Source organism: Nothobranchius furzeri, chromosome 17 (assembly GCF_043380555.1).
Source record: "Nothobranchius furzeri strain GRZ-AD chromosome 17, NfurGRZ-RIMD1, whole genome shotgun sequence".
NCBI lineage: Eukaryota > Metazoa > Chordata > Actinopteri > Cyprinodontiformes > Nothobranchiidae > Nothobranchius > Nothobranchius furzeri.
This window is the reverse complement of record NC_091757.1, coordinates 4182314-4326492: the sequence shown is the minus strand read 5'-3', so window position 1 is coordinate 4326492 and position 144179 is coordinate 4182314.

Sequence of the window (144179 nt, the reverse complement as noted above, 5' to 3'; positions counted from 1 at the left end):
CAACATAATTCTGGGTGCCATTTACAAACCATAAGTGCTAATGACTCCATTCCTTTTTGTGGTTGTAGGGGCTTTTGATTGGAGTACACTAAAACAAACCTAACCTCTCTAGGACATTCAGAAGCCAAGTTATAAGCCCACAAAGGTGTAACTGGACTACATCTTTAAAGTGACACCAGGCCCGGTGACCTTTGGGACATGGTTTTACCCCCTATAGGAATGTGCGATCATCTTGAAACGTTCAGATCACTTACAACTCAATAGAATCTACCTTCTTGTAGCGTTTCAGCCTGATTGGACCTTGTTTTCACACAATTGGACCCAAAATGATGTGAAATTGTGCTTCGTACAACATAATTCTGGGTGCCATTTACAAACCATAAGTGCTAATGTCTCCATTCCTTTTTGTGGTTGTAGGGGCTGTTGATTGGAGTACAATAAAACAAACCTGACCTCTCTAGGACATTCAGAAGCCAAGTTATAAGCCCACAAATGTGTAACTGGACTACTTCTTTAAAGTGACACCAGATCCGGTGACCTTTGGGACATGGTTTGACCCCCTATAGGAATGTGCGATCATCTTGAAACGTTCAGATCACTTACAACTCAATAGAATCTACCTTCTTGTAGCGTTTCAGCCTGATTGGACCTTGTTTTCACACAAATGGACCCAGAATGATGTGAAATTGTGCTTCGTGCAACATAATTCTGGGTGCCATTTACAAACCATAAGTGCTAATGTCTCCATTCCTTTTTGTGGCTGTAGGGGCTGTTGATTGGAGTACAATAAAACAAACCTGACCTCTCTAGGACATTCAGAAGCCAAGTTATAAGCCCACAAATGTGTAACTGGACTACTTCTTTAAAGTGACACCAGATCCGGTGACCTTTGGGACATGGTTTGACCCCCTTAGGAAAGTGCTATCATCATGAAACGTTCAGATCACTTACAACTCAATAGATTCTACCTTCCTGTAACGTTTCAGCCTGATTGGACCTTGTTTTCACACAAATGAACCCAGAATGATGTGAAATTGTGCTTCGTGCAACATAATTCTGGGTGCCATTTAAAAACCATAAGTGCTAATGTCTCCATTCCTTTTTGTGGTTGTAGGGGCTGTTGATTGGAGTACACTAAAACAAACCTGATCTCTCTAGGACATTCAGAAGCCAAGTTATAAGCCCACAAATGTGTAACTGGACTACTTCTTTAAATTGACACCAGATCCGGTGACCTTTGGGACATGGTTTGACCCCCTTTGGAAAGTGCTATCATCATGAAACGTTCAGATCACTTACAACTCAATAGATTCTACCTTCTTGTAGCGTTTCAGCCTGATTGGACCTTGTTTTCACACAAATGGACCCAGAATGATGTGAAATTGTGCTTCGTGCAACATAATTCTGGGTGCCATTTACAAACCATAAGTGCTAATGACTCCAATCCTTTTTGTGGTTGTAGGGGCTGTTGATTGGAGTACATTAAAACAAACCTGATCTCTCTAGGACATTCAGAAGCCAAGTTATAAGCCCACAAATGTGTAACTGGACTACTTTAAATTGACACCAGATCCGGTGACCTTTGGGACATGGTTTGACCCCCTTAGGTAAGTGCTATCATCATGAAACGTTCAGATCACTTACAACTCAATAGATTCTACCTTCCTGTAACGTTTCAGCCTGATTGGACCTTGTTTTCACACAAATGAACCCAGAATGATGTGAAATTGTGCTTCGTGCAACATAATTCTGGGTGCCATTTACAAACCATAAGTGCTTATGACTCCATTCCTTTTTGTGGTTGTAGGGGCTGTTGATTGGAGTACACTAAAACAAACCTGATCTCTCTAGGACATTCAGAAGCCAAGTTATAAGCCCACAAATGTGTAACTGGACTACTTCTTTAAATTGACACCAGATCCGGTGACCTTTGGGACATGGTTTGACCCCCTTAGGAAAGTGCTATCATCATGAAACGTTCAGATCACTTACAACTCAATAGATTCTACCTTCTTGTAGCGTTTCAGCCTGACTGGACCTTGTTTTCACACAAATGGACCCAGAATGATGTGAAATTGTGCTTCGTGCAACATAATTCTGGGTGCCATTTAAAAACCATAAGTGCTAATGACTCCATTCCTTTTTGTGGCTGTAGGGGCTTTTGATTGGAGTACACTAAAACAAACCTAACCTCTCTAGGACATTCAGAAGCCAAGTTATAAGCCCACAAAGGTGTAACTGGACTACATCTTTAAAGTGACACCAGGCCCGGTGACCTTTGGGACATGGTTTTACCCCCTATAGGAATGTGCGATCATCTTGAAACGTTCAGATCACTTACAACTCAATAGATTCTACCTTCCTGTAACGTTTCAGCCTGATTGGACCTTGTTTTCACACAAATGGACCCAGAATGATGTGAAATTGTGCTTCGTGCAACATAATTCTGGGTGCCATTTACAAAGCATAAGTGCTAATGACTCCATTCCTTTTTGTGGTTGTAGGGGCTGTTAATTGGAGTATACTAAAACAAACCTGATCTCTCTAGGACATTCAGAAGCCAAGTTATAAGCCCACAAATGTGTAACTGGACTACTTTTTTAAATTGACACCAGATCCGTTGACCTTTGGGACATGGTTTGACCCCCTTAGGAAAGTGCTATCATCATGAAACGTTCAGATCACTTACAACTCAATAGATTCTACCTTCCTGTAACGTTTCAGCCTGATTGGACCTTGTTTTCACACAAATGGACCAAGAATGATGTGAAATTGTGCTTCGTGCAACATAATTCTGGGTGCCATTTACAAACCATAAGTGCTAATGTCTCCATTCCTTTTTGTGGTTGTAGAGGCTGTTGATTGGAGTACAATAAAACAAACCTGACCTCTCTAGGACATTCAGAAGCCAAGTTATAAGCCCACAAATGTGTAACTGGACTACTTCTTTAAAGTGACACCAGATCCGGTGACCTTTGGGACATGGTTTGACCCCCTTAGGAAAGTGCTATCATCATGAAACGTTCAGATCACTTACAACTCAATAGATTCTACCTTCCTGTAACGTTTCAGCCTGATTGGACCTTGTTTTCACACAAATGAACCCAGAATGATGTGAAATTGTGCTTCGTGCAACATAATTCTGGGTGCCATTTAAAAACCATAAGTGATAATGTCTCCATTCCTTTTTGTGGTTGTAGGGGCTGTTGATTGGAGTACACTAAAACAAACCTGATCGCTCTAGGACATTCAGAAGCCAAGTTATAAGCCCACAAATGTGTAACTGGACTACTTCTTTAAATTGACACCAGATCCGGTGACCTTTGGGACATGGTTTGACCCCCTTAGGAAAGTGCTATCATCGTGAAACGTTCAGATCACTTACAACTCCATAGATTCTACCTTCCTGTAACGTTTCAGCCTGATTGGACCTTGTTTTCACACAAATGGACCCAGAATGATGTGAAATTGTGCTTCGTGCAACATAATTCTGGGTGCCATTTAAAAATCATAAGTGCTAATGTCTCCATTCCTTTTTGTGGTTGTAGGGGCTGTTGATTGGAGTACACTAAAACAAACCTGACCTCTCTAGGACATTCAGAAGCCAAGTTATAAGCCCACAAATGTGTAACTGGACTACTTCTTTAAAGTGACACCAGATCCGTTGACCTTTGGGACATGGTTTGACCCCCTTAGGAAAGTGCTACCATCATGAAACGTTCAGATCACTTACAACTCAATAGATTCTACCTTCCTGTAACGTTTCAGCCTGATTGGACCTTGTTTTCACACAAATGAACCCAGAATGATGTGAAATTGTGCTTCGTGCAACATAATTCTGGGTGCCATTTACAAACCATAAGTGCTAATGACTCCATTCCTTTTTGTGGTTGTAGGGGCTTTTGATTGGAGTACACTAAAACAAACCTAACCTCTCTAGGACATTCAGAAGCCAAGTTATAAGCCCACAAAGGTGTAACTGGACTACATCTTTAAAGTGACACCAGGCCCGGTGACCTTTGGGACATGGTTTTACCCCCTATAGGAATGTGCGATCATCTTGAAACGTTCAGATCACTTACAACTCAATAGAATCTACCTTCTTGTAGCGTTTCAGCCTGATTGGACCTTGTTTTCACACCAATGGACCCAGAATGATGTGAAATTGTGCTTCGTGCAACATAATTCTGGGTGCCATTTACAAACCATAAGTGCTAATGTCTCCATTCCTTTTTGTGGTTGTAGGGGCTGTTGATTGGAGTACAATAAAACAAACCTGACCTCTCTAGGACATTCAGAAGCCAAGTTATTAGCCCACAAATGTGTAACTGGACAACTTCTTTAAAGTGACACCAGATCCGGTGACCTTTGGGACATGGTTTGACCCCCTTAGGAAAGTGCTATCATCATGAAACATTCAGATCACTTACAACTTAATAGATTCTACCTTCCTGTAACGTTTCAGCCTGATTGGACCTTGTTTTCACACAAATGAACCCAGAATGATGTGAAATTGTGCTTCGTGCAACATAATTCTGGGTGCCATTTAAAAACCATAAGTGCTAATGTCTCCATTCCTTTTTGTGGTTGTAGGGGCTGTTGATTGGAGTACACTAAAACAAACCTGATCGCTCTAGGACATTCAGAAGCCAAGTTATAAGCCCACAAATGTGTAACTGGACAACTTCTTTAAATTGACACCAGATCCGGTGACCTTTGGGACATGGTTTGACCCCCTTAGGAAAGTGCTATCATCATGAAACGCTCAGATCACTTACAACTCAATAGATTCTACCTTCCTGTAACGTTTCAGCCGGACTGGACCTTGTTTTCACACAAATGAACCCAGAATGATGTGAAGTTGGGCTTCGTGCAACATAATTCTGGGTGCCATTTAAAAATCATAAGTGCTAATGTCTCCATTCCTTTTTGTGGTTGTAGGGGCTGTTGATTGGAGTACACTAAAACAAACCTGACCTCTCTAGGGCATTCAGAAGCCAAGTTATAAGCCCACAAAGGTGTAACTGGACTACATCTTTAAAGTGACACCAGGCCCGGTGACCTTTGGGACATGGTTTTACCCCCTATAGGAATGTGCGATCATCTTGAAACGTTCAGATCACTTACAACTCAATAGAATCTACCTTCTTGTAGCGTTTCAGCCTGATTGGACCTTGTTTTCACACAAATGGACCCAGCATGATGTGAAATTGTGCTTCGTGCAACATAATTCTGGGTGCCATTTACAAACCATAAGTGCTAATGTCTCCATTCCTTTTTGTGGCTGTAGGGGCTGTTGATTGGAGTACAATAAAACAAACCTGACCTCTCTAGGACATTCAGAAGCCAAGTTATAAGCCCACAAATGTGTAACTGGACTACTTCTTTAAAGTGACACCAGATCCGGTGACCTTTGGGACATGGTTTGACCCCCTTAGGAAAGTGCTATCATCATGAAACGTTCAGATCACTTACAACTCAATAGATTCTACCTTCCTGTAACGTTTCAGCCTGATTGGACCTTGTTTTCACACAAATGAACCCAGAATGATGTGAAATTGTGCTTCGTGCAACATAATTCTGGGTGCCATTTAAAAACCATAAGTGCTAATGTCTCCATTCCTTTTTGTGGTTGTAGGGGCTGTTGATTGGAGTACACTAAAACAAACCTGATCTCTCTAGGACATTCAGAAGCCAAGTTATAAGCCCACAAATGTGTAACTGGACTACTTCTTTAAATTGACACCAGATCCGGTGACCTTTGGGACATGGTTTGACCCCCTTTGGAAAGTGCTATCATCATGAAACGTTCAGATCACTTACAACTCAATAGATTCTACCTTCTTGTAGCGTTTCAGCCTGATTGGACCTTGTTTTCACACAAATGGACCCAGAATGATGTGAAATTGTGCTTCGTGCAACATAATTCTGGGTGCCATTTACAAACCATGAGTGCTAATGACTCCATTCCTTTTTGTGGTTGTAGGGGCTGTTGATTGGAGTACACTAAAACAAACCTGATCTCTCTAGGACATTCAGAAGCCAAGTTATAAGCCCACAAATGTGTAACTGGACTACTTCTTTAAATTGACACCAGATCCGGTGACCTTTGGGACATGGTTTGACCCCCTTAGGAAAGTGCTATCATCATGAAACGTTCAGATCACTTACAACTCAATAGATTCTACCTTCTTGTAGCGTTTCAGCCTGACTGGACCTTGTTTTCACACAAATGGACCAAGAATGATGTGAAATTGTGCTTCGTGCAACATAATTCTGGGTGCCATTTACAAACCATAAGTGCTAATGACTCCATTCCTTTTTGTGGTTGTAGGGGCTGTTGATTGGAGTACATTAAAACAAACCTGATCTCTCTAGGACATTCAGAAGCCAAGTTATAAGCCCACAAATGTGTAACTGGACTACTTTAAATTGACACCAGATCGGGTGACCTTTGGGACATGGTTTGACCCCCTTAGGAAAGTGCTATCATCATAAAACGTTAAGATCACTTACAACTCAATAGATTCTACCTTCCTGTAACGTTTCAGCCTGATTGGACCTTGTTTTCACACAAATGGACCCAGAATGATGTGAAATTGTGCTTCGTGCAACATATTTCTGGGTGCCATTTACAAACCATAAGTGCTAATGTCTCCATTCCTTTTTGTGGTTGTAGGGGCTGTTGATTGGAGTACAATAAAACAAACCTGACCTCTCTAGGACATTCAGAAGCCAAGTTATAAGCCCACAAATGTGTAACTGGACTACTTCTTTAAATTGACACCAGATCCGGTGACCTTTGGGACATGGTTTGACCCCCTTAGGAAAGTGCTATCATCATGAAACGTTCAGATCACTTAAAACTCAATAGATTCTACCTTCCTGTAACGTTTCAGCCTGATTGGACCTTGTTTTCACACAAATGAACCCAGAATGATGTGAAATTGTGCTTCGTGCAACATAATTCTGGGTGCCATTTAAAAACCATAAGTGCTAATGTCTCCATTCCTTTTTGTGGTTGTAGGGGCTGTTGATTGGAGTACACTAAAACAAACCTGATCGCTCTAGGACATTCAGAAGCCAAGTTATAAGCCCACAAATGTGTAACTGGACAACTTCTTTAAATTGACACCAGATCCGGTGACCTTTGGGACATGGTTTGACCCCCTTAGGAAAGTGCTATCATCATGAAACGTTCAGATCACTTACAACTCAATAGATTCTACCTTGCTGTAACGTTTCAGCCTGACTGGACCTTGTTTTCACACAAATGAACCCAGAATGATGTGAAGTTGGGCTTCGTGCAACATAATTCTGGGTGCCATTTAAAAATCATAAGTGCTAATGTCTCCATTCCTTTTTGTGGTTGTAGGGGCTGTTGATTGGAGTACACTAAAACAAACCTGACCTCTCTAGGGCATTCAGAAGCCAAGTTATAAGCCCACAAAGGTGTAACTGGACTACATCTTTAAAGTGACACCAGGCCCGGTGACCTTTGGGACATGGTTTTACCCCCTATAGGAATGTGCGATCATCTTGAAACGTTCAGATCACTTACAACTCAATAGAATCTACCTTCTTGTAGCGTTTCAGCCTGATTGGACCTTGTTTTCACACAAATGGACCCAGAATGATGTGAAATTGTGCTTCGTGCAACATAATTCTGGGTGCCATTTACAAACCATAAGTGCTAATGTCTCCATTCCTTTTTGTGGCTGTAGGGGCTGTTGATTGGAGTACAATAAAACAAACCTGACCTCTCTAGGACATTCAGAAGCCAAGTTATAAGCCCACAAATGTGTAACTGGACTACTTCTTTAAAGTGACACCAGATCCGGTGACCTTTGGGACATGGTTTGACCCCCTTAGGAAAGTGCTATCATCATGAAACGTTCAGATCACTTACAACTCAATAGATTCTACCTTCCTGTAACGTTTCAGCCTGATTGGACCTTGTTTTCACACAAATGAACCCAGAATGATGTGAAATTGTGCTTCGTGCAACATAATTCTGGGTGCCATTTAAAAACCATAAGTGCTAATGTCTCCATTCCTTTTTGTGGTTGTAGGGGCTGTTGATTGGAGTATACTAAAACAAACCTGATCTCTCTAGGACATTCAGAAGCCAAGTTATGAGCCCACAAATGTGTAACTGGACTACTTCTTTAAATTGACACCAGATCCGGTGACCTTTGGGACATGGTTTGACCCCCTTTGGAAAGTGCTATCATCATGAAACGTTCAGATCACTTACAACTCAATAGATTGTACCTTCTTGTAGCGTTTCAGCCTGATTGGACCTTGTTTTCACACAAATGGACCCAGAATGATGTGAAATTGTGCTTCGTGCAACATAATTCTGGGTGCCATTTACAAACCATAAGTGCTAATGACTCCATTCCTTTTTGTGGTTGTAGGGGCTGTTGATTGGAGTACATTAAAACAAACCTGATCTCTCTAGGACAGTCAGAAGCCAAGTTATAAGCCCACAAATGTGTAACTGGACTACTTTAAATTGACACCAGATCCGGTGACCTTTGGGACATGGTTTGACCCCCTTAGGTAAGTGCTATCATCATGAAACGTTCAGATCACTTACAACTCAATAGATTCTACCTTCCTGTAACGTTTCAGCCTGATTGGACCTTGTTTTCACACAAATGAACCCAGAATGATGTGAAATTGTGCTTCGTGCAACATAATTCTGGGTGCCATTTACAAACCATAAGTGCTTATGACTCCATTCCTTTTTGTGGTTGTAGGGGCTGTTGATTGGAGTACACTAAAACAAACCTGATCTCTCTAGGACATTCAGAAGCCAAGTTATAAGCCCACAAATGTGTAACTGGACTACTTCTTTAAATTGACACCAGATCCGGTGACCTTTGGGACATGGTTTGACCCCCTTAGGAAAGTGCTATCATCATGAAACGTTCAGATCACTTACAACTCAATAGAATCTACCTTCTTGTAGCGTTTCAGCCTGATTGGACCTTGTTTTCACACAAATGGACCAAGAATGATGTGAAATTGTGCTTCGTGCAACATAATTCTGGGTGCCATTTACAAACCATAAGTGCTAATGTCTCCATTCCTTTTTGTGGTTGTAGGGGCTGTTGATTGGAGTACAATAAAACAAACCTGACCTCTCTAGGACATTCAGAAGCCAAGTTATAAGCCCACAAATGTGTAACTGGACTACTTCTTTAAAGTGACACCAGATCCGGTGACCTTTGGGACATGGTTTGACCCCCTTAGGAAAGTGCTATCATCATGAAACGTTCAGATCACTTACAACTCAATAGATTCTACCTTCCTGTAACGTTTCAGCCTGATTGGACCTTGTTTTCACACAAATGAACCCAGAATGATGTGAAATTGTGCTTCGTGCAACATAATTCTGGGTGCCATTTAAAAACCATAAGTGCTAATGTCTCCATTCCTTTTTGTGGTTGTAGGGGCTGTCGATTGGAGTACACTAAAACAAACCTGATCGCTCTAGGACATTCAGAAGCCAAGTTATAAGCCCACAAATGTGTAACTGGACAACTTCTTTAAATTGACACCAGATCCGGTGACCTTTGGGACATGGTTTGACCCCCTTAGGAAAGTGCTATCATCATGAAACGTTCAGATCACTTACAACTCAATAGATTCTACCTTCCTGTAACGTTTCAGCCTGACTGGACCTTGTTTTCACACAAATGAACCCAGAATGATGTGAAGTTGGGCTTCGTGCAACATAATTCTGGGTGCCATTTAAAAATCATAAGTGCTAATGTCTCCATTCCTTTTTGTGGTTGTAGGGGCTGTTGATTGGAGTACACTAAAACAAACCTGACCTCTCTAGGACATTCAGAAGCCAAGTTATAAGCCCACAAATGTGTAACTGGACTACATCTTTAAAGTGACACCAGGCCCGGTGACCTTTGGGACATGGTTTTACCCCCTATAGGAATGTGCGATCATCTTGAAACGTTCAGATCACTTACAACTCAATAGAATCTACCTTCTTGTAGCGTTTCAGCCTGATTGGACCTTGTTTTCACACAAATGGACCCAGAATGATGTGAAATTGTGCTTCGTGCAACATAATTCTGGGTGCCATTTACAAACCATAAGTGCTAATGTCTCCATTCCTTTTTGTGGCTGTAGGGGCTGTTGATTGGAGTACAATAAAACAAACCTGACCTCTCTAGGACATTCAGAAGCCAAGTTATAAGCCCACAAATGTGTAACTGGACTACTTCTTTAAAGTGACACCAGATCCGGTGACCTTTGGGACATGGTTTGGCCCCCTTAGGAAAGTGCTATCATCATGAAACGTTCAGATCACTTACAACTCAATAGATTCTACCTTCCTGTAACGTTTCAGCCTGATTGGACCTTGTTTTCACACAAATGAACCCAGAATGATGTGAAATTGTGCTTCGTGCAACATAATTCTGGGTGCCATTTAAAAACCATAAGTGCTAATGTCTCCATTCCTTTTTGTGGTTGTAGGGGCTGTTGATTGGAGTATACTAAAACAAACCTGATCTCTCTAGGACATTCAGAAGCCAAGTTATGAGCCCACAAATGTGTAACTGGACTACTTCTTTAAATTGACACCAGATCCGCTGACCTTTGGGACATGGTTTGACCCCCTTTGGAAAGTGCTATCATCATGAAACGTTCAGATCACTTACAACTCAATAGATTCTACCTTCTTGTAGCGTTTCAGCCTGATTGGACCTTGTTTTCACACAAATGGACCCAGAATGATGTGAAATTGTGCTTCGTGCAACATAATTCTGGGTGCCATTTACAAACCATAAGCTAATGACTCCATTCCTTTTTGTGGTTGTAGGGGCTGTTGATTGGAGTACATTAAAACAAACCTGATCTCTCTAGGACATTCAGAAGCCAAGTTATAAGCCCACAAATGTGTAACTGGACTACTTTAAATTGACACCAGATCCGGTGACCTTTGGGACATGGTTTGACCCCCTTAGGTAAGTGCTATCATCATGAAACGTTCAGATCACTTACAACTCAATAGATTCTACCTTCCTGTAACGTTTCAGCCTGATTGGACCTTGTTTTCACACAAATGAACCCAGAATGATGTGAAATTGTGCTTCGTGCAACATAATTCTGGGTGCCATTTACAAACCATAAGTGCTTATGACTCCATTCCTTTTTGTGGTTGTAGGGGCTGTTGATTGGAGTACACTAAAACAAACCTGATCTCTCTAGGACATTCAGAAGCCAAGTTATAAGCCCACAAATGTGTAACTGGACTACTTCTTTAAATTGACACCAGATCCGGTGACCTTTGGGACATGGTTTGACCCCCTTAGGAAAGTGCTATCATCATGAAACGTTCAGATCACTTACAACTCAATAGAATCTACCTTCTTGTAGCGTTTCAGCCTGATTGGACCTTGTTTTCACACAAATGGACCCAGAATGATGTGAAATTGTGCTTCGTGCAACATAATTCTGGGTGCCATTTACAAACCATAAGTGCTAATGTCTCCATTCCTTTTTTGTGGTTGTAGGGGCTGTTGATTGGAGTACAATAAAACAAACCTGACCTCTCTAGGACATTCAGAAGCCAAGTTATAAGCCCACAAATGTGTAACTGGACTACTTCTTTAAAGTGACACCAGATCCGGTGACCTTTGGGACATGGTTTGACCCCCTTAGGAAAGTGCTATCATCATGAAACGTTCAGATCACTTACAACTCAATAGATTCTACCTTCCTGTAACGTTTCAGCCTGATTGGACCTTGTTTTCACACAAATGAACCCAGAATGATGTGAAATTGTGCTTCGTGCAACATAATTCTGGGTGCCATTTAAAAACCATAAGTGCTAATGTCTCCATTCCTTTTTGTGGTTGTAGGGGCTGTTGATTGGAGTACACTAAAACAAACCTGATCGCTCTAGGACATTCAGAAGCCAAGTTATAAGCCCACAAATGTGTAACTGGACAACTTCTTTAAATTGACACCAGATCCGGTGACCTTTGGGACATGGTTTGACCCCCTTAGGAAAGTGCTATCATCATGAAACGTTCAGATCACTTACAACTCAATAGATTCTACCTTCCTGTAACGTTTCAGCCTGACTGGACCTTGTTTTCACACAAATGAACCCAGAATGATGTGAAGTTGGGCTTCGTGCAACATAATTCTGGGTGCCATTTAAAAATCATAAGTGCTAATGTCTCCATTCCTTTTTGTGGTTGTAGGGGCTGTTGATTGGAGTACACTAAAACAAACCTGACCTCTCTAGGACATTCAGAAGCCAAGTTATAAGCCCACAAATGTGTAACTGGACTACATCTTTAAAGTGACACCAGGCCCGGTGACCTTTGGGACATGGTTTTACCCCCTATAGGAATGTGCGATCATCTTGAAACGTTCAGATCACTTACAACTCAATAGAATCTACCTTCTTGTAGCGTTTCAGCCTGATTGGACCTTGTTTTCACACAAATGGACCCAGAATGATGTGAAATTGTGCTTCGTGCAACATAATTCTGGGTGCCATTTACAAACCATAAGTGCTAATGTCTCCATTCCTTTTTGTGGCTGTAGGGGCTGTTGATTGGAGTACAATAAAACAAAGCTGACCTCTCTAGGACATCCAGAAGCCAAGTTATAAGCCCACAAATGTGTAACTGGACTACTTCTTTAAAGTGACACCAGATCCGGTGACCTTTGGGACATGGTTTGACCCCCTTAGGAAAGTGCTATCATCATGAAACGTTCAGATCACTTACAACTCAATAGATTCTACCTTCCTGTAACGTTTCAGCCTGATTGGACCTTGTTTTCACACAAATGAACCCAGAATGATGTGAAATTGTGCTTCGTGCAACATAATTCTGGGTGCCATTTAAAAACCATAAGTGCTAATGTCTCCATTCCTTTTTGTGGTTGTAGGGGCTGTTGATTGGAGTACACTAAAACAAACCTGATCTCTCTAGGAAATTCAGAAGCCAAGTTATAAGCCCACAAATGTGTAACTGGACTACTTCTTTAAAGTGACACCAGATCCGGTGACCTTTGGGACATGGTTTGACCCCCTTTGGAAAGTGCTATCATCATGAAACGTTCAGATCACTTACAACTCAATAGATTCTACCTTCTTGTAGCGTTTCAGCCTGATTGGACCTTGTTTTCACACAAATGGACCCAGAATGATGTGAAATTGTGCTTCGTGCAACATAATTCTGGGTGCCATTTACAAACCATAAGTGCTAATGACTCCATTCCTTTTTGTGGTTGTAGGGGCTGTTGATTGGAGTACATTAAAACAAACCTGATCTCTCTAGGACATTAAGAAGCCAAGTTATAAGCCCACAAATGTGTAACTGGACTACTTTAAATTGACACCAGATCCGGTGACCTTTGGGACATGGTTTGACCCCCTTAGGTAAGTGCTATCATCATGAAACGTTCAGATCACTTACAACTCAATAGATTCTACCTTCCTGTAACGTTTCAGCCTGATTGGACCTTGTTTTCACACAAATGAACCCAGAATGATGTGAAATTGTGCTTCGTGCAACATAATTCTGGGTGCCATTTACAAACCATAAGTGCTAATGACTCCATTCCTTTTTGTGGTTGTAGGGGCTGTTGATTGGAGTACATTAAAACAAACCTGATCTCTCTAGGACATTCAGAAGCCAAGTTATAAGCCCACAAATGTGTAACTGGACTACTTTAAATTGACACCAGATCCGGTGACATTTGGGACATGGTTTGACCCCCTTAGGAAAGTGCTATCATCATGAAACGTTCAGATCACTTACAACTCAATAGATTCTACCTTCCTGTAACGTTTCAGCCTGATTGGACCTTGTTTTCACACAAATGAACCCAGAATGATGTGAAATTGTGCTTCGTGCAACATAATTCTGGGTGCCATTTAAAAACCATAAGTGCTTATGACTCCATTCCTTTTTGTGGTTGTAGGGGCTGTTGATTGGAGTACATTAAAACAAACCTGATCTCTCTAGGACATTCAGAAGCCAAGTTATAAGCCCACAAATGTGTAACTGGACACTTCTTTAAATTGACACCAGATCCGGTGACCTTTGGGACATGGTTTGACCCCCTTAGGAAAGTGCTATCATCATGAAACGTTCAGATCACTTACAACTCAATAGATTCTACCTTCCTGTAACGTTTCCGCCTGATTGGACCTTGTTTTCACACAAATGAACCCAGAATGATGTGAAATTGTGCTTCGTTCAACATAATTCTGGGTGCCATTTACAAAGCATAAGTGCTAATGACTCCATTCCTTTTTGTGGTTGTAGGGGCTGTTGATTGGAGTATACTAAAACAAACCTGATCTCTCTAGGACATTCAGAAACCAAGTTATAAGCCCACAAATGTGTAACTGGACTACTTCTTTAAATTGACACCAGATCAGGTGACCTTTGGGACATGGTTTGACCCCCTTAGAAAAGTGCTATCATCATGAAACGTTCAGATCACTTACAACTCAATAGATTCTACCTTCCTGTAACGTTTCAGCCTGATTGGACCTTGTTTTCACACAAATGGACCCAGAATGATGTGAAATTGTGCTTCGTGCAACATAATTCTGGGTGCCATTTAAAAACCATACGTGCTAATGACTCCATTCCTTTTTGTGGTTGTAGGGGCTGTTGATTGGAGTATACTAAAAAAAAACCTGATCTCTCAGGGACATTCAGAAGCCAAGTTATAAGCCCACAAATGTGTAACTGGACTACTTCTTTAAATTGACACCAGATCCGGTGACCTTTGGGACATGGTTTGACCCCCTTAGGAAAGTGCTATCATCATGAAACGTTCAGATCACTTACAACTCAATAGATTCTACCTTCCTGTAACGTTTCAGCCTGATTGGACCTTGTTTTCACACAAATGGACCCAGAATGATGTGAAATTGTGCTTCGTGCAACATAATTCTGGGTGCCATTTCCAAACCATAAGTGCTAATGACTCCATTCCTTTTTGTGGTTGTAGGGGCTGTTGATTGGAGTACCCTAAAACAAACCTGACCTCTCTAGGACATTCAGAAGCCAAGTTATAAGCCCACAAAGGTGTAACTGGACTACTTCTTTAAAGTGACACCTGATCCGGTGACCTTTGGGACATGGTTTGACCCCCTTAGGAAAGTGCTATCATCATGAAACGTTCAGATCACTTACAACTCAATAGATTCTACCTTCCTGTAACGTTTCAGCCTGATTGGACCTTGTTTTCACACAAATGGACCCAGAATGATGTTAAATTGTGCTTCGTGCAACATAATTCTGGGTGCCATTTACAAACCATAAGTGCTAATGACTCCAATCCTTTTTGTGGTTGTAGGGGCTGTTTGTTGGAGTACACTAAAACAAACCTGACCTCTCTAGGACATTCAGAAGCCAAGTTATAAGCCCACAAATGTGTAACTGGACTACTTCTTTAAATTGACACCAGATCCGGTGACCTTTGGGACATGGTTTGACCCCCTTAGGAAAGTGCTATCATCATGAAATGTTCAGATCACTTACAACTCAATAGATTCTACCTTCCTGTAACGTTTCAGCCTGAATGGACCTTGTTTTCACACAAATGAACCCAGAATGATGTGAAATTGTGCTTCGTGCAACATAATTCTGGGTGCCATTTACAAACCATAAGTGCTAATGACTCCATTCCTTTTTGTGGTTGTAGGGGCTGTTGATTGGAGTACACTAAAACAAACCTAACCTCTCTAGGACATTCAGAAGCCAAGTTATAAGCCCACAAAGGTGTAACTGGACTATTCTTTAAAGTGACACAAGGCCCGGTGACCTTTGGGACATGGTTTTACCCCCTATAGGGATGTGCGATCATCTTGAAACGTTCAGATCACTTACAACTCAATAGATTCTACCTTCTTGTAGCGTTTCAGCCTGATTGGACATTGTTTTCACACAAATGGACCCAGAATGATGTGAAATTGTGCTTCGTGCAACATAATTCTGGGTGCCATTTACAAAGCATAAGTGCTAATGACTCCATTCCTTTTTGTGGTTGTAGGGGCTGTTGATTGGAGTACAGTAAAACAAACCTGATCTCTCTAGGACATTCAGAAGCCAAGTTATAAGCCCACAAATGTGTAACTGGACTACTTCTTTAAATTGACACCAGGTCCGGTGACCTTTGGGACATGGTTTGACCCCCTTAGGAAAGTGCTATCATCATGAAACATTCAGATCACTTACATCTCAATCGATTCTACCTTCCTGTAACGTTTCAGCCTGATTGGACCTTGTTTTCACACAAATGGACCCAGAATGATGTGAAATTGTGCTTCGTGCAACATAATTCTGGGTGCCAATTACAAACCATAAGAGCTAATGACTCCATTCCTTTTTGTGGTTGTAGGAGCTGTTGATTGGAGTACCCTAAAACAAACCTGATCTCTCTAGGACATTCAGAAGCCAAGTTATAAGCCCACAAATGTGTAACTGGACTACTTCTTTAAATTGACACCAGATCCGGTGACATTTGGGACATGGTTTGACCCCCTTAGGAAATGCTATCATCATGAAACATTCAGATCACTTACATCTCAATAGATTCTACCTTCCTGTAACGTTTCAGCCTGATTGGACCTTGTTTTCACACAAATGGACCCAGAATGATGTGAAATTGTGCTTCGTGCAACATAATTCTGGGTGCCATTTAAAAACCATAAGTGCTAATGACTCCATTCCTTTTTGTGGTTGTAGGGGCTGTTGATTGGAGTACACTAAAACAAACCTGATCTCTCTAGGACATTCAGAAGCCAAGTTATAAGCCCACAAATGTGTAACTGGACTACTTCTTTAAATTGACACCAGATCCGGTGACCTTTGGGACATGGTTTGACCCCCTTAGGAAAGTGCTATCATCATGAAACGTTCAGATCACTTACAACTCAATAGATTCGACCTTCTTGTAGCGTTTCAGCCTGATTGGACCTTGTTTTCACACAAATGGACCCAGAATGATGTAAAATTGTGCTTCGTGCAACATAATTCTGGGTGCCATTTACAAACCATAAGTGCTAATGACTCCATTCCTTTTTGTGGTTGTAGGGGCTGTTGATTGGAGTACATTAAAACAAACCTGATCTCTCTAGGACATTCAGAAGCCAAGTTATAAGCCCACAAATGTGTAACTGGACTACTTTAAATTGACACCAGATCCGGTGACATTTGGGACATGGTTTGACCCCCTTAGGAAAGTGCTATCATCATGAAACGTTCAGATCACTTACAACTCAATAGATTCTACCTTCCTGTAACGTTTCCGCCTGATTGGACCTTGTTTTCACACAAATGAACCCAGAATGATGTGAAATTGTGCTTCGTTCAACATAATTCTGGGTGCCATTTACAAAGCATAAGTGCTTATGACTCCATTCCTTTTTGTGGTTGTAGGGGCTGTTGATTGGAGTACACTAAAACAAACCTGATCTCTCTAGGACATTCAGAAGCCAAGTTATAAGCCCACAAATGTGTAACTGGACTACTTCTTTAAATTGACACCAGATCAGGTGACCTTTGGGACATGGTTTGACCCCCTTAGGAAAGTGCTATCATCATGAAACGTTCAGATCACTTACAACTCAATAGAATCTACCTTCTTGTAGCGTTTCAGCCTGATTGGACCTTGTTTTCACACAAATGGACCCAGAATGATGTGAAATTGTGCTTCGTGCAACATAATTCTGGGTGCCATTTACAAACCATAAGTGCTAATGTCTCCATTCCTTTTTTGTGGTTGTAGGGGCTGTTGATTGGAGTACAATAAAACAAACCTGACCTCTCTAGGACATTCAGAAGCCAAGTTATAAGCCCACAAATGTGTAACTGGACTACTTCTTTAAAGTGACACCAGATCCGGTGACCTTTGGGACATGGTTTGACCCCCTTAGGAAAGTGCTATCATCATGAAACGTTCAGATCACTTACAACTCAATAGATTCTACCTTCCTGTAACGTTTCAGCCTGATTGGACCTTGTTTTCACACAAATGAACCCAGAATGATGTGAAATTGTGCTTCGTGCAACATAATTCTGGGTGCCATTTAAAAACCATAAGTGCTAATGTCTCCATTCCTTTTTGTGGTTGTAGGGGCTGTTGATTGGAGTACACTAAAACAAACCTGATCGCTCTAGGACATTCAGAAGCCAAGTTATAAGCCCACAAATGTGTAACTGGACAACTTCTTTAAATTGACACCAGATCCGGTGACCTTTGGGACATGGTTTGACCCCCTTAGGAAAGTGCTATCATCATGAAACGTTCAGATCACTTACAACTCAATAGATTCTACCTTCCTGTAACGTTTCAGCCTGACTGGACCTTGTTTTCACACAAATGAACCCAGAATGATGTGAAGTTGGGCTTCGTGCAACATAATTCTGGGTGCCATTTAAAAATCATAAGTGCTAATGTCTCCATTCCTTTTTGTGGTTGTAGGGGCTGTTGATTGGAGTACACTAAAACAAACCTGACCTCTCTAGGACATTCAGAAGCCAAGTTATAAGCCCACAAATGTGTAACTGGACTACATCTTTAAAGTGACACCAGGCCCGGTGACCTTTGGGACATGGTTTTACCCCCTATAGGAATGTGCGATCATCTTGAAACGTTCAGATCACTTACAACTCAATAGAATCTACCTTCTTGTAGCGTTTCAGCCTGATTGGACCTTGTTTTCACACAAATGGACCCAGAATGATGTGAAATTGTGCTTCGTGCAACATAATTCTGGGTGCCATTTACAAACCATAAGTGCTAATGTCTCCATTCCTTTTTGTGGCTGTAGGGGCTGTTGATTGGAGTACAATAAAACAAAGCTGACCTCTCTAGGACATCCAGAAGCCAAGTTATAAGCCCACAAATGTGTAACTGGACTACTTCTTTAAAGTGACACCAGATCCGGTGACCTTTGGGACATGGTTTGACCCCCTTAGGAAAGTGCTATCATCATGAAACGTTCAGATCACTTACAACTCAATAGATTCTACCTTCCTGTAACGTTTCAGCCTGATTGGACCTTGTTTTCACACAAATGAACCCAGAATGATGTGAAATTGTGCTTCGTGCAACATAATTCTGGGTGCCATTTAAAAACCATAAGTGCTAATGTCTCCATTCCTTTTTGTGGTTGTAGGGGCTGTTGATTGGAGTACACTAAAACAAACCTGATCTCTCTAGGAAATTCAGAAGCCAAGTTATAAGCCCACAAATGTGTAACTGGACTACTTCTTTAAAGTGACACCAGATCCGGTGACCTTTGGGACATGGTTTGACCCCCTTTGGAAAGTGCTATCATCATGAAACGTTCAGATCACTTACAACTCAATAGATTCTACCTTCTTGTAGCGTTTCAGCCTGATTGGACCTTGTTTTCACACAAATGGACCCAGAATGATGTGAAATTGTGCTTCGTGCAACATAATTCTGGGTGCCATTTACAAACCATAAGTGCTAATGACTCCATTCCTTTTTGTGGTTGTAGGGGCTGTTGATTGGAGTACATTAAAACAAACCTGATCTCTCTAGGACATTAAGAAGCCAAGTTATAAGCCCACAAATGTGTAACTGGACTACTTTAAATTGACACCAGATCCGGTGACCTTTGGGACATGGTTTGACCCCCTTAGGTAAGTGCTATCATCATGAAACGTTCAGATCACTTACAACTCAATAGATTCTACCTTCCTGTAACGTTTCAGCCTGATTGGACCTTGTTTTCACACAAATGAACCCAGAATGATGTGAAATTGTGCTTCGTGCAACATAATTCTGGGTGCCATTTACAAAGCATAAGTGCTAATGACTCCATTCCTTTTTGTGGTTGTAGGGGCTGTTGATTGGAGTACATTAAAACAAACCTGATCTCTCTAGGACATTCAGAAGCCAAGTTATAAGCCCACAAATGTGTAACTGGACTACTTTAAATTGACACCAGATCCGGTGACATTTGGGACATGGTTTGACCCCCTTAGGAAAGTGCTATCATCATGAAACGTTCAGATCACTTACAACTCAATAGATTCTACCTTCCTGTAACGTTTCAGCCTGATTGGACCTTGTTTTCACACAAATGAACCCAGAATGATGTGAAATTGTGCTTCGTGCAACATAATTCTGGGTGCCATTTACAAACCATAAGTGCTTATGACTCCATTCCTTTTTGTGGTTGTAGGGGCTGTTGATTGGAGTACATTAAAACAAACCTGATCTCTCTAGGACATTCAGAAGCCAAGTTATAAGCCCACAAATGTGTAACTGGACACTTCTTTAAATTGACACCAGATCCGGTGACCTTTGGGACATGGTTTGACCCCCTTAGGAAAGTGCTATCATCATGAAACGTTCAGATCACTTACAACTCAATAGATTCTACCTTCCTGTAACGTTTCCGCCTGATTGGACCTTGTTTTCACACAAATGAACCCAGAATGATGTGAAATTGTGCTTCGTTCAACATAATTCTGGGTGCCATTTACAAAGCATAAGTGCTAATGACTCCATTCCTTTTTGTGGTTGTAGGGGCTGTTGATTGGAGTATACTAAAACAAACCTGATCTCTCTAGGACATTCAGAAACCAAGTTATAAGCCCACAAATGTGTAACTGGACTACTTCTTTAAATTGACACCAGATCAGGTGACCTTTGGGACATGGTTTGACCCCCTTAGAAAAGTGCTATCATCATGAAACGTTCAGATCACTTACAACTCAATAGATTCTACCTTCCTGTAACGTTTCAGCCTGATTGGACCTTGTTTTCACACAAATGGACCCAGAATGATGTGAAATTGTGCTTCGTGCAACATAATTCTGGGTGCCATTTAAAAACCATACGTGCTAATGACTCCATTCCTTTTTGTGGTTGTAGGGGCTGTTGATTGGAGTATACTAAAAAAAAACCTGATCTCTCAGGGACATTCAGAAGCCAAGTTATAAGCCCACAAATGTGTAACTGGACTACTTCTTTAAATTGACACCAGATCCGGTGACCTTTGGGACATGGTTTGACCCCCTTAGGAAAGTGCTATCATCATGAAACGTTCAGATCACTTACAACTCAATAGATTCTACCTTCCTGTAACGTTTCAGCCTGATTGGACCTTGTTTTCACACAAATGGACCCAGAATGATGTGAAATTGTGCTTCGTGCAACATAATTCTGGGTGCCATTTCCAAACCATAAGTGCTAATGACTCCATTCCTTTTTGTGGTTGTAGGGGCTGTTGATTGGAGTACCCTAAAACAAACCTGACCTCTCTAGGACATTCAGAAGCCAAGTTATAAGCCCACAAAGGTGTAACTGGACTACTTCTTTAAAGTGACACCTGATCCGGTGACCTTTGGGACATGGTTTGACCCCCTTTAGGAATGTGCGATCATCATGAAACGTTCAGATCACTTACAACTCAATAGATTCTACCTTCTTGTAACGTTTCAGCCTGATTGGACCTTGTTTTCACACAAATGGACCCAGAATGATGTTAAATTGTGCTTCGTGCAACATAATTCTGGGTGCCATTTACAAACCATAAGTGCTAATGACTCCAATCCTTTTTGTGGTTGTAGGGGCTGTTTGTTGGAGTACACTAAAACAAACCTGACCTCTCTAGGACATTCAGAAGCCAAGTTATAAGCCCACAAATGTGTAACTGGACTACTTCTTTAAATTGACACCAGATCCGGTGACCTTTGGGACATGGTTTGACCCCCTTAGGAAAGTGCTATCATCATGAAATGTTCAGATCACTTACAACTCAATAGATTCTACCTTCCTGTAACGTTTCAGCCTGAATGGACCTTGTTTTCACACAAATGAACCCAGAATGATGTGAAATTGTGCTTCGTGCAACATAATTCTGGGTGCCATTTACAAACCATAAGTGCTAATGACTCCATTCCTTTTTGTGGTTGTAGGGGCTGTTGATTGGAGTACACTAAAACAAACCTAACCTCTCTAGGACATTCAGAAGCCAAGTTATAAGCCCACAAAGGTGTAACTGGACTATTCTTTAAAGTGACACAAGGCCCGGTGACCTTTGGGACATGGTTTTACCCCCTATAGGGATGTGCGATCATCTTGAAACGTTCAGATCACTTACAACTCAATAGATTCTACCTTCTTGTAGCGTTTCAGCCTGATTGGACATTGTTTTCACACAAATGGACCCAGAATGATCTGAAATTGTGCTTCGTGCAACATAATTCTGGGTGCCATTTACAAAGCATAAGTGCTAATGACTCCATTCCTTTTTGTGGTTGTAGGGGCTGTTGATTGGAGTACAGTAAAACAAACCTGATCTCTCTAGGACATTCAGAAGCCAAGTTATAAGCCCACAAATGTGTAACTGGACTACTTCTTTAAATTGACACCAGGTCCGGTGACCTTTGGGACATGGTTTGACCCCCTTAGGAAAGTGCTATCATCATGAAACATTCAGATCACTTACATCTCAATCGATTCTACCTTCCTGTAACGTTTCAGCCTGATTGGACCTTGTTTTCACACAAATGGACCCAGAATGATGTGAAATTGTGCTTCGTGCAACATAATTCTGGGTGCCAATTACAAACCATAAGAGCTAATGACTCCATTCCTTTTTGTGGTTGTAGGAGCTGTTGATTGGAGTACCCTAAAACAAACCTGATCTCTCTAGGACATTCAGAAGCCAAGTTATAAGCCCACAAATGTGTAACTGGACTACTTCTTTAAATTGACACCAGATCCGGTGACATTTGGGACATGGTTTGACCCCCTTAGGAAATGCTATCATCATGAAACATTCAGATCACTTACATCTCAATAGATTCTACCTTCCTGTAACGTTTCAGCCTGATTGGACCTTGTTTTCACACAAATGGACCCAGAATGATGTGAAATTGTGCTTCGTGCAACATAATTCTGGGTGCCATTTAAAAACCATAAGTGCTAATGACTCCATTCCTTTTTGTGGTTGTAGGGGCTGTTGATTGGAGTACACTAAAACAAACCTGATCTCTCTAGGACATTCAGAAGCCAAGTTATAAGCCCACAAATGTGTAACTGGACTACTTCTTTAAATTGACACCAGATCCGGTGACCTTTGGGACATGGTTTGACCCCCTTAGGAAAGTGCTATCATCATGAAACGTTCAGATCACTTACAACTCAATAGATTCGACCTTCTTGTAGCGTTTCAGCCTGATTGGACCTTGTTTTCACACAAATGGACCCAGAATGATGTAAAATTGTGCTTCGTGCAACATAATTCTGGGTGCCATTTACAAACCATAAGTGCTAATGACTCCATTCCTTTTTGTGGTTGTAGGGGCTGTTGATTGGAGTACATTAAAACAAACCTGATCTCTCTAGGACATTCAGAAGCCAAGTTATAAGCCCACAAATGTGTAACTGGACTACTTTAAATTGACACCAGATCCGGTGACATTTGGGACATGGTTTGACCCCCTTAGGAAAGTGCTATCATCATGAAACGTTCAGATCACTTACAACTCAATAGATTCTACCTTCCTGTAACGTTTCCGCCTGATTGGACCTTGTTTTCACACAAATGAACCCAGAATGATGTGAAATTGTGCTTCGTTCAACATAATTCTGGGTGCCATTTACAAAGCATAAGTGCTAATGACTCCATTCCTTTTTGTGGTTGTAGGGGCTGTTGATTGGAGTATACTAAAACAAACCTGATCTCTCTAGGACATTCAGAAACCAAGTTATAAGCCCACAAATGTGTAACTGGACTACTTCTTTAAATTGACACCAGATCAGGTGACCTTTGGGACATGGTTTGACCCCCTTAGGAAAGTGCTATCATCATGAAACGTTCAGATCACTTACAACTCAATAGATTCTACCTTCCTGTAACGTTTCAGCCTGATTGGACCTTGTTTTCACACAAATTGACCCAGAATGATGTGAAATTGTGCTTCGTGCAACATAATTCTGGGTGCCATTTAAAAACCATACGTGCTAATGACTCCATTCCTTTTTGTGGTTGTAGGGGCTGTTGATTGGAGTATACTAAAACAAACCTGATCTCTCAGGGACATTCAGAAGCCAAGTTATAAGCCCACAAATGTGTAACTGGACTACTTCTTTAAATTGACACCAGATCCGGTGACCTTTGGGACATGGTTTGACCCCCTTAGGAAAGTGCTATCATCATGAAACGTTCAGATCACTTACAACTCAATAGATTCTACCTTCCTGTAACGTTTCAGCCTGATTGGACCTTGTTTTCACACAAATGGACCCAGAATGATGTGAAATTGTGCTTCGTGCAACATAATTCTGGGTGCCATTTACAAACCATAAGTGCTAATGACTCCATTCCTTTTTGTGGTTGTAGGGGCTGTTGATTGGAGTACCCTAAAACAAACCTGACCTCTCTAGGACATTCAGAAGCCAAGTTATAAGCCCACAAAGGTGTAACTGGACTACTTCTTTAAAGTGACACCAGGCCCGGTGACCTTTTGAACATGGTTTGACCCCTTATAGGAATGTGCGATCATCATGAAACGTTCAGATCACTTACAACTCAATAGATTCTACCTTCTTGTAACGTTTCAGCCTGATTGGACCTTGTTTTCACACAAATGGACCCAGAATGATGTGAAATTGTGCTTCGTGCAACATAATTCTGGGTGCCATTTAAAAACCATAAGTGCTAATGACTCCATTGCTTTTTGTGGTTGTAGGGGCTGTTGATTGGAGTACACTAAAACAAACCTGATCTCTCTAGGACATTCAGAAGCCAAGTTATAAGCCCACAAATGTGTAACTGGACTACTTCTTTAAATTGACACCAGATCCGGTGACCTTTGGGACATGGTTTGACCCCCTTAGGAAAGTGCTATCATCATGAAACGTTCAGATCACTTACAACTCAATAGATTCTACCTTCTTGTAGCGTTTCAGCCTGATTGGACCTTGTTTTCACACAAATGGACCCAGAATGATGTAAAATTGTGCTTCGTGCAACATAATTCTGGGTGCCATTTACAAACCATAAGTGCTAATGACTCCATTCCTTTTTGTGGTTGTAGGGGCTGTTGATTGGAGTACATTAAAACAAACCTGATCTCTCTAGGACATTCAGAAGCCAAGTTATAAGCCCACAAATGTGTAACTGGACTACTTTAAATTGACACCAGATCCGGTGACATTTGGGACATGGTTTGACCCCCTTAGGAAAGTGCTATCATCATGAAACGTTCAGATCACTTACAACTCAATAGATTCTACCTTCCTGTAACGTTTCAGCCTGATTGGACCTTGTTTTCACACAAATGAACCCAGAATGATGTGAAATTGTGCTTCGTGCAACATAATTCTGGGTGCCATTTACAAACCATAAGTGCTTATGACTCCATTCCTTTTTGTGGTTGTAGGGGCTGTTGATTGGAGTACATTAAAACAAACCTGATCTCTCTAGGACATTCAGAAGCCAAGTTATAAGCCCACAAATGTGTAACTGGACTACTTCTTTAAATTGACACCAGATCAGGTGACCTTTGGGACATGGTTTGACCCCCTTAGGAAAGTGCTATCATCATGAAACGTTCAGATCACTTACAACTCAATAGATTCTACCTTCCTGTAACGTTTCAGCCTGATTGGACCTTGTTTTCACACAAATGGACCCAGAATGATGTGAAATTGTGCTTCGTGCAACATAATTCTGGGTGCCATTTAAAAACCATACGTGCTAATGACTCCATTCCTTTTTGTGGTTGTAGGGGCTGTTGATTGGAGTATACTAAAACAAACCTGATCTCTCAGGGACATTCAGAAGCCAAGTTATAAGCCCACAAATGTGTAACTGGACTACTTCTTTAAATTGACACCAGATCCGGTGACCTTTGGGACATGGTTTGACCCCCTTAGGAAAGTGCTATCATCATGAAACGTTCAGATCACTTACAACTCAATAGATTCTACCTTCCTGTAACGTTTCAGCCTGATTGGACCTTGTTTTCACACAAATGGACCCAGAATGATGTGAAATTGTGCTTCGTGCAACATAATTCTGGGTGCCATTTACAAACCATAAGTGCTAATGACTCCATTCCTTTTTGTGGTTGTAGGGGCTGTTGATTGGAGTACCCTAAAACAAACCTGACCTCTCTAGGACATTCAGAAGCCAAGTTATAAGCCCACAAAGGTGTAACTGGACTACTTTTAAATTGACACCAGATCCGGTGACCTTTGGGACATGGTTTGACCCCCTTAGGAAAGTGCTATCATCATGAAATGTTCAGATCACTTACAACTCAATAGATTCTACCTTCCTGTAACGTTTCAGCCTGAATGGACCTTGTTTTCACACAAATGAACCCAGAATGATGTGAAATTGTGCTTCGTGCAACATAATTCTGGGTGCCATTTACAAACCATAAGTGCTAATGACTCCATTCCTTTTTGTGGTTGTAGGGGCTGTTGATTGGAGTACACTAAAACAAACCTAACCTCTCTAGGACATTCAGAAGCCAAGTTATAAGCCCACAAAGGTGTAACTGGACTATTCTTTAAAGTGACACAAGGCCCGGTGACCTTTGGGACATGGTTTTACCCCCTATAGGAATGTGCGATCATCTTGAAACGTTCAGATCACTGACAACTCAATAGATTCTACCTTCTTGTAGCGTTTCAGCCTGATTGGACATTGTTTTCACACAAATGGACCCAGAATGATCTGAAATTGTGCTTCGTGCAACATAATTCTGGGTGCCATTTACAAAGCATAAGTGCTAATGACTCCATTCCTTTTTGTGGTTGTAGGGGCTGTTGATTGGAGTACAGTAAAACAAACCTGATCTCTCTAGGACATTCAGAAGCCAAGTTATAAGCCCACAAATGTGTAACTGGACTACTTCTTTAAATTGACACCAGATCCGGTGACCTTTGGGACAAGGTTTGACCCCCTTAGGAAAGTGCTATCATCATGAAACATTCAGATCACTTACATCTCAATAGATTCTACCTTCCTGTAACGTTTCAGCCTGATTGGACCTTGTTTTCACACAAATGGACCCAGAATGATGTGAAATTGTGCTTCGTGCAACATAATTCTGGGTGCCATTTAAAAACCATAAGTGCTAATGACTCCATTCCTTTTTGTGGTTGTAGGGGCTGTTGATTGGAGTACAGTAAAACAAACCAGATCTCTCTAGGACATTCAGAAGCCAAGTTATGAGCCCACAAATGTGTAACTGGACTACTTCTTTAAATTGACACCAGATCTGGTGACATTTGGGACATGGTTTGACCCCCTTAGGAAAGTGCTATCATCATGAAACGTTCAGATCACTTACAACTCAGTAGATTCTACCTTCCTGTAACGTTTCAGCCTGATTGGACCTTGTTTTCACACAAATGAACCCAGAATGATGTGAAATTGTGCTTTGTGCAACATAATTCTGGGTGCCATTTACAAACCATAAGTGCTAATGACTCCATTCCTTTTTGTGGTTGTAGGAGCTGTTGATTGGAGTACCCTAAAACAAACCTGATCTCTCTAGGACATTCAGAAGCCAAGTTATAAGCCCACAAATGTGTAACTGGACTACTTCTTTAAATTTACACCAGATCCGGTGACATTTGGGACATGGTTTGACCCCCTTAGGAAAGTGCTATCATCATGAAACGTTAAGATCACTTACAACTCAATAGATTCTACCTTCCTGTAACATTTCATCCTGATTGGACCTTGTTTTCACACAAATGAACCCAGAATGATGTGAAATTGTGCTTCGTGCAACATAATTCTGGGTGCCATTTACAAACCATAAGTGCTAATGACTCCATTCCTTTTGTGGTTGTAGGGGCTTTTGAATGGAGTACACTAAAACAAACCTAACCTCTCTAGGACAATCAGAAGCCAAGTTATAAGCCCACAAATGTGTAACTGGACTACTTCTTTAAATTGACACCTGATCCTGTGACCTTTGGGACATGGTTTGACCCCCTTAGGAAAGTGCTATCATGATGAAACGTTCAGATCACTTACAACTCAATAGATTCTACCTTCCTGTAACGTTTCAGCCTGATTGGACCTTGTTTTAACACAAATGGACCCAGAATGATGTGAAATTGTGCTTCGTGCAACATAATTCTGGGTGCCATTTACAAACCATAAGTGCTAATGACTCCATTCCTTTTTGTGGTTGTAGGGGCTTTTGATTGGAGTACACTAAAACAAACCTAACCTCTCTAGGACATTCAGAAGCCAAGTTATAAGCCCACAAAGGTGTAACTGGACTACATCTTTAAAGTGACACCAGGCCCGGTGACCTTTGGGACATGGTTGTACCCCCTATAGGAATGTGCGATCATCTTGAAACGTTCAGATCACTTACAACTCAATAGATTCTACCTTCTTGTAGCGTTTCAGCCTGATTGGACCTTGTTTTCACACAAATGGACACAGAATGATGTGAAATTGTGCTTCGTGCAACATAATTCTGGGTGCCATTTACAAACCATAAGTGCTAATGACTCCATTCCTTTTTGTGGTTGTAGGGGCTGTTGATTGGAGTACACTAAAACAAACCTGATCGCTCTAGGACATTCAGAAGCCAAGTTATAAGCCCACAAATGTGTAACTGGACTACTTCTTTAAATTGACACCTGATCCGGTGACCTTTGGGACATGGTTTGACCCCCTTAGGAAAGTTCTATCATGATGAAACGTTCAGATCACTTACAACTCAATAGATTCTACCTTCCTGTAACGTTTCAGCCTGATTGGACCTTGTTTTCACACAAATGAACCCAGAATGATGTGAAATTGTGCTTCGTGCAACATAATTCTGGGTGCCATTTAAAAACCATAAGTGCTAATGTCTCCATTCCTTTTTGTGGTTGTAGGGGCTGTTGATTGGAGTACACTAAAACAAACCTGATCGCTCTAGGACATTCAGAAGCCAAGTTATAAGCCCACAAATGTGTAACTGGACAACTTCTTTAAATTGACACCAGATCCGGTGACCTTTGGGACATGGTTTGACCCCCTTAGGAAAGTGCTATCATCATGAAACATTCAGATCACTTACAACTCAATAGATTCTACCTTCCTGTAACGTTTCAGCCTGATTGGACCTTGTTTTCACACAAATGAACCCAGAATGATGTGAAATTGTGCTTCGTGCAACATAATTCTGGGTGCCATTTAAAAACCATAAGTGCTAATGACTCCGATCCTTTTTGTGGTTGTAGGGGCTGTTGATTGGAGTATACTAAAACAAACCTGATCTCTCTAGGACATTCAGAAGCCAAGTTAGAAGCCCACAAATGTGTAACTGGACTACTTCATTAAAGTGACACCAGATCCGGTGACCTTTGGGACATGGTTTGACCCCCTTAGGAAAGTCCTATCATCATGAAACGTTCAGATCACTTACAACTCAATAGATTCTACCTTCCTGTAACGTTTCAGCCTGATTGGACCTTGTTTTCACACAAATGAACGCAGAATGTTGTGAAATTGTGCTTCGTGCAACATAATTCTGGGTGCCATTAAAAAACCATAAGTGCTAATGACTCCATTCCTTTTTGTGGTTGTAGGGGCTGTTGATTGGAGTACACTAAAACAAACCTCATCGCTCCAGGACATTCAGAAGCCAAGTTATAAGCCCACAAATGTGTAACTGGACTACTTCTTTAAATTGACACCAGATCCGGTGACCTTTGGGACATGGTTTGACCCCCTTAGGAAAGTGCTATCATCATGAAACGTTCAGATCACTTACAACTCAATAGATTCTACCTTCCTGTAACGTTTCAGCCTGATTGGACCTTGTTTTCACACAAATGAACCCAGAATGATGTGAAATTGTGCTTCGTGCAACATAATTCTGGGTGCCATTTACAAACCATAAGTGCTAATGACTCCATTCCTTTTTGTGGTTGTAGGGGCTGTTGATTGGAGTACACTAAAACAAACCTAACCTCTCTAGGACATTCAGAAGCCAAGTTATAAGCCCACAAAGGTGTAACTGGACTATTCTTTAAAGTGACACAAGGCCCGGTGACCTTTGGGACATGGTTTTACCCCCTATAGGAATGTGCGATCATCTCGAAACGTTCAGATCACTTACAACTCAATAGATTCTACCTTCTTGTAGTGTTTCAGCCTGATTGGACATTGTTTTCACACAAATGGACCCAGAATGATCTGAAATTGTGCTTCGTGCAACATAATTCTGGGTGCCATTTACAAAGCATAAGTGCTAATGACTCCATTCCTTTTTGTGGTTGTAGGGGCTGTTGATTGGAGTACATTAAAACAAACCTGATCTCTCTAGGACATTCAGAAGCCAAGTTATAAGCCCACAAATGTGTAACTGGACTACTTCTTTAAATTGACACCAGATCTGGTGACCTTTGGGACATGGTTTTACCCCCTTAGGAAAGTGCTATCATCATGAAACGTTCAGATCACTTACAACTCAATAGATTCTACCTTCCTGTAACGTTTCAGCCTGATTGGACCTTGTTTTCACACAAATGAACCCAGAATGATGTGAAATTGTGCTTCGTGCAACATAATTCTGGGTGCCATTTAAAAACCATAAGTGCTAATGACTCCATTCCTTTTTGTGGTTGTAGGAGCTGTTGATTGGAGTACCCTAAAACAAACCTGATCTCTCTAGGACATTCAGAAGCCAAGTTATAAGCCCACAAATGTGTAACTGGACAACTTCTTTAAATTGACACCAGATCCGGTGACATTTGGGACATGGTTTGACCCCCTTAGGAAAGTGCTATCATCATGAAACGTTAAGATCACTTACAACTCAATAGATTCTACCTTCCTGTAACGTTTCAGCCTGATTGGACCTTGTTTTCACACAAATGAACCCAGAATGATGTGAAATTGTGCTTCGTGCAACATAATTCTGGGTGCCATTTAAAAACCATAAGTGCTAATGTCTCCATTCCTTTTTGTGGTTGTAGGGGCTGTTGATTGGAGTACACTAAAACAAACCTGACCTCTCTAGGACATTCAGAAGCCAAGTTATAAGCCCACAAATGTGTAACTGGACTACTTCTTTAAAGTGACACCAGATCCGGTGACCTTTGGGACATGGTTTGACCCCCTTAGGAAAGTGCTATCATCATGAAACAATCAGATCACTTACAACTCAATAGATTCTACCTTCCTGTAACGTTTCAGCCTGATTGGACCTTGTTTTCACACAAATGAACCCAGAATGATGTGAAATTGTGCTTCGTGCAACATAATTCTGGGTGCCATTTACAAACCATAAGTGCTAATGACTCCATTCCTTTTTGTGGTTGTAGGGGCTTTTGATTGGAGTACACTAAAACAAACCTAACCTCTCTTGGACATTCAGAAGCCAAGTTATAAGCCCACAAAGGTGTAACTGGACTACATCTTTAAAGTGACACCAGGCCCGGTGACCTTTGGGACATGGTTTTACCCCCTATAGGAATGTGCGATCATCTTGAAACGTTCAGATCACTTACAACTCAATAGATTCTACCTTCTTGTAGCGTTTCAGCCTGATTGGACCTTGTTTTCACACAAATGGACCCAGAATGATGTGAAATTGTGCTTCGTGCAACATAATTCTGGGTGCCATTTACAAACCATAAGTGCTAATGACTCCATTCCTTTTTGTGGTTGTAGGGGCTGTTGATTGGAGTACACTAAAACAAACCTGATCTCTCTAGGACATTCAGAAGCCAAGTTATCAGCCCACAAATGTGTAACTGGACTACTTCTTTAAATTGACACCTGATCCGGTGACCTTTGGGACATGGTTTGACCCCCTTAGGAAAGTGCTATCATCATGAAACGTTCAGATCACTTACAACTCAGTAGATTCTACCTTCCTGTAACGTTTCAGCCTGATTGGACCTTGTTTTCACACAAATGGACACAGAATGATGTTAAATTGTGCTTCGTGCAACATAATTCTGGGTGCCATTTACAAACCATAAGTGCTAATGACTCCATTCCTTTTTGTGGTTGTAGGGGCTGTTGATTGGAGTACACTAAAACAAACCTGATCGCTCTAGGACATTCAGAAGCCAAGTTATAAGCCCACAAATGTGTAACTGGACTACTTCTTTAAATTGACACCTGATCCGGTGACCTTTGGGACATGGTTTGACCACCTTAGGAAAGTGCTATCATGATGAAACGTTCAGATCACTTACAACTCAATAGATTCTACCTTCCTGTAACGTTTCAGCCTGATTGGACCTTGTTTTCACACAAATGAAGCCAGAATGATGTGAAATTGTGCTTCGTGCAACATAATTCTGGGTGCCATTTAAAAACCATAAGTGCTAATGTCTCCATTCCTTTTTGTGGTTGTAGGGGCTGTTCATTGGAGTACACTAAAACAAACCTGATCGCTCTAGGACATTCAGAAGCCAAGTTATAAGCCCACAAATGTGTAACTGGACAACTTCTTTAAATTGACACCAGATCCGGTGACCTTTGGGACATGGTTTGACCCCCTTAGGAAAGTGCTATCATCATGAAACGTTCAGATCACTTACAACTCAATAGATTCTACCTTCCTGTAACGTTTCAGCCTGATTGGACCTTGTTTTCACACAAATGAACCCAGAATGATGTGAAATTGTGCTTCATGCAACATAATTCTGGGTGCCATTTAAAAACCATAAGTGCTAATGACTCCGATCCTTTTTGTGGTTGTAGGGGCTGTTGATTGGAGTATACTAAAACAAACCTGATCTCTCTAGGACATTCAGAAGCCAAGTTAGAAGCCCACAAATGTGTAACTGGACTACTTCATTAAAGTGACACCAGATCCGGTGACCTTTGGGACATGGTTTGACCCCCTTAGGAAAGTGCTATCATCATGAAACGTTCAGATCACTTACAACTCAATAGATTCTACCTTCCTGTAACGTTTCAGCCTGATTGGACCTTGTTTTCACACAAATGAACGCAGAATGTTGTGAAATTGTGCTTCGTGCAACATAATTCTGGGTGCCATTAAAAAACCATAAGTGCTAATGACTCCATTCCTTTTTGTGGTTGTAGGGGCTGTTGATTGGAGTACACTAAAACAAACCTCATCGCTCCAGGACATTCAGAAGCCAAGTTATAAGCCCACAAATGTGTAACTGGACTACTTCTTTAAATTGACACCAGATCCAGTGACCTTTGGGACATGGTTTGACCCCCTTAGGAAAGTGCTATCATCATGAAATGTTCAGATCACTTACAACTCAATAGATTCTACCATCCTGTAACGTTTCAGCCTGATTGGACCTTGTTTTCACACAAATGAACCCAGAATGATGTGAAATTGTGCTTCGTGCAACATAATTCTGGGTGCCATTTACAAAGCATAAGTGCAAATGACTCCATTCCTTTTTGTGGTTGTAGGGGCTGTTGATTGGAGTACAGTAAAACAAACCTGATCTCTCTAGGACATTCAGAAGCCAAGTTATAAGCCCACAAATGTGTAACTGGACTACTTCTTCAAATTGACACCAGATCCGGTGACATTTGGGACATGGTTTGACCCCCTTAGGAAAGTGCTATCATCATGAAACGTTCAGATCACTTACAACTCAGTAGATTCTACCTTCCTGTAACGTTTCAGCCTGATTGGACCTTGTTTTCACACAAATGAACCCAGAATGATGTGAAATTGTGCTTTGTGCAACATAATTCTGGGTGCCATTTACAAACCATAAGTGCTAATGACTCCATTCCTTTTTGTGGTTGTAGGGGCTGTTGATTGGAGTACATTAAAACAAACCTGATCTCTCTAGGACATTCAGAAGCCAAGTTATAAGCCCACAAATGTGTAACTGGACTACTTCTTTAAATTGACCCCAGATCCGGTGACCTTTGGGACATGGTTTTACCCCCTTAGGAAAGTGCTATCATCATGAAACGTTCAGATCACTTACAACTCAATAGATTCTACCTTCCTGTAACGTTTCAGCCTGATTGGACCTTGTTTTCACACAAATGAACCCAGAATGATGTGAAATTGTGCTTCGTGCAACATAATTCTGGGTGCCATTTAAAAACCATAAGTGCTAATGACGCCATTCCTTTTTGTGGTTGTAGGAGCTGTTGATTGGAGTACCCTAAAACAAACCTGATCTCTCTAGGACATTCAGAAGCCAAGTTATAAGCCCACAAATGTGTAACTGGACTACTTCTTTAAATTGACACCAGATCCGGTGACATTTGGGACATGGTTTGACCCCCTTAGGAAAGTGCTATCATCATGAAACGTTAAGATCACTTACAACTCAATAGATTCTACCTTCCTGTAACGTTTCAGCCTGATTGGACCTTGTTTTCACACAAATGAACCCAGAATGATGTGAAATTGTGCTTCGTGCAACATAATTCTTGGTGCCATTTAAAAACCATAAGTGCTAATGTCTCCATTCCTTTTTGTGGTTGTAGGGGCTGTTGATTGGAGTACACTAAAACAAACCTGACCTCACTAGGGCATTCAGAAGCCAAGTTATAAGCCCACAAATGTGTAACTGGACTACTTCTTTAAAGTGACACCAGATCCGGTGACCTTTGGGACATGGTTTGACCCCCTTAGGAAAGTGCTATCATCATGAAACGTTCAGATCACTTACAACTCAATAGATTCTACCTTCCTGTAACGTTTCAGCCTGATTGGACCTTGTTTTCACACAAATGAACCCAGAATGATGTGAAATTGTGCTTCGTGCAACATAATTCTGGGTGCCATTTACAAACCATAAGTGCTAATGACTCCATTCCTTTTTGTGGTTGTAGGGGCTTTTGATTGGAGTACACTAAAACAAACCTAACCTCTCTAGGACATTCAGAAGCCAAGTTATAAGCCCACAAAGGTGTAACTGGACTACATCTTTAAAGTGACACCAGGCCCGGTGACCTTTGGGACATGGTTTTACCCCCTATAGGAATGTGCGATCATCTTGAAACGTTCAGATCACTTACAACTCAATAGATTCTACCTTCTTGTAGCGTTTCAGCCTGATTGGACCTTGTTTTCACACAAATGGACACAGAATGATGTGAAATTGTGCTTCGTGCAACATAATTCTGGGTGCCATTTACAAACCATAAGTGCTATTGACTCCATTCCTTTTTGTGGTTGTAGGGGCTGTTGATTGGAGTACACTAAAACAAACCTGATCTCTCTAGGACATTCAGAAGCCAAGTTATAAGCCCACAAATGTGTAACTGGACTACTTCTTTAAATTGACACCAGATCCGGTGACCTTTGGGATATGGTTTGACCCCCTTAGGAAAGTGCTATCATGATGAAACGTTCAGATCACTTACAACTCAATAGATTCTACCTTCCTGTAACGTTTCAGCCTGATTGGACCTTGTTTTCACACAAATGAACCCAGAATGATGTGAAATTGTGCTTCGTGCAACATAATTCTGGGTGCCATTTACAAACCATAAGTGCTAATAACTCCATTCCTTTTTGTGGTTGTAGGGGCTGTTGATTGGAGTACACTAAAACAAACCTAACCTCTCTAGGACATTCAGAAGCCAAGTTATAAGCCCACAAAGGTGTAACTGGACTATTCTTTAAAGTGACACAAGGCCCGGTGACCTTTGGGACATGGTTTTACCCCCTATAGGAATGTGCGATCATCTTGAAACGTTCAGATCACTTACAACTCAATAGATTCTACCTTCTTGTAGCGTTTCAGCCTGATTGGACATTGTTTTCACACAAATGGACCCAGAATGATCTGAAATTGTGCTTCGTGCAACATAATTCTGGGTGCCATTTACAAAGCATAAGTGCTAATGACTCCATTCCTTTTTGTGGTTGTAGGGGCTGTTGATTGGAGTACAGTAAAACAAACCTGATCTCTCTAGGACATTCAGAAGCCAAGTTATAAGCCCACAAATGTGTAACTGGACTACTTCTTTAAATTGACACCAGATCCGGTGACATTTGGGACATGGTTTGACCCCCTTAGGAAAGTGCTATCATCATGAAACGTTCAGATCACTTACAACTCAGTAGATTCTACCTTCCTGTAACGTTTCAGCCTGATTGGACCTTGTTTTCACACAAATGAACCCAGAATGATGTGAAATTGTGCTTTGTGCAACATAATTCTGGGTGCCATTTACAAACCATAAGTGCTAATGACTCCATTCCTTTTTGTGGTTGTAGGGGCTGTTGATTGGAGTACATTAAAACAAACCTGATCTCTCTAGGACATTCAGAAGCCAAGTTATAAGCCCACAAATGTGTAACTGGACTACTTCTTTAAATTTACACCAGATCCGGTGACCTTTGGGACATGGTTTTACCCCCTTAGGAAAGTGCTATCATCATGAAACGTTCAGATCACTTACAACTCAATAGATTCTACCTTCCTGTAACGTTTCAGCCTGATTGGACCTTGTTTTCACACAAATGAACCCAGAATGATGTGAAATTGTGCTTCGTGCAACATAATTCTGGGTGCCATTTAAAAACCATAAGTGCTAATGACTCCATTCCTTTTTGTGGTTGTAGGAGCTGTTGATTGGAGTACCCTAAAACAAACCTGATCTCTCTAGGACATTCAGAAGCCAAGTTATAAGCCCACAAATGTGTAACTGGACTACTTCTTTAAATTGACACCAGATCCGGTGACCTTTGGGACATGGTTTGACCCCCTTAGGAAAGTGCTATCATCATGAAACGTTCAGATCACTTACAACTCAATAGATTCTACCTTCCTGTAACGTTTCAGCCTGACTGGACCTTGTTTTCACACAAATGAACCCAGAATGATGTGAAATTGTGCTTCGTGCAACATAATTCTGGGTGCCATTTAAAAACCATAAGTGCTAATGTCTTCATTCCTTTTTGTGGTTGTAGGGGCTGTTGATTGGAGTACACTAAAACAAACCTGACCTCTCTAGGACATTCAGAAGCCAAGTTATAAGCCCACAAATGTGTAACTGGACTACTTCTTTAAAGTGACACCAGATCCGGTGACCTTTGCGACATGGTTTGACCCCCTTAGGAAAGTGCTATCATCATGAAACGTTCAGATCACTTACAACTCAATAGATTCTACCTTCCTGTAACGTTTCAGCCTGATTGGACCTTGTTTTCACACAAATGAACCCAGAATGATGTGAAATTGTGCTTCGTGCAACATATTTCCGGGTGCCATTTACAAAACATAAGTGCTAATGACTCCATTCCTTTTTGTGGTTGTAGGGGCTTTTGATTGGAGTACACTAAAACAAATCTAACCTCTCTAGGACATTCAGAAGCCAAGTTATAAGCCCACAAAGGTGTAACTGGACTACATCTTTAAAGTGACACCAGGCCCGGTGACCTTTGGGACATGGTTTTACCCCCTTAGGAATGTGCGATCATCTTGAAACGTTCAGATCACTTACAACTCAATAGATTCTACCTTCTTGTAGCGTTTCAGCCTGATTGGACCTTGTTTTCACACAAATGGACACAGAATGATGTGAAATTGTGCTTCGTGCAACATAATTCTGGGTGCCATTTACAAACCATAAGTGCTAATAACTCCATTCCTTTTTGTGGTTTTAGGAGCTGTTGATTGGAGTACCCTAAAACAAACCTGATCTCTCTAGGACATTCAGAAGCCAAGTTATGAGTCCACAAATGTGTAACTGGACTACTTCTTTAAATTGACACCAGATCCGGTGACATTTGGGACATGGTTTGACCCCCTTAGGAAAGTGCTATCATCATGAAACGTTAAGATCACTTACAACTCAATAGATTCTACCTTCCTGTAACGTTTCAGCCTGATTGGACCTTGTTTTCACACAAATGAACCCAGAATGATGTGAAATTGTGCTTCGTGCAACATAATTCTGGGTGCCATTTAAAAACCATAAGTGCTAATGTCTCCATTCCTTTTTGTGGTTGTAGGGGCTGTTGATTGGAGTACACTAAAACAAACCTGACCTCTCTAGGACATTCAGAAGCCAAGTTATAAGCCCACAAATGTGTAACTGGACTACTTCTTTAAAGTGACACCAGATCCGGTGACCTTTGGGACATGGTTTGACCCCCTTAGGAAAGTGCTATCATCATGAAACGTTCAGATCACTTACAACTCAATAGATTCTACCTTCCTGTAACGTTTCAGCCTGATTGGACCTTGTTTTCACACAAATGAACCCAGAATGATGTGAAATTGTGCTTCGTGCAACATAATTCTGGGTGCCATTTACAAACCATAAGTGCTAATGACTCCATTCCTTTTTGTGGTTGTAGGGGCTTTTGATTGGAGTACACTAAAACAAACCTAACCTCTCTAGGACATTCAGAAGCCAAGTTATAAGCCCACAAAGGTGTAACTGGACTACATCTTTAAAGTGACACCAGGCCCGGTGACCTTTGGGACATGGTTTTACCCCCTATAGGAATGTGCGATCATCTTGAAACGTTCAGATCACTTACAACTCAATAGATTCTACCTTCTTGTAGCGTTTCAGCCTGATTGGACCTTGTTTTCACACAAATGGACACAGAATGATGTGAAATTGTGCTTCGTGCAACATAATTCTGGGTGCCATTTACAAACCATAAGTGCTAATGACTCCATTCCTTTTTGTGGTTGTAGGGGCTGTTGATTGGAGTACACTAAAACAAACCTGATCTCTCTAGGACATTCAGAAGCCAAGTTATAAGCCCACAAATGTGTAACTGGACTACTTCTTTAAATTGACACCTGATCCGGTGACCTTTGGGACATGGTTTGACCCCCTTAGGAAAGTGCTATCATGATGAAACGTTCAGATCACTTACAACTCAATAGATTCTACCTTCCTGTAACGTTTCAGCCTGATTGGACCTTGTTTTCACACAAATGAACCCAGAATGATGTGAAATTGTGCTTCGTGCAACATAATTCTGGGTGCCATTTAAAAACCATAAGTGCTAATGTCTCCATTCCTTTTTGTGGTTGTAGGGGCTGTTGATTGGAGTACACTAAAACAAACCTGATCGCTCTAGGACATTCAGAAGCCAAGTTATAAGCCCACAAATGTGTAACTGGACAACTTCTTTAAATTGACACCAGATCCGGTGACCTTTGGGACATGGTTTGACCCCCTTAGGAAAGTGCTATCATCATGAAACGTTCAGATCACTTACAACTTAATAGATTCTACCTTCCTGTAACGTTTCAGCCTGATTGGACCTTGTTTTCACACAAATGAACCCAGAATGATGTGAAATTGTGCTTCGTGCAACATAATTCTGGGTGCCATTTACAAACCATAAGTGCTTATGACTCCATTCCTTTTTGTGGTTGTAGGGGCTGTTGATTGGAGTACATTAAAACAAACCTGATCTCTCTAGGACATTCAGAAGCCAAGTTATAAGCCCACAAATGTGTAACTGGACTACTTCTTTAAATTGACACCAGATCAGGTGACCTTTGGGACATGGTTTGACCCCCTTAGGAAAGTGCTATCATCATGAAACGTTCAGATCACTTACAACTCAATAGATTCTACCTTCCTGTAACGTTTCAGCCTGATTGGACCTTGTTTTCACACAAATGGACCCAGAATGATGTGAAATTGTGCTTCGTGCAACATAATTCTGGGTGCCATTTAAAAACCATACGTGCTAATGACTCCATTCCTTTTTGTGGTTGTAGGGGCTGTTGATTGGAGTATACTAAAACAAACCTGATCTCTCAGGGACATTCAGAAGCCAAGTTATAAGCCCACAAATGTGTAACTGGACTACTTCTTTAAATTGACACCAGATCCGGTGACCTTTGGGACATGGTTTGACCCCCTTAGGAAAGTGCTATCATCATGAAACGTTCAGATCACTTACAACTCAATAGATTCTACCTTCCTGTAACGTTTCAGCCTGATTGGACCTTGTTTTCACACAAATGGACCCAGAATGATGTGAAATTGTGCTTCGTGCAACATAATTCTGGGTGCCATTTACAAACCATAAGTGCTAATGACTCCATTCCTTTTTGTGGTTGTAGGGGCTGTTGATTGGAGTACCCTAAAACAAACCTGACCTCTCTAGGACATTCAGAAGCCAAGTTATAAGCCCACAAAGGTGTAACTGGACTACTTCTTTAAAGTGACACCAGGCCCGGTGACCTTTTGGACATGGTTTGACCCCTTATAGGAATGTGCGATCATCATGAAACGTTCAGATCACTTACAACTCAATAGATTCTACCTTCTTGTAACGTTTCAGCCTGATTGGACCTTGTTTTCACACAAATGGACCCAGAATGATGTTAAATTGTGCTTCGTGCAACATAATTCTGGGTGCCATTTACAAACCATAAGTGCTAATGACTCCAATCCTTTTTGTGGTTGTAGGGGCTGTTTGTTGGAGTACACTAAAACAAACCTGACCTCTCTAGGACATTCAGAAGCCAAGTTATAAGCCCACAAATGTGTAACTGGACTACTTCTTTAAATTGACACCAGATCCGGTGACCTTTGGGACATGGTTTGACCCCCTTAGGAAAGTGCTATCATCATGAAATGTTCAGATCACTTACAACTCAATAGATTCTACCTTCCTGTAACGTTTCAGCCTGAATGGACCTTGTTTTCACACAAATGAACCCAGAATGATGTGAAATTGTGCTTCGTGCAACATAATTCTGGGTGCCATTTACAAACCATAAGTGCTAATGACTCCATTCCTTTTTGTGGTTGTAGGGGCTGTTGATTGGAGTACACTAAAACAAACCTAACCTCTCTAGGACATTCAGAAGCCAAGTTATAAGCCCACAAAGGTGTAACTGGACTATTCTTTAAAGTGACACAAGGCCCGGTGACCTTTGGGACATGGTTTGACCCCCTATAGGAATGTGCGATCATCTTGAAACGTTCAGATCACTTACAACTCAATAGATTCTACCTTCTTGTAGCGTTTCAGCCTGATTGGACATTGTTTTCACACAAATGGACCCAGAATGATCTGAAATTGTGCTTCGTGCAACATAATTCTGGGTGCCATTTACAAAGCATAAGTGCTAATGACTCCATTCCTTTTTGTGGTTGTAGGGGCTGTTGATTGGAGTACAGTAAAACAAACCTGATCTCTCTAGGACATTCAGAAGCCAAGTTATAAGCCCACAAATGTGTAACTGGACTACTTCTTTAAATTGACACCAGATCCGGTGACCTTTGGGACATGGTTTGACCCCCTTAGGAAAGTGCTATCATCATGAAACATTCAGATCACTTACATCTCAATAGATTCTACCTTCCTGTAACGTTTCAGCCTGATTGGACCTTGTTTTCACACAAATGGACCCAGAATGATGTGAAATTGTGCTTCGTGCAACATAATTCTGGGTGCCATTTACAAACCATAAGTGCTAATGACTCCATTCCTTTTTGTGGTTGTAGGGGCTGTTGATTGGAGTACAGTAAAACAAACCAGATCTCTCTAGGACATTCAGAAGCCAAGTTATGAGCCCACAAATGTGTAACTGGACTACTTCTTTAAATTGACACCAGATCTGGTGACATTTGGGACATGGTTTGACCCCCTTAGGAAAGTGCTATCATCATGAAACGTTCAGATCACTTACAACTCAGTAGATTCTACCTTCCTGTAACGTTTCAGCCTGATTGGACCTTGTTTTCACACAAATGAACCCAGAATGATGTGAAATTGTGCTTTGTGCAACATAATTCTGGGTGCCATTTACAAACCATAAGTGCTAATGACTCCATTCCTTTTTGTGGTTGTAGGAGCTGTTGATTGGAGTACCCTAAAACAAACCTGATCTCTCTAGGACATTCAGAAGCCAAGTTATAAGCCCACAAATGTGTAACTGGACTACTTCTTTAAATTTACACCAGATCCGGTGACATTTGGGACATGGTTTGACCCCCTTAGGAAAGTGCTATCATCATGAAACGTTAAGATCACTTACAACTCAATAGATTCTACCTTCCTGTAACGTTTCAGACTGATTGGACCTTGTTTTCACACAAATGAACCCAGAATGATGTGAAATTGTGCTTCGTGCAACATAATTCTGGGTGCCATTTAAAAACCATAAGTGCTAATGTCTCCATTCCTTTTTGTGGTTGTAGGAGCTGTTGATTGGAGTACCCTAAAACAAACCTGATCTCTCTAGGACATTCAGAAGCCAAGTTATAAGCCCACAAATGTGTAACTGGACTACTTCTTTAAATTTACACCAGATCCGGTGACATTTGGGACATGGTTTGACCCCCTTAGGAAAGTGCTATCATCATGAAACGTTAAGATCACTTACAACTCAATAGATTCTACCTTCCTGTAACGTTTCAGACTGATTGGACCTTGTTTTCACACAAATGAACCCAGAATGATGTGAAATTGTGCTTCGTGCAACATAATTCTGGGTGTCATTTACAAACCATAAGTGCTAATGACTCCATTCCTTTTGTGGTTGTAGGGGCTTTTGAATGGAGTACACTAAAACAAACCTAACCTCTCTAGGACAATCAGAAGCCAAGTTATAAGCCCACAAATGTGTAACTGGACTACTTCTTTAAATTGACACCTGATCCTGTGACCTTTGGGACATGGTTTGACCCCCTTAGGAAAGTGCTATCATGATGAAACGTTCAGATCACTTACAACTCAATAGATTCTACCTTCCTGTAACGTTTCAGCCTGATTGGACCTTGTTTTAACACAAATGGACCCAGAATGATGTGAAATTGTGCTTCGTGCAACATAATTCTGGGTGCCATTTACAAACCATAAGTGCTAATGACTCCATTCCTTTTTGTGGTTGTAGGGGCTTTTGATTGGAGTACACTAAAACAAACCTAACCTCTCTAGGACATTCAGAAGCCAAGTTATAAGCCCACAAAGGTGTAACTGGACTACATCTTTAAAGTGACACCAGGCCCGGTGACCTTTGGGACATGGTTGTACCCCCTATAGGAATGTGCGATCATCTTGAAACGTTCAGATCACTTACAACTCAATAGATTCTACCTTCTTGTAGCGTTTCAGCCTGATTGGACCTTGTTTTCACACAAATGGACACAGAATGATGTGAAATTGTGCTTCGTGCAACATAATTCTGGGTGCCATTTACAAACCATAAGTGCTAATGACTCCATTCCTTTTTGTGGTTGTAGGGGCTGTTGATTGGAGTACACTAAAACAAACCTGATCGCTCTAGGACATTCAGAAGCCAAGTTATAAGCCCACAAATGTGTAACTGGACTACTTCTTTAAATTGACACCTGATCCGGTGACCTTTGGGACATGGTTTGACCCCCTTAGGAAAGTTCTATCATGATGAAACGTTCAGATCACTTGCAACTCAATAGATTCTACCTTCCTGTAACGTTTCAGCCTGATTGGACCTTGTTTTCACACAAATGAACCCAGAATGATGTGAAATTGTGCTTCGTGCAACATAATTCTGGGTGCCATTTAAAAACCATAAGTGCTAATGTCTCCATTCCTTTTTGTGGTTGTAGGGGCTGTTGATTGGAGTACACTAAAACAAACCTGATCGCTCTAGGACATTCAGAAGCCAAGTTATAAGCCCACAAATGTGTAACTGGACAACTTCTTTAAATTGACACCAGATCCGGTGACCTTTGGGACATGGTTTGACCCCCTTAGGAAAGTGCTATCATCATGAAACATTCAGATCACTTACAACTCAATAGATTCTACCTTCCTGTAACGTTTCAGCCTGATTGGACCTTGTTTTCACACAAATGAACCCAGAATGATGTGAAATTGTGCTTCGTGCAACATAATTCTGGGTGCCATTTAAAAACCATAAGTGCTAATGACTCCGATCCTTTTTGTGGTTGTAGGGGCTGTTGATTGGAGTACATTAAAACAAACCTGATCTCTCTAGGACATTCAGAAGCCAAGTTATAAGCCCACAAATGTGTAACTGGACTACTTCTTTAAATTGACACCAGATCTGGTGACCTTTGGGACATGGTTTTACCCCCTTAGGAAAGTGCTATCATCATGAAACGTTCAGATCACTTACAACTCAATAGATTCTACCTTCCTGTAACGTTTCAGCCTGATTGGACCTTGTTTTCACACAAATGAACCCAGAATGATGTGAAATTGTGCTTCGTGCAACATAATTCTGGGTGCCATTTAAAAACCATAAGTGCTAATGACTCCATTCCTTTTTGTGGTTGTAGGAGCTCTTGATTGGAGTACCCTAAAACAAACCTGATCTCTCTAGGACATTCAGAAGCCAAGTTATAAGCCCACAAATGTGTAACTGGACAACTTCTTTAAATTGACACCAGATCCGGTGACATTTGGGACATGGTTTGACCCCCTTAGGAAAGTGCTATCATCATGAAACGTTAAGATCACTTACAACTCAATAGATTCTACCTTCCTGTAACGTTTCAGCCTGATTGGACCTTGTTTTCACACAAATGAACCCAGAATGATGTGAAATTGTGCTTCGAGCAACATAATTCTGGGTGCCATTTAAAAACCATAAGTGCTAATGTCTCCATTCCTTTTTGTGGTTGTAGGGGCTGTTGATTGGAGTACACTAAAACAAACCTGACCTCTCTAGGACATTCAGAAGCCAAGTTATAAGCCCACAAATGTGTAACTGGACTACTTCTTTAAAGTGACACCAGATCCGGTGACCTTTGGGACATGGTTTGACCCCCTTAGGAAAGTGCTATCATCATGAAACAATCAGATCACTTACAACTCAATAGATTCTACCTTCCTGTAACGTTTCAGCCTGATTGGACCTTGTTTTCACACAAATGAACCCAGAATGATGTGAAATTGTGCTTCGTGCAACATAATTCTGGGTGCCATTTACAAACCATAAGTGCTAATGACTCCATTCCTTTTTGTGGTTGTAGGGGCTTTTGATTGGAGTACACTAAAACAAACCTAACCTCTCTAGGACATTCAGAAGCCAAGTTATAAGCCCACAAAGGTGTAACTGGACTACATCTTTAAAGTGACACCAGGCCCGGTGACCTTTGGGACATGGTTTTACCCCCTATAGGAATGTGCGATCATCTTGAAACGTTCAGATCACTTACAACTCAATAGATTCTACCTTCTTGTAGCGTTTCAGCCTGATTGGACCTTGTTTTCACACAAATGGACCCAGAATGATGTGAAATTGTGCTTCGTGCAACATAATTCTGGGTGCCATTTACAAACCATAAGTGCTAATGACTCCATTCCTTTTTGTGGTTGTAGGGGCTGTTGATTGGAGTACACTAAAACAAACCTGATCTCTCTAGGACATTCAGAAGCCAAGTTATCAGCCCACAAATGTGTAACTGGACTACTTCTTTAAATTGACACCTGATCCGGTGACCTTTGGGACATGGTTTGACCCCCTTAGGAAAGTGCTATCATCATGAAACGTTCAGATCACTTACAACTCAGTAGATTCTACCTTCCTGTAACGTTTCAGCCTGATTGGACCTTGTTTTCACACAAATGGACACAGAATGATGTTAAATTGTGCTTCGTGCAACATAATTCTGGGTGCCATTTACAAACCATAAGTGCTAATGACTCCATTCCTTTTTGTGGTTGTAGGGGCTGTTGATTGGAGTACACTAAAACAAACCTGATCGCTCTAGGACATTCAGAAGCCAAGTTATAAGCCCACAAAGGTGTAACTGGACTACTTCTTTAAAGTGACACCAGGCCCGGTGACCTTTGGGACATGGTTTGACCCCCCATAGGAATGTGTGATCATCATGAAACGTTCAGATCACTTACAAATCAATAGATTCTACCTTCCTGTAACGTTTCAGCCTGATTGGACCTTGTTTTCACACAAATGAACCCAGAATGATGTGAAATTGTGCTTCGTGCAACATAATTCTGGGTGCCATTTACAAACCATAAGTGCTAATGACTCCATTCCTTTTTGTGGTTGTAGGGGCTGTTGATTGGAGTACACTAAAACAAACCTGACCTCTCTAGGACATTCAGAAGCCAAGTTATAAGCCCACAAATGTGTAACTGGACTACTTCTTTAAAGTGACACCAGATCCGGTGACCTTTGGGACATGGTTTGACCCCCTTAGGAAAGTGCTATCATCATGAAACAATCAGATCACTTACAACTCAATAGATTCTACCTTCCTGTAACGTTTCAGCCTGATTGGACCTTGTTTTCACACAAATGAACCCAGAATGATGTGAAATTGTGCTTCGTGCAACATAATTCTGGGTGCCATTTACAAACCATAAGTGCTAATGACTCCATTCCTTTTTGTGGTTGTAGGGGCTTTTGATTGGAGTACACTAAAACAAACCTAACCTCTCTAGGACATTCAGAAGCCAAGTTATAAGCCCACAAAGGTGTAACTGGACTACATCTTTAAAGTGACACCAGGCCCGGTGACCTTTGGGACATGGTTTTACCCCCTATAGGAATGTGCGATCATCTTGAAACGTTCAGATCACTTACAACTCAATAGATTCTACCTTCTTGTAGCGTTTCAGCCTGATTGGACCTTGTTTTCACACAAATGGACCCAGAATGATGTGAAATTGTGCTTCGTGCAACATAATTCTGGGTGCCATTTACAAACCATAAGTGCTAATGACTCCATTCCTTTTTGTGGTTGTAGGGGCTGTTGATTGGAGTACACTAAAACAAACCTGATCTCTCTAGGACATTCAGAAGCCAAGTTATCAGCCCACAAATGTGTAACTGGACTACTTCTTTAAATTGACACCTGATCCGGTGACCTTTGGGACATGGTTTGACCCCCTTAGGAAAGTGCTATCATCATGAAACGTTCAGATCACTTACAACTCAGTAGATTCTACCTTCCTGTAACGTTTCAGCCTGATTGGACCTTGTTTTCACACAAATGGACACAGAATGATGTTAAATTGTGCTACGTGCAACATAATTCTGGGTGCCATTTACAAACCATAAGTGCTAATGACTCCATTCCTTTTTGTGGTTGTAGGGGCTGTTGATTGGAGTACACTAAAACAAACCTGATCGCTCTAGGACATTCAGAAGCCAAGTTATAAGCCCACAAATGTGTAACTGGACTACTTCTTTAAATTGACACCTGATCCGGTGACCTTTGGGACATGGTTTGACCACCTTAGGAAAGTGCTATCATGATGAAACGTTCAGATCACTTACAACTCAATAGATTCTACCTTCCTGTAATGTTTCAGCCTGATTGGACCTTGTTTTCACACAAATGAAGCCAGAATGATGTGAAATTGTGCTTCGTGCAACATAATTCTGGGTGCCATTTAAAAACCATAAGTGCTAATGTCTCCATTCCTTTTTGTGGTTGTAGGGGCTGTTCATTGGAGTACACTAAAACAAACCTGATCGCTCTAGGACATTCAGAAGCCAAGTTATAAGCCCACAAATGTGTAACTGGACAACTTCTTTAAATTGACACCAGATCCGGTGACCTTTGGGACATGGTTTGACCCCCTTAGGAAAGTGCTATCATCATGAAACGTTCAGATCACTTACAACTCAATAGATTCTACCTTCCTGTAACGTTTCAGCCTGATTGGACCTTGTTTTCACACAAATGAACCCAGAATGATGTGAAATTGTGCTTCATGCAACATAATTCTGGGTGCCATTTAAAAACCATAAGTGCTAATGACTCCGATCCTTTTTGTGGTTGTAGGGGCTGTTGATTGGAGTATACTAAAACAAACCTGATCTCTCTAGGACATTCAGAAGCCAAGTTAGAAGCCCACAAATGTGTAACTGGACTACTTCATTAAAGTGACACCAGATCCGGTGACCTTTGGGACATGGTTTGACCCCCTTAGGAAAGTGCTATCATCATGAAACGTTCAGATCACTTACAACTCAATAGATTCTACCTTCCTGTAACGTTTCAGCCTGATTGGACCTTGTTTTCACACAAATGAACGCAGAATGTTGTGAAATTGTGCTTCGTGCAACATAATTCTGGGTGCCATTAAAAAACCATAAGTGCTAATGACTCCATTCCTTTTTGTGGTTGTAGGGGCTGTTGATTGGAGTACACTAAAACAAACCTCATCGCTCCAGGACATTCAGAAGCCAAGTTATAAGCCCACAAATGTGTAACTGGACTACTTCTTTAAATTGACACCAGATCCAGTGACCTTTGGGACATGGTTTGACCCCCTTAGGAAAGTGCTATCATCATGAAATGTTCAGATCACTTACAACTCAATAGATTCTACCATCCTGTAACGTTTCAGCCTGATTGGACCTTGTTTTCACACAAATGAACCCAGAATGATGTGAAATTGTGCTTCGTGCAACATAATTCTGGGTGCCATTTACAAACCATAAGTGCTAATGACTCCATTCCTTTTTGTGGTTGTAGGGGCTGTTGATTGGAGTACACTAAAACAAACCTAACCTCTCTAGGACATTCAGAAGCCAAGTTATAAGCCCACAAAGGTGTAACTGGACTATTCTTTAAAGTGACACAAGGCCCGGTGACCTTTGGGACATGGTTTTACCCCCTATAGGAATGTGCGATCATCTTGAAACGTTCAGATCACTTACAACTCAATAGATTCTACCTTCTTGTAGCCTTTCAGCCTGATTGGACATTGTTTTCACACAAATGGACCCAGAATGATCTGAAATTGTGCTTCGTGCAACATAATTCTGGGTGCCATTTACAAAGCATAAGTGCTAATGACTCCATTCCTTTTTGTGGTTGTAGGGGCTGTTGATTGGAGTACAGTAAAACAAACCTGATCTCTCTAGGACATTCAGAAGCCAAGTTATAAGCCCACAAATGTGTAACTGGACTACTTCTTCAAATTGACACCAGATCCGGTGACATTTGGGACATGGTTTGACCCCCTTAGGAAAGTGCTATCATCATGAAACGTTCAGATCACTTACAACTCAGTAGATTCTACCTTCCTGTAACGTTTCAGCCTGATTGGACCTTGTTTTCACACAAATGAACCCAGAATGATGTGAAATTGTGCTTTGTGCAACATAATTCTGGGTGCCATTTACAAACCATAAGTGCTAATGACTCCATTCCTTTTTGTGGTTGTAGGGGCTGTTGATTGGAGTACATTAAAACAAACCTGATCTCTCTAGGACATTCAGAAGCCAAGTTATAAGCCCACAAATGTGTAACTGGACTACTTCTTTAAATTGACACCAGATCCGGTGACCTTTGGGACATGGTTTTACCCTCTTAGGAAAGTGCTATCATCATGAAACGTTCAGATCACTTACAACTCAATAGATTCTACCTTCCTGTAACGTTTCAGCCTGATTGGACCTTGTTTTCACACAAATGAACCCAGAATGATGTGAAATTGTGCTTCGTGCAACATAATTCTGGGTGCCATTTAAAAACCATAAGTGCTAATGACGCCATTCCTTTTTGTGGTTGTAGGAGCTGTTGATTGGAGTACCCTAAAACAAACCTGATCTCTCTAGGACATTCAGAAGCCAAGTTATAAGCCCACAAATGTGTAACTGGACTACTTCTTTAAATTGACACCAGATCCGGTGACATTTGGGACATGGTTTGACCCCCTTAGGAAAGTGCTATCATCATGAAACGTTAAGATCACTTACAACTCAATAGATTCTACCTTCCTGTAACGTTTCAGCCTGATTGGACCTTGTTTTCACACAAATGAACCCAGAATGATGTGAAATTGTGCTTCGTGCAACATAATTCTTGGTGCCATTTAAAAACCATAAGTGCTAATGTCTCCATTCCTTTTTGTGGTTGTAGGGGCTGTTGATTGGAGTACACTAAAACAAACCTGACCTCTCTAGGGCATTCAGAAGCCAAGTTATAAGCCCACAAATGTGTAACTGGACTACTTCTTTAAAGTGACACCAGATCCGGTGACCTTTGGGACATGGTTTGACCCCCTTAGGAAAGTGCTATCATCATGAAACGTTCAGATCACTTACAACTCAATAGATTCTACCTTCCTGTAACGTTTCAGCCTGATTGGACCTTGTTTTCACACAAATGAACCCAGAATGATGTGAAATTGTGCTTCGTGCAACATAATTCTGGGTGCCATTTACAAACCATAAGTGCTAATGACTCCATTCCTTTTTGTGGTTGTAGGGGCTTTTGATTGGAGTACACTAAAACAAACCTAACCTCTCTAGGACATTCAGAAGCCAAGTTATAAGCCCACAAAGGTGTAACTGGACTACATCTTTAAAGTGACACCAGGCCCGGTGACCTTTGGGACATGGTTTTACCCCCTATAGGAATGTGCGATCATCTTGAAACGTTCAGATCACTTACAACTCAATAGATTCTACCTTCTTGTAGCGTTTCAGCCTGATTGGACCTTGTTTTCACACAAATGGACACAGAATGATGTGAAATTGTGCTTCGTGCAACATAATTCTGGGTGCCATTTACAAACCATAAGTGCTATTGACTCCATTCCTTTTTGTGGTTGTAGGGGCTGTTGATTGGAGTACACTAAAACAAACCTGATCTCTCTAGGACATTCAGAAGCCAAGTTATAAGCCCACAAATGTGTAACTGGACTACTTCTTTAAATTGACACCAGATCCGGTGACCTTTGGGACATGGTTTGACCCCCTTAGGAAAGTGCTATCATGATGAAACGTTCAGATCACTTACAACTCAATAGATTCTACCTTCCTGTAACGTTTCAGCCTGATTGGACCTTGTTTTCACACAAATGAACCCAGAATGATGTGAAATTGTGCTTCGTGCAACATAATTCTGGGTGCCATTTACAAACCATAAGTGCTAATAACTCCATTCCTTTTTGTGGTTGTAGGGGCTGCTTGATTGGAGTACACTAAAACAAACCTAACCTCTCTAGGACATTCAGAAGCCAAGTTATAAGCCCACAAAGGTGTAACTGGACTATTCTTTAAAGTGACACAAGGCCCGGTGACCTTTGGGACATGGTTTTACCCCCTATAGGAATGTGCGATCATCTTGAAACGTTCAGATCACTTACAACTCAATAGATTCTACCTTCTTGTAGCGTTTCAGCCTGATTGGACATTGTTTTCACACAAATGGACCCAGAATGATCTGAAATTGTGCTTCGTGCAACATAATTCTGGGTGCCATTTACAAAGCATAAGTGCTAATGACTCCATTCCTTTTTGTGGTTGTAGGGGCTGTTGATTGGAGTACAGTAAAACAAACCTGATCTCTCTAGGACATTCAGAAGCCAAGTTATAAGCCCACAAATGTGTAACTGGACTACTTCTTTAAATTGACACCAGATCCGGTGACATTTGGGACATGGTTTGACCCCCTTAGGAAAGTGCTATCATCATGAAACGTTCAGATCACTTACAACTCAGTAGATTCTACCTTCCTGTAACGTTTCAGCCTGATTGGACCTTGTTTTCACACAAATGAACCCAGAATGATGTGAAATTGTGCTTTGTGCAACATAATTCTGGGTGCCATTTACAAACCATAAGTGCTAATGACTCCATTCCTTTTTGTGGTTGTAGGGGCTGTTGATTGGAGTACATTAAAACAAACCTGATCTCTCTAGGACATTCAGAAGCCAAGTTATAAGCCCACAAATGTGTAACTGGACTACTTCTTTAAATTTACAGCAGATCCGGTGACCTTTGGGACATGGTTTTACCCCCTTAGGAAAGTGCTATCATCATGAAACGTTCAGATCACTTACAACTCAATAGATTCTACCTTCCTGTAACGTTTCAGCCTGATTGGACCTTGTTTTCACACAAATGAACCCAGAATGATGTGAAATTGTGCTTCGTGCAACATAATTCTGGGTGCCATTTAAAAACCATAAGTGCTAATGACTCCATTCCTTTTTGTGGTTGTAGGAGCTGTTGATTGGAGTACCCTAAAACAAACCTGATCTCTCTAGGACATTCAGAAGCCAAGTTATAAGCCCACAAATGTGTAACTGGACTACTTCTTTAAATTGACACCAGATCCGGTGACCTTTGGGACATGGTTTGACCCCCTTAGGAAAGTGCTATCATCATGAAACGTTCAGATCACTTACAACTCAATAGATTCTACCTTCCTGTAACGTTTCAGCCTGACTGGACCTTGTTTTCACACAAATGAACCCAGAATGATGTGAAATTGTGCTTCGTGCAACATAATTCTGGGTGCCATTTAAAAACCATAAGTGCTAATGTCTTCATTCCTTTTTGTGGTTGTAGGGGCTGTTGATTGGAGTACACTAAAACAAACCTGACCTCTCTAGGACATTCAGAAGCCAAGTTATAAGCCCACAAATGTGTAACTGGACTACTTCTTTAAAGTGACACCAGATCCGGTGACCTTTGCGACATGGTTTGACCCCCTTAGGAAAGTGCTATCATCATGAAACGTTCAGATCACTTACAACTCAATAGATTCTACCTTCCTGTAACGTTTCAGCCTGATTGGACCTTGTTTTCACACAAATGAACCCAGAATGATGTGAAATTGTGCTTCGTGCAACATATTTCCGGGTGCCATTTACAAAACATAAGTGCTAATGACTCCATTCCTTTTTGTGGTTGTAGGGGCTTTTGATTGGAGTACACTAAAACAAATCTAACCTCTCTAGGACATTCAGAAGCCAAGTTATAAGCCCACAAAGGTGTAACTGGACTACATCTTTAAAGTGACACCAGGCCCGGTGACCTTTGGGACATGGTTTTACCCCCTTAGGAATTTGCGATCATCTTGAAACGTTCAGATCACTTACAACTCAATAGATTCTACCTTCTTGTAGCGTTTCAGCCTGATTGGACCTTGTTTTCACACAAATGGACACAGAATGATGTGAAATTGTGCTTCGTGCAACATAATTCTGGGTGCCATTTACAAACCATAAGTGCTAATAACTCCATTCCTTTTTGTGGTTTTAGGAGCTGTTGATTGGAGTACCCTAAAACAAACCTGATCTCTCTAGGACATTCAGAAGCCAAGTTATGAGTCCACAAATGTGTAACTGGACTACTTCTTTAAATTGACACCAGATCCGGTGACATTTGGGACATGGTTTGACCCCCTTAGGAAAGTGCTATCATCATGAAACGTTAAGATCACTTACAACTCAATAGATTCTACCTTCCTGTAACGTTTCAGCCTGATTGGACCTTGTTTTCACACAAATGAACCCAGAATGATGTGAAATTGTGCTTCGTGCAACATAATTCTGGGTGCCATTTAAAAACCATAAGTGCTAATGTCTCCATTCCTTTTTGTGGTTGTAGGGGCTGTTGATTGGAGTACACTAAAACAAACCTGACCTCTCTAGGACATTCAGAAGCCAAGTTATAAGCCCACAAATGTGTAACTGGACTACTTCTTTAAAGTGACACCAGATCCGGTGACCTTTGGGACATGGTTTGACCCCCTTAGGAAAGTGCTATCATCATGAAACGTTCAGATCACTTACAACTCAATAGATTCTACCTTCCTGTAACGTTTCAGCCTGATTGGACCTTGTTTTCACACAAATGAACCCAGAATGATGTGAAATTGTGCTTCGTGCAACATAATTCTGGGTGCCATTTACAAACCATAAGTGCTAATGACTCCATTCCTTTTTGTGGTTGTAGGGGCTTTTGATTGGAGTACACTAAAACAAACCTAACCTCTCTAGGACATTCAGAAGCCAAGTTATAAGCCCACAAAGGTTTAACTGGACTACATCTTTAAAGTGACACCAGGCCCGGTGACCTTTGGGACATGGTTTTACCCCCTATAGGAATGTGCGATCATCTTGAAACGTTCAGATCACTTACAACTCAATAGATTCTACCTTCTTGTAGCGTTTCAGCCTGATTGGACCTTGTTTTCACACAAATGGACACAGAATGATGTGAAATTGTGCTTCGTGCAACATAATTCTGGGTGCCATTTACAAACCATAAGTGCTAATGACTCCATTCCTTTTTGTGGTTGTAGGGGCTGTTGATTGGAGTACACTAAAACAAACCTGATCTCTCTAGGACATTCAGAAGCCAAGTTATAAGCCCACAAATGTGTAACTGGACTACTTCTTTAAATTGACACCTGATTCGGTGACCTTTGGGACATGGTTTGACCCCCTTAGGAAAGTGCTATCATGATGAAACGTTCAGATCACTTACAACTCAATAGATTCTACCTTCCTGTAACGTTTCAGCCTGATTGGACCTTGTTTTCACACAAATGAACCCAGAATGATGTGAAATTGTGCTTCGTGCAACATAATTCTGGGTGCCATTTAAAAACCATAAGTGCTAATGTCTCCATTCCTTTTTGTGGTTGTAGGGGCTGTTGATTGGAGTACACTAAAACAAACCTGATCTCTCTAGGACATTCAGAAGCCAAGTTATAAGCCCACAAATGTGTAACTGGACTACTTCTTTAAATTGACACCTGATTCGGTGACCTTTGGGACATGGTTTGACCCCCTTAGGAAAGTGCTATCATCTTGAAACTTTCAGATCACTTACAACTCAATAGATTCTACCTTCCTGTAACGTTTCAGCCTGATTGGACCTTGTTTTCACACAAATGGACCCAGAATGATGTGAAATTGTGCTTCGTGCAACATAATTCTGGGTGCCATTTAAAAACCATAAGTGCTAATGTCTCCATTCCTTTTTGTGGTTGTAGGGGCTGTTGATTGGAGTACACTAAAACAAACCTGACCTCTCTAGGGCATTCAGAAGCCAAGTTATAAGCCCACAAATGTGTAACTGGACTACTTCTTTAAAGTGACACCAGATCCGGTGACCTTTGGGACATGGTTTGACCCCCTTAGGAAAGTGCTATCATCATGAAACGTTCAGATCACTTACAACTCAATAGATTCTACCTTCCTGTAACGTTTCAGCCTGATTGGACCTTGTTTTCACACAAATGAACCCAGAATGATGTGAAATTGTGCTTCGTGCAACATAATTCTGGGTGCCATTTACAAACCATAAGTGCTAATGACTCCATTCCTTTTTGTGGTTGTAGGGGCTTTTGATTGGAGTACACTAAAACAAACCTAACCTCTTTAGGACATTCAGAAGCCAAGTTATAAGCCCACAAAGGTGTAACTGGACTACATCTTTAAAGTGACACCAGGCCCGGTGACCTTTGGGACATGGTTTTACCCCCTATAGGAATGTGCGATCATCTTGAAACGTTCAGATCACTTACAACTCTATAGATTCTACCTTCTTGTAGCGTTTCAGCCTGATTGGACCTTGTTTTCACACAAATGGACACAGAATGATGTGAAATTGTGCTTCGTGCAACATAATTCTGGGTGCCATTTACAAACCATAAGTGCTAATGACTCCATTCCTTTTTGTGGTTGTAGGGGCTGTTGATTGGAGTACACTAAAACAAACCTGATCTCTCTAGGACATTCAGAAGCCAAGTTATAAGCCCACAAATGTGTAACTGGACTACTTCTTTAAATTGACACCAGATCCGGTGACCTTTGGGACATGGTTTGACCCCCTTAGGAAAGTGCTATCATGATGAAACGTTCAGATCACTTACAACTCAATAGATTCTACCTTCCTGTAACGTTTCAGCCTGATTGGACCTTGTTTTCACACAAATGAACCCAGAATGATGTGAAATTGTGCTTCGTGCAACATAATTCTGGGTGCCATTTACAAACCATAAGTGCTAATAACTCCATTCCTTTTTGTGGTTGTAGGGGCTGTTGATTGGAGTACACTAAAACAAACCTAACCTCTCTAGGACATTCAGAAGCCAAGTTATAAGCCCACAAAGGTGTAACTGGACTATTCTTTAAAGTGACACAAGGCCCGGTGACCTTTGGGACATGGTTTTACCCCCTATAGGAATGTGCGATCATCTTGAAACGTTCAGATCACTTACAACTCAATAGATTCTACCTTCTTGTAGCGTTTCAGCCTGATTGGACATTGTTTTCACACAAATGGACCCAGAATGATCTGAAATTGTGCTTCGTGCAACATAATTCTGGGTGCCATTTACAAAGCATAAGTGCTAATGACTCCATTCCTTTTTGTGGTTGTAGGGGCTGTTGATTGGAGTACAGTAAAACAAACCTGATCTCTCTAGGACATTCAGAAGCCAAGTTATAAGCCCACAAATGTGTAACTGGACTACTTCTTTAAATTGACACCAGATCCGGTGACATTTGGGACATGGTTTGACCCCCTTAGGAAAGTGCTATCATCATGAAACGTTCAGATCACTTACAACTCAGTATATTCTACCTTCCTGTAACGTTTCAGCCTGATTGGACCTTGTTTTCACACAAATGAACCCAGAATGATGTGAAATTGTGCTTTGTGCAACATAATTCTGGGTGCCATTTACAAACCATAAGTGCTAATGACTCCATTCCTTTTTGTGGTTGTAGGGGCTGTTGATTGGAGTACATTAAAACAAACCTGATCTCTCTAGGACATTCAGAAGCCAAGTTATAAGCCCACAAATGTGTAACTGGACTACTTCTTTAAATTTACACCAGATCCGGTGACCTTTGGGACATGGTTTTACCCCCTTAGGAAAGTGCTATCATCATGAAACGTTCAGATCACTTACAACTCAATAGATTCTACCTTCCTGTAACGTTTCAGCCTGATTGGACCTTGTTTTCACACAAATGAACCCAGAATGATGTGAAATTGTGCTTCGTGCAACATAATTCTGGGTGCCATTTAAAAACCATAAGTGCTAATGACTCCATTCCTTTTTGTGGTTGTAGGAGCTGTTGATTTGAGTACCCTAAAACAAACCTGATCTCTCTAGGACATTCAGAAGCCAAGTTATAAGCCCACAAATGTGTAACTGGACTACTTCTTTAAATTGACACCAGATCCGGTGACATTTGGGACATGGTTTGACCCCCTTAGGAAAGTGCTATCATCATGAAACGTTAAGATCACTTACAACTCAATAGATTCTACCTTCCTGTAACGTTTCAGCCTGATTGGACCTTGTTTTCACACAAATGAACCCAGAATGATGTGAAATTGTGCTTCGTGCAACATAATTCTGGGTGCCATTTAAAAACCATAAGTGCTAATGTCTTCATTCCTTTTTGTGGTTGTAGGGGCTGTTGATTGGAGTACACTAAAACAAACCTGACCTCTCTAGGACATTCAGAAGCCAAGTTATAAGCCCACAAATGTGTAACTGGACTACTTCTTTGAAGTGACACCAGATCCGGTGACCTTTGCGACATGGTTTGACCCCCTTAGGAAAGTGCTATCATCATGAAACGTTCAGATCACTTACAACTCAATAGATTCTACCTTCCTGTAACGTTTCAGCCTGATTGGACCTTGTTTTCACACAAATGAACCCAGAATGATGTGAAATTGTGCTTCGTGCAACATAATTCTGGGTGCCATTTACAAACCATAAGTGCTAATGACTCCATTCCTTTTTGTGGTTGTAGGGGCTTTTGATTGGAGTACACTAAAACAAATCTAACCTCTCTAGGACATTCAGAAGCCAAGTTATAAGCCCACAAAGGTGTAACTGGACTACATCTTTAAAGTGACACCAGGCACCGTGACCTATGGGACATGGTTTTACCCCCTTAGGAATGTGCGATCATCTTGAAACGTTCAGATCACTTACAACTCAATAGATTCTACCTTCTTGTAGCGTTTCAGCCTGATTGGACCTTGTTTTCACACAAATGGACACAGAATGATGTGAAATTGTGCTTCGTGCAACATAATTCTGGGTGCCATTTACAAACCATAAGTGCTAATGACTCCATTCCTTTTTGTGGTTGTAGGAGCTGTTGATTGGAGTACCCTAAAACAAACCTGATCTCTCTAGGACATTCAGAAGCCAAGTTATGAGCCCACAAATGTGTAACTGGACTACTTCTTTAAATTGACACCAGATCCGGTGACATTTGGGACATGGTTTGACCCCCTTAGGAAAGTGCTATCATCATGAAACGTTAAGATCACTTACAACTCAATAGATTCTACCTTCCTGTAACGTTTCAGCCTGATTGGACCTTGTTTACACACAAATGAACCCAGAATGATGTGAAATTGTGCTTCGTGCAACATAATTCTGGGTGCCATTTAAAAACCATAAGTGCTAATGTCTCCATTCCTTTTTGTGGTTGTAGGGGCTGTTGATTGGAGTACACTAAAACAAACCTGACCTCTCTAGGACATTCAGAAGCCAAGTTATAAGCCCACAAATGTGTAACTGGACTACTTCTTTAAAGTGACACCAGATCCGGTGACCTTTGGGACATGGTTTGACCCCCTTAGGAAAGTGCTATCATCATGAAACGTTCAGATCACTTACAACTCAATAGATTCTACCTTCCTGTAACGTTTCAGCCTGATTGGACCTTGTTTTCACACAAATGAACCCAGAATGATGTGAAATTGTGCTTCGTGCAACATAATTCTGGGTGCCATTTACAAACCATAAGTGCTAATGACTCCATTCCTTTTTGTGGTTGTAGGGGCTGTTGATTGGAGTACACTAAAACAAACCTAACCTCTCTAGGACATTCAGAAGCCAAGTTATAAGCCCACAAAGGTGTAACTGGACTACATCTTTAAAGTGACACCAGGCCCGGTGACCTTTGGGACATGGTTTTACCCCCTATAGGAATGTGCGATCATCTTGAAACGTTCAGATCACTTACAACTCAATAGATTCTACCTTCTTGTAGCGTTTCAGCCTGATTGGACCTTGTTTTCACACAAATGGACACAGAATGATGTGAAATTGTGCTTCGTGCAACATAATTCTGGGTGCCATTTACAAACCATAAGTGCTAATGACTCCATTCCTTTTTGTGGTTGTAGGGGCTGTTGATTGGAGTACACTAAAACAAACCTGATCTCTCTAGGACATTCAGAAGCCAAGTTATAAGCCCACAAATGTGTAACTGGACTACTTCTTTAAATTGACACCTGATCCGGTGACCTTTGGGACATGGTTTGACCCCCTTAGGAAAGTGCTATCATGATGAAACGTTCAGATCACTTACAACTCAATAGATTCTACCTTCCTGTAACGTTTCAGCCTGATTGGACCTTGTTTTCACACAAATGAACCCAGAATGATGTGAAATTGTGCTTCGTGCAACATAATTCTGGGTGCCATTTAAAAACCATAAGTGCTAATGTCTCCATTCCTTTTTGTGGTTGTAGGGGCTGTTGATTGGAGTACACTAAAACAAACCTGATCGCTCTAGGACATTCAGAAGCCAAGTTATAAGCCCACAAATGTGTAACTGGACAACTTCTTTAAATTGACACCAGATCCGGTGACCTTTGGGACATGGTTTGACCCCCTTAGGAAAGTGCTATCATCATGAAACGTTCAGATCACTTACAACTTAATAGATTCTACCTTCCTGTAACGTTTCAGCCTGATTGGATCTTGTTTTCACACAAATGAACCCAGAATGATGTGAAATTGTGCTTCGTGCAACATAATTCTGGGTGCCATTTAAAAACCATAAGTGCTAATGACTCCGATCCTTTCTGTGGTTGTAGGGGCTGTTGATTGGAGTACACTAAAACAAACCTGATTGCTCCAGGACATTCAGAAGCCAAGTTATAAGCCCACAAATGTGTAACTGGACTACTTCTTTAAGTTGACACCAGATCCGGTGACCTTTGGGACATGGTTTGACCCCCTTAGGAAAGTGCTATCATCATGAAACGTTCAGATCACTTACAACTCAATAGATTCTACCTTCCTGTAACGTTTCAGCCTGACTGGACCTTGTTTTCACACAAATGAACCCAGAATGATGTGAAATTGGGCTTCGTGCAACATAATTCTGGGTGCCATTTAAAAACCATAAGTGCTAATGACTCCATTCCTTTTTGTGGTTGTAGGGGCTGTTGATTGGAGTATACTAAAACAAACCTGATCTCTCTAGGACATTCAGAAGCCAAGTTATAAGCCCACAAATGTTTAACTGGACTACTTCTTTAATTTGACACCAGATCCGGTGACCTTTGGGACATGGTTTGACCCCCTTAGGAAAGTGCTATCATCTTGAAACTTTCAGATCACTTACAACTCAATAGAGTCTACCTTCCTGCAACGTTTCAGCCTGATTGGACCTTGTTTTCACACAAATGGACCCAGAATGATGTGAAATTGTGCTTCGTGCAACATAATTCTGGGTGCCATTTACAAACCATAAGTGCTAATGACTCCATTCTTTTTTGTGGTTGTAGGGGCTGTTTGTTGGAGTACACTAAAACAAACCTGACCTCTCTAGGACATTCAGAAGCCAAGTTATAAGCCCACAAATGTGTAACTGGACTACTTCTTTAAATTGACACCAGATCCGGTGACCTTTGGGACATATTTTGACCCCCTTAGGAAAGTGCTATCATCATGAAATGTTCAGATCACTTACAACTCAATAGATTCTACCTTCCTGTAACGTTTCAGCCTGATTGGACCTTGTTTTCACACAAATGAACCCAGAATGATGTGAAATTGTGCTTCGTGCAACATAATTCTGGGTGCCATTTACAAACCATAAGTGCTTATGACTCCATTCCTTTTTGTGGTTGTAGGGGCTGTTGATTGGAGTACACTAAAACAAACCTCACCTCTCTAGGACATTCAGAAGCCAAGTTATAAGCCCACAAAGGTGTAACTGGACTATTCTTTAAAGTGACACAAGGCCCAGTGACCTTTGGGACATGGTTTTACCCCCTATAGGAATGTGTCATCATCTTGAAACGTTCAGATCACTTACAACTCAATAGATTCTACCTTCCTGTAGCGTTTCAGCCTGATTGGACATTGTTTTCACACAAATGGACCCAGAATGATCTGAAATTGTGCTTCGTGCAACATAATTCTGGGTGCCATTTACAAAGCATAAGTGCTAATGACTCCATTCCTTTTTGTGGTTGTAGGGGCTGTTGATTGGAGTACAGTAAAACAAACCTGATCTCTCTAGGACATTCAGAAGCCAAGTTATAAGCCCACAAATGTGTAACTGGACTACTTCTTTAAATTGACACCAGATCCGGTGACATTTGGGACATGGTTTGACCCCCTTAGGAAAGTGCTATCATCATGAAACGTTCAGATCACTTACAACTCAGTAGATTCTACCTTCCTGTAACGTTTCAGCCTGATTGGACCTTGTTTTCACACAAATGAACCCAGAATGATGTGAAATTGTGCTTTGTGCAACATAATTCTGGGTGCCATTTACAAACCATAAGTGCTAATGACTCCATTCCTTTTTGTGGTTGTAGGGGCTGTTGATTGGATTACATTAAAACAAACCTGATCTCTCTAGGACATTCAGAAGCCAAGTTATAAGCCCACAAATGTGTAACTGGACAACTTCTTTAAATTGACACCAGATCCGGTGACCTTTGGGACATGGTTTTACCCCCTTAGGAAAGTGCTATCATCATGAAACGTTCAGATCACTTACAACTCAATAGATTCTACCTTCCTGTAACGTTTCAGCCTGATTGGACCTTGTTTTCACACAAATGAACCCAGAATGATGTGAAATTGTGCTCCGTGCAACATAATTCTGGGTGCCATTTAAAAACCATAAGTGCTAATGACTCCATTCCTTTTTGTGGTTGTAGGAGCTGTTGATTGGAGTACCCTAAAACAAACCTGATCTCTCTAGGACATTCAGAAGCCAAGTTATAAGCCCACAAATGTGTAACTGGACTACTTCTTTAAATTGACACCAGATCCGGTGACATTTGGGACATGGTTTGACCCCCTTAGGAAAGTGCTATCATCATGAAACGTTAAGATCACTTACAACTCAATAGATTCTACCTTCCTGTAACGTTTCAGCCAGATTGGACATTGTTTTCACACAAATGAACCCAGAATGATGTGAAATTGTGCTTCGTGCAACATAATTCTGGGTGCCATTTACAAACCATAAGTGCTAATGACTCCATTCCTTTTTGTGGTTGTAGGGGCTTTTGATTGGAGTACACTAAAACAAACCTAACCTCTCTAGGACATTAAGAAGCCAAGTTATAAGCCCACAAAGGTGTAACTGGACTACATCTTTAAAGTGACACCAGGCCCGGTGACCTTTGGGACATGGTTTTACCCCCTATAGGAATGTGCGATCATCTTGAAACGTTCAGATCACTTACAACTCTATAGATTCTACCTTCTTGTAGCGTTTCAGCCTGATTGGACCTTGTTTTCACACAAATGGACACAGAATGATGTGAAATTGTGCTTCGTGCAACATAATTCTGGGTGCCATTTACAAACCATAAGTGCTAATGACTCCATTCCTTTTTGTGGTTGTAGGGGCTGTTGATTGGAGTACACTAAAACAAACCTGATCTCTCTAGGACATTCAGAAGCCAAGTTATAAGCCCACAAATGTGTAACTGGACTACTTCTTTAAATTGACACCTGATCCGGTGACCTTTGGGACATGGTTTGACCCCCTTAGGAAAGTGCTATCATGATGAAACATTCAGATCACTTACAACTCAATAGATTCTACCTTCCTGTAACGTTTCAGCCTGATTGGACCTTGTTTTCACACAAATGAAGCCAGAATGATGTGAAATTGTGCTTCGTGCAACATAATTCTGGGTGCCATTTAAAAACCATAAGTGCTAATGTCTCCATTCCTTTTTGTGGTTGTAGGGGCTGTTGATTGGAGTACACTAAAACAAACCTGATCGCTCTAGGACATTCAGAAGCCAGGTTATAAGCCCACAAATGTGTAACTGGACAACTTCTTTATATTGACACCAGATCCGGTGACCTTTGAGACATGGTTTGACCCCCTTAGGAAAGTGCTATCATCATGAAACGTTCAGATCACTTTCAACTCAATAGATTCTACCTTCCTGTAACGTATCAGCCTGATTGGACCTTGTTTTCACACAAATGAACCCAGAATGATGTGAAATTGTGCTTCGTGCAACATAATTCTGGGTGCCATTTAAAAACCATAAGTGCTAATGACTCCTATCCTTTTTGTGGTTGTAGGGGCTGTTGATTGGAGTACACTAAAACAAACCTGATCGCTCCAGGACATTCAGAAGCCAAGTTATAAGCCCTCTAATGTGTAACTGGACTACTTCTTTAAGTTGACACCAGATCCGGTGACCTTTGGGACATGGTTTGACCCCCTTAGGAAAGTGCTATCATCATGAAACGTTCAGATCACTTACAACTCAATAGATTCTACCTTCCTGTAACGTTTCAGCCTGACTGGACCTTGTTTTCACACAAATGAACCCAGAATGATGTGAAATTGGGCTTCGTGCAACATAATTCTGGGTGCCATTTAAAATCCATAAGTGCTAATGACTCCATTCCTTTTTGTGGTTGTAGGGGCTGTTGATTGGAGTATACTAAAACAAACCTGATCTCTCTAGGACATTCAGAAGCCAAGTTATAAGCCCACAAATGTGTAACTGGACTACTTCTTTAAATTGACACCAGATCCGGTGACCTTTGGGACATGGTTTGACCCCCTTAGGAAAGTGCTATCATCTTGAAACGTTGAGATCACTTACAACTCAATAGATTCTACCTTCCTGTAAAGTTTCAGCCTGATTGGACCTTGTTTTCACACAAATGGACCCAGAATGATGTGAAATTGTGCTTCGTGCAACATAATTCTGGGTGCCATTTACAAACCATAAGTGCTAATGACTCCATTCTTTTTTGTGGTTGTAGGGGCTGTTTGTTGGAGTACACTAAAACAAACCTGACCTCTCTAGGACATTCAGAAGCAGAGTTACAAGCCCACAAAGGTGTAACTGGACTACTTCTTTAAAGTGACACAAGGCCCGGTGACCTTTGGGACATGGTTTTACCACCTATAGGAATGTGAGATCATCTTGAAACGTTCAGATCACTTACAACTCAATAGATTCTATCTTCTTGTAGCGTTTCAGCCTGATTGGACATTGTTTTCACACAAATGGACCCAGAATGATCTGAAATGGTGCTTCGTGCAACATAATTCTGGGTGCCATTGACAAAGCATAAGTGCTAATGACTCCATTCCTTTTTGTGGTTGTAGGGGCTGTTGATTGGAGTACAGTTAAACAAACCTGATCTCTCTAGGACATTCAGAAGCCAAGTTATAAGCCCACAAATGTGTAACTGGACTACTTCTTTAAATTGACACCAGATCCGGTGACATTTGGGACATGGTTTGACCCCCTTAGGAAAGTGCTATCATCATGAAACGTTCAGATCACTTACAACTCAGTAGATTCTACCTTCCTGTAACGTTTCAGCCTGATTGGACCTTGTTTTCACACAAATGAACCCAGAATGATGTGAAATTGTGCTTTGTGCAACATAATTCTGGGTGCCATTTACAAACCATAAGTGCTAATGACTCCATTCCTTTTTGTGGTTGTAGGGGCTGTTGATTGGAGTACATTAAAACAAACCTGATCTCTCTAGGACATTCAGAAGCCAAGTTATAAGCCCACAAATGTGGAACTGGACTACTTCCTTAAATTGACACCAGATCCGGTGACCTTTGGGACATGGTTTTACCCCCTTAGGAAAGTGCTATCATCATGAAACGTTCAGATGACTTACAACTCATTAGATTCTACCTTCCTGTAACGTTTCAGCCTGATTGGACCTTGTTTTCACACAAATGAACCCAGAATGATGTGAAATTGTGCTTCGTGCAACATAATTCTGGGTTCCATTTAAAAACCATAAGTGCTAATGACTCCATTCCTTTTTGTGGTTGTAGGAGCTGTTGACTGGAGTACCCTAAAACAAACCTGATCTCTCTAGGACATTCAGAAGCCAAGTTATAAGCCCACAAATGTGTAACTGGACTACTTCTTTAAATTGACACCAGATCCGGTGACATTTGGGACATGGTTTGACCCCCTTAGGAAAGTGCTATCATCATGAAACGTTAAGATCACTTACAACTCAATAGATTCTACCTTCCTGTAACGTTTCAGCCTGATTGGACCTTGTTTTCACACAAATGAACCCAGAATGATGTGAAATTGTGCTTCGTGCAACATAATTCTGGGTGCCATTTAAAAACCATAACTGCTAATGTCTCCATTCCTTTTTGTGGTTGTAGGGGCTGTTGATTGGAGTACACTAAAACAAACCTGACCTCTCTAGGACATTCAGAAGAAAAGTTATAAGCCTACAAATGTGTAACTGGACTACTTCTTTAAAGTGACACCAGATCCGGTGACCTTTGGGACATGGTTTGACCCCCTTAGGAAAGTGCTATCATCATGAAACGTTCAGATCAATTACAACTCAATAGATTCTACCTTCCTGTAACGTTTCAGCCTGATTGGACCTTGTTTTCACACAAATGAACCCAAAATGATGTGAAATTGTGCTTCGTGCAACATAATTCTGGGTGCCATTTACAAACCATAAGTGCTAATGACTCCATTCCTTTTTGTGGTTGTAGGGGCTTTTGATTGGAGTACACTAAAACAAACCTAACCTCTCTAGGACATTCAGAAGCCAAGTTATAAGCCCACAAAGGTGTAACTGGACTACATCTTTAAAGTGACACCAGGCCCGGTGACCTTTGGGACATGGTTTTACCCCCTATAGGAATGTGCGATCATCTTGAAACGTTCAGATCACTTACAACTCAATAGATTCTACCTTCCTGTAACGTTTCAGCCTGATTGGACCTTGTTTTCACACAAATGAACCCAGAATGATGTGAAATTGTGCTTCGTGCAACATAATTCTGGGTGCCATTTAAAAACCATAAGTGCTAATGACTCCGATCCTTTTTGTGGTTGTAGGGGCTGTTGATTGGAGTATACTAAAACCAGTGTTGCCAACTCGGCGACTTTGTCACTGTTCCTAACGACTTTTTGACCCCCCTCAACGACTTTTTTTCCAAAAAGCGCCTAGCGACAAACTTAGCGACATTTCTCAGGACCCGTTGCTACTTTCTGTAGAACTTTCATGTAGATATTCCCTACAGATTAGCAACAAAGAAACCGTTTGCACTCTGAACCGTTCTTCCGGGAGTAAGGAAAGAGAACGATAATCTGCGCATGTGCACGAGGACTGACCAATCATAAACCGTTTTCGGCCGGTCTGATTCGCTGAAGCTGCAGAGCTGGAGACCGCCGATTTACGTCTGCTGCTTTCATATTGCTGCAGGCTCACGCTTCTACTAGAGACAGCGCGGGCGTCAACCTGCCATCTCTGGTTCTGCAGCCGTCAGACACTTTGGTTTTTCCTGCATTTGGCAAATAAAGTCATCGGGAGTTTCAACTACCGTACCGTTTACACACGCAGCTCTGTGGCTCATCTGAATTTCCTTCAGTGACACAGGGATGGTTATACTATGAGACACCCGCTCCCTTTTGCTCGGAGCGCCGTTATTATCACGATGGAGAGAATACACAACAGAGAAGTTGAGAAACTATGAGGTGTAAAAAAACAGCTTTTTAGGAAAATGTCTGTGAGAATGAGGAGAGCAGGAGGTCTGAGTTATATCCTACAACAGAACTGTTTGGATCACCACACCATATCTGTTTTAATGCCACTTTATTGGTAGTTTTGGAATTTATTGTACATATCAAAGCAATTTGGGCCATTTTAATCATACTAATTAATAACTTTAACATATAACATAGTATTTATTTTCCTCCCTTTTAGTCCTATTATATATATATATATATATATATATATATATATATATATATATATATATATATATATATATATATATATATATATATATTAGATGCCATAGAGAAAACGAACGCTAATGTGGCGTGATGACGTCATCAATATGTAAATAAGCACGTGACGTCATCTGGCGACATCTAGTGACTTTTGGGGGGAACTTCAGCTACTTTCAGTCAAAAACAGTTGGCAACACTGACTAAAACAAACCTGATCTCTCTAGGACATTCAGAAGCCAAGTTATAAGCCCACAAATGTGTAACTGGACTACTTCTTTAAAGTGACACCAGATCCGGTGACCTTTGGGACATGGTTTGACCCCCTTAGGAAAGTGCTATCATCATGAAACGTTCAGATCACTTACAACTCAATAGATTCTACCTTCCTGTAACATTTCAGCCTGATTGGACCTTGTTTTCACCCAAATGGACCCAGAATGATGTGAAATAGTGCTTCGTGCAACATAATTCTGGGTGCCATTTACAAACCATAAGTGCTAATGACTCCATTCCTTTTTGTGGTTGTAGGGGCTGTTGATTGGAGTACACTAAAACAAACCTGATCTCTCTAGGACATTCAGAAGCCAAGTTATAAGCCCACAAATGTGTAACTGGACTACTTCTTTAAATTGACACCAGATCCGGTGACCTTTGGGACATGGTTTGACCCCCTTAGGAAAGTGCTATCATCATGAAACGTTCAGATCACTTACAACTCAATAGATTCTACCTTCCTGTAACGTTTCAGCCTGACTGGACCTTGTTTTCACACAAATGAACCCAGAATGATGTGAAATTGGGCTTCGTGCAACATAATTCTGGGTGCCATTTACAAACCATAAGTGCTAATGACTCCATTCCTTTTTGTGGTTGTAGGGACTTTTGATTGGTGTACACTAAAACAAACCTAACCTCTCTAGGACATTCAGAAGCCAAGTTATAAGCCCACAAAGGCGTAACTGGACTACATCTTTAAAGTGACACCAGGCCCGATGACCTTTGGGACATGGTTTTACCCCCTATAGGAATGTGCGATCATCTTGAAACGTTCAGATCACTTACAACTCAATAGATTCTATCTTCTTGTAGCGTTTCAGCCTGATTGGACCTTGTTTTCACACAAATGGACCCAGAATGATGTGAAATTGTGCTTCGTGCAACATAATTCTGGGTGCCATTTACAAACCATAAGTGCTAATGACTCCATTCCTTTTTGTGGTTGTAGGGGCTGTTGATTGGAGTACACTAAAACAAACCTGATCTCACTAGGACATTCAGAAGCCAAGTTATAAGCCCACAAATGTGTAACTGGACTACTTCTTTAAATTGACACCAGATCCGGTGACCTTTGGGACATGGTTTGACCCCCTTAGGAAAGTGCTATCATCATGAAACGTTCAGATCACTTACTACTCAATAGATTCTACCTTCCTGTAACGTTTCAGTCTTATTGGACCTTGTTTTCACACAAATGAACCCAGAATGATGTGAAATTGTGCTTCGTGCAACATAATTCTGGGTGCCATTTAAAAACCATAAGTGCTAATGACTCCATTCCTTTTTGTGGTTGTAGGGGCTGTTGATTGGAGTACACTAAAACAAACCTGATCTCTCTAGGACATTCAGAATCCAAGTTATAAGCCCACAAATGTGTAACTGGACTACTTCTTTAAATTGTCACCAGATCCGGTGACCTTTGGGACATGGTTTGACCCCCTTAGGAAAGTGCTATCATCATGAAACGTTCAGATCACTTACAACTCAATAGATTCTACCTTCTTGTAACGTTTCAGCCTGATTGAACCTTGTTTTCACACAAATGGACCCAGAATGATGTGAAATTGTGCTTCGTGCAACATAATTCTGCGTCCCATTTAAAAACCATAAGTGCTAATGACTCCAGTCCTTTTTGTGGTTGTAGGGACTGTTGATTGGAGTACACTAAAACAAACCTGACCTCTTTAGAATATTCAGAAGCCAAGTTATAAGCCCACAAAGGTGTAACTGGACTACTTCTTTAAAGTGACACCAGGCCCGGTGACCTTTGGGACATGGTTTGACCCCCCATAGGAATGTGTGATCATCATGAAACGTTCAGATCACTTACAAATCAATAGATTCTACCTTCTTGTAACGTTTCAGCCTGATTGGACCTTGTTTTCACACAAATGGACCCAGAATTATGTGAAATTGCGCTTCGTGCAACATAATTCTGGGTGCCATTTACAAACTATAAGTGCTAATGACTCCATTCCTTTTTGTCGTTGTAGGGGCTGTTGATTGGAGTACACTAAAACAACCATGATCTCTCTAGGACATTCAGAAGCCAAGTTATAAGCCCACAAATATGTAACTGGACTACTTCTTTAAATTGACACCAGATCCGGTGACCTTTGGGACATGGTTTGACCCCCTTAGGAAAGTGCTATCATCATGAAACGTTCAGATCACTTACAACTCAATAGATTCTACCTTCCTGTAACGTTTCAGCCTGATTGGGCCTTGTTTTCACACAAATGGACCCAGAATGATGTGAAATTGTGCTTCGTGCAACATAATTCTGGTTGCCATTTACAAACCATAAGTGCGAATGACTCCATTCCTTTTTGTGGTTGTAGGGGTTGTTGATTGGAGTACACTAAAACAAACCTGATCTCTCTAGGACATTCAGAAGCCAAGTTACAAGCCCACAAATGTGTAACTGGACTACTTCTTTAAATTGACACCAGATCCGGTGACCTTTGGGACATGGTTTGACCCCCTTACGAAAGTGCTATCATCATGAAACGTTCAGATCACTTACAACTCAATAGATTCTACCTACCTGTAAAGTTTCAGCCTGATTGGACCTTGTTATCACACAAATGAACCCAGAATGATGTGAAATTGTGCTTCGTGCAACATAATTCTGGGTGCCATTTACAAACCATAAGTGCTAATGACTCCATTCCTTTTTGGGGTAATGGGGGCTGTTAATTGGAGTACTTTAAAACAAACCTGACCTCTCTAGGATATTCAGAAGCCAAGTTATAAGCCCACAAATGTGTAACTGGACTACTTCTTTAAAGTGACACCAGGCCTGGTGACCTTTGGGACAACGTTTGACCCTCTATAGGAATGTGCGATCATCATGAAACGTTCAGATCACTTACAACTCAATAGATTCTACCTTCTTGTAACGTTTCAGCCTGATTGGACCTTGGTTTCACACAAATGGACCCAGAATGATGTGAAATTGTGCTTCGTGCAACATAATTCTGGTTGCCATTTACAAACCATAAGTGCTAATGACTCCATTCCTTTTTGTGGTTGTAGGGGCTGTTGATTGGAGTACACTAAAACAAACCTGATCTCTCTAGGACATTCAGAAGCCAAGTTACAAGCCCACAAATGTGTAACTGGACTACTTCTTTAAATTGACACCAGATCCGGTGACCTTTGGGACATGGTTTGACCCCCTTACGAAAGTGCTATCATTATGAAACGTTCAGATCACTTACAACTCAGTAGATTCTACCTTCCTGTAACGTTTCAGCCTGACTGGATCTTGTTTTCACACAAATGAACCCAGAATGAAGTGAAATTGTGCTTCGTGCAACATAATTCTGGGTGCCATGTAAAAACCATAAGTGCTAATGACTCCATTCCTTTTTGGGGTAATGGGGGCTGTTAATTGGAGTACTCTAAAACAAACCCGACCTCTCTAGGATATTCAGAAGCCAAGTTATATGCCCACAAATGTGTAACTGGACTACTTCTTTAAAGTGACACCAGGCCCGGTGACCTTTGGGACATGGTTTGACCCCCTATAGGAATGTGCGATCATCATGAAACATTCAGATCACTTACAACTCAATAGATTCAACCTTCTTGTAACGTTTCATACTGATTGGACCTTGTTTTCACACAAATGGACCCAGAATGATGTGAAATTGTGCTTCGTGCAACATAATTCTGGGTGCCATTTACAAACCATAAGTGCTAATGACTCCATTCCTTTTTGTGGTTGTAGGGGCTGTTGATTGGAGTACACTAAAACAAACCTGACCTCTCTAGGACATTCAGAAGCCAAGTTATAAGCCCACAAAGGTGTAACTGGACTACATCTTTAAAGTGACACCAGGCCCGGTGACCTTTGGGACATGGTTTGACCCCCTTAGGAAAGTGCTATCATCATGAAATGTTCAGATCACTTACAACTCAATAGATTCTACCTTCCTGTAACGTTTCAGCCTGATTGGACCTTGTTTTCACACAAATGAACCCAGAATGATGTGAAATTGTGCTTCGTGCAACATAATTCTGGGTGCCATGTAAAAACCATAAGTGCTAATGACTCCATTCCTTTTTGGGGTAATGGGGGCTGTTAATTGGAGTACTCTAAAACAAACCCGACCTCTCTAGGATATTCAGAAGCCAAGTTATAAGCCCACAAATGTGTAACTGGACTACTTCTTTAAAGTGACACCAGGCCCGGTGACCTTTGGGACATGGTTTGACCCCCTATAGGAATGTGCGATCATCATGAAATGTTCAGATCACTTACAACTCAATAGATTCAACCTTCTTGTAACGTTTCATACTGATTGGACCTTGTTTTCACACAAATGGACCCAGAATGATGTGAAATTGTGCTTCGTGCAACATAATTCTGGGTGCCATTTACAAACCATAAGTGCTAATGACTCCATTCCTTTTTGTGGTTGTAGGGGCTGTTGATTGGAGTACACTAAAACAAACCTGACCTCTCTAGGACATTTAGAAGCCAAGTTATAAGCCCACAAAGGTGTAACTGGACTACTTCTTTAAAGTGACACCAGGCCCGGTGACCTTTGGGACATGGTTTTACCCGCTTAGGAATGTGCGATCATCTTGAAACGTTCAGATCACTTACAACTCAATAGATTCTACCTTCTTGAAACGTTTCATACTGATTGGACCTTGTTTTCACACAAATGGACCCAGAATGATGTGAAATTGTGCTTCGTGCAACATAATTCTGGGTGCCATTTACAAACCATAAGTGCTAATGACTCCATTCCTTTTTGTGGTTGTAGGGGCTGTTGATTGGAGTACACTAAAACAAACCTGACCTCTCTAGGACATTTAGAAGCCAAGTTATAAGCCCACAAAGGTGTAACTGGACTACTTCTTTAAAGTGACACCAGGCCCGGTGACCTTTGGGACATGGTTTTACCCGCTTAGGAATGTGCGATCATCTTGAAACGTTCAGATCACTTACAACTCAATAGATTCTACCTTCTTGTAACGTTTCAGCCTGATTGGACCTTGTTTTCACACAAATGGACCCAGAATGAAGTGAAATTGTGCTTCGTGCAACATAATTCTGGGTGCCATTTACAAACCATAAGTGCTAATGACTCCATTCCTTTTTGGGGTAATGGGGGCTGTTAATTGGAGTACTTTAAAACAAACCTGACCTCTCTAGGATATTCAGAAGCCAAGTTATAAGCCCACAAATGTGTAACTGGACTACTTCTTTAAAGTGACACCAGGCCCGGTGACCTTTGGGACATGGTTTGACCCCCTATAGGAATGTGCGATCATCATGAAACGTTCAGATCACTTACAACTCAATAGATTCTACCTTCTTGTAACGTTTCAGCCTGATTGGACCTTGTTTTCACACAAATGGACCCAGAATGAAGTGAAATTGTGCTTCGTGCAACATAATTCTGGTTGCCATTTACAAACCATAAGTGCTAATGACTCCATTACTTTTGTGGTTGTAGGGGCTGTTGATTGGAGTACACTAAAACAAACCTGATCTCTCTAGGAAATTCAGAAGCCAAGTTACAAGCCCACAAATGTGTAACTGGACTACTTCTTTAAATTGACACCAGATCCGGTGACCTTTGGGACATGGTTTGACCCCCTTAGGAAAGTGCTATCATCATGAAACGTTCAGATCACTTACAACTCAATAGATTCTACCTTCCTGTAACGTTTCAGCCTGATTGGACCTTGTTTTCACACAAATGAACCCAGAATGATGTGAAATTGTGCTTCGTGCAACATAATTCTGGGTGCCATGTAAAAACCATAAGTGCTAATGACTCCATTCCTTTTTGGGGTAATGGGGGCTGTTAATTGGAGTACTCTAAAACAAACCCGACCTCTCTAGGATATTCAGAAGCCAAGTTATATGCCCACAAATGTGTAACTGGACTACTTCTTTAAAGTGACACCAGGCCCGGTGACCTTTGGGACATGGTTTGACCCCCTATAGGAATGTGCGATCATCATGAAACGTTCAGATCACTTACAACTCAATAGATTCAACCTTCTTGTAACGTTTCATACTGATTGGACCTTGTTTTCACACAAATGGACCCAGAATGATGTGAAATTGTGCTTCGTGCAACATAATTCTGGGTGCCATTTACAAACCATAAGTGCTAATGACTCCATTCCTTTTTGAGGTTGTAGGGGCTGTTGATTGGAGTACACTAAAACAAACCTGACCTCTCTAGGACATTCAGAAGCCAAGTTATAAGCCCACAAAGGTGTAACTGGACTACTTCTTTAAAGTGACACCAGGCCCGGTGAGCTTTGGGACATGATTTGACCCCCTATAGGAATGTGCGATCATCTTGAAACGTTCAGATCACTTACAACTAAATAGATTCTACCTTCTTGTAACGTTTCAGCCTGATTGGACCTTGTTTTCACACAAATGGACCCAGAATGAAGTGAAATTGTGCTTCGTGCAACATAATTCTGGGTGCCATTTACAAACCATAAGTGCTAATGACTCCATTCCTTTTTGGGGTAATGGGGGCTGTTAATTGGAGTACTGTAAAACAAACCTGACCTATCTAGGATATTCAGAAGCCAAGTTATAAGCCCACAAATGTGTAACTGGACTACTTCTTTAAAGTGACACCAGGCCCGGTGACCTTTGGGACATGGTTTGACCCTCTACAGGAATGTGCGATGATCATGAAACGTTCAGATCACTTACAACTCAATAGATTCTACCTTCTTGTAACGTTTCAGCCTGATTGGACCTTGGTTTCACACAAATGGACCCAGAAAGATGTGAAATTGTGCTTCGTGCAACATAATTCTGGTTGCCATTTACAAACCATAAGTGCTCATGACTCCATTCCTTTTTGTGGTTGTAGGGGTTGTTGATTGGAGTACACTAAAACAAACCTGATCTCTCTAGGACATTCAGAAGCCAAGTTACAAGCCCACAAATGTGTAACTGGACTACTTCTTTAAATTGACACCAGATCCGGTGACCTTTGGGACATGGTTTGACCCCCTTACGAAAGTGCTATCATCATGAAACGTTCAGATCACTTACAACTCAATAGATTCTACCTTCCTGTAACGTTTCAGCCTGATTGGACCTTGTTTTCACACAAATGAACCCAGAATGATGTGAAATTGTGCTTCATGCAACATAATTCTGGGTGTCATGTAAAAACCATAAGTGCTAATGACTCCATTCCTTTTTGTGGTTGTAGGGGCTGTTGATTGGAGTACACTAAAACAAACCTGACCTCTCTAGGACATTCAGAAGCCAAGTTATAAGCCCAAAAAGGTGTAACTGGACTACTTCTTTAAAGTGACACCAGGCCCGGTGACCTTTGGGACATGGTTTTACCCCCTTAGGAATGTGCGATCATCTTGAAACGTTCAGATCACTTACAACTCAATAGATTCTACCTTCTTGTAACGTTTCAGCCTGATTGGACCTTGTTTTCACACAAATGGACCCAGAATGATGTGAAATTGTGCTTCGTGCAACATAATTCTGGGTGCCATTTACAAACCATAAGTGCTAATGACCCCATTCCTTTTTGAGGTTGTTGGGGTTGTTGATTGGAGTACACTAAAACAAACCTGATCTCTCTAGGATATTCAGAAGCCAAGTTATAAGCCCACAAATGTGTAACTGGACTACTTCTTTAAAGTGACACCAGGCCCGGTGACCTTTGGGACATGGTTTGACCCTCTATAGGAATGTGCGATCATCATGAAACGTTCAGATCACTTACAACTCAATAGATTCTACCTTCTTGTAACGTTTCAGCCTGATTGGACCTTGGTTTCACACAAATGGACCCAGAATGATGTGAAATTGTGCTTCGTGCAACATAATTCTGGTTGCCATTTACAAACCATAAGTGCTAATGACTCCATTCCTTTTTGTGGTTGTAGGGGCTGTTGATTGGAGTACACTAAAACAAACCTGATCTCTCTAGGACATTCAGAAGCCAAGTTACAAGCCCACAAATGTGTAACTGGACTACTTCTTTAAATTGACACCAGATCCCGTGACCTTTGGGACATGGTTTGACCCCCTTACGAAAGTGCTATCATCATGAAACGTTCAGATCACTTACAACTCAATAGATTCTACCTTCCTGTAACATTTCAGCCTGATTGGACCTTGTTTTCACACAAATGAACCCAGAATGATGTGAAATTGTGCTTCGTGCAACATAATTCTGGGTGTCATGTAAAAACCATAAGTGCTAATGACTCCATTCCTTTTTGTGGTTGTAGGAGCTGTTGATTGGAGTACACTAAAACAAACCTGACCTCTCTAGGACATTCAGAAGCCAAGTTATAAGCCCACAAAGGTGTAACTGGACTACTTCTTTAAAGTGACACCAGGCCCGGTGACCTTTGGGACATGGTTTTACCCCCTTAGAAATGTGCGATCATCTTGAAACGTTCAGATCCCTTACAACTCAATAGATTCTACCTTCTTGTAACATTTCAGCCTGATTGGACCTTGTTTTCACACAAATGGACCCAGAATGATGTGAAATTGTGCTTCGTGCAACATAATTCTGGGTGCCATTTACAAACCATAAGTGCTAATGACCCCATTCCTTTTTGAGGTTGTAGGGGTTGTTGATTGGAGTACACTAAAACAAACCTGATCTCTCTAGGACATTCAGAAGCCAAGTTATAAGCCCACAAAGGTGTAACTGGACTACTTCTTTAAAGTGACACCAGGCCCGGTGACCTTTGGGACATGGTTTGACCCCCTTAGGAAAGTGCTATCATCATGAAATGTTCAGTTCAATTACAACTCAATAGATTCTACCTTCCTGTAACGTTTCATACTGATTGGACCTTGTTTTCACACAAATGGACCCAGAATGATGTGAAATTGTGCTTCGTGCAACATAATTCTGGGTGCCATTTACAAACAATAAGTGCTAATGACTCCATTCCTTTTTGTGGTTGTAGGGGCTGTTGATTGGAGTACACTAAAACAAACCTGACCTCTCTAGGACATTCAGAAGCCAAGTTATAAGCCCACAAAGGTGTAACTGGACTACTTCTTTAAAGTGACACCAGGCCCAGTGACCTTTGGGACATGGTTTTGCCCGCTTAGGAAAGTGTGATCATCTTGAAACGTTCAGATCACTTACAACTCAATAGATTCTACCTTCTTGTATTGTTTCAGCATGATTGGACCTTGTTTTCACACAAATGGACCCAGAATGAAGTGAAATTGTGCTTCGTGCAACATAATTCTGGGTGCCATTTACAAACCATAAGTGCTAATGACTCCATTCCTTTTTGGGGTAATGGGGGATGTTAATTGGAGTACTTTAAAACAAACCTGACCTCTCTAGGATATTCAGAAGCCAAGTTATAAGCCCACAAATGTGTAACTGGACTACTTCTTTAAAGTGACACCAGGCCCGGTGACCTTTGGGACATGGTTTGACCCCCTATAGGAATGTGCGATCATCATGAAACGTTCAGATCACTTACAACTCAATAGATTCTACCTTCTTGTAACGTTTCAGCCTGATTGGACCTTGTTTTCACACAAATGGACACAGAATGATGTGAAATTGTGCTTCGTGCAACATAATTCTGGTTGCCATTTACAAACCATAAGTGCTAATGACTCCATTCCTTTTGTGGTTGTAGGGGCTGTTGATTGGAGTACACTAAAACAAACCTGATCTCTCTAGGAAATTCAGAAGCCAAGTTACAAGCCCACAAATGTGTAACTGGACTACTTCTTTAAATTGACACCAGATCAGGTGACCTTTGGGACATGGTTTGACCCCCTTAGGAAAGTGCTATCATCATGAAACGTTCAGATCACTTACAACTCAATAGATTCTACCTTCCTGTAACGTTTCAGCCTGATTGGACCTTGTTTTCACACAAATGAACCCAGAATGATGTGAAATTGTGCTTCGTGCAACATAATTCTGGGTGCCATGTAAAAACCATAAGTGCTAATGACTCCATTCCTTTTTGGGGTAATGGGGGCTGTTAATTGGAGTACTCTAAAACAAACCCGACCTCTCTAGGATATTCAGAAGCCAAGTTATATGCCCACAAATGTGTAACTGGACTACTTCTTTAAAGTGACACCAGGCCCGGTGACCTTTGGGACATGGTTTGACCCCCTATAGGAATGTGCGATCATCATGAAACGTTCAGATCACTTACAACTCAATAGATTCAACCTTCTTGTAACGTTTCATACTGATTGGACCTTGTTTTCACACAAATGGACCCAGAATGATGTGAAATTGTGCTTCGTGCAACATAATTCTGGGTGCCATTTACAAACCATAAGTGCTAATGACTCCATTCCTTTTTGTGGTTGTAGGGGCTCTTGATTGGAGTACACTAAAACAAACCTGATCTCTCTAGGACATTCAGAAGCCAAGTTATAAGCCCACAAAGGTGTAACTGGACTACTTCTTTAAAGTGACACCAGGCCCGGTGAGCTTTGGGACATGGTTTGACCCCCTATAGGAATGTGCGATCATCTTGAAACGTTCAGATCACTTACAACTCAATAGATTCTACCTTCTTATAACGTTTCAGCCTGATTGGACCTTGTTTTCACACAAATGGACCCAGAATGAAGTGAAATTGTGCTTCGTGCAACATAATTCTGGGTGCCATTTACAAACCATAAGTGCTAATGACTCCATTCCTTTTTGGGGTAATGGGGGCTGTTAATTGGAGTACTGTAAAACAAACCTGACCTCTCTAGGATATTCAGAAGCCAAGTTATAAGCCCACAAATGTGTAACTGGACTACTTCTTTAAAGTGACACCAGGCCCGGTGACCTTTGGGACATGGTTTGACCCTCTATAGGAATGTGCGATCATCATGAAACGTTCAGATCACTTACAACTCAATAGATTCTACCTTCTTGTAACGTTTCAGCCTGATTGGACCTTGGTTTCACACAAATGGACCCAGAAAGATGTGAAATTGTGCTTCGTGCAACATAATTCTGGTTGCCATTTACAAACCATAAGTGCTCATGACTCCATTCCTTTTTGTGGTTGTAGGGGTTGTTGATTGGAGTACACTAAAACAAACCTGATCTCTCTAGGACATTCAGAAGCCAAGTTACAAGCCCACAAATGTGTAACTGGACTACTTCTTTAAATTGACACCAGATCCGGTGACCTTTGGGACATGGTTTGACCCCCTTACGAAAGTGCTATCATCATGAAACGTTCAGATCACTTACAACTCAATAGATTCTACCTTCCTGTAACGTTTCAGCCTGATTGGACCTTGTTTTCACACAAATGAACCCAGAATGATGTGAAATTGTGCTTCATGCAACATAATTCTGGGTGTCATGTAAAAACCATAAGTGCTAATGACTCCATTCCTTTTTGTGGTTGTAGGGGCTGTTGATTGGAGTACACTAAAACAAACCTGACCTCTCTAGGACATTCAGAAGCCAAGTTATAAGCCCACAAAGGTGTAACTGGACTACTTCTTTAAAGTGACACCAGGCCCGGTGACCTTTGGGACATGGTTTTACCCCCTTAGGAATGTGCGATCATCTTGAAACGTTCAGATAACTTACAACTCAATAGATTCTACCTTCTTGTAACGTTTCAGCCTGATTGGACCTTGTTTTCACACAAATGGACCCAGAATGATGTGAAATTGTGCTTCGTGCAACATAATTCTGGGTGCCATTTACAAACCATAAGTGCTAATGACCCCATTCCTTTTTGAGGTTGTTGGGGTTGTTGATTGGAGTACACTAAAACAAACCTGATCTCTCTAGGATATTCAGAAGCCAAGTTATAATCCCACAAATGTGTAACTGGACTACTTCTTTAAAGTGACACCAGGCCATGTGACCTTTGGGACATGGTTTGACCCTCTATAGGAATGTGCGATCATCATGAAACGTTCAGATCACTTACAACTCAATAGATTCTACCTTCTTGTAACGTTTCAGCCTGATTGGACCTTGGTTTCACACAAATGGACCCAGAATGATGTGAAATTGTGCTTCGTGCAACATAATTCTGGTTGCCATTTACAAACCATAAGTGCTAATGACTCCATTCCTTTTTGTGGTTGTAGGGGCTGTTGATTGGAGTACACTAAAACAAACCTGATCTCTCTAGGACATTCAGAAGCCAAGTTACAAGCCCACAAATGTGTAACTGGACTACTTCTTTAAATTGACACCAGATCCGGTGACCTTTGGGACATGGTTTGACCCCCTTACGAAAGTGCTATCATCATGAAACGTTCAGATCACTTACAACTCAATAGATTCTACCTTCTTGTAACGTTTCAGCCTGATTGGACCTTGGTTTCACACAAATGGACCCAGAATGATGTGAAATTGTGCTTCGTGCAACATAATTCTGGTTGCCATTTACAAACCATAAGTGCTAATGACCCCATTCCTTTTTGAGGTTGTAGGGGTTGTTGATTGGAGTACAGTAAAACAAACCTGATCTCTCTAGGACATTCAGAAGCCAAGTTATAAGCCCACAAAGGTGTAACTGGACTACTTCTTTAAAGTGACACCAGGCCCGGTGACCTTTGGGACATGGTTTGACCCCCTTAGGAAAGTGCTATCATCATGAAATGTTCAATTCAATTACAACTCAATAGATTCTACCTTCCTGTAACGTTTCAGCCTGATTGGACCTTGTTTTCACACAAATGGACCCAGAATGAAGTGAAATTGTGCTTCGTGCAACATAATTCTGGGTGCCATTTACAAGCCATAAGTGCTAATGATTCATTCCTTTTTTGTGGTTGTAGGGGCTGTTGATTGGAGTACACTAAAACAAACCTGATCTCTCTAGAACATTAAGAAGCCAAGTTATAAGCCGACAAATGTGTAACTGGACTACTTCTTTAAATTGACACCAGATCCGGTGACCTTTGGGACATGGTTTGACCCCCTTAGGAAAGTGCTATCATCATGAAACGTTCAGATCACTTACAACTCAATAGATTCTACCTTCCTGTAACGTTTCAGCCTGAATGGACCTACTTTTCACACAAATGAACCCAGAATGATGTGAAATTGTGCTTCGTGCAGCATAATTCTGGGTGCCATATAAAAAACATAAGTGCAAATGACTCCATTCCTTTTGGGGGTAATGGGGGCTGTTAATTGGAGTTCTCTAAAACAAACCTGACCTCTCTAGGATATTCAGAAGCCAAGTTATAAGCCCACAAAGGTGTAACTGGACTACTTCTTTAAAGTGACACCAGGCCCGGTGACCTTTCGGACATGGTTTGACCCCCTATAGGAATGTTTGATCATCTTGAAACGTTCAGATCACTTACAACTCAATAGATTCTACCTTCCTGTAACGTTTCAGCCTGATTGGACGTTGTTTTCTCACAAATGGACCCAGAATGATGTGAAATTGTGCTTCGTGCAACATAATTCTGGGTGCCATTTACAAACCATAAGTGCTAATGACTCCATTCCTTTTTGTGGTTGTAGGGGCTGTTGATTGGAGTACATTAAAACAAACCTGATCTCTCTAGGACATTCAGAAGCCAAGTTATAAGCCCACAAATGTGTAACTGGACTACTTCTTTAAATTGACACCAGATCCGGTGACCTTTGGGACATGGTTTGACCCCCTTAGGAATGTGCTATCATCATGAAACGTTCAGATCACTTACAACTCAATAGATTCTACCTTCTTGTAACGTTTCAGCCTGATTGGACCTTGGTTTCACACAAATGGACCCAGAAAGATGTGAAATTGTGCTTCGTGCAACATAATTCTGGTTGCCATTTACAAACCATAAGTGCTCATGACTCCATTCCTTTTTGTGGTTGTAGGGGTTGTTGATTGGAGTACACTAAAACAAACCTGATCTCTCTAGGACATTCAGAAGCCAAGTTACAAGCCCACAAATGTGTAACTGGACTACTTCTTTAAATTGACACCAGATCCGGTGACCTTTGGGACATGGTTTGACCCCCTTACGAAAGTGCTATCATCATGAAACGTTCAGATCACTTACAACTCAATAGATTCTACCTTCCTGTAACGTTTCAGCCTGATTGGACCTTGTTTTCACACAAATGAACCCAGAATGATGTGAAATTGTGCTTCATGCAACATAATTCTGGGTGTCATGTAAAAACCATAAGTGCTAATGACTCCATTCCTTTTTGTGGTTGTAGGGGCTGTTGATTGGAGTACACTAAAACAAACCTGACCTCTCTAGGACATTCAGAAGCCAAGTTATAAGCCCACAAAGGTGTAACTGGACTACTTCTTTAAAGTGACACCAGGCCCGGTGACCTTTGGGACATGGTTTTACCCCCTTAGGAATGTGCGATCATCTTGAAACGTTCAGATAACTTACAACTCAATAGATTCTACCTTCTTGTAACGTTTCAGCCTGATTGGACCTTGTTTTCACACAAATGGACCCAGAATGATGTGAAATTGTGCTTCGTGCAACATAATTCTGGGTGCCATTTACAAACCATAAGTGCTAATGACCCCATTCCTTTTTGAGGTTGTTGGGGTTGTTGATTGGAGTACACTAAAACAAACCTGATCTCTCTAGGATATTCAGAAGCCAAGTTATAATCCCACAAATGTGTAACTGGACTACTTCTTTAAAGTGACACCAGGCCATGTGACCTTTGGGACATGGTTTGACCCTCTATAGGAATGTGCGATCATCATGAAACGTTCAGATCACTTACAACTCAATAGATTCTACCTTCTTGTAACGTTTCAGCCTGATTGGACCTTGGTTTCACACAAATGGACCCAGAATGATGTGAAATTGTGCTTCGTGCAACATAATTCTGGTTGCCATTTACAAACCATAAGTGCTAATGACTCCATTCCTTTTTGTGGTTGTAGGGGCTGTTGATTGGAGTACACTAAAACAAACCTGATCTCTCTAGGACATTCAGAAGCCAAGTTACAAGCCCACAAATGTGTAACTGGACTACTTCTTTAAATTGACACCAGATCCGGTGACCTTTGGGACATGGTTTGACCCCCTTACGAAAGTGCTATCATCATGAAACGTTCAGATCACTTACAACTCAATAGATTCTACCTTCTTGTAACGTTTCAGCCTGATTGGACCTTGGTTTCACACAAATGGACCCAGAATGATGTGAAATTGTGCTTCGTGCAACATAATTCTGGTTGCCATTTACAAACCATAAGTGCTAATGACCCCATTCCTTTTTGAGGTTGTAGGGGTTGTTGATTGGAGTACACTAAAACAAACCTGATCTCTCTAGGACATTCAGAAGCCAAGTTATAAGCCCACAAAGGTGTAACTGGACTACTTCTTTAAAGTGACACCAGGCCCGGTGACCTTTGGGACATGGTTTGACCCCCTTAGGAAAGTGCTATCATCATGAAATGTTCAATTCAATTACAACTCAATAGATTCTACCTTCCTGTAACGTTTCAGCCTGATTGGACCTTGTTTTCACACAAATGGACCCAGAATGAAGTGAAATTGTGCTTCGTGCAACATAATTCTGGGTGCCATTTACAAGCCATAAGTGCTAATGATTCATTCCTTTTTTGTGGTTGTAGGGGCTGTTGATTGGAGTACACTAAAACAAACCTGATCTCTCTAGAACATTAAGAAGCCAAGTTATAAGCCGACAAATGTGTAACTGGACTACTTCTTTAAATTGACACCAGATCCGGTGACCTTTGGGACATGGTTTGACCCCCTTAGGAAAGTGCTATCATCATGAAACGTTCAGATCACTTACAACTCAATAGATTCTACCTTCCTGTAACGTTTCAGCCTGAATGGACCTACTTTTCACACAAATGAACCCAGAATGATGTGAAATTGTGCTTCGTGCAGCATAATTCTGGGTGCCATATAAAAAACATAAGTGCAAATGACTCCATTCCTTTTGGGGGTAATGGGGGCTGTTAATTGGAGTTCTCTAAAACAAACCTGACCTCTCTAGGATATTCAGAAGCCAAGTTATAAGCCCACAAAGGTGTAACTGGACTACTTCTTTAAAGTGACACCAGGCCCGGTGACCTTTCGGACATGGTTTGACCCCCTATAGGAATGTTTGATCATCTTGAAACGTTCAGATCACTTACAACTCAATAGATTCTACCTTCCTGTAACGTTTCAGCCTGATTGGACGTTGTTTTCTCACAAATGGACCCAGAATGATGTGAAATTGTGCTTCGTGCAACATAATTCTGGGTGCCATTTACAAACCATAAGTGCTAATGACTCCATTCCTTTTTGTGGTTGTAGGGGCTGTTGATTGGAGTACATTAAAACAAACCTGATCTCTCTAGGACATTCAGAAGCCAAGTTATAAGCCCACAAATGTGTAACTGGACTACTTCTTTAAATTGACACCAGATCCGGTGACCTTTGGGACATGGTTTGACCCCCTTAGGAATGTGCTATCATCATGAAACGTTCAGATCACTTACAACTCAATAGATTCTACATTCCTGTAATGTTTCAGCCTGACTGGACCTTGTTTTCACAAAAATGGACCCAGAATGATGTGAAATTGTGCTTCGTGCAACATAATTCTGGGTGCCATTTACAAACCATAAGGGCTAATGACTCCATTCCTTTTTGTGGTTGTAGGGGCTGTTGATTGGAGTACACTAAAACAAACCTGACCTCTCTAGGACATTCAGAAGCCAAGTTATAAGCCCACAAAGGTGTAACTTGACTACTTCTTTAAAGTGACACCAGGCCCGGTGACCTTTGGGACATGGTTTGACCCCCTATAGGAATGTGTGATCATCATGAAACGTTCAGATCACTTACAACTCAATAGATTCTACCTTCTTGTAACGTTTCAGCCTGATTGGACCTTGTTTTCACACAAATGGACCCAGAATGATGTGAAATTGTGCTTCGTGCAACATAATTCTGGGTGCCATTTAAAGACCATAAGTGCTAATGACTCCAGTCCTTTTAGTGGTTGTAGGGGCTGTTGATTGGAGTATACTAAAACAAACCTGATCTCTCTAGGACATTCAGAACCCAAGTTATAAGCCCAAAAATGTGTAACTGGACTACTTCTTTAAATTGACACCAGATCCTGGTGACCTTTGGGACATGGTTTGTCCCTGTTAGGACTGTGCGATCATCATGAAACGTTCAGATCACTTACAACTCAATAGATTCTACCTTCCTGTAACGTTTCAGCCTGATTGGACCTTGTTTTCACACAAATGGACCCAGAATGATGTGAAATTGTGCTTCGTGCAACATAATTCTGGGTGCCATTTACAAACCATAAGTGCTAATGACCCCATTCCTTTTTGAGGTTGTTGGGGTTGTTGATTGGAGTACACTAAAACAAACCTGATCTCTCTAGGATATTCAGAAGCCAAGTTATAAGCCCACAAATGTGTAACTGGACTACTTCTTTAAAGTGACACCAGGCCCGGTGACCTTTGGGACATGGTTTGACCCTCTATAGGAATGTGCGATCATCATGAAACGTTCAGATCACTTACAACTCAATAGATTCTACCTTCTTGTAACGTTTCAGCCTGATTGGACCTTGGTTTCACACAAATGGACCCAGAATGATGTGAAATTGTGCTTCGTGCAACATAATTCTGGTTGCCATTTACAAACCATAAGTGCTAATGACTCCATTCCTTTTTGTGGTTGTAGGGGCTGTTGATTGGAGTACACTAAAACAAACCTGATCTCTCTAGGACATTCAGAAGCCAAGTTACAAGCCCACAAATGTGTAACTGGACTACTTCTTTAAATTGACACCAGATCCCGTGACCTTTGGGACATGGTTTGACCCCCTTACGAAAGTGCTATCATCATGAAACGTTCAGATCACTTACAACTCAATAGATTCTACCTTCCTGTAACATTTCAGCCTGATTGGACCTTGTTTTCACACAAATGAACCCAGAATGATGTGAAATTGTGCTTCGTGCAACATAATTCTGGGTGTCATGTAAATACCATAAGTGCTAATGACTCCATTCCTTTTTGTGGTTGTAGGAGCTGTTGATTGGAGTACACTAAAACAAACCTGACCTCTCTAGGACATTCAGAAGCCAAGTTATAAGCCCACAAAGGTGTAACTGGACTACTTCTTTAAAGTGACACCAGGCCCGGTGACCTTTGGGACATGGTTTTACCCCCTTAGAAATGTGCGATCATCTTGAAACGTTCAGATCCCTTACAACTCAATAGATTCTACCTTCTTGTAACATTTCAGCCTGATTGGACCTTGTTTTCACACAAATGGACCCAGAATGATGTGAAATTGTGCTTCGTGCAACATAATTCTGGGTGCCATTTACAAACCATAAGTGCTAATGACCCCATTCCTTTTTGAGGTTGTAGGGGTTGTTGATTGGAGTACACTAAAACAAACCTGATCTCTCTAGGACATTCAGAAGCCAAGTTATAAGCCCACAAAGGTGTAACTGGACTACTTCTTTAAAGTGACACCAGGCCCGGTGACCTTTGGGACATGGTTTGACCCCCTTAGGAAAGTGCTATCATCATGAAATGTTCAGTTCAATTACAACTCAATAGATTCTACCTTCCTGTAACGTTTCATACTGATTGGACCTTGTTTTCACACAAATGGACCCAGAATGATGTGAAATTGTGCTTCGTGCAACATAATTCTGGGTGCCATTTACAAACAATAAGTGCTAATGACTCCATTCCTTTTTGTGGTTGTAGGGGCTGTTGATTGGAGTACACTAAAACAAACCTGACCTCTCTAGGACATTCAGAAGCCAAGTTATAAGCCCACAAAGGTGTAACTGGACTACTTCTTTAAAGTGACACCAGGCCCAGTGACCTTTGGGACATGGTTTTGCCCGCTTAGGAAAGTGTGATCATCTTGAAACGTTCAGATCACTTACAACTCAATAGATTCTACCTTCTTGTATTGTTTCAGCCTGATTGGACCTTGTTTTCACACAAATGGACCCAGAATGAAGTGAAATTGTGCTTCGTGCAACATAATTCTGGGTGCCATTTACAAACCATAAGTGCTAATGACTCCATTCCTTTTTGGGGTAATGGGGGATGTTAATTGGAGTACTTTAAAACAAACCTGACCTCTCTAGGATATTCAGAAGCCAAGTTATAAGCCCACAAATGTGTAACTGGACTACTTCTTTAAAGTGACACCAGGCCAGGTGACCTTTGGGACATGGTTTGACCCCCTATAGGAATGTGCGATCATCATGAAACGTTCAGATCACTTACAACTCAATAGATTCTACCTTCTTGTAACGTTTCAGCCTGATTGGACCTTGTTTTCACACAAATGGACACAGAATGATGTGAAATTGTGCTTCGTGCAACATAATTCTGGTTGCCATTTACAAACCATAAGTGCTAATGACTCCATTCCTTTTGTGGTTGTAGGGGCTGTTGATTGGAGTACACTAAAACAAACCTGATCTCTCTAGGAAATTCAGAAGCCAAGTTACAAGCCCACAAATGTGTAACTGGACTACTTCTTTAAATTGACACCAGATCAGGTGACCTTTGGGACATGGTTTGACCCCCTTAGGAAAGTGCTATCATCATGAAACGTTCAGATCACTTACAACTCAATAGATTCTACCTTCCTGTAACGTTTCAGCCTGATTGGACCTTGTTTTCACACAAATGAACCCAGAATGATGTGAAATTGTGCTTCGTGCAACATAATTCTGGGTGCCATGTAAAAACCATAAGTGCTAATGACTCCATTCCTTTTTGGGGTAATGGGGGCTGTTAATTGGAGTACTCTAAAACAAACCCGACCTCTCTAGGATATTCAGAAGCCAAGTTATATGCCCACAAATGTGTAACTGGACTACTTCTTTAAAGTGACACCAGGCCCGGTGACCTTTGGGACATGGTTTGACCCCCTATAGGAATGTGCGATCATCATGAAACGTTCAGATCACTTACAACTCAATAGATTCAACCTTCTTGTAACGTTTCATACTGATTGGACCTTGTTTTCACACAAATGGACCCAGAATGATGTGAAATTGTGCTTCGTGCAACATAATTCTGGGTGCCATTTACAAACCATAAGTGCTAATGACTCCATTCCTTTTTGTGGTTGTAGGGGCTCTTGATTGGAGTACACTAAAACAAACCTGATCTCTCTAGGACATTCAGAAGCCAAGTTATAAGCCCACAAAGGTGTAACTGGACTACTTCTTTAAAGTGACACCAGGCCCGGTGAGCTTTGGGACATGGTTTGACCCCCTATAGGAATGTGCGATCATCTTGAAACGTTCAGATCACTTACAACTCAATAGATTCTACCTTCTTATAACGTTTCAGCCTGATTGGACCTTGTTTTCACACAAATGGACCCAGAATGAAGTGAAATTGTGCTTCGTGCAACATAATTCTGGGTGCCATTTACAAACCATAAGTGCTAATGACTCCATTCCTTTTTGGGGTAATGGGGGCTGTTAATTGGAGTACTGTAAAACAAACCTGACCTCTCTAGGATATTCAGAAGCCAAGTTATAAGCCCACAAATGTGTAACTGGACTACTTCTTTAAAGTGACACCAGGCCCGGTGACCTTTGGGACATGGTTTGACCCTCTATAGGAATGTGCGATCATCATGAAACGTTCAGATCACTTACAACTCAATAGATTCTACCTTCTTGTAACGTTTCAGCCTGATTGGACCTTGGTTTCACACAAATGGACCCAGAAAGATGTGAAATTGTGCTTCGTGCAACATAATTCTGGTTGCCATTTACAAACCATAAGTGCTCATGACTCCATTCCTTTTTGTGGTTGTAGGGGTTGTTGATTGGAGTACACTAAAACAAACCTGATCTCTCTAGGACATTCAGAAGCCAAGTTACAAGCCCACAAATGTGTAACTGGACTACTTCTTTAAATTGACACCAGATCCGGTGACCTTTGGGACATGGTTTGACCCCCTTACGAAAGTGCTATCATCATGAAACGTTCAGATCACTTACAACTCAATAGATTCTACCTTCCTGTAACGTTTCAGCCTGATTGGACCTTGTTTTCACACAAATGAACCCAGAATGATGTGAAATTGTGCTTCATGCAACATAATTCTGGGTGTCATGTAAAAACCATAAGTGCTAATGACTCCATTCCTTTTTGTGGTTGTAGGGGCTGTTGATTGGAGTACACTAAAACAAACCTGACCTCTCTAGGACATTCAGAAGCCAAGTTATAAGCCCACAAAGGTGTAACTGGACTACTTCTTTAAAGTGACACCAGGCCCGGTGACCTTTGGGACATGGTTTTACCCCCTTAGGAATGTGCGATCATCTTGAAACGTTCAGATCACTTACAACTCAATAGATTCTACCTTCTTGTAACGTTTCAGCCTGATTGGACCTTGTTTTCACACAAATGGACCCAGAATGATGTGAAATTGTGCTTCGTGCAACATAATTCTGGGTGCCATTTACAAACCATAAGTGCTAATGACCCCATTCCTTTTTGAGGTTGTTGGGGTTGTTGATTGGAGTACACTAAAACAAACCTGATCTCTCTAGGATATTCAGAAGCCAAGTTATAATCCCACAAATGTGTAACTGGACTACTTCTTTAAAGTGACACCAGGCCATGTGACCTTTGGGACATGGTTTGACCCTCTATAGGAATGTGCGATCATCATGAAACGTTCAGATCACTTACAACTCAATAGATTCTACCTTCTTGTAACGTTTCAGCCTGATTGGACCTTGGTTTCACACAAATGGACCCAGAATGATGTGAAATTGTGCTTCGTGCAACATAATTCTGGTTGCCATTTACAAACCATAAGTGCTAATGACTCCATTCCTTTTTGTGGTTGTAGGGGCTGTTGATTGGAGTACACTAAAACAAACCTGATCTCTCTAGGACATTCAGAAGCCAAGTTACAAGCCCACAAATGTGTAACTGGACTACTTCTTTAAATTGACACCAGATCCGGTGACCTTTGGGACATGGTTTGACCCCCTTACGAAAGTGCTATCATCATGAAACGTTTAGATCACTTACAACTCAATAGATTCTACCTTCCTGTAACATTTCAGCCTGATTGGACCTTGTTTTCACACAAATGGACCCAAAATGATGTGAAATTGTGCTTCGTGCAACATAATTCTGGGTGCCATTTACAAACCATAAGTGCTAATGACCCCATTCCTTTTTGAGGTTGTAGGGGTTGTTGATTGGAGTACACTAAAACAAACCTGATCTCTCTAGGACATTCAGAAGCCAAGTTATAAGCCCACAAAGGTGTAACTGGACTACTTCTTTAAAGTGACACCAGGCCCGGTGACCTTTGGGACATGGTTTGACCCCCTTAGGAAAGTGCTATCATCATGAAATGTTCAATTCAATTACAACTCAATAGATTCTACCTTCCTGTAACGTTTCAGCCTGATTGGACCTTGTTTTCACACAAATGGACCCAGAATGAAGTGAAATTGTGCTTCGTGCAACATAATTCTGGGTGCCATTTACAAGCCATAAGTGCTAATGATTCATTCCTTTTTTGTGGTTGTAGGGGCTGTTGATTGGAGTACACTAAAACAAACCTGATCTCTCTAGAACATTAAGAAGCCAAGTTATAAGCCGACAAATGTGTAACTGGACTACTTCTTTAAATTGACACCAGATCCGGTGACCTTTGGGACATGGTTTGACCCCCTTAGGAAAGTGCTATCATCATGAAACGTTCAGATCACTTACAACTCAATAGATTCTACCTTCCTGTAACGTTTCAGCCTGAATGGACCTACTTTTCACACAAATGAACCCAGAATGATGTGAAATTGTGCTTCGTGCAGCATAATTCTGGGTGCCATATAAAAAACATAAGTGCAAATGACTCCATTCCTTTTGGGGGTAATGGGGGCTGTTAATTGGAGTTCTCTAAAACAAACCTGACCTCTCTAGGATATTCAGAAGCCAAGTTATAAGCCCACAAAGGTGTAACTGGACTACTTCTTTAAAGTGACACCAGGCCCGGTGACCTTTCGGACATGGTTTGACCCCCTATAGGAATGTTTGATCATCTTGAAACGTTCAGATCACTTACAACTCAATAGATTCTACCTTCCTGTAACGTTTCAGCCTGATTGGACGTTGTTTTCTCACAAATGGACCCAGAATGATAAGAAATTGTGCTTCGTGCAACATAATTCTGGGTGCCATTTACAAACCATAAGTGCTAATGACTCCATTCCTTTTTGTGGTTGTAGGGGCTGTTGATTGGAGTACATTAAAACAAACCTGATCTCTCTAGGACATTCAGAAGCCAAGTTATAAGCCCACAAATGTGTAACTGGACTACTTCTTTAAATTGACACCAGATCCGGTGACCTTTGGGACATGGTTTGACCCCCTTAGGAATGTGCTATCATCATGAAACGTTCAGATCACTTACAACTCAATAGATTCTACATTCCTGTAATGTTTCAGCCTGACTGGACCTTGTTTTCACAAAAATGGACCCAGAATGATGTGAAATTGTGCTTCGTGCAACATAATTCTGGGTGCCATTTACAAACCATAAGGGCTAATGACTCCATTCCTTTTTGTGGTTGTAGGGGCTGTTGATTGGAGTACACTAAAACAAACCTGACCTCTCTAGGACATTCAGAAGCCAAGTTATAAGCCCACAAAGGTGTAACTTGACTACTTCTTTAAAGTGACACCAGGCCCGGTGACCTTTGGGACATGGTTTGACCCCCTATAGGAATGTGTGATCATCATGAAACGTTCAGATCACTTACAACTCAATAGATTCTACCTTCTTGTAACGTTTCAGCCTGATTGGACCTTGTTTTCACACAAATGGACCCAGAATGATGTGAAATTGTGCTTCGTGCAACATAATTCTGGGTGCCATTTAAAGACCATAAGTGCTAATGACTCCAGTCCTTTTAGTGGTTGTAGGGGCTGTTGATTGGAGTATACTAAAACAAACCTGATCTCTCTAGGACATTCAGAACCCAAGTTATAAGCCCAAAAATGTGTAACTGGACTACTTCTTTAAATTGACACCAGATCCTGGTGACCTTTGGGACATGGTTTGTCCCTGTTAGGACTGTGCGATCATCATGAAACGTTCAGATCACTTACAACTCAATAGATTCTACCTTCCTGTAACGTTTCAGCCTGATTGGACCTTGTTTTCACACAAATGAAGCCAGAATGATGTGAAATTGTGCTTCGTGCAACATAATTCTGGGTGCCATTTACAAACCATAAGTGCTAATGACTCCATTCCTTTTTGGGGTAATGGGGGCTGTTAATTGGAGTACTTTAAAACAAACCTGACCTCTCTAGGATATTCAGAAGCCAAGTTATAAGCCCACAAATGTGTAACTGGACTACTTCTTTAAAGTGACACCAGGCCTGGTGACCTTTGGGACATGGTTTGACCCTCTATAGGAATGTGCGATCATCATGAAACGTTCAGATCACTTACAACTCAATAGATTCTACCTTCTTGTAACGTGTCAGCCTGATTGGACCTTGGTTTCACACAAATGGACCCAGAATGATGTGAAATTGTGCTTCGTGCAACATAATTCTGGTTGCCATTTACAAACCATAAGTGCTAATGACTCCATTCCTTTTTGTGGTTGTAGGGGCTGTTGATTGGAGTACACTAAAACAAACCTGATCTCTCTAGGACATTCAGAAGCCAAGTTACAAGCCCACAAATGTGTAACTGGACTACTTCTTTAAATTGACACCAAATCCGGTGACCTTTGGGACATGGTTTGACCCCCTTACGAAAGTGCTATCATTATGAAACGTTCAGATCACTTACAACTCAGTAGATTCTACCTTCCTGTAACGTTTCAGCCTGACTGGACCTTGTTTTCACACAAATGAACCCAGAATGATGTGAAATTGTGCTTCGTGCAACATAATTCTGGGTGTCATGTAAAAACCATAAGTGCTAATGACTCCATTCCTTTTTGTGGTTGTAGGGCTGTTGATTGGAGTACATTAAAACAAACCTGACCTCTCTAGGACATTCAGAAGCCAAGTTATAAGCCCACAAAGGTGTAACTGGACTACTTCTTTAAAGTGACACCAGGCCCGGTGACCTTTGGGACATGGTTTTACCCCCTTAGGAATGTGCGATCATCTTGAAACGTTCAGATCACTTACAACTCAATAGATTCTACCTTCTTGTAACGTTTCAGCCTGATTGGATCTTGTTTTCACACAAATGGACCCAGAATGATTTAAAATTGTGCTTCGTGCAACATAATTCTGGGTGTCATGTAAAAACCATAAGTGCTAATGACTCCATTCCTTTTTGTGGTTGTAGGGGCTGTTGATTGGAGTACATTAAAACAAACCTGACCTCTCTAGGACATTCAGAAGCCAAGTTATAAGCCCACAAAGGTGTAACTGGACTACTTCTTTAAAGTGACACCAGGCCCGGTGACCTTTGGGACATGGTTTTACCCCCTTAGGAATGTGCGATCATCTTGAAACGTTCAGATCACTTACAACTCAATAGATTCTACCTTCTTGTAACGTTTCAGCCTGATTGGATCTTGTTTTCACACAAATGGACCCAGAATGATTTAAAATTGTGCTTCGTGCAACATAATTCTGGGTGCCATTTACAAACCATAAGTGCTAATGACCCCATTCCTTTTTGAGGTTGTAGGGGTTGTTGATTGGAGTACACTAAAACAAACCTGATCTCTCTAGGACATTCAGAAGCCAAGTTATAAGCCCACAAATGTGTAACTGGACTACTTCTTTAAATTGACACCAGATCCGGTGACCTTTGGGACATGGTTTGACCCCCTTAGGAAAGTGCTATCATCATGAAACGTTCAGATCACTTACAACTCAATAGATTCTACCTTACTGTAACGTTTCAGCCTGATTGGACCTTGTTTTCACACAAATGAACCCAGAATGATGTGAAATTGTGCTTCGTGCAACATAATTATGGGTGTCATGTAAAAACCATAAGTGCTAATGACTCCATTCCTTTTTGTGGTTGTAGGAGCTGTTGATTGGAGTACACTAAAACAAACCTGATCTCTCTAGGACATTCAGAAGCCAAGTTATAAGCCCACAAAGGTGTAACTGGACTACTTCTTTAAAGTGACACCAGGCCCGGTGACCTTTGGGACATGGTTTGACCCCCTTAGGAAAGTGCTATCATCATGAAATGTTCAGTTCACTTACAACTCAATAGATTCTACCTTCCTGTAACGTTTCAGCCTGATTGGACCTTGTTTTCACACAAATGGACCCAGAATGAAGTGAAATTGTGCTTCGTGCAACATAATTCTGGGTGCCATTTACAAGCCATAAGTGCTAATGATACCATTCCTTTTTTGTGGTTGTAGGGGCTGTTGATTGGAGTACACTAAAACAAACCTGATCTCTCTAGAACATTAAGAAGCCAAGTTATAAGCCGACAAATGTGTAACTGGACTACTTCTTTAAATTGACACCAGATCCGGTGACCTTTGGGACATGGTTTGACCCCCTTAGGAAAGTGCTATCATCATGAAACGTTCAGATCACTTACAACTCAATAGATTCTACCTTCCTGTAACGTTTCAGCCTGATTGGACCTACTTTTCACACAAATGAACCCAGAATGATGTGAAATTGTGCTTCGTGCAGCATAATTCTGGGTGCCATTTAAAAAACATAAGGGCTAATGACTCCCTCCCTTTTTGTGGTTGTAGGGGCTGTTGATTGGAGTACACTAATACAAACCTGACCTCTCTAGGACATTCAGAAGCCAAGTTATAAGCCCACAAAGGTGTAACTGGACTACTTCTTTAAAGTGACACCAGGCCCGGTGACCTTTGGGACATGGTTTGACCCCCTATAGGAATGTGTGATCATCATGAAACGTTCAGATCACTTACAAGGGTTGTTGATTGGAGTACACTAAAACAAACCTGATCTCTCTAGGACATTCAGAAGCCAAGTTATAAGCCCAAAAATGTGTAACTGGACTACTTCTTTAAATTGACACCAGATCCTGGTGACCTTTGGGACATGGTTTGACCCTGTTAGGACTGTGCGATCATCATGAAACGTTCAGATCACTTACAACTCAATAGATTCTACCTACCTGTAACGTTTTAGCCTGATTGGACCTTGTTTTCACACAAATGAACCCAGAATGATGTGAAATTGTGCTTCGTGCAACATAATTCTGGGTGCCATTTACAAACCATAAGTGCTAATGACTCCATTCCTTTTTTGGGTGAATGGGGGCTGTTAATTGGAGTACTTTAAAACAAACCTGACCTCTCTAGGATATTCAGAAGCCAAGTTATAAGCCCACAAATGTGTAACTGGACTACTTCTTTAAAGTGACACCAGGCCCGGTGACCTTTGGGACATGGTTTGACCCTCTATAGGAATGTGCGATCATCATGAAACGTTCAGATCACTTACAACTCAATAGATTCTACCTTCTTGTAACGTTTCAGCCTGATTGGACCCATGTCCCAAATGTCACCGGGCCTGGTGTCACTTAAAAGAAGTAGTCCAGTTACACCTTTTTGGGCTTATAACTTGGCTTCTGAATGTCCTAGGGAGGTCAAGTTTGTTTTAGTGTACTCCAATCAACATCCCCTACAACCACAAAAAGGAGTGGAGTCATTAGCACTTATGGTTTGTAAATGGCACCCAGAATTATGTTGCACGAAGCACAATTTCACATCATTCTGGGTCCATTTGTGTGAAAACAAGGTCCAATCAGGCTGAAACGTTACAAGAAGGTACAATCTATTGAGTTGTAAGTGATCTGAACGTTTCATGATGATCACACATTCCTATAGGGGGTCAAACCATGTCCCAAAGGTCACCGGATCTGGTGTCAATTTAAAGAAGTAGTACCATGTCCCAAAGGTCACCGGATCTGGTGTCAATTTAAAGAAGTAGTCCAGTTACACATTTGTGGGCTTATAACTTGGCTTCTGAATGTCCTAGAGAGATCAGGTTTGTTTTAGTGTACTCCAATCAACAGCCCCTAAAACCACAAAAAGGAATGGAGTCATTAGCACTTATGGTTTGTAAATGGCACCCAGAATTATGTTGCACGAAGCACAATTTCACATCATTCTGGGTTCATTTGTGTGAAAACAAGGTCCAATGGTAAATGGTAAATGGTAAATGGCCTGTATTTGATATAGCGCCTTCTAGAGTCCTGGAACCCCCCAAGGCGCTTTACAACACAATCAGTCATGCACCCATTCACACACACACTCACACACTGGTGGGGATGAGCTACAGTGTAGCCACAGCTGCCCTGGGGCGCACTGACAGAGGCGAGGCTGCCGAGCACTGGCGCCACCGGTCCCTCCGACCACCACCAGCAGGCAACGTGGGTTAAGTGTCTTGCCCAAGGACACAACGACAGCGACAGACTGAGCGGGTCTCGAACCTGCGACCTTCCGATTGCGAGGCGAGCAGTTAACTCCTGTGCCACCGTCGCAATCAGGCTGAAATGTTACAAGAAGGTAGAATCTATTGAGTTGTAAGTGATCTGAACGTTTCATGATGATAGCCCTTTCCTAAGGGGGTCAAACCATGTCCCAAAGGTCACCGGATCTGGTGTCAATTTAAAGAAGTAGTCCAGTTACACCTTTGTGGGCTTATAACTTGGCTTCTGAATGTCCTAGAGAGGTTAGATTTGTTTTAGTGTACTCCAATCAACAGCCCCTACAACCACAAAAAGGAATGGAGTCATTAGCACTTATGGTTTGTAAATGGCACCCAGAATTATGTTGCACGAAGCACAATTTCACATCATTCTGGGTCCATTTGTGTGAAAACAAGGTCCAATCAGGCTGAAACGTTACAAGAAGGTAGAATCTATTGAGTTGTAAGTGATCTGAACGTTTCAAGATGATCGCACTTTCCTAAGGGGGTCGAACCATGTCCCAAAGTTCACCGGATCTGGTGTCGATTTAAAGAAGTAGTCCAGTTACACCTTTGTGGGCTTATAACTTGGCTTCTGAATGTCCTAGAGAGGTCAGGTTTGTTTTAGTGTACTCCAATCAACAGTCCCTACAACCACAAAAAGGAATGCAGTCATTAGCACTTATGGTTTGTAAATGGCACCCAGAATTATGTTGCACGAAGCACAATTTCACATCAGTCTGGGTTCATTTGTGTGAAAAAAAGGTCCAATCAGGCTGAAACGTTACAGGAAGGTAGAATCTATTGAGTTGTAAGTGATCTGAACGTTTCATGATGATAGCACTTTCCTAAGGGGGTCAAACCATGTCCCAAAGGTCACCGGATCTGGTGTCAATTTAAAGAAGTAGTCCAGTTACACATTTGTGGGCTTATAACTTGGCTTCTGAATTTCCTAGAGAGATCAGGTTTGTTTTAGTGTACTCCAATCAACAGCCCCTACAACCACAAAAAGGAAGGGAGTCATTAGCACTTATGGTTTGTAAATGGCACCCAGAATTATGTTGCACGAAGCACAATTTCACATCATTCTGGGTCCCTTTGTGTGAAAACAAGGTCCAATGAGGCTGAAACGTTACAAGAAGGTAGAATCTATTGAGTTTTAAGTGATCTGAACGTTTCATGATGATCGCACATTCCTATAGGGGGTCAAACCATGTCCCAAAGGTCACCGGGCCTGGTGTCACTTTAAAGAAGTAGTCCAGTTACACCTTTGTGGGCTTATAACTTGGCTTCTGAATGTCCTAGAGAGGTCAGGTTTGTTTTAGTGTACTCCAATCAACAGCCCCTACAACCACAAAAAGGAATGGAGCCATTAGCACTTATGGTTTGTAAATGGCACCCAGAATTATGTTGCACGAAGCACAATTTCACATCATTCTGGGTCCATTTGTGTGAAAACAAGGTCCATTCAGGCTGAAACGCTACAAGAAGGTAGAATCTATTGAGTTGTAAGTGATCTGAACGTTTCAAGATGATCGCACATTCCTATAGTGGGTAAAACCATGTCCCAAAGGTCACCGGGCCTGGTGTCACTTTAAAGAAGTAGTCCAGTTACACCTTTGTGGGCTTATAACTTGGCTTCTGAATGTCCTAGAGAGGTTAGGTTTGTTTTAGTGTACTCCAATCAACAGCCCCTACAACCACAAAAAGGAATGGAGTCATTAGCACTTATGGTTTGTAAATGGCACCCAGAATTATGTTGCACGAAGCACAATTTCACATCATTCTGGGTTCATTTGTGTGAAAACAAGGTCCAATCAGGCTGAAACGTTACAAGAAGGTAGAATCTATTGAGTTGTAAGTGATCTGAACGTTTCAAGATGATCGCACTTTCCTAAGGGGGTCAAACCATGTCCCAAAGGTCACCGGATCTGGTGTCAATTTAAAGAAGTAGTCCAGTTACACCTTTGTGGGCTTATAACTTGGCTTCTGAATGTCCTAGAGAGGTCAGGTTTGTTTTAGTGTACTCCAGTCAACAGTCCCTACAACCACAAAAATGAATGCAGTCATTAGCACTTATGGTTTGTAAATGGCACCCAGAATTATGTTGCACGAAGCACAATTTCACATAATTCTGGGTCCATTTGTGTGAAAAAAAGGTCCAATCAGGCTGAAACGTTACAAGAAGATAGAATCTATTGAGTTGTAAGTGATCTGAACGTTTCATGATGATAGCACTTTCCTAAGGGGGTCAAACCATGTCCCAAAGGTCACCGGATCTGGTGTCAATTTAAAGAAGTAGTCCAGTTACACCTTTGTGGGCTTATAACTTGGCTTCTGAATGTCCTAGAGAGGTCAGGTTTGTTTTAGTGTACTCCAATCAACAGTCCCTACAACCACAAAAAGGAATGCAGTCATTAGCACTTATGGTTTGTAAATGGCACCCAGAATTATGTTGCACGAAGCACAATTTCACATCAGTCTGGGTTCATTTGTGTGAAAAAAAGGTCCAATCAGGCTGAAACGTTACAGGAAGGTAGAATCTATTGAGTTGTAAGTGATCTGAACGTTTCATGATGATAGCACTTTCCTAAGGGGGTCAAACCATGTCCCAAAGGTCACCGGATCTGGTGTCAATTTAAAGAAGTAGTCCAGTTACACATTTGTGGGCTTATAACTTGGCTTCTGAATTTCCTAGAGAGATCAGGTTTGTTTTAGTGTACTCCAATCAACAGCCCCTACAACCACAAAAAGGAAGGGAGTCATTAGCACTTATGGTTTGTAAATGGCACCCAGAATTATGTTGCACGAAGCACAATTTCACATCATTCTGGGTCCCTTTGTGTGAAAACAAGGTCCAATGAGGCTGAAACGTTACAAGAAGGTAGAATCTATTGAGTTTTAAGTGATCTGAACGTTTCATGATGATCGCACATTCCTATAGGGGGTCAAACCATGTCCCAAAGGTCACCGGGCCTGGTGTCACTTTAAAGAAGTAGTCCAGTTACACCTTTGTGGGCTTATAACTTGGCTTCTGAATGTCCTAGAGAGGTCAGGTTTGTTTTAGTGTACTCCAATCAACAGCCCCTACAACCACAAAAAGGAATGGAGCCATTAGCACTTATGGTTTGTAAATGGCACCCAGAATTATGTTGCACGAAGCACAATTTCACATCATTCTGGGTCCATTTGTGTGAAAACAAGGTCCATTCAGGCTGAAACGCTACAAGAAGGTAGAATCTATTGAGTTGTAAGTGATCTGAACGTTTCAAGATGATCGCACATTCCTATAGTGGGTAAAACCATGTCCCAAAGGTCACCGGGCCTGGTGTCACTTTAAAGAAGTAGTCCAGTTACACCTTTGTGGGCTTATAACTTGGCTTCTGAATGTCCTAGAGAGGTTAGGTTTGTTTTAGTGTACTCCAATCAACAGCCCCTACAACCACAAAAAGGAATGGAGTCATTAGCACTTATGGTTTGTAAATGGCACCCAGAATTATGTTGCACGAAGCACAATTTCACATCATTCTGGGTTCATTTGTGTGAAAACAAGGTCCAATCAGGCTGAAACGTTACAAGAAGGTAGAATCTATTGAGTTGTAAGTGATCTGAACGTTTCAAGATGATCGCACTTTCCTAAGGGGGTCAAACCATGTCCCAAAGGTCACCGGATCTGGTGTCAATTTAAAGAAGTAGTCCAGTTACACCTTTGTGGGCTTATAACTTGGCTTCTGAATGTCCTAGAGAGGTCAGGTTTGTTTTAGTGTACTCCAGTCAACAGTCCCTACAACCACAAAAATGAATGCAGTCATTAGCACTTATGGTTTGTAAATGGCACCCAGAATTATGTTGCACGAAGCACAATTTCACATAATTCTGGGTCCATTTGTGTGAAAAAAAGGTCCAATCAGGCTGAAACGTTACAGGAAGGTAGAATCTATTGAGTTGTAAGTGATCTGAACGTTTCATGATGATAGCACTTTCCTAAGGGGGTCAAACCATGTCCCAAAGGTCACCGGATCTGGTGTAAATTTAAAGAAGTAGTCCAGTTACACATTTGTGGGCTTATAACTTGGCTTCTGAATGTCCTAGAGAGATCAGGTTTATTTTAGTATACTCCAATCAACAGCCCCTACAACCACAAAAAGGAATGGAGTCATTAGCACTTATGGTCTTTAAATGGCACCCAGAATTATGTTGCACGAAGCACAATTTCACATCATTCTGGGTCCATTTGTGTGAAAACAAGGTCAAATCAGGCTGAAACGTTACAAGAAGGTAGAATCTATTGAGTTGTAAGTGATCTGAACGTTTCAAGATGATCGCACTTTCCTAAGGGGGTCAAACCATGTCCCAAAGGTCACCGGATCTGGTGTCAATTTAAAGAAGTAGTCCAGTTACACCTTTGTGGGCTTATAACTTGGCTTTTGAATATCCTAGAGAGGTCAGGTTTGTTTTAGAGTAGTCCAATTAACAGCCCCCATTACCCCAAAAAGGAATGGAGTCATTAGCACTTATGGTTTTTAAATGGCACCCAGAATTATGTTGCACGAAGCACAATTTCACATCATTCTGGGTTCATTTGTGTGAAAACAAGGTCCAATCAGGCTGAAACGTTACAGGAAGGTAGAATCTATTGAGTTGTAATTGATCTGAACGTTTCATGATGATAGCACTTTCCTAAGGGGGTCAAACCAAGTCCCAAAGGTCACCGGATCTGGTGTCACTTTAAAGAAGTAGTCCAGTTACACATTTGTAGGCTTATAACTTGGCTTCTGAATGTCCTAGAGAGGTCAGGTTTGTTTTAGTGTACTCCAATCAACAGCCCCTAAAACCACAAAAAGGAATGGAGACATTAGCAGTTATGGTTTTTAAATGGCACCCAGAATTATGTTGCACGAAGCACAATTTCACATCATTCTGGGTTCATTTGTGTGAAAACAAGGTCCAATCAGGCTGAAACGTTACAGGAAGGTAGAATCTATTGAGTTGTAAGTGATAACGTTTCATGATGATAGCACTTTCCTAAGGGGGTCAAACCATGTCCCAAATGTCACCGGATCTGGTGTCAATTTAAAGAAGTAGTCCAGTTACACATTTGTGGGCTTATAACTTGGCTTCTGAATGTCCTAGAGAGATCAGGTTTGTTTTAGGGTACTCCAGTCAACAGCTCCTACAACCACAAAAAGGAATGGAGTCATTAGCACTTATGGTTTTTAAATGGCACCCAGAATTATGTTGCACGAAGCACAATTTCACATCATTCTGGGTTCATTTGTGTGAAAACAAGGTCCGATCAGGCTGAAACGTTACAGGAAGGTAGAATCTATTGAGTTGTAAGTCATCTGAACGTTTCATGATGATAGCACTTTCCTAAGGGGGTAAAACCATGTCCCAAAGGTCACCGGATCTGGTGTCAATTTAAGGAAGTAGTCCAGTTCCACATTTGTGGGCTTATAACTTGGCTTCTGAATGTCCTAGAGAGATCAGGTTTGTTTTAATGTACTCCAATCAACAGCCCCTACAACCACAAAAAGGAATGGAGTCATTAGCACTTATGGTTTGTAAATGGCACCCAGAATTATGTTGCACAAAGCACAATTTCACATCATTCTGGGTTCATTTGTGTGAAAACAAGGTCCAATCAGGCTGAAACGTTACAGGAAGGTAGAATCTACTGAGTTGTAAGTGATCTGAACGTTTCATGATGATAGCACTTTCCTAAGGGGGTCAAACCATGTCCCAAATGTCACCGGATCTGGTGTCAATTTAAAGAAGTAGTCCAGTTACACATTTGTGGGCTTATAACTTGGCTTCTGAATGTCCTAGAGAGATCAGGTTTGTTTAACTGTACTCCAATCAACAGCCCCTACAACCACAAAAAGGAATGGAGTCATTAGCACTTATGCTTTGTCAATGGCACCCAGAATTATGTTGCACGAAGCACAATTTCAGATCATTCTGGGTCCATTTGTGTGAAAACAATGTCCAATCAGGCTGAAACGCTACAAGAAGATAGAATCTATTGAGTTGTAAGTGATCTGAACGTTTCAAGATGATCGCACATTCCTATAGGTGGTAAAACCATGTCCCAAAGGTCACCGGGCCTTGTGTCACTTTAAAGAAGTAGTCCAGTTACACATTTGTGGGCTTGTAACTCTGCTTCTGAATGTCCTAGAGAGGTCAGGTTTGTTTTAGTGTACTCCAACAAACAGCCCCTACAACCACAAAAAAGAATGGAGTCATTAGCACTTATGGTTTGTAAATGGCACCCAGAATTATGTTGCACGAAGCACAATTTCACATCATTCTGGGTCCATTTGTGTGAAAACAAGGTCCAATCAGGCTGAAACTTTACAGGAAGGTAGAATCTATTGAGTTGTAAGTGATCTCAACGTTTCAAGATGATAGCACTTTCCTAAGGGGGTCAAACCATGTCCCAAAGGTCACCGGATCTGGTGTCAATTTAAAGAAGTAGTCCAGTTACACATTTGTGGGCTTATAACTTGGCTTCTGAATGTCCTAGAGAGATCAGGTTTGTTTTAGTATACTCCAATCAACAGCCCCTACAACCACAAAAAGGAATGGAGTCATTAGCACTTATGGTTTTTAAATGGCACCCAGAATTATGTTGCACGAAGCCCAATTTCACATCATTCTGGGTTCATTTGTGTGAAAACAAGGTCCAGTCAGGCTGAAACGTTACAGGAAGGTAGAATCTATTGAGTTGTAAGTGATCTGAACGTTTCATGATGATAGCACTTTCCTAAGGGGGTCAAACCATGTCCCAAAGGTCACCGGATCTGGTGTCAACTTAAAGAAGTAGTCCAGTTACACATTTGTGGGCTTATAACTTGGCTTCTGAATGTCCTGGAGCGATCAGGTTTGTTTTAGTGTACTCCAATCAACAGCCCCTACAACCACAAAAAGGATAGGAGTCATTAGCACTTATGGTTTTTAAATGGCACCCAGAATTATGTTGCACGAAGCACAATTTCACATCATTCTGGGTTCATTTGTGTGAAAACAAGGTCCAATCAGGCTGATACGTTACAGGAAGGTAGAATCTATGGAGTTGAAAGTGATCTGAACGTTTCATGATGATAGCACTTTCCTAAGGGGGTCAAACCATGTCCCAAAGGTCACCGGATCTGGTGTCAACTTAAAGAAGTAGTCCAGTTACACATTTGTGGGCTTATAACTTGGCTTCTGAATGTCCTGGAGCAATCAGGTTTGTTTTAGTGTACTCCAATCAACAGCCCCTACAACCACAAAAAGGATCGGAGTCATTAGCACTTATGGTTTTTAAATGGTACCCAGAATTATGTTGCACGAAGCACAATTTCACATCATTCTGGGTTCATTTGTGTGAAAACAAGGTCCAATCAGGCTGAAACGTTACAGGAAGGTAGAATCTATTAAGTTGTAAGTGATCTGAACGTTTCATGATGATAGCACTTTCCTAAGGGGGTCAAACCATGTCCCAAAGGTCACCGGATCTGGTGTCAATTTAAATAAGTTGTCCAGTTACACATTTGTGGGCTTATAACTTGGCTTCTGAATGTCCTAGAGCAATCAGGTTTGTTTTAGTGTACTCCAATCAACAGCCCCTACAACCACAAAAAGGAATGGAGACATTAGCACTTATGGTTTTTAAATGGCACCCAGAATTATGTTGCACGAAGCACAATTTCACATCATTCTGGGTTCATTTGTGTGAAAACAAGGTCCAATCAGGCTGAAACGTTACAGGAAGGTAGAATCTATTGAGTTGTAAGTGATCTGAACGTTTCATCATGATAGCACTTTCCTAAGGGGGTCAAACCATGTCCCAAAGGTCACCGGATCAGGTGTCAATTTAAAGAAGTAGTCCAGTTACACATTTGTGGGCTTATAACTTGGCTTCTGAATGTCCTAGAGAGATCAGGTTTGTTTTAGTGTACTCCAATCAACAGCCCCTACAACCGCAAAAAGGAATGGAGTCATTAGCACTTATGGTTTGTAAATGGCACCCAGAATTATGTTGCACGAAGCACAATTTCACATCATTCTGTGTCCATTTGTGTGAAAACAAGGTCCAATCAGGCTGAAACGCTACAAGAAGGTAGAATCTATTGAGTTGTAAGTGATCTGAACGTTTCAAGATGATCGCACATTCCTATAGGGGGTAAAACCATGTCCCAAAGGTCACCGGGCCTGGTGTCACTTTAAAGATGTAGTCCAGTTACACCTTTGTGGGCTTATAACTTGGCTTCTGAATGTCCTAGAGAGGTTAGGTTTGTTTTAGTGTACTCCAATCAAAAGCCCCTACAACCACAAAAAGGAATGGAGTCATTAGCACTTATGGTTTGTAAATGGCACCCAGAATTATGTTGCACGAAGCACAATTTCACATCATTCTGGGTTCATTTGTGTGAAAACAAGGTCCAATCAGGCTGAAACGTTACAGGAAGGTAGAATCTATTGAGTTGTAAGTGATCTGAACGTTTCATGATGATAGCACTTTCCTAAGGGGGTCAAACCATGTCCCAAAGGTCACCGGATCTGGTGTCACTTTAAAGAAGTAGTCCAGTTACACATTTGTGGGCTTATAACTTGGCTTCTGAATGTCCTAGAGAGGTCAGGTTTGTTTTAGTGTACTCCAATCAACAGCCCCTACAACCACAAAAAGGAATGGAGACATTAGCACTTATGGTTTTTAAATGGCACCCAGAATTATGTTGCACGAAGCACAATTTCACATCATTCTTGGTTCATTTGTGTGAAAACAAGGTCCAATCAGGCTGAAACGTTACAGGAAGGTAGAATCTATTGAGTTGTAAGTGATCTTAACGTTTCATGATGATAGCACTTTCCTAAGGGGGTCAAACCATGTCCCAAATGTCACCGGATCTGGTGTCAATTTAAAGAAGTAGTCCAGTTACACATTTGTGGGCTCATAACTTGGCTTCTGAATGTCCTAGAGAGATCAGGTTTGTTTTAGGGTACTCCAATCAACAGCTCCTACAACCACAAAAAGGAATGGAGTCATTAGCACTTATGGTTTGTAAATGGCACCCAGAATTATGTTGCACGAAGCACAATTTCACATCATTCTGTGTCCATTTGTGTGAAAACAAGGTCCAATCAGGCTGAAACGCTACAAGAAGGTAGAATCTATTGAGTTGTAAGTGATCTGAACGTTTCAAGATGATCGCACATTCCTAAGGGGGTAAAACCATGTCCCAAAGGTCACCGGGCCTGGTGTCACTTTAAAGATGTAGTCCAGTTACACCTTTGTGGGCTTATAACTTGGCTTCTGAATGTCCTAGAGAGGTTAGATTTGTTTTAGTGTACTCCAATCAAAAGCCCCTACAACCACAAAAAGGAATGGAGTCATTAGCACTTATGGTTTGTAAATGGCACCCAGAATTATGTTGCACGAAGCACAATTTCACATCATTCTGGGTTCATTTGTGTGAAAACAAGGTCCAATCAGGCTGAAACGTTACAGGAAGGTAGAATCTATTGAGTTGTAAGTGATCTTAACGTTTCATGATGATAGCACTTTCCTAAGGGGGTCAAACCATGTCCCAAAGGTCACCGGATCTGGTGTCACTTTAAAGAAGTAGTCCAGTTACACATTTGTGGGCTTATAACTTGGCTTCTGAATGTCCTAGAGAGGTCAGGTTTGTTTTAGTGTACTCCAATCAACAGCCCCTACAACCACAAAAAGGAATGGAGACATTAGCACTTATGGTTTTTAAATGGCACCCAGAATTATGTTGCACGAAGCACAATTTCACATCATTCTTGGTTCATTTGTGTGAAAACAAGGTCCAATCAGGCTGAAACGTTACAGGAAGGTAGAATCTATTGAGTTGTAAGTGATCTTAACGTTTCATGATGATAGCACTTTCCTAAGGGGGTCAAACCATGTCCCAAATGTCACCGGATCTGGTGTCAATTTAAAGAAGTAGTCCAGTTACACATTTGTGGGCTCATAACTTGGCTTCTGAATGTCCTAGAGAGATCAGGTTTGTTTTAGGGTACTCCAATCAACAGCTCCTACAACCACAAAAAGGAATGGAGTCATTAGCACTTATGGTTTGTAAATGGCACCCAGAATTATGTTGCACGAAGCACAATTTCACATCATTCTGTGTCCATTTGTGTGAAAACAAGGTCCAATCAGGCTGAAACGCTACAAGAAGGTAGAATCTATTGAGTTGTAAGTGATCTGAACGTTTCAAGATGATCGCACATTCCTAAGGGGGTAAAACCATGTCCCAAAGGTCACCGGGCCTGGTGTCACTTTAAAGATGTAGTCCAGTTACACCTTTGTGGGCTTATAACTTGGCTTCTGAATGTCCTAGAGAGGTTAGATTTGTTTTAGTGTACTCCAATCAAAAGCCCCTACAACCACAAAAAGGAATGGAGTCATTAGCACTTATGGTTTGTAAATGGCACCCAGAATTATGTTGCACGAAGCACAATTTCACATCATTCTGGGTTCATTTGTGTGAAAACAAGGTCCAATCAGGCTGAAACGTTACAGGAAGGTAGAATCTATTGAGTTGTAAGTGATCTTAACGTTTCATGATGATAGCACTTTCCTAAGGGGGTCAAACCATGTCCCAAATGTCACCGGATCTGGTGTCAATTTAAAGAAGTAGTCCAGTTACACATTTGTGGGCTTATAACTTGGCTTCTGAATGTCCTAGAGAGATCAGGTTTGTTTTAGGGTACTCCAATCAACAGCTCCTACAACCACAAAAAGGAATGGAGTCATTAGCACTTATGGTTTTTAAATGGCACCCAGAATTATGTTGCACGAAGCACAATTTCACATCATTCTGGGTTCATTTGTGTGAAAACAAGGTCCAATCAGGCTGAAACGTTACAGGAAGGTAGAATCTATTGAGTTGTAAGTGATCTGAACGTTTCATGATGATAGCACTTTCCTAAGGGGGTAAAACCATGTCCCAAAGGTCACCGGATCTGGTGTCAATTTAAAGAAGTAGTCCAGTTACACATTTGTGGGCTTATAACTTGGCTTCTGAATGTCCTAGAGAGATCAGGTTTGTTTTACTGTACTCCAATCAACAGCCCCTACAACCACAAAAAGGAATGGAGTCATTAGCACTTATGGTTTGTAAATGGCACCCAGAATTATGTTGCACAAAGCACAATTTCACATAATTCTGGGTTCATTTGTGTGAAAACAAGGTCCAATCAGGCTGAAACGTTACAGGAAGGTAGAATCTACTGAGTTGTAAGTGATCTGAACGTTTCATGATGATAGCACTTTCCTAAGGGGGTCAAACCATGTCCCAAATGTCACCGGATCTGGTGTCAATTTGAAGAAGTAGTCCAGTTACACATTTGTGGGCTTATAACTTGGCTTCTGAATGTCCTAGAGAGATCAGGTTTGTTTTACTGTACTCCAATCAACAGCCCCTACAACCACAAAAAGGAATGGAGTCATTAGCACTTATGCTTTGTAAATGGCACCCGGAATTATGTTGCACGAAGCACAATTTCAGATCATTCTGGGTCCATTTGTGTGAAAACAATGTTCAATCAGGCTGAAACGCTACAAGAAGGTAGAATCTATTGAGTTGTAAGTGATCTGAACGTTTCAAAATGATCGCACATTCCTATAGGGGGTAAAACCATGTCCCAAAGGTCACCGGGCCTTGTGTCACTTTAAAGAATAGTCCAGTTACACCTTTGTGGGCTTATAACTTGGCTTCTGAATGTCCTAGAGAGGTTAGGTTTGTTTTAGTGTACTCCAATCAACAGCCCCTACAACCACAAAAAGGAATGGAGTCATTAGCACTTATGGTTTGTAAATGGCACCCAGAATTATGTTGCACGAAGCACAATTTCACATCATTCTGAGTTCATTTGTGTGAAAACAAGGTCCAATCAGGCTGAAACGTTACAGGATGGTAGAATCTATTGAGTTGTAAGTGATCTGAACATTTCATGATGATAGCACTTTCCTAAGGGGGTCAAACCATGTCCCAAAGGTCACCGGATCTGGTGTCAATTTAAAGAAGTAGTCCAGTTACACATTTGTGGGCTTATAACTTGGCTTCTGAATGTCCTGGAGCGATGAGGTTTGTTTTAGTGTACTCCAATCAACAGCCCCTACAACCACAAAAAGGAATGGAGTCATTAGCACTTATGGTTTTTTAATGGCACACAGAATTATGTTGCACGAAGCACAATTTCACAACATTCTGCGTTCATTTGTGTGAAAACAAGGTCCAATCAGGCTGAAACGTTACAGGAAGGTAGAATCTATTGAGTTGTAAGTGATCTGAACGTTTCATGATGATAGCACTTTCCTAAGGGGGTCAAACCATGTCCCAAAGGTCACCGGATCTGGTGTCACTTTAATGAAGTAGTCCAGTTACACATTTGTGGGCTTCTAACTTGGCTTCTGAATGTCCTAGAGAGATCAGGTTTGTTTTAGTATACTCCAATCAACAGCCCCTACAACCACAAAAAGGATCGGAGTCATTAGCACTTATGGTTTGTAAATGGCACCCAGAATTATGTTGCATGAAGCACAATTTCACATCATTCTGGGTTCATTTGTGTGAAAACAAGGTGCAATCAGGCTGAAACGTTACAGGAAGGTAGAATCTATTGAGTTGTAAGTGATCTGAACGTTTCATGATGATAGCACTTTCCTAAGGGGGTCAAACCATGTCCCAAAGGTCACCGGATCTGGTGTCAATTTAAATAAGTTGTCCAGTTACACATTTGTGGGCTTATAACTTGGCTTCTGAATGTCCTAGAGCGATCAGGTTTGTTTTAGTGTACTCCAATGAACAGCCCCTACAACCACAAAAAGGAATGGAGACATTAGCACTTATGGTTTTTAAATGGCACCCAGAATTATGTTGCACGAAGCACAATTTCACATCATTCTGGCTTCATTTGTGTGAAAACAAGGTCCAATCAGGCTGAAACGTTACAGGAAGGTAGAATCTATTGAGTTGTAAGTGATCTGAACGTTTCATGATGATAGCACTTTCCTAAGGGGGTCAAACCATGTCGCAAAGGTCACCGGATCTGGTGTCACTTTAAAGAAGTAGTCCAGTTACACATTTGTGGGCTTATAACTTGGCTTCTGAATGTCCTAGAGAGGTCAGGTTTGTTTTAGTGTACTCCAATCAACAGCCCCTACAACCACAAAAAGGAATGGAGACATTAGCACTTATGGTTTTTAAATGGCACCCAGAATTATGTTGCACGAAGCACAATTTCACATCATTCTGGGTTCATTTGTGTGAAAACAAGGTCCAATCAGGCTGAAACGTTACAGGAAGGTAGAATCTATTGAGTTGTAAGTGATCTTAACGTTTCATGATGATAGCACTTTCCTAAGGGGGTCAAACCATGTCCCAAATGTCACCGGATCTGGTGTCAATTTAAAGAAGTAGTCCAGTTACACATTTGTGGGCTTATAACTTGGCTTCTGACTGTCCTAGAGAGATCAGGTTTGTTTTAGGGTACTCCAATCAACAGCTCCTACAACCACAAAAAGGAATGGAGTCATTAGCACTTATGGTATTTAAATGGCACCCAGAATTATGTTGCACGAAGCACAATTTCACATCATTCTGGGTTCATTTGTGTGAAAACAAGGTCCAATCAGGCTGAAACGTTACAGGAAGGTAGAATCTATTGAGTTGTAAGTGATCTGAACGTTTCATGATGATAGCACTTTCCTAAGGGGGTAAAACCATGTCCCAAAGGTCACCGGATCTGGTGTCAATTTAAAGAAGTAGTCCAGTTACACATTTGTGGGCTTATAACTTGGCTTCTGAATGTCCTAGAGAGATCAGGTTTGTTTTACTGTACTCCAATCAACAGCCCCTACAACCACAAAAAGGAATGGAGTCATTAGCACTTATGGTTTGTAAATGGCACCCAGAATTATGTTGCACAAAGCACAATTTCACATAATTCTGGGTTCATTTGTGTGAAAACAAGGTCCAATCAGGCTGAAACGTTACAGGAAGGTAGAATCTACTGAGTTGTAAGTGATCTGAACGTTTCATGATGATAGCACTTTCCTAAGGGGGTCAAACCATGTCCCAAATGTCACCGGATCTGGTGTCAATTTGAAGAAGTAGTCCAGTTACACATTTGTGGGCTTATAACTTGGCTTCTGAATGTCCTAGAGAGATCAGGTTTGTTTTACTGTACTCCAATCAACAGCCCCTACAACCACAAAAAGGAATGGAGTCATTAGCACTTATGCTTTGTAAATGGCACCCAGAATTATGTTGCACGAAGCACAATTTCAGATCATTCTGGGTCCATTTGTGTGAAAACAATGTCCAATCAGGCTGAAACGCTACAAGAAGGTAGAATCTATTGAGTTGTAAGTGATCTGAACGTTTCAAGATGATCGCACATTCCTATAGGGGGTAAAACCATGTCCCAAAGGTCACCGGGCCTTGTGTCACTTTAAAGAATAGTCCAGTTACACCTTTGTGGGCTTATAACTTGGCTTCTGAATGTCCTGGAGAGGTTAGGTTTGTTTTAGTGTACTCCAATCAACAGCCCCTACAACCACAAAAAGGAATGGAGTCATTAGCACTTATGGTTTGTAAATGGCACCCAGAATTATGTTGCACGAAGCACAATTTCACATCATTCTGAGTTCATTTGTGTGAAAACAAGGTCCAATCAGGCTGAAACGTTACAGGATGGTAGAATCTATTGAGTTGTAAGTGATCTGAACATTTCATGATGATAGCACTTTCCTAAGGGGGTCAAACCATGTCCCAAAGGTCACCGGATCTGGTGTCAATTTAAAGAAGTAGTCCAGTTACACATTTGTGGGCTTATAACTTGGCTTCTGAATGTCCTGGAGCGATGAGGTTTGTTTTAGTGTACTCCAATCAACAGCCCCTACAACCACAAAAAGGAATGGAGTCATTAGCACTTATGGTTTTTTAATGGCACACAGAATTATGTTGCACGAAGCACAATTTCACAACATTCTGCGTTCATTTGTGTGAAAACAAGGTCCAATCAGGCTGAAACGTTACAGGAAGGTAGAATCTATTGAGTTGTAAGTGATCTGAACGTTTCATGATGATAGCACTTTCCTAAGGGGGTCAAACCATGTCCCAAAGGTCACCGGATCTGGTGTCACTTTAATGAAGTAGTCCAGTTACACATTTGTGGGCTTCTAACTTGGCTTCTGAATGTCCTAGAGAGATCAGGTTTGTTTTAGTATACTCCAATCAACAGCCCCTACAACCACAAAAAGGATCGGAGTCATTAGCACTTATGGTTTGTAAATGGCACCCAGAATTATGTTGCATGAAGCACAATTTCACATCATTCTGGGTTCATTTGTGTGAAAACAAGGTCCAATCAGGCTGAAACGTTACAGGAAGGTAGAATCTATTGAGTTGTAAGTGATCTGAACGTTTCATGATGATAGCACTTTCCTAAGGGGGTCAAACCATGTCCCAAAGGTCACCGGATCTGGTGTCAATTTAAAGAAGTTGTCCAGTTACACATTTGTGGGCTTATAACTTGGCTTCTGAATGTCCTAGAGCGATCAGGTTTGTTTTAGTATACTCCAATGAACAGCCCCTACAACCACAAAAAGGAATGGAGACATTAGCACTTATGGTTTTTGAATGGCACCCAGAATTATGTTGCACGAAGCACAATTTCGCATCATTCTGGCTTCATTTGTGTGAAAACAAGGTCCAATCAGGCTGAAACGTTACAGGAAGGTAGAATCTATTGAGTTGTAAGTGATCTGAATGTTTCATCATGATAGCACTTTCCTAAGGGGGTCAAACCATGTCCCAAAGGTCACCGGATGAGGTGTCAATTTAAAGAAGTAGTCCAGTTACACATTTGTGGGCTTATAACTTGGCTTCTGAATGTCCTAGAGCGATCAGGTTTGTTTTAGTGTACTCCAATCAACAGCCCCTACAACCACAAAAAGGAATGGAGTCATTAGCACTTATGGTTTGTAAATGGCACCCAGAATTATGTTGCACGAAGCACAATTTCACATCATTCTGTGTCCATTTGTGTGAAAACAAGGTCCAATCAGGCTGAAACGCTACAAGAAGGTAGAATCTATTGAGTTGTAAGTGATCTGAACGTTTCAAGATGATCGCATATTCCTATAGGGGGTAAAACCATGTCCCAAAGGTCACCGGGCCTGGTGTCACTTTAAAGATGTAGTCCAGTTACACCTTTGTGGGCTTATAACTTGGCTTCTGAATGTCCTAGAGAGGTTAGGTTTGTTTTAGTGTACTCCAATCTAAAGCCCCTACAACCACAAAAAGGAATGGAGTCATTAGCACTTATGGTTTGTAAATGGCACCCAGAATTATGTTGCACGAAGCACAATTTCACATCATTCTGGGTTCATTTGTGTGAAAACAAGGTCCAATCAGGCTGAAACGTTACAGGAAGGTAGAATCTATTGAGTTGTAAGTGATCTGATTGTTTCATGATGATAGCACTTTGCTAAGGGGGTCAAACCATGTCCCAAAGGTCACCGGATCTGGTGTCACTTTAAAGAAGTAGTCCAGTTACACATTTGTGGGCTTATAACTTGGCTTCTGAATGTCCTAGAGAGGTCAGGTTTGTTTTAGTGTACTCCAATCAACAGCCCCTACAACCACAAAAAGGAATGGAGACATTAGCACTTATGGTTTTCAAATGGCACCCAGAATTATGTTGCACGAAGCACAATTTCACATCATTCTGGGTTCATTTGTGTGAAAACAAGGTCCAATCAGGCTGAAACGTTACAGGAAGGTAGAATCTATTGAGTTGTAAGTGATCTTAACGTTTCATGATGATAGCACTTTCCTAAGGGGGTCAAACCATGTCCCAAATGTCACCGGATCTGGTGTCAATTTAAAGAAGTATTCCAGTTACACATTTGTGGGCTTATAACTTGGCTTCTGAATGTCCTAGAGAGATCAGGTTTGTTTTAGGGTACTCCAATCAACAGCTCCTACAACCACAAAAAGGAATGGAGTCATTAGCACTTATGCTTTGTAAATGGCACCCAGAATTATGTTGCACGAAGCACAATTTCAGATCATTCTGGGTCCATTTGTGTGAAAACAATGTCCAATCAGGCTGAAACGTTACAGGAAGGTAGAATCTATTGAGTTGTAAGTGATCTGAACGTTTCATGATGATAGCACTTTCCTAAGGGGGTCAAACCATGTCCCAAAGGTCACCGGATCTGGTGTCAATTTAAAGAAGTAGTCCAGTTACACATTTGTGGGCTTATAACTTGGCTTCTGAATGTCCTGGAGCGATGAAGTTTGTTTTAGTGTACTCCAATCAACAGCCCCTACAACCACAAAAAGGAATGGAGTCATTAGCACTTATGGTTTCTTAATGGCACCCAGAATTATGTTGCACGAAGCACAATTTCACAACATTCTGCGTTCATTTGTGTGAAAACAAGGTCCAATCAGGCTGAAACGTTACAGGAAGGTAGAATCTATTGAGTTGTAAGTGATCTGAACGTTTCATGATGATAGGACTTTCCTAAGGGGGTCAAACCATGTCCCAAAGGTCACCGGATCTGGTGTCACTTTAATGAAGTAGTCCAGTTACACATTTGTGGGCTTATAACTTGGCTTCTGAATGTCCTAGAGAGATCAGGTTTGTTTTAGTATACTCCAATCAACAGCCCCTACAACCACAAAAAGGATCAGAGTCATTAGCACTTATGGTTTTTAAATGGCACCCAGAATTATGTTGCACGAAGCACAATTTCACATCATTCTGGGTTCATTTGTGTGAAAACAAGGTCCAATCAGGCTGAAACGTTACAGGAAGGTAGAATCTATTGAGTTGTAAGTGATCTGAACGTTTCATGATGATAGCACTTTCCTAAGGGGGTCAAACCATGTCCCAAAGGTCACCGGATCTGGTGTCATTTTAAAGAAGTTGTCCAGTTACACATTTGTGGGCTTATAACTTGGCTTCTGAATGTCCTAGAGCGATCAGGTTTGTTTTAGTGTACTCCAATCAACAGCCCCTACAAGCACAAAAAGGAATGGAGACATTAGCACTTATGGTTTTTAAATGGCACCCAGAATTATGTTGCACGAAGCACAATTTCACATCATTCTGGCTTCATTTGTGTGAAAACAAGGTCCAATCAGGCTGAAACGTTACAGGAAGGTAGAATCTATTGAGTTGTAAGTGATCTGAACGTTTCATCATGATAGCACTTTCCTAAGGGGGTCAAACCATGTCCCAAAGGTCACCGGATCAGGTGTCAATTTAAAGAAGTAGTCCAGTTACACATTTGTGGGCTTATAACTTGGCTTCTGAATGTCCTAGAGCGATCAGGTTTGTTTTAGTGTACTCCAATCAACAGCCCCTACAACCACAAAAAGGAATGGAGTCATTAGCACTTATGGTTTGTAAATGGCACCCAGAATTATGTTGCACGAAGCACAATTTCACATCATTCTGTGTCCATTTGTGTGAAAACAAGGTCCAATCAGGCTGAAACGCTACAAGAAGGTAGAATCTATAGAGTTGTAAGTGATCTGAACGTTTCAAGATGATCGCACATTCCTATAGGGGGTAAAACCATGTCCCAAAGGTCACCGGGCCTGGTGTCACTTTAAAGATGTAGTCCAGTTACACATTTGTGGGCTTATAACTTGGCTTCTGTGGTCCTAGAGAGATCAGGTTTGTTTTAATGTACTCCAATCAACAGCCCCTACAACCACAAAAATGAATGGAGTCATTAGCACTTATGGTTTGTAAATGGCACCCAGAATTATGTTGCACGAAGCACAATTTCACATCATTCTGGGTCCATTTGTGTGAAAACAAGGTCCAATCAGGCTGAAACGCTACAAGAAGGTAGAATCTATTGAGTTGTAAGTGATCTGAACGTTTCAAGATGATCGCACATTCCTATAGGGGGTAAAACCATGTCCCAAAGGTCACCGGGCCAGGTGTCACTTTAAAGAAGTAGTCAAGTTACACCTTTGTGGGCTTATAACTTGGCTTCTGAATGTCCTAGAGAGGTTAGATTTGTTTTAGTGTACTCCAATCAACAGCCCCTACAACCACAAAACGGAATGGAGTCATTAGCACTTATGGTTTGTAAATGGCACCCAGAATTATGTTGCACGAAGCACAATTTCACATCATTCTTTGTTCATTTGTGTAAAAACAAGGTCCAATCATGCTGAAACGTTACAGGAAGGTAGAATCTCTTGAGTTGTAAGTGATCTGAACGTTTCATGATGATAGCACTTTCCTAAGGGGGTCAAACCATGTCCCAAAGGTCACCGGATCTGGTGTTAATTTAAAGAAGTAGTCCAGTTACACATTTGTGGGCTTATAACTTGGCTTCTGAATGTTCTAGAGAGATCAGGTTTGTTTTAATGTACTCCAATCAACAGCCCCTTCAATCTCAAAAAGGAATGGAGTCATTAGCACTTATGGTTTGTAAATGGCACCCAGAATTATGTTGCACAAAGCACAATTTCACATCATTCTGGGTCCATTTGTGTGAAAACAAGGTCCAATCAGGCTGAAACCCTACAAGAAGGTAGAATCTATTGAGCTGTAAGTGATCTGAACGTTTCAAGATGATCGCACATTCCTATAGGGGGTAAAACCATGTCCCAAAGGTCACCGGGCCTGGTGTCACTTTAAAGAAGTAGTCCAGTTACACCTTTGTGGGCTTATAACTTGGCTTCTGAAAGTCCTAGAGAGGTTAGGTTTGTTTTAGTGTACTCCAATCAACAGCCCCTACAACCACAAAAAGGAATGGAGTCATTAGCACTTATGGTTTGTAAATGGCACCCAGAATTATGTTGCACGAAGCACAATTTCACATCATTCTGGGTTCATTTGTGTGAAAACAAGGTCCAATCAGGCTGAAACGTTACAGGAAAGTAGAATCTATTGAGTTGTAAGTGATCTGAACTTTTCATGATGATCGCACATTCCTAAGGGGGTCAAATTATGTCCCAAAGGTCACCGGATCTGGTGTCAATTAAAAGAAGTAGTCCAGTTACACATTTGTGGCCTTATAACTTGGCTTCTGAATGTCCTAGAGAGATCAGGTTTGTTTTAGTGTACTCCAATCAACAACCCCTACAACCTGAAAAAGGAATGGAGTCATTAGCACTTATGGTTTTTAAATGGCACCCAGAATTATGCTGCACTAAGCACAGTTTCACATCATTCTGGGTTCATTTGTGAGAAAACAAGGTCCAATAAGGCTGAAACGTTACAGGAAGGTAGAATTTATTGAGTTGTAAGTGATCTGAACGTTTCATGATGAAAGCACTTTCCTAAGGGGGTCAAACAATGTCCCAAAGGTCACCAGATCTGGTGTAAATTTAAAGAAGTAGTCCAGTTACACATTTGTGGGCTTATAACTTGGCTTCTGAATGTCCTAGAGAGATCAGGTTTGTTTTAGTATACTCCAATCAACAGCCCCTACAACCACAAAAAGGAATGGAGTCATTAGCACTTATGGTCTTTAAATGGCACCCAGAATTATGGTGCACGGAGAACAATTTCACATCATTCTGGGTCCATTTGTGTGAAAACAAGGTCCAATCAGGCTGAAACGTTACAAGAAGGTAGAATCTATTGAGTTGTAAGTGATCTGAACGTTTCAAGATGATCGCACTTTCCTAAGGGGGTCAACCCATGTCCCAAAGGTCACCGGATCTGGTGTCAATATAAAGAAGTAGTCCAGTTACACATTTGTGGGCTTATAACTTGGCTTCTGAATGTCCTAGAGAGATGAGGTTTGTTTTAATGTACTCCAACCAACAGCCCCGACAACCACAAAAAGGAATGCAGTCATTAGCACTTATGGTTTGTAAATGGCACCCAGAATTATTTTGCACGAAGCACAATTTCACATCATTCTGGGTCCATCTGTGTGAAAACAAGGTCCATTCAGGCTGAAACGTTACAAGAAGGTAGAATCTATTGAGTTGTAAGTGATCTGAACGTTTCAAGATGATCGCACATTCCTAAGGGGGTCAAACCATGTCCCAAAGGTCACCGGATTGGGTTTCAATTTAAAGAAGTAGTCCAGTTACCCATTTGTGGTCTTATAACTTGGCTTCTGAATGTCCTAGAGAGATCAGGTTTGTTTTAATGTACTATGTACTATGTAATGTAGGGGCTGTTGATTGGAGTACCCTAAAACCAACCTGATCTCTCTAGGACATTCAGAAGAAAAGTTATAAGCCCACAAAGGTGTGTTTGGAACCCGCCTTTAAGGAACAAGTGATCCGGTGACCTTTATGACCTGATTTGACACCCTTAGGAATGTGCTATCATCATGAAACACAGGAATCATTTACAACTCAATAGATTCTACTTTTCTGTGACGTTTCAGCCTGATTGAAGCTTTTTTCTGAGAAATGGACCCGGAATGAGGTGAAATTGTGCTTTGTGCGACATAATTCTGGGTGCCATTTAAAAACCATAGGTGCTAATGACTCCATTCCTTTTTGGGGTTGTAGGGGCTGTTAATTGAAGTACTCTCAAACAAACCTGACCTCTCTAGGACATTCAGAAGAACCTTATAAGGCCACAAAAGTGTAACTGGACTACTTCTTTAAAGTGACACCAGGCCCGGTGACCTTTGGGACATGGTTTGACCCCCTTAGGAATATGCTATCATCATGAAACGTTCAGATCACTTACAACTCAATAGATTCTACCTTCTTGTAACGTTTCAGCCTGATTGGACCTTGTTTTCACACAAATGGACCCAGAATGATGTGAAATTGTGCTTCGTGCAACATAATTCTGGGTGCCATTTAAAAACCATAAGTGCTAATGACTCCATCCTTTTTGGGATTGTAGGGGCTGTTGATTGGAGTACCTTAAAACAAACCTGACCTCTCTGACATATTCAGAAGCCAACTTATAAGCCCCCAAAAATTTGTTTGGAATACCACCTTTAAGGAACAAGTGATCCGGTGACCTTTATGACCTGATTTGACCCACTTAGGAATGTGCTATAATCAAGAAACACAGTAATCATTTACAACTCAATATATTCTACTTTTCTGTGACGTTTCAGCCTGATTGAAGCTTTTTTCTGAGAAATGGAACCGGAATGATGTGAAATTGTGCTTTGTGCGACATAATTCTGGGTGCCATTTAAAAACCATAAGTGCTAATGACTCCATTCCTTTTGGGGTTGTAGGGGATGTTAATTGGAGAACTCTAAAACAAACCTGACCTCTCTAGGACATTCAGAAGAAAAGTTATAAGCCCACAAAGGTGTAACTGGACTACTTCCTTAAAGTGACACCAGGCCCGGTGACCTTTATGACCTGATTTGACCCCCTTAGGAAAGTGCTATCATCATGAAACACAGGAATCATTTACAACTCAATAGATTCTACTTTTCTGTGACGTTTCAGCCTGATTGGACCTTATTTTCACACAAATGGACCCAGAATGATGTGAAATTGTGCTTTGTGCAACAAAATTCTGGGTGCCATTTAAAAACCATAAGTGCTAATGACTCCATTCCTTTTTGGGGTAATAGGGGCTGGTAATTGGAGTACTCTAAAACAAACTTGACCTCTCTAGGACATTTAGAAGAAAAGTTATAAGCCCACAAAGGTGTAACAGGACTACTTCTTTAAAGTGACACCAGGCCCGATGACCTTTGGGACATGGTTTGACCCCATTAGGAATGTGCTATCATCATGAAACGTTCAGATCACTTACAACTCAATAGAATCTACCTTCCTGTAGCGTTTCAGCCTGATTGGACCTTGTTTTCACACAAATGGACCCGGAATGATGTGAAATTGTGCTTCGTGCAACATAATTCTGGGTGCCATTTAAAAACCATAAGTGCTATTGACTCCATTCCTTTTTGGGGTTGTAGGGGCTGTTGATTGGAGTACCTTAAAACAAACCTGACCTCTCTGACACATTCAGAAGCCAAGTTATAAGCCCCCAAACGTGTGTTTGGAATACCCCCTTTAAGGAACAAGTGATCCGGTGACCTTTATGACCTGATTTGACCCCCTTAGGAATGTGCTATCATCAAGAAACACAGGAATCATTTACAACTCAATAGATTCTACTTTTCTGTGATGTTTCAGCCTGATTGAAGCTTTTTTCTGAGAAATGGACCCGGAATGATGTGAAATTGTGCTTTGTGCGACACAATTCTGGGTGCCATTTAAAAAGCATAAGTGCTAATGACTCCATTCCTTTTTGGGGTTGTAGGGGCTGTTAATTGGAGAACTCTAAAACAAACCTGACCTCTCTAGGACATTCAGAAGAAAAGTTATAAGCCCACAAAGGTGTAACTGGACTACTTCTTTAAAGTGACACACGGCCCGGTGACCTTTATGACCTGATTTGACCCCCTTAGGAAAGTGCTATCATCATGAAACACAGGAATCATTTACAACTCAATAGATTCTACTTTTCTGTGACGTTTCAGCCTGATTGAAGCTTTTTTCTGAGAAATGGACCCGGAATGATGTGAAATTGTGCTTTGTGCGACATAATTCTGGGTGCCATTTAAAAACCATAAGTGCTAATGACTCCATTTCTTTTTGGGGTTGTAGGGGCTGTTAATTGAAGTACTCTAAAACAAACCTGACCTCTCTAAGACATTCAGAAGAAACGTTATAAGCCCACAAAGGTGTAACTGGACTACTTCTTTAAAGTGACACCAGGCCCGGTGACCTTTGGGACATGGTTTGACCCCCGTAGGAATGTGCTATCATCATGAAACGTTCAGATCCCTTACAACTCAATAGATTCTACCTTCTTGTGACGTTTCAGCCTGATTGGACCTTGTTTTCACACAAATGGACCCAGAATGATGTGAAATTGTGCTTCGTGCAACATAATTCTGGGTGCCATTTAAAAACCATAAGTGCTAATGACTCCATTCCTTTTTGGGGTAATAGGGGCTGTTGATTGGAGTACCCTCAAACAAACCTGACCTCTCTGAGACATTCAGAAGCCAAGTTATAAGCCCCCAAATGTTTGTTTGGAATACCGCCTTTAAGGAACAAGTCATCCGGTGACCTTTATGACCTGATTTGACCCCCTTAGGAATGTGCTATCATCATGAAACACAGGAATCATTTACAACTCAATAGATTATACTTTTGTGTGACGTTTCAGCCTGATTGAAGCTTTTTTATGAGAAATGGACCCGGAATGATGTGAAATTGTGCTTTGTGAGACACAATTCTGGGTGCCATTTAAAAACCATAAGTGCTAATGACTCCATTCCTTTTTGGGGTTGTAGGGGCTGTTAATTGGAGAACTCTAAAACAAACCTGACCTCTCTAGGACATTCAGAAGAAAAGTTATAAGCCCTCAAAGTTGTAACTGGACTACTTCTTTAAAGTGACACCAGGCCCGGAGACCTTTATGACCTGATTTGACCCCCTTAGGAAAGTGCTATCATCATGAAACACAGGAATCATTTACAACTCAATAGATTCTACTTTTCTGTGACGTTTCAGCCTGATTGAAGCTTTTTTCTGAGAAATGGAACCGGAATGATGTGAAATTGTGCTTTGTGCGACACAATTCTGGGTGCCATTTAAAAACCATAAGTGCTAATGACTCCATTCCTTTTTGGGGTTGTAGGGGATGTTAATTGGAGAACTCTAAAACAAACCTGACCTCTCTAGGATATTCAGAAGAAAAGTTATAAGCCAACAAAGGTGTAACTGGCCTACTTCTTTAAAGTGACACCAGGCCCGGTGACCTTTATGACCTGATGTGACCCCCTTAGGAAAGTGCTATCATCATGAAACACAGGAATCATTTACAACTCCATAGATTCTACTTTTCTGTGACGTTTCAGCCTGATTGGACCTTATTTTCACACAAATGGACCCAGAATGATGTGAAATTGTGCTTTGTGCAACATAATTCTGGGTGCCATTTAAAAACCATAAGTGCTAATGACTCCATTCCTTTTTGGGGTAATAGGGGCTGGTAATTGGAGTACTCTAAAACAAACTTGACCTCTCTAGAACATTCAGAAGAACCTTATAAGGCCACAAAAGTGTAACTGGACTACTTCTTTAAAGTGACAACAGGCCCGGTGTCCTTTGGGACATGGTTTGACCCCCTTAGGAATGTGCTATCATCATGAAACGTTCAGATAACTTACAACTCAATAGATTCTACCTTCTTGTAACCTTTCAGCCTGATTGGACATTGTTTTCACACAAATGGACCCAGAATGATGTGAAATTGTGCTTCGTGCAACATAATTCTGGGTGCCATTTAAAAACCATAAGAGCTAATGACTCCATTCCTTTTTGTGATTGTAGGGGCTGTTGATTGGAGTACCTTAAAGCAAACCTGACCTCTCTGACATATTCAGAAGCCAACTTATAAGCCCCCAAAAATTTGTTTGGAATACCGCCTTTAAGGAACAAGTGATCCGGTGACCTTTATGACCTGATTTGACCCCATTAGGAATGTGCTATCATCAAGAAACACAGGAATCATTTACAACTCAATAGATTCTACTTTTATGTGACGTTTCAGCCTGATTGAAGCTTTTTTCTGAGAAATGGAACCGGAATGATGTGAAATTGTGCTTTGTGCGACACAATTCTGGGTGCCATTTAAAAACCATAAGTGCTAATGACTCCATTCCTTTTTGGGGTTGTAGGGGATGTTAATTGGAGAACTCTAAAACAAACCTGACCTCTCTAGGATATTCAGAAGAAAAGTTATAAGCCAACAAAGGTGTAACTGGCCTACTTCTTTAAAGTGACACCAGGCCCGGTGACCTTTATGACCTGATTTGACCCCCTTAGGAAAGTGCTATCATCATGAAACACAGGAATCATTTACAACTCAATAGATTCTACTTTTCTGTGACGTTTCAGCCTGATTGGACCTTATTTTCACACAAATGGACCCAGAATGATGTGAAATTGTGCTTTGTGCAACATAATTCTGGGTGCCATTTAAAAACCATAAGTGCTAATGACTCCATTCCTTTTTGGGGTAATAGGGGCTGGTAATTGGAGTACTCTAAAACAAACTTGACCTCTCTAGGACATTTAGAAGAAAAGTTATAAGCCCACAAAGGTGTAACAGGACTACTTCTTTAAAGTGACACCAGGCCCGGTGACCTTTGGGACATGGTTTGACCCCATTAGGAATGTGCTATCATCATGAAACGTTCAGATCACTTACAACTCAATAGAATCTACCTTCCTGTAGCGTTTCAGCCTGATTGGACCTTGTTTTCACACAAATGGACCCGGAATGATGTGAAATTGTGCTTCGTGCAACATAATTCTGGGTGCCATTTAAAAACCATTAGTGCGATTGACTCCATTCCTTTTTGGGGTTGTAGGGGCTGTTGATTGGAGTACCTTAAAACAAACCTGACCTCTCTGACACATTCAGAAGCCAAGTTATAAGCCCCCAAACGTGTGTTTGGAATACCCCCTTTAAGGAACAAGTGATCCGGTGACCTTTATGACCTGATTTGACCCCCTTAGGAATGTGCTATCATCAAGAAACACAGGAATCATTTACAAATCAATAGATTCTACTTTTCTGTGATGTTTCAGCCTGATTGAAGCTTTTTTCTGAGAAATGGACCCGGAATGATGTGAAATTGTGCTTTGTGCGACACAATTCTGGGTGCCATTTAAAAACAATAAGTGCTAATTACTCCATTCCTTTTTGGGGTTGTAGGGGCTGTTAATTGGAGAACTCTAAAACAAACCTGACCTCTCTAGGACATTCAGAAGAAAAGTTATAAGCCCACAAATGTGTAACTGGACTACTTCTTTAAAGTGACACCAGGCCTGATGACCTTTATGACCTGATTTGACCCCCTTAGGAAAGTGCTATAATCATGAAACACAGGAATCATTTACAACTCAATAGATTCTACTTTTCTGTGACGTTTCAGCCTGATTGAAGCTTTTTTCTGAGAAATGGCCCCGGAATGATGTGAAATTGTGCTTTGTGCGACATAATTCTGGGTGCCATTTAAAAACCATAAGGGCTAATGACTCCATTCCTTTTTGGGGTTGTAGGGGCTGTTAATTGAAGTACTCTAAAACAATTCTGACCTCTCTAGGACATTCAGAAGAAAAGTTATAAGCCCACAAAAGTGTAACTGGACTACTTCTTTAAAGTGACACCAGGCCCGGTGACCTTTGGGACATAGTTTGACCCCCTTAGGAATGTGCTATCATCATGAAACGTTCAGATCCCTTACAACTCAATAGATTCGACCTTCTTGTGACGTTTCAGCCTGATTGGACCTTGTTTTCACACAAATGGACCCAGAATGATGTGAAATTGTGCTTCGTGCAACATAATTCTGGGTGCCATTTAAAAACCATAAGTGCTAATGACTCCATTCCTTTTTGGGGTAATAGGGGCTGTTGATTGGAGTACCCTCAAGCAAACCTGACCTCTCTGAGACATTCAGAAGCCAAGTTATAAGCCCCCAAATGTTTGTTTGGAATACCGCCTTTAAGGAACAAGTCATCCGGTGACCTTTATGACCTGATTTGACCCCCTTAGGAATGTGCTATCATCATGAAACACAGGAATCATTTACAACTCAATAGATTCTACTTTTCTGTGACGTTTCAGCCTGATTGAAGCTTTTTTATGAGAAATGGACCCGGAATGATGTGAAATTGTGCTTTGTGCGACACAATTCTGGGTGCCATTTAAAAACCATAAGTGCTAATGACTCCATTCCTTTTTGGGGTTGTAGGGGCTGTTAATTGGAGAACTTTAAAACAAACCTGACCTCTCTAGGACATTCAGAAGAAAAGTTATAAGCCCTCAAAGGTGTAACTGGACTACTTCTTTAAAGTGACACCAGGCCCGGTGAACTTTATTACCTGATTTGACCCCCTTAGGAAAGTGCTATCATCATGAAACACAAGAATCATTTACAACTCAATAGATTCTACTTTTCTGTGACGTTTCAGCCTGATTGAAGCTTTTTTCTGAGAAATGGACCCGGAATGATGTGAAATTGTGCATGTGCGACATAATTCTGGGTGCCATTTAAAAACCATGAGAGCTAATGACTCCATTCCTTTTTGGGGTTGTAGGGGCTGGTAATTGGAGTACTCTAAAACAAACTTGACCTCTCTAGGACATTTAGAAGAAAAGTTATAAGCCCACAAAGGTGTAACAGGACTACTTCTTTAAAGTGACACCAGGCCTGGTGACCTTTGGGACATGGCTTGACCCCCTTAGGAATGTGCTATCATCATGAAACGTTCAGATCCCTTACAATTCAATAGATTCGACCTTCTTGTGACGTTTCAGCCTGATTGGACCTTGTTTTCACACAAATGGACCCAGAATGATGTGAAATTGTGCTTCGTGCAACATAATTCTGGGTGCCATTTAAAAACCATAAGTGCTAATGACTCCATTCCTTTTTGGGGTAATATGGGCTGTTCATTGGAGTACCCTCAAACAAACCTGACCTCTCTGAGACATTCAGAAGCCAAGTTATAAGACCCCAAATATTTGTTTGGAATACCGCCTTTAAGGAACAAGTCATCCGGTGACCTTTATGACCTGATTTGACCCCCTTAGGAATGTGCTATCATCATGAAACACAGGAATCATTTACAACTCAATAGATTATACTTTTCTGTGACGTTTCAGCCTGATTGAAGCTTTTTTATGAGAAATGGACCCGGAATGATGTGAAATTGTGCTTTGTGCGACACAATTCTGGGTGCCATTTAAAAACCTTAAGTGCTAATGACTCCATTCCTTTTTGGGGTTGTAGGGGCTGTTAATTGGAGAACTCTAAAACAAACCTGACCTCTCTAGGACATTCAGAAGAAAAGTTATAAGCCCTCAAAGGTGTAACTGGACTACTTCTTTAAAGTGACACCAGGCCCGGTGAACTTTATTACCTGATTTGACCCCATTAGGAAAGTGCTATCATCATGAAACACAAGAATCATTTACAACTCAATAGATTCTACTTTTCTGTGACGTTTCAGCCTGATTGAAGCTTTTTTCTGAGAAATGGACCCGGAATGATGTGAAATTGTGCTTTGTGCGACATAATTCTGGGTGCCATTTAAAAACCATGAGAGCTAATGACTCCATTCCTTTTTGGGGTTGTAGGGGCTGGTAATTGGAGTACTCTAAAACAAACTTGACCTCTCTAGGACATTTAGAAGAAAAGTTATAAGCCCACAAAGGTGTAACAGGACTACTTCTTTAAAGTGACACCAGGCCCGGTGACCTTTGGGACATGGTTTGACCCCCTTAGGAATGTGCTATCATCATGAAACGTTCAGATCCCTTACAACTCAATAGATTCGACCTTCTTGTGACGTTTCAGCCTGATTGGACCTTGTTTTCACAAAAATGGACCCAGAATGATGTGAAATTGTGCTTCGTGCAACATAATTCTGGGTGCCATTTAAAAACCATGAGTGCTAATGACTCCATTCCTTTTTTGGGGTAATAGGGGCTGTTGATTGGAGTACCCTCAAACAAACCTGACCTCTCTAAGACATTCAGAAGCCAAGTTATAAGCCCCCAAATGTTTGTATGGAATACCGCCTTTAAGGAACAAGTCATCCGGTGACCTTTATGACCTGATTTGACCCCCTTAGGAATGTGCTATCATCATGAAACACAGGAATCATTTACAACTCAATAGATTCTACTTTTCTGTGATGTTTCAGCCTGATTGAAGCTTTTTTCTGAGAAATGGACCCGGAATGATGTGAAATTGTGCTTTGTGCGACACAATTCTTGGTGCCATTTAAAAACCATAAGTGCTAATGACTCCATTCCTTTTTGGGGTTGTAGGGGCTGTTAATTGGAGAACTCTAAAACAAACCTGACCTCTCTAGGACATTCAGAAGAAAAGTTATAAGCCCACAAAGGTGTAACTGGACTACTTCTTTAAAGTGACACCAGGCCCGGTGACCTTTATGACCTGATTTGACCCCCTTAGGAAAGTGCTATCATCATGAAACACAGGAATCATTTACAACTCAATAGATTCTACTTTTCTGTGACGTTTCAGCCTGATTGAAGCTTTTTTCTGAGAAATGGACCCGGAATGATGTGAAATTGTGCTTTGTGCGACATAATTCTGGGTGCCATTTAAAAACCATAAGTGCCAATGACTCCATTTCTTTTTGGGGTTGTAGGGGCTGTTAATTGAAGTACTCTAAAACAAACCTGACCTCTCTAGGACATTCAGAAGCCAAGTTACAAGCCCACAAATGTGTAACTGGACTACTTCTTTAAATTGACACCAGGCCCGGTGACCTTTGGGACATGGTTTGACCCCCTTAGGAAACTGCTATCATCATGAAACGTTCAGATCACTTACAGCTCAATAGATTCTACCTTCCTGTAACGTTTCAGCCTGATTGGACTTTGTTTTCACACAAATGAACCCAGAATGATGTGAAATTGTGCTTCGTGCAACATCATTCTGGGTGCCATTTAAAAACCATAAGTGCTAATGACTCCATTCCTTTTTGGGGTAATGGGGGCTGTTAATTGGAGTACTCTAAACAAACCTGATCTCTCTAGGACATTCAGAAGCCAAGTTATAAGCCCACAAATGTGTAACTGGACTACTTCTTTAAATTGACACCAGATACGGTGACCTTTGGGACATGGTTTGACCCCCTTAGGAAAGTGCTATCATCATGAAACGTTCAGATCACTTACAACTCAATAGATTCTACCTTCTTGTAACGTTTCAGCCTGATTGGACCTTGTTTTCTCACAAATGGACCCAGAATGATGTGAAATTGTGCTTTGTGCAACATATATCTGGGTGCCATTTACAAACCATAAGTGCTAATGACTCCATTCCTTTTTGTGGTTGTAGGGGCTGTTGATTGGAGTACTCTAAAACAAACTTGACCTCTCTAGGACATTTAGAAGAAAAGTTATAAGCCCACAAAGGTGTAACAGGACTACTTCTTTAAAGTGACACCAGGCCTGGTGACCTTTGGGACATGGTTTGACCCCCTTAGGAATGTACTATCATCATAAAACGTTCGGATCACCTACAACTCAATAGATTCTACCTTCCTTTAGCGTTTCAGCCTGATTGGACCTTGTTTTCACACAAATGGACCCAGAATGATGTGAAATTGTGCTTCGTGCAACATAATTCTGGGTGCCATTTAAAACCCATAAGTGCTAACGACTCCATTCCTTTTTGGGGTAATAGGGGCTGTTGATTGGAGTACCCTCAAACAAACTTGACTTCTCTGAGACATTCAGAAGCCAAGTTATAAGCCCCCAAATGTTTTTTGAATACCACCTTTAAGGAACAAGTGATCCAGTGACCTTTATGACCTGATTTGACACCCTTAGGAATGAGCTATCATCATGAAACACAGGAATCCTTTACAACTCAATAGATTCTACTTTTATGTGACGTTTCAGCCTGATTGAAGCTTTTTTCTGAAAAATGGACACGGAATGATGTGAAATTGTGCTTTGTGCGACATAATTCTGGGTGCCATTTAAAAACCATAAGTGCTAATGACTCCATTCCTTTTTGGGGTTGTAGGGGCTGTTAACTGGAGTACCCTCAAACAAACCTGACCACTCTGAGACATTAAGAAGCCAAGTTATAAGCCCCCAAATGTGTGTTTGGAATACCGCCTTTAAGGAACAAGTGATCCGGTGACATTTATGACCTGATTTGATGCCCTTAGGAATGTGCTATCATCATGAAACACATGAATACTTTACATCTCCATAGATTCTACTTTTCTGTGACGTTACAGCCTGATTGAAGCTTTTTTCTGAGAAATGGACCCGGAATGATATGAAATTGTGCTTTGTGTGACATAATTCTGGGCGCCATTTAAAAACCATAAGTGCTAATGACTCCATTCCTTTTTGGGGCTGTAGGGGCTGTTAATTGGAGAACTCTAAAACAAACCTGACCTCTCTAGGACATTCAGAAGAAAAGTTATAAGCCCACAAAGGTGGGTTTGGAACCCGCCTTTAAGGAACAAGTGATCCGGTGACGTTTATGACCTGATTTGACACCCTTAGGAATGTGCTATCATCATGAAACACAGGAATCATTTACAACTCAATAGATTCTACTTTTCTGTGACGTTTCAGCCTGATTGAAGCTTTTTTCTGAGAAATGGACCCGGAATGAGGTGAAATTGTGCTTTGTGCGACATAATTCTGGGTGCCATTTAAAAACCATAGGTGCTAATGACTCCATTCCTTTTTGGGGTTGTAGGGGCTGTTAATTGAAGTACTCTAAAACAAACCTGACCTCTCTAGGACATTCATAAGAACCTTATAAGGCCACAAAAGTGTAACTGGACTACTTCTTTAAAGTGACACCAGGCCCGGTGACCTTTGGGACATGGTTTGACCCCCTTAGGAATGTGCTATCATCATGAAACGTTCAGATCACTTACAACTCAATATATTCTACCTTCTTGTAACGTTTCAGCCTGATTGGACCTTGTTTTCACACAAATGGACCCAGAATGATGTGAAATTGTGCTTCGTGCAACATAATTCTGGGTGCCATTTAAAAACCATAAGTGCTAATGACTCCATTCCTTTTTGGGATTGTAGGGGCTGTTGATTGGAGTACCTTAAAACAAGCCTGACCTCTCTGACATATTCAGAAGCCAACTTATAAGCCCCCAAAAATTTGTTTGGAATACCGCCTTTAAGGAACAAGTGATCCGGTGACCTTTATGACCTGATTTGACCCCCTTAGGAATGTGCTATCATCAAGAAACACAGGAATCATTTACAACTCAATAGATTCTACTTTTCTGTGACGTTTCAGCCTGATTGAAGCTTTTTTCTGAGAAATGGACCCGGAATGATGTGAAATTGTGCTTTGTGCGACACAATTCTGGGTGCCATTTAAAAACCATAAGTGCTAATGACTCCATTCCTTTTTGGGGTTGTAGGGGCTGTTAATTGGAGAACTCTAAAACAAACCTGCCCTCTCTAGGACATTCAGAAGAAAAGTTACAAGCCCACAAAGGTGTAACTGGACTACTTCTTTAAAGTGACACCAGGCCCGGTGACCTTTATGACCTGATTTGACCCCCTTAGGAAAGTGCTATCATCATGAAACACAGGAATCATTTACAACTCAATAGATTCTACTTTTCTGTGACGTTTCAGCCTGATTGAAGCTTTTTTCTGAGAAATGGACCCGGAATGATGTGAAATTATGCTTTGTGCAACATAATTCTGGGTGCCATTTAAAAACCATAAGTGCTAATGACTCCATTTCTTTTTGGGGTTGTAGGGGCTGTTAATTGAAGTACTCTAAAACAAACCTGAGCTCTCTAGGACATTCAGAAGAAAAGTTATAAGCCCACAAAGGTGTAACTGGACTACTTCTTTAAAGTGACACCAGGCCCGGTGACCTTTGGGACATGGTTTGACCCCCTTAGGAATGTGCTATCATCATGAAACGTTCAGATCCCTTACAACTCAATAGATTCGACCTTCTTGTAACGTTTCAGCCTGATTGGACCTTGTTTTCACAAAAATGGACCCAGAATGATGTGAAATTGTGCTTCGTGCAACATAATTCTGGGTGCCATTTAAAAACCATGAGTGCTAATGACTCCATTCCTTTTTTGGGGTAATAGGAGCTGTTGACTGGAGTACCCTCAAACAAACCTGACCTCTCTAAGACATTCAGAAGCCAAGTTATAAGCCCCCAAATGTTTGTTTGGAATACCGCCTTTAAGGAACAAGTCATCCGGTGACCTTTATGACCTGATTTGACCCCCTTAGGAATGTGCTATCATCATGAAACACAGGAATCATTTACAACTCAATAGATTCTACTTTTCTGTGATGTTTCAGCCTGATTGAAGCTTTTTTCTGAGAAATGGACCCGGAATGATGTGAAATTGTGCTTTGTGCGACACAATTCTTGGTGCCATTTAAAAACCATAAGTGCTAATGACTCCATTCCTTTTTGGGGTTGTAGGGGCTGTTAATTGGAGAACTCTAAAACAAACCTGACCTCTCTAGGACATTCAGAAGAAAAGTTATAAGCCCACAAAGGTGTAACTGGACTACTTCTTTAAAGTGACACCAGGCCCGGTGACCTTTATGACCTGATTTGACCCCCTTAGGAAAGTGCTATCATCATGAAACACAGGAATCATTTACAACTCAATAGATTCTACTTTTCTGTGACGTTTCAGCCTGATTGAAGCTTTTTTCTGAGAAATGGACCCGGAATGATGTGAAATTGTGCTTTGTGCGACATAATTCTGGGTGCCATTTAAAAACCATAAGTGCTAATGACTCCATTTCTTTTTGGGGTTGTAGGGGCTGTTAATTGAAGTACTCTAAAACAAACCTGACCTCTCTAGGACATTCAGAAGCCAAGTTACAAGCCCACAAATGTGTAACTGGACTACTTCTTTAAATTGACACCAGGCCCGGTGACCTTTGGGACATGGTTTGACCCCCTTAGGAAACTGCTATCATCATGAAACGTTCAGATCACTTACAACTCAATAGATTCTACCTTCCTGTAACATTTCAGCCTGATTGGACCTTGTTTTCACACAAATGAACCCAGAATGATGTGAAATTGTGCTTCGTGCAACGTCATTCTGGGTGCCATTTAAAAACCATAAGTGCTAATGACTCCATTCCTTTTTGGGGTAATGGGGGCTGTTAATTGGAGTACTCTAAAACAAACCTGATCTCTCTAGGACATTCAGAAGCCAAGTTATAAGCCCACAAATGTGTAACTGGACTACTTCTTTAAATTGACACCAGATACGGTGACCTTTGGGACATGGTTTGACCCCCTTAGGAAAGTGCTATCATCATGAAACGTTCAGATCACTTACAACTCAATAGATTCTACCTTCTTGTAACGTTTCAGCCTGATTGGACCTTGTTTTCTCACAAATGGACCCAGAATGATGTGAAATTGTGCTTTGTGCAACATATATCTGGGTGCCATTTACAAACCATAAGTGCTAATGACTCCATTCCTTTTTGTGGTTGTAGGGGCTGTTGATTGGAGTACACTAAAACAAACCTGATCTCTCTAGGACATTCAGAAGCCAAGTTATAAGCCCACAAATGTGTAACTGGACTACTTTAAATGACACCAGATCCGGTGACCTTTGGGACATGGTTTGACCCCCTTAGGAAAGTGCTATCATCATGAAACGTTCAGATCACTTACAACTCAATAGATTCTACCCTCCTGTAACGTTTGAGCCTGATTGGACCTTGTTTTCACACAAATGAACCCAGAATGATGTGAAATTGTGCTTCGTGCAACATAATTCTGGGTGCCATTTAAAAACCATGCCATTTAAAAACCATAAGTGCTAATTACTCCAGTCCTTTTCATGGTTGTAGGGGCTGTTGATTGGAGTATACAAAAACAAACCTGACCTCTTTAGGATATTCAGAAGCCAAGTTATAAGCCCACAAAGGTGTAACTGGACTACTTCTTTAAATTGACACCAGGCCCGGTGACCTTTGGGACATGGTTTGACCCCCTATAGGAATGTGTGATCATCATGAAACGTTCAGATCACTTACAACTCAATAGATTCTACCTTCTTGTAATGTTTCAGCCTGATTGGACCTTGTTTTCACACAAATGGACCCAGAATGATGTGAAATTGTTCTTCGTGCAACATAATTCTGGTTGCCATTTACAAACCATAAGTGCTAATGACTCCATTCCTTTTTGTGGTTGTAGGGGCTGTTGATTGGAGTACACTAAAACAAACCTGATCTCTGTAGGACATTCAGAAGCCAAGTTACAAGCCCACAAATGTGTAACTGGACTACTTCTTTAAATTGACACCAGATCCGGTGACCTTTGGAACATGGTTTGACCCCCTTTGGAAAGTGCTATCATCATGAAACGTTCAGACCACTTACAACTCAATAGATTCTACCTTCCTGTAACGTTTCAGCCTGATTGGACCTTGTTTTCACACAAATGAACCCAGAATGATGTGAAATTGTGCTTCGTGCAACATCATTCTGGGTGCCATTTAAAAACCATAAGTGCTAATGACTCCATTCCTTTTTGGGGTAATGGGGGCTGTTAATTGGAGTACTCTAAAACAAACCTGATCTCTCTAGGACATTCAGAAGCCAAGTTATAAGCCCACAAATGTGTAACTGGACTACTTCTTTAAATTGACACCAGATACGGTGACCTTTGGGACATGGTTTTACCCCCTATAGGAATGTGCGATCATCTTGAAACGTTCAGATCACTTACAACTCAATAGATTCTACCTTCTTGTAGAGTTTCAGCCTGATTGGACCTTGTTTTCACACAAATGAACCCAGAATGATGTGAAATTGTGCTTTGTGCGACACAATTCTGGGTGCCATTTAAAAACCATTAGTGCTATTGACTCCATTCCTTTTTGGGGTTGTAGGGGCTGTTGATTGGAGTACCTTAAAACAAACCTGACCTCTCTGACACATTCAGAAGCCAAGTTATAAGCCCCCAAACGTGTGTTTGGAATACCCCCTTTCAGGAACAAGTGATCCGGTGACCTTTATGACCTGATTTGACCCCCTTAGGAATGTGCTATCATCAAGAAACACAGGAATCATTTACAAATCAATAGATTCTACTTTTCTGTGATGTTTCAGCCTGATTGAAGCTTTTTTCTGAGAAATGGACCCGGAATGATGTGAAATTGTGCTTTGTGCGACACAATTCTGGGTGCCATTTAAAAACAATAAGTGCTAATTACTCCATTCCTTTTTGGGGTTGTAGGGGCTGTTTATTGGAGAACTCTAAAACAAACCTGACCTCTCTAGGACATTCAGAAGAAAAGTTATAAGCCCACAAAGGTGTAACTGGACTACTTCTTTAAAGTGACACCAGGCCTGGTGACCTTTATGACCTGATTTGACCCCCTTAGGAAAGTGCTATCGATCATCATAAAACGTTCATATCACTTAAAACTCAATAGATTCTACCTTCCTGTAACGTTTCAGCCTGATTGGACCTTGTTTTCACACAAATGGACCCAGAATGATGTGAAATTGTGCTTCGTGCAACATAATTCTGGGTGCCATTTACAAACCATAAGTGCTAATGACTCCATTCCTTTTTGGGGTAATGGGGGCTGTTGATTGGAGTACTTTAAAACAAACCTGACCTCTCTAGGATATTCATAAGCCAAGTTTTAAGCCCGCAAATGTGTAACTGGACTACTTCTTTAAAGTGACACCAGGCCCGGTGACCTTTGGGACATGGTTTGACCCCCCATAGGAATGTGCGATCATCATGAAACGTTCAGATCACTTACAACTCAATAGATTCTACCTTCTTGTAATGTTTCAGCCTGATTGGACCTTGTTTTCACACAAATGGACCCAGAATGATGTGAAATTGTGCTTCGTGCAACATAATTCTGGTTGCCATTTACAAACCATAAGTGCTAATGACTCCATTCCTTTTGGTGGTTGTAGGGGCTGTTGATTGGAGTACACTAAAACAAACCTGATCTCTCTAGGACATTCAGAAGCCAAGTTACAAGCCCACAAATGTGTAACTGGACTACTTCTTTAAATTGACACCAGATCCGGTGACCTTTGGGACATGGTTTGACCCCCTTAGGAAACTGCTATCATCATGAAACGTTCAGATCACTTACAACTCAATAGATTCTACCTTCCTGTAACGTTTCAGCCTGATTGGACCTTGTTTTCACACAAATAAACCCAGAATGATGTGAAATTGTGCTTCGTGCAACATCATTCTGGGTGCCATTTAAAAACCATAAGTGCTAATGACTCCATTCCTTTTTGGGGTAATGGGGGCTGTTAATTGGAGTACTCTAAAACAAACCTAACCTCTCTAGGATATTCAGAAGCCAAGTTATAAGCCCACAAAGGTGTAACTGGACTACTTCTTTAAAGTGACACCAGGCCCGGTGACCTTTGGGACATGGTTTGACCCCCTATAGGAATGAGCAATCATCATGAAACGTTCAGATCACTTACAACTCAATAGATTCTACCTTCGTGTAACGTTTCAGCCTGATTGGACCTTGTTTTCACACAAATGGACCCAGAATGATGTGAAATTGTGTTTCGTGCAACATAATTCTGGGTGCCATTTACAAACCATAAGTGCTAATGACTCCATTCCTTTTTGGGGTAAAGGGGGCTGTTGATTGGAGTACTTTGAAAACAAACCTGACCTCTCTAGGATATTCATAAGCCAAGTTATAAGCCCGCAAATGTGTAACTGGACTACTTCTTTAAAGTGACACCAGGCCCGGTGACCTTTGGGACATGGTTTGACCCCCCATAGGAATGTGCGATCATCATGAAACGTTCAGATCACTTACAACTCAATAGATTCTACCTTCTTGTAACGTTTCAGCCTGATTGGACCTTGTTTTCACACAAATGGACCCAGAATGATGTGAAATTGTGCTTCGTGCAACATAATTCTGGTTGCCATTTACAAACCATAAGTGCTAATGACTCCATTCCTTTTGGTGGTTGTAGGGGCTGTTGATTGGAGTACACTAAAACAAACCTGATCTCTCTAGGACATTCAGAAGCCAAGTTACAAGCCCACAAATGTGTAACTGGACTACTTTAAATTGACACCAGATCCGGTGACCTTTGGGACATGGTTTGACCCCCTTAGGAAACTGCTATCATCATGAAACGTTCAGATCACTTACAACTCAATAGATTCTACCTTCCTGTAACGTTTCAGCCTGATTGTACCTTGTTTTCACACAAATAAACCCAGAATGATGTGAAATTGTGCTTCGTGCAACATCATTCTGGGTGCCATTTAAAAACCATAAGTGCTAATGACTCCATTCCTTTTTGGGGTAATGGGGGCTGTTAATCGGAGTACTCTAAAACAAACCTAACCTCTCTAGGATATTCAGAAGCCAAGTTATAAGCCCACAAAGGTGTAACTGGACTACTTCTTTAAAGTGACACCAGGCCCGGTGACCTTTGGGACATGGTTTGACCCCCTATAGGAATGAGCAATCATCATGAAACGTTCAGATCACTTACAACTCAATAGATTCTACCTTCGTGTAACGTTTCAGCCTGATTGGACCTTGTTTTCACACAAATGGACCCAGAATGATGTGAAATTGTGTTTAGTGCAACATAATTCTGGGTGCCATTTACAAACCATAAGTGCTAATGACTCCATTCCTTTTTGTGGTTGTAGGGGCTGTTGGTTGGAGTACACTAAAACAAACCTGATCTCTCTAGGACATTCAGAAGCCAAGTTATAAGCCCACAAATGTGTAACTGGACTACTTCTTTAAATTGACACCAGATCCGGTGACCTTTGGGACATGGTTTGACCCCCTTAGGAAAGTGCAATCATCTTGAAACGTTCAGATCACTTACAACTCAATAGATTCTACCTTCTTGTAACGTTTCAGCCTGATTGGACCTTGTTTTCACACAAATGGACGCAGAATGATGTGAAATTGTGCTTCGTGCAGCATAATTCTGGGTGCCATTTAAAGACCATAAGTGCTTATGACTCCATTCCTTTTTGTGGTTGTAGGGGCTGTTGATTGGAGTATACTAAATTAAACCTGATCTCTCTAGGACATTCAGAAGCCAAGTTATAAGCCCACAAATGTGTAACTGGACTACTTCTTTAAATTTACACCAGATCCGATGACCTTTGGGACATGGTTTGACCCCCTTAGGAAAGTGCTATCATCATGAAACGTTCAGATCACTTACAACTCAATAGATTCTACCTTCCTGTAACGTTTCAGCCTGATTGGACCTTGTTTTCACACAAATGAACCCAGAATGATATGAAATTTTGCTTAGTGCAGCATAATTCTGGGTGCCATTTAAAAACCATAAGTGCTAATAACTCCATTCCTTTTTTGAGGTTGTAGGGGTTGTTGATTGGAGTACACTAAAACAAACCTGATCCCTCTAGGACATTCAGAAGCCAAGTTATAAGCACACAAATGTGTAACTGGACTACTTCTTTAAATTGACACAAGATCCGGTGACCTTTGGGACATGGTTTGACCCCCTTAGGAATGTGCGATCATCATGAAACGTTCAGATCACTTACAACTCAATAGATTCTACCTTCCTGTAACGTTTCAGCCTGATTGGACCTTGTTTTCAAACAAATGAGCCCAGAATGATGTGAAATTGTGCTTCGTGCAGCATAATTCTGGGTGCCATTTAAAAACCATAAGTGCTAATGACTCCATTCCTTTTTGTGGTTGTAGGGGCTGTTGGTTGGAGTACACTAAAACAAACCTGATCTCTCTAGGACATTCAGAAGCCAAGTTATAAGCCCACAAATGTGTAACTGGACTACTTCTTTAAATTGACACCAGATCCGGTGACCTTTGGGACATGGTTTGACCCCCTTAGGAAAGTGCGATCATCTTGAAACGTTCAGATCACTTACAACTCAATATATTCTACCTTCTTGTAACGTTTTAGCCTCATTGGACCTTGTTTTCACACAAATGGACCCAGAATGATGTGAAATTGTGCTTCGTGCAACATAATTCTGGGTGCCATTTAAAGACCATAAGTGCTAATGACTCCATTCCTTTTTGTGGTTGTAGGGGCTGTCGATTGGAGTACACTAAAACAAACCTGATCTCTCTAGGACATTCAGAAGCCAAGTTATAAGCCCACAAATGTGTAACTGGACTACTTCTTTTATATTGACACCAGATCCGGTGACCTTTGGGACATGGTTTGACCCCCTTAGGAAAGTGCTATCATCATGAAACGTTCATATCACTTAAAACTCAATAGATTCTACCTTCCTGTAACGTTTCAGCCTGATTGGACCTTGTTTTCACACAAATGGACCCAGAATGATGTGAAATTGTGCTTCGTGCAACATAATTCTGGGTGCCATTTACAAACCATGAGTGCTAATGACTCCATTCCTTTTTGGGGTAATGGGGGCTGTTGATTGGAGTACTTTAAAACAAACCTGACCTCTCTAGGATATTCATAAGCCAAGTTATAAGCCCGCAAATGTGTAACTGGACTACTTCTTTAAAGTGACACCAGGCCCGGTGACCTTTGGGACATGGTTTGACCCCCCATAGGAATGTGCGATCATCATGAAACGTTCAGATCACTTACAACTCAATAGATTCTACCTTCTTGTAACGTTTCAGCCTGATTGGACCTTGTTTTCACACAAATGGACCCAGAATGATGTGAAATTGTGCTTCGTGCAACATAATTCTGGTTGCCATTTACAAACCATAAGTGCTAATGACTCCATTCCTTTTGGTGGTTGTAGGGGCTGTTGATTGGAGTACACTAAAACAAACCTGATCTCTCTAGGACATTCAGAAGCCAAGTTACAAGCCCACAAATGTGTAACTGGACTACTTCTTTAAATTGACACCAGATCCGGTGACCTTTGGGACATGGTTTGACCCCCTTAGGAAACTGCTATCATCATGAAACGTTCAGATCACTTACAACTCAATAGATACTACCTTCCTGTAACGTTTCAGCCTGATTGGACCTTGTTTTCACACAAATAAACCCAGAATGATGTGAAATTGTGCTTCGTGCAACATCATTCTGGGTGCCATTTAAAAACCATAAGTGCTAATGACTCCATTCCTTTTTGGGGTAATGGGGGCTGTTGATTGGAGTACTTAAAAACAAACCTGACCTCTCTAGGATATTCATAAGCCAAGTTATAAGCCCGCAAATGTGTAACTGGACTACTTCTTTAAAGTGACACCAGGCCCGGTGACCTTTGGGACATGGTTTGACCCCCCATAGGAATGTGCGATCATCATGAAACATTCAGATCACTTACAACTCAATAGATTCTACCTTCTTGTAACGTTTCAGCCTGATTGGACCTTGTTTTCACACAAAATGTGAAAATTTAAAGAAGTAGTCCAGTTACACATTTGTGGGCTTATAACTTGGCTTCTGAATGTCCTAGAGAGATCAGGTTTAATTTAGTATACTCCAATCAACAGCCCCTACAACCACAAAAAGGAATGGAGTCATAAGCACTTATGGTTTGTAAATGGCAACCAGAATTATGTTGCACGAAGCACAATTTCACATCATTCTGGGTCCATTTGTGTGAAAACAAGGTCCAATCAGGCTGAAACGTTACAAGAAGGTAGAATCTATTGAGTTGTAAGTGATCTGAACGTTTCATGATGATCGCACATTCCTATGGGGGGTCAAACCATGTCCCAAAGGTCACCGGGCCTGGTGTCACTTTAAAGAAGTAGTCCAGTTACACATTTGCGGGCTTATAACTTGGCTTATGAATATCCTAGAGAGGTCAGGTTTGTTTTAAAGTACTCCAATCAACAGCCCCCATTACCCCCAAAAGGAATGGAGTCATTAGCACTTATGGTTTGTAAATGGCACCCAGAATTATGTTGCACGAAGCACAATTTCACATCATTCTGGGTCCATTTGTGTGAAAACAAGGTCCAATCAGGCTGAAACGTTACAGGAAGGTAGAATCTATTGAGTTTTAAGTGATATGAACGTTTTATGATGGTCGATAGCACTTTCCTAAGGGGGTCAAATTGGGTCATAAAGGTCACCAGGCCTGGTGTCACTTTAAAGAAGTAGTCCAGTTACACCTTTGTAGGCTTATAACTTTTCTTCTGAATGTCCTAGAGAGGTCAGGTTTGTTTTAGAGTTCTCCAATTAACAGCCCCTACAACCCCAAAAAGGAATGGAGTAATTAGCACTTATTGTTTTTAAATGGCACCCAGAATTGTGTCGCACAAAGCACAATTTCACATCATTCCGGGTCCATTTCTCAGAAAAAAGCTTCAATCAGGCTGAAACATCACAGAAAAGTAGAATCTATTGATTTGTAAATGATTCCTGTGTTTCTTGATGATAGCACATTCCGAAGGGGGTCAAATCAGGTCATAAAGGTCACCGGATCACTTGTTCCTTAAAGGGGGTATTCCAAACACACGTTTGGGGGCTTATAACTTGGCTTCTGAATGTGTCAGAGAGGTCAGGTTTGTTTTAAGGTACTCCAATCAACAGCCCCTACAACCCCAAAAAGGAATGGAGTCAATAGCACTAATGGTTTTTAAATGGCACCCAGAATTATGTTGCACGAAGCACAATTTCACATCATTCCGGGTCCATTTGTGTGAAAACAAGGTCCAATCAGGCTGAAACGCTACAGGAAGGTAGATTCTATTGAGTTGTAAGTGATCTGAACGTTTCATGATGATAGCACATTCCTAATGGGGTCAAACCATGTCCCAAAGGTCATCGGGCCTGGTGTCACTTTAAAGAAGTAGTCCTGTTACACCTTTGTGGGCTTATAACTTTTCTTCTAAATGTCCTAGAGAGGTCAAGTTTGTTTTAGAGTACTCCAATTACCAGCCCCTATTACCCCAAAAAGGAATGGAGTCATTAGCACTTATGGTTTTTAAATGGCACCCAGAATTATGTTGCACAAAGCACAATTTCACATCATTCTGGGTCCATTTGTGTGAAAATAAGGTCCAATCAGGCTGAAACGTCACAGAAAAGTAGAATCTATTGAGTTGTAAATGATTCCTGTGTTTCATGATGATAGCACTTTCCTAAGGGGGTCAAATCAGGTCATAAAGGTCACCGGGCCTGGTGTCACTTTAAAGAAGTAGGCCAGTTACACCTTTGTTGGCTTATAACTTTTCTTCTGAATATCCTAGAGAGGTCAGGTTTGTTTTAGAGTTCTCCAATTAACATCCCCTACAACCCCGAAAAGGAATGGAGTCATTAGCACTTATGGTTTTTAAATGGCACCCAGAATTGTGTCGCACAAAGCACAATTTCACATCATTCCGGTTCCATTTCTCAGAAAAAAGCTTCAATCAGGCTGAAACGTCACAGAAAAGTAGAATCTATTGAGTTGTAAATGATTCCTGTGTTTCTTGATGATAGCACATTCCTAATGGGGTCAAATCAGGTCATAAAGGTCACCGGATCACTTGTTCCTTAAAGGCGGTATTCCAAACAAATTTTTGGGGGCTTATAAGTTGGCTTCTGAATATGTCAGAGAGGTCAGGTTTGCTTTAAGGTACTCCAATCAACAGCCCCTACAATCACAAAAAGGAATGGAGTCATTAGCTCTTATGGTTTTTAAATGACACCCAGAATTATGTTGCACGAAGCACAATTTCACATCATTCTGGGTCCATTTGTGTGAAAACAATGTCCAATCAGGCTGAAACGTTACAAGAAGGTAGAATCTATTGAGTTGTAAGTTATCTGAACGTTTCATGATGATAGCACATTCCTAAGGGGGTCAAACCATGTCCCAAAGGACACCGGGCCTGTTGTCACTTTAAAGAAGTAGTCCAGTTACACTTTTGTGGCCTTATAAGGTTCTTCTGAATGTTCTAGAGAGGTCAAGTTTGTTTTAGAGTACTCCAATTACCAGCCCCTATTACCCCAAAAAGGAATGGAGTCATTAGCACTTATGGTTTTTAAATGGCACCCAGAATTATGTTGCACAAAGCACAATTTCACATCATTCTGGGTCCATTTGTGTGAAAATAAGGTCCAATCAGGCTGAAACGTCACAGAAAAGTAGAATCTATTTAGTTGTAAATGATTCCTGTGTTTCATGATGATAGCACTTTCCTAAGGGGGTCAAATCAGGTCATAAAGGTCACCGGGCCTGGTGTCACTTTAAAGAAGTAGGCCAGTTACACCTTTGTTGGCTTATAACTTTTCTTCTGAATATCCTAGAGAGGTCAGGTTTGTTTTAGAGTTCTCCAATTAACATCCCCTACAACCCCATAAAGGAATGGAGTCATTAGCACTTATGGTTTTTAAATGGCACCCAGAATTGTGTCGCACAAAGCACAATTTCACATCATTCCGGTTCCATTTCTCAGAAAAAAGCTTCAATCAGGCTGAAACGTCACAGAAAAGTAGAATCTATTGAGTTGTAAATGATTCTTGTGTTTCATGATGATAGCACTTTCCTAAGGGGGTCAAATCAGGTAATAAAGTTCACCGGGCCTGGTGTCACTTTAAAGAAGTAGTCCAGTTACACCTTTGAGGGCTTATAACTTTTCTTCTGAATGTCCTAGAGAGGTCAGGTTTGTTTTAGAGTTCTCCAATTAACAGCCCCTACAACCCCAAAAGGAATGGAGTCATTAGCACTTAAGGTTTTTAAATGGCACCCAGAATTGTGTCGCACAAAGCACAATTTCACATAATTCCGGGTCCATTTCTCATAAAAAAGCTTCAATCAGGCTGAAACGTCACAGAAAAGTATAATCTATTGAGTTGTAAATGATTCCTGTGTTTCATGATGATAGCACATTCCTAAGGGGGTCAAATCAGGTCATAAAGGTCACCGGATGACTTGTTCCTTAAAGGCGGTATTCCAAACAAATATTTGGGGTCTTATAACTTGGCTTCTGAATGTCTCAGAGAGGTCAGGTTTGTTTGAGGGTACTCCAATGAACAGCCCATATTACCCCAAAAAGGAATAGAGTCATTAGCACTTATGGTTTTTAAATGGCACCCAGAATTATGTTGCACGAAGCACAATTTCACATCATTCTGGGTCCATTTGTGTGAAAACAAGGTCCAATCAGGCTGAAACGTCACAAGAAGATCGAATCTATTGAATTGTAAGGGATCTGAACGTTTCATGATGATAGCACATTCCTAAGGGGGTCAAGCCATGTCCCAAAGGTCACCAGGCCTGGTGTCACTTTAAAGAAGTAGTCCTGTTACACCTTTGTGGGCTTATAACTTTTCTTCTAAATGTCCTAGAGAGGTCAAGTTTGTTTTAGAGTACTCCAATTACCAGCCCCTACAACCCCAAAAAGGAATGGAGTCATTAGCTCTCATGGTTTTTAAATGGCACCCAGAATTATGTCGCACATGCACAATTTCACATCATTCCGGGTCCATTTCTCAGAAAAAAGCTTCAATCAGGCTGAAACGTCACAGAAAAGTAGAATCTATTGAGTTGTAAATGATTCTTGTGTTTCATGATGATAGCACTTTCCTAAGGGGGTCAAATCAGGTAATAAAGTTCACCGGGCCTGGTGTCACTTTAAAGAAGTAGTCCAGTTACACCTTTGAGGGCTTATAACTTTTCTTCTGAATGTCCTAGAGAGGTCAGGTTTGTTTTAAAGTTCTCCAATTAACAGCCCCTACAACCCCAAAAAGGAATGGAGTCATTAGCACTTATGGTTTTTAAATGGCACCCAGAATTGTGTCACACAAAGCACAATTTCACATCATTCCGGGTCCATTTCTCATAAAAAAGCTTCAATCAGGCTGAAACGTCACAGAAAAGTATAATCTATTGAGTTGTAAATGATTCCTGTGTTTCATGATGATAGCACATTCCTAAGGGGGTCAAATCAGGTCATAAAGGTCACCGGATGACTTGTTCCTTAAAGGCGGTATTCCAAACAAACATTTGGGGGCTTATAACTTGGCTTCTGAATGTCTCAGAGAGGTCAGGTTTGCTTGAGGGTACTCCAATCAACAGCCCCTATTACCCCAAAAAGGAATGGAGTCATTAGCACTTATGGTTTTTAAATGGCACCCAGAATTATGTTGCACGAAGCACAATTTCACATCATTCTGGGTCCATTTGTGTGAAAACAAGGTCCAATCAGGCTGAAACGTCACAAGAAGGTCGAATCTATTGAGTTGTAAGGGATCTGAACGTTTCATGATGATAGCACATTCCTAAGGGGGTCAAACTATGTCCCAAAGGTCACCGGGCCTGGTGTCACTTTAAAGAAGTAGGCCAGTTACACCTTTGTTGGCTTATAACTTTTCTTCTGAATATCCTAGAGAGGTCAGGTTTGTTTTAGAGTTCTCCAATTAACATCCCCTACAACCCCATAAAGGAATGGAGTCATTAGCACTTATGGTTTTTAAATGGCACCCAGAATTGTGTCGCACAAAGCACAATTTCACATCATTCCGGTTCCATTTCTCAGAAAAAAGCTTCAATCAGGCTGAAACGTCACAGAAAAGTAGAATCTATTGAGTTGTAAATGATTCTTGTGTTTCATGATGATAGCACTTTCCTAAGGGGGTCAAATCAGGTAATAAAGTTCACCGGGCCTGGTGTCACTTTAAAGAAGTAGTCCAGTTACACCTTTGAGGGCTTATAACTTTTCTTCTGAATGTCCTAGAGAGGTCAGGTTTGTTTTAGAGTTCTCCAATTAACAGCCCCTACAACCCCAAAAGGAATGGAGTCATTAGCACTTAAGGTTTTTAAATGGCACCCAGAATTGTGTCGCACAAAGCACAATTTCACATAATTCCGGGTCCATTTCTCATAAAAAAGCTTCAATCAGGCTGAAACGTCACAGAAAAGTATAATCTATTGAGTTGTAAATGATTCCTGTGTTTCATGATGATAGCACATTCCTAAGGGGGTCAAATCAGGTCATAAAGGTCACCGGATGACTTGTTCCTTAAAGGCGGTATTCCAAACAAATATTTGGGGTCTTATAACTTGGCTTCTGAATGTCTCAGAGAGGTCAGGTTTGTTTGAGGGTACTCCAATGAACAGCCCATATTACCCCAAAAAGGAATAGAGTCATTAGCACTTATGGTTTTTAAATGGCACCCAGAATTATGTTGCACGAAGCACAATTTCACATCATTCTGGGTCCATTTGTGTGAAAACAAGGTCCAATCAGGCTGAAACGTCACAAGAAGATCGAATCTATTGAATTGTAAGGGATCTGAACGTTTCATGATGATAGCACATTCCTAAGGGGGTCAAGCCATGTCCCAAAGGTCACCAGGCCTGGTGTCACTTTAAAGAAGTAGTCCTGTTACACCTTTGTGGGCTTATAACTTTTCTTCTAAATGTCCTAGAGAGGTCAAGTTTGTTTTAGAGTACTCCAATTACCAGCCCCTACAACCCCAAAAAGGAATGGAGTCATTAGCTCTCATGGTTTTTAAATGGCACCCAGAATTATGTCGCACATGCACAATTTCACATCATTCCGGGTCCATTTCTCAGAAAAAAGCTTCAATCAGGCTGAAACGTCACAGAAAAGTAGAATCTATTGAGTTGTAAATGATTCTTGTGTTTCATGATGATAGCACTTTCCTAAGGGGGTCAAATCAGGTAATAAAGTTCACCGGGCCTGGTGTCACTTTAAAGAAGTAGTCCAGTTACACCTTTGAGGGCTTATAACTTTTCTTCTGAATGTCCTAGAGAGGTCAGGTTTGTTTTAAAGTTCTCCAATTAACAGCCCCTACAACCCCAAAAAGGAATGGAGTCATTAGCACTTATGGTTTTTAAATGGCACCCAGAATTGTGTCACACAAAGCACAATTTCACATCATTCCGGGTCCATTTCTCATAAAAAAGCTTCAATCAGGCTGAAACGTCACAGAAAAGTATAATCTATTGAGTTGTAAATGATTCCTGTGTTTCATGATGATAGCACATTCCTAAGGGGGTCAAATCAGGTCATAAAGGTCACCGGATGACTTGTTCCTTAAAGGCGGTATTCCAAACAAACATTTGGGGGCTTATAACTTGGCTTCTGAATGTCTCAGAGAGGTCAGGTTTGCTTGAGGGTACTCCAATCAACAGCCCCTATTACCCCAAAAAGGAATGGAGTCATTAGCACTTATGGTTTTTAAATGGCACCCAGAATTATGTTGCACGAAGCACAATTTC